The sequence below is a fragment of the Polypterus senegalus genome, chromosome 8 (assembly GCF_016835505.1).
Source record: "Polypterus senegalus isolate Bchr_013 chromosome 8, ASM1683550v1, whole genome shotgun sequence".
Classification (NCBI taxonomy): domain Eukaryota; kingdom Metazoa; phylum Chordata; class Cladistia; order Polypteriformes; family Polypteridae; genus Polypterus; species Polypterus senegalus.
In genome coordinates, this window is record NC_053161.1 from 151,273,085 (window position 1) to 151,410,363 (window position 137,279).

General features: G+C 40.2%; 3 protein-coding genes across 3 annotated transcripts in view; 1 reads left to right on the plus strand and 2 right to left on the minus strand.

Annotated features, from left to right (window-relative positions):
• The window catches only part of LOC120534613 (zinc finger protein 585A-like), a 73,591-nt gene extending 51,342 nt beyond the window's left edge, over positions 1–22,249 (minus strand). Inside the window, 5 exon segments of the mRNA XM_039762203.1 lie at positions 4,634–5,297; positions 16,593–17,237; positions 17,239–17,993; positions 19,689–20,249; positions 21,996–22,249. Coding sequence (XP_039618137.1) covers positions 4,634–5,297; positions 16,593–17,237; positions 17,239–17,993; positions 19,689–20,205 — 2,581 coding nt within the window. The 5' untranslated portion in view covers positions 20,206–20,249; positions 21,996–22,249.
• A 29,274-nt stretch (positions 22,250–51,523) lies between these two features.
• Positions 51,524–120,639, plus strand: LOC120534614 (zinc finger protein 271-like). The gene is made up of 6 exons (XM_039762204.1): positions 51,524–51,668; positions 52,107–52,580; positions 57,681–58,550; positions 101,633–101,776; positions 113,169–113,627; positions 118,461–120,639. The coding sequence occupies exons 2-6, from the start codon at positions 52,217–52,219 to the stop codon at positions 119,693–119,695; spliced, it is 3,072 nt and encodes a 1,023-aa protein (XP_039618138.1). The 5' UTR covers positions 51,524–51,668; positions 52,107–52,216; the 3' UTR covers positions 119,696–120,639.
• Positions 82,965–99,988, minus strand: LOC120534394 (zinc finger protein 184-like). The gene is made up of 3 exons (XM_039761945.1): positions 99,816–99,988; positions 97,690–98,156; positions 82,965–86,465 (listed from the first exon to the last, which is right to left on the minus strand). Exons 1-3 carry the CDS (start codon positions 99,818–99,820, stop codon positions 85,591–85,593), a joined length of 1,347 nt encoding a protein of 448 aa, XP_039617879.1. The 5' UTR covers positions 99,821–99,988; the 3' UTR covers positions 82,965–85,590.
• Positions 120,640–137,279: the final 16,640 nt, after the last annotated feature.

Genomic DNA, 137,279 nt, shown 5'->3' on the forward strand with positions numbered 1-137,279 from the left:
CAAAAGTTTAATTTTTCCATTCAATGTGGTTTGGACTTTTCCCACCAATGACAATTTTTGTAAGCCTGACCCTGGGAGCTGTACAGTTTAAGGTAGTGGACTAACAGTAGGCAAGTAATTTCTCTGGCATCTGCTCACTTGAAAGTCCATGTTGAAATTTTGGCAAAAGTTGAGGAAGGAGCTTAGCTTTTTATTTTTTTATTTATTTATTTATTTATTTACCTTTATTTAACCAGGCAAGACAGAATAAGAACATGTTTCTTATTTACAACTGTGGCCTGGAAAGGGCAAAGCCTTAAGAGGGAAATGGTTCGTAAGAAAAAAATTAAAAAAAATAAAACATATTAAGAAAGATACATATATACAATATAAACGAAATTACGAAAAGAAAAAGGAAAAAGAAAGGAAAAAAAATAATAATAAATAAAGAAAGAAATGAAGCAAGAAACAGTGAATAAGTTACATGTTTACAAAAAATGTCATAAAATATTATATAAACAGTATGAACATTGGAGCAGCAATGAATAGAGCAGCAGTGAATTGGAGCAGCTAGCCTAAATAACAGCGACACACGTCTTAATAATAAGCTGAAATCCGTAATTGGAAAGCTGATTTAGGAATGAAATTATTCAATTTTAACATTTTCTGCAGGTCATTCCAGTCTCTAGCAGCAGCGTTCTGAAAAGACGACAGGCCAAGCACAGAAGTAGCCTTAGGAACTGTCAGCAGAATCAGGTTAGCAGAACGAGTATTATACACAGAAGAAGAAAAGTGTAACAATTCCTGTAAGTAAGGAGGGGAAAAACCAAGGAGAGTTTTGTAAATAATCATAAGCCAATGGATTTTATGGCGGGTGTACCATGAAGACCAGTGGAGAGAAGAATACAGGGTACAATGATGGGTTTTGAAAATAGCATTTGTTATGAACCGGATGGCAGAGTGATAAAGAACGTCGAGCTTCTGAAGCAGGCCTTTGGATGCTGATCTGTAAATAACATCACCATAGTCAAACATGGGAAGGATTGTCATTTGAACCAGAGTTTTTCTAGCAGATGATGTAAATGCAGAACGCATTCTATAAAGGAACCCAAGTTTTAATTTGATCCTAGACTTCAGATTGTCAATGTGTTTTGAGAAAGATAGAGTATTATCCAGCCAAATTCCCAGATATTTATATTCAGTAATCTGATCCAGTGGTGTCCCGTCAAGGGAACAGATACATGGAGAGCTTGATGGAAAATGACCTTTTTTACCGAACCACATAACTTTAGTTTTGGAAGTATTTAACTGGAGGTGTAAATTAGAAAGAGTCAGTTGCAAACTATTAAAACTAAGTTGGAGTTGCTGCAAGACTGTAGCAGGGGAAGGACCTATAGAGTAAAGAATTGTGTCATCAGCGTAAAGATGGATAGATGAATCTGTAACCGAATTAGCGACAGTATTAATATAAATAGAAAAAAGTGTAGGTCCAAGTATTGATCCCTGTGGGACACCATTGGTGACTGGGAGAGGCTGGGAAAGAAGTAGTTCAGATTTCACGGACTGCACTCTATCAGTAAGATAATTGGAAAACCAAGACAAGGATTTTTCAGAGATGCCTGTGTCATGAAGCCTATCAATAAGACGCTTATGATTGACAGAGTCAAAGGCCTTGGCCAAGTCAACGAAAATAGCAGCACAGTACAATTTAGAGTCCAAAGCAGAATAGATATCATTTAAGACTTTAAGAGTAGCTGTTATACACCCAAACCCAGTTCTAAATCCTGATTGAACAGGTGATAAGATGTTGTGTGCTTCCAAATAATCAGTGAGTTGACCATTTACGAGTTTTTCCAAAACCTTGGAAATACACGGCAAGACAGAAATAGGCCTGTAACAATTGGGATCTGACCGGTCACCACCCTTAAAGAGAGGGAACACTAACGCTGACTTCCAAGCACGAGGAATTTGCCCTGTACATATAGATAAATTGAATATATCTGTGATGGGAGCAGGGATAATGGATTTAAAAAAGACAGGATCCACCTCATCAGACCCAGCAGATTTATTGGAGTCCAGCCTGAGCAATTCATCCAGAACCTCTTCCTCTGAGAAAGCCCGCAAGGTGAAACTGTGAGAGGAGGATGGAAGTATTGTAAGATGAGGGAGAGTTGGAGAAGATGCACTAGAGCAGTTAGTAGAATTTATAGGTGATGAAGCAGAATTAGAAAATTCAGGGGTTAGACCAGAAGTTATAAAGTGCTTATTGAGGAGCTCCAACATACACTTCTTGTCTGATACTACAATATTCTCTAAGTAGAGTGAAGGAGGTAGTTTACAAGATGGTTTATTTTCCATCTCCTTTACCGTATTCCAGAATTTGTTAGGATCAGAGCTACTAAGAGAAAACTGCTTCTTAAAATAGTCTGTTTTAGCCTTGCGAACGGCTTGTAAGGATTTATTTCTGAGTTGCTTAAAAACCAAAATATCTGCTGGGGATCTAGAGTGTCGTGCCTTGCGCCAGAGAGTTTTTTTTGTTGTAAAAGCATAGTGAGCTCCGGGGTAAACCAAGGACTATGTCGATCCTTTACTCTAAGTCTTTTCATCGGAGCATGTTTATCAACAATAGCCCTGAAAAGCTTATAAAATAAATCCCAAGCCTCGTCTACCGTTGGAACCAGCCTGATTCTTGACCAGTTAACATCAGCCATGTCATGTAGAAAAGCTTGATGATTAAAGTTTTTAAAAGCACGTTTGCAACAGAATTGAGTTGGTTTCTTGATGGAGCAACCATTTCGAACACATGCAGTAAAACAGTGATCACTGATATCAGAACAAAATACCCCAGAGTTATACTTGTGAGAAGAATTAGTTAAAATAATGTCAATCAGCGTAGCCTTGTCTATAGATTTGGAGTCATACCTAGTGGGGGAGTAGATAATTTGATGCAAGTTTAATGCATCAAATTGTTGAATGACTTTATCAGGTGGTTTGGTCATATCCCAGTTTAAATCACCAAGAAGCACGAATTCAGTTTTGATCAAGGGCGCCAACACACTGGACAATGTGGTTAAGGTACAGGCCGGGGCTGATGGAGGGCGATAACCCCCAGCCACTGACAGAGTGAAATTGTTAGTAAATTCAATGTTTAAAACAAGCAAATCGAATTGCTTGGGAACTGTCTTAGATAAGGCAATTGAGCACTTAAGATGTTCTTTGATATAAATTGCCACGCCACCACCTTTGGAGGACCTGTCCTGTCTAAATAAATTGTAGCCAGGTAAGTTTAAATCAGGATAAGAAATAGCCTTTTTTAACCAAGTTTCAGTAATTACTAGAAATTCAGGGTTTGAGCTCTCTAAACAAATCTTTAAGTTAGCCATCTTTGATAGGAGGCTTCTCGAGTTTATATGAAGAAACCCCAGGCTCTTTCTGGCACAGAAGTCGTTAAAGGACAGGTCATTTAAGGCTGGGTCAGCACCAGGATTAATGTGCACGTTGCCTGAAATTATGAGTAAAAAGACGATTAGAGCCCGGCCTAGAGCTTTTAAAAGACCACATTGTCGGTTCTTAACCCTTGATCTTTGCACGCGAGATGGTAACTCAGCAGACAGACACAAAATTCTCATAAAATGACAGGAGTACAACCACTGAGGAACAGAGTGCTGGGAAGAGAACATACCTTGTGCAGATACAAACAAATCAGTATTTCTCGTTACTGATGGACTGAAATGAACAGGAGTAGTGACGGAATAACACATAAATATCTCATTAGGTATATTATGATCATAAAAGTGAGAGATTAAATTTAGTGTGATGCTAGAGGAGCATAAAAACAATAAAAATTGTAAAAAATGCATTGTTCTTGCCATTTAGTAAAAATATATGGATTTAACTAATAACCACGGTTAACATCAGATTTGTAGCTAAGTTGCTGCTCCTACTAAAAACTAAAGTGGTGTAATGAGAAAAACCTGGTGGATGGGCCCAGAGGCTGATGGTGAATTACAGCGGCAAAAGGCTACTGCTGAACGGCGGGTGGCAAAGTCTAGCAGCCGATGAGCTGGTACTGGATAACTAGCAGCCGGAGAGCTGGAAAGCTTGCGACCGAAGACCCAGAGAGCTAGCAGCCGGAGAGCCAGAGAGCTAGCAGCCGGAGACCCAGAGAGCTAGCAGCCGGAAAGCTAGAAAGCTTGCAGCCGGAGAGCCAGAGAGCTAGCAGCCGGAGAGCCAGAAAGCTAGCAGCCGGAAAGCTGGAAAGCTTGCAGCCGTTGCAAACTCCGTTTGTTGAACACGAGGCTTTACCCCGGTACGAGGGGCCGCGGCAGCTCTTTTAATCCTTCCTGTATTTTGTGGTGTAACCAGGTTTCACTCGCGAAACAGTCTTGTTACACGAAATGTTGATTGTTGCAATCATAAACCTTTCCTTGAAGAAAAAAAGCCTTCAAAAAAGACACATGCACCAGCGATTGTAACAGTCAACCGTCAACCCTTTGCCAAATCCTCAGTACCAAAAGAAGCCTAGCTTGGCTAACTAAATGCAATGCCGAACTAAAAGACATCTTCCTGGAAAATTCCTCCTGACTTTTAGCTTCGGTCCAGGAAGAGTACAGACTTCCATAAGGGTAATTAGTAGCTGTCAGTTTCTGTTCTCATTGTTTCTCAATGTGAATTCTCTTGTGTTTTTGAAGAACACTAGTGTATAAAAACTGTTTTCCACAGTCCACAATCTCTCTAGTGTGAGTTCTCTTGTGACTCTGAAGTCTGCTCGACTGTGTAAATTGCTTACCACACTCTGTACAGAAGTACGGCTTCTCTCCTGTGTGAATTCTCTCATGTGCCTGAAGGGCGCCCGATTGTGTGAAGTGTTTGCCACACTCCATACAAGAATATGGCTTTTCTCCAGTGTGAATCCTTTTATGTTTCTGCAGAGAGCTCTTGCATGAGAATTGCTTATCACACCCGGGGCAGCAATACTGCTTCTCCCTGCTGTGGATTTTCCTGTGCTGTCGAAGATTACTGATGTGTGTAAATTGCTTGCTGCATTCTGTGCAGCAATATGGCTTCTCTCCAGTGTGAATCCTCTCATGTGCTCGAAGAGCTCCTGACTGTGTGAACTGCTTGCCACAATCTGTACAGCCATACAGCGTCTCCCCAGTGTGAATTCTGTTGTGTTTTCGAAGGCTGCTCGCATGTATGAATTTGTTCCCGCATTCTGTACAACAATACGGCTTTTCTCCATTATGAATTCTCTTGTGCTTTTCAAGAGAACTCTTGCATGAAAATTGCTTATTGCATGCAGTGCAACAATATGGCTTCTCCCCAGTATGTGTTTATGAAGATTACTTATGTGGGTGAATCGCTTGCCACACTGCGTACAGCAATATGGCTTCTCTCCAGTGTGAATTCTCTCGTGTGCCTGAAGAGAACCCGACTGTGTGAATCGCTTGCCACATGTTGAGCAACAATATGGCGTCTCTCCAGTGTGAGTTCTGCTGTGCTTCCGGAGACGCATACTCATGTGTGTGAATTGCTTTCCACATTCTGAACAGCAATGGGACTCCTCACCAGGATGCATTTGCACATTTGCCTGAAGATCTGTGTTGTCCAATGTGTGCAGGCCCAATTCAGTAAAGCAATTTGACCTTGTTCTAGAATTAGGCCTCTTCAGTTCATGAAGCTCTTCAGGCTGAACTTGGCCCTGAAATGAGGTTTTATTGCATGAAGACACAGAACAGCTGCCACCCTCTTGGGAATCTGCATTAAGTCAATGACAAAAAAAAAATGATTATATAAATAAATAAAACATTTTCCTTGAAATTTGAGGATTTTAAAAGTTTACAATTTCAGCAGGCCTGGGTATCTTTTACATCCTCTGTCTTACTTTTTCAACAAAACAAGAAGAAACCTCTCACATGCAAAAAGGTATTCACCGAGTAGAGCAACAACTCTACTAATAAAGACAGAGTCGGGGCTGCTAGAAAAGCTGGAGCAAGAACGTCTCCTACGGTGGGATGTGCGGCTGATACTTTAGGACAACGTTCATTTTATTCTTTCCTCCCACAAAAACACACAGTCGGCTCTTTGCCTCCACACATTATGCCTGTGCTGGACTGATGTAACTCCTACTTTGGACATTGTCATCTTCACCTCCATTCAAATTTCACTCTACTTCTCACTATAAAGAACATAAACTAAGCACCTGTACTTCATGAATTCTACTTTAAATGTAGATTTTCATACACATGTGCATGGTAGACACTTGAAGACAGGAATGTCAAACTCAAGTCCTGGAGGGCCACAGTGGCTGCAGGTTGTCATTCTAACTATCTTCTTAATTAGTGACCAGTGTTTGCTGCTAATTAACTTCATTTGCCTTAGTTTTAATAAACTTGACTCAGACCCACTTAGTTGTTTCTTTTTCCTAATTAGCAGCCAAATAATTGTGGAAAAGATCTCCGAGGAAGACTGGAGTCGTTGATCAAATAAGTCAGGCACAGGTGAGTACATGAATTCATGCGTTCCAAAGCAGAAGAGCAAAGTTCCCCTTTTCGGCCTGCTTTTTTATATTTTCTCCCCCACCCTCCCCTTACTTATTGGGCGAGCAAAAAATTTTTATCTGAGCTTTCTGTCTTTATTGCGTAAATCAGTCAATCAGTCTTTTTTGCATACATATCAGATAGACCCTTTAAAGTTGAAGTTAGCTTTGTCTTATTTTTGGTGTTTGTGACAAAGGCGCATCTCTTAAGCAGACGTCGTCCCAAGTCAACTCACTGCACCCTGTCTTATAACAGACAAGCAGAAGTTGCCCTAGGTCAGCTTACCTCACACCTGTATGAGTTACTTTCCAGTGCGGTAAACAGCTTTTAATCTTTAGTAGCCTGTAAGAAGTTCATTTTCTTTCACATAATAATGAGACACAAACCAAGCCACCAAATGAGCAGCTCACCTGTGCCCACCACACAATATCAGAACATAAAGAAAGGTGAAGGTCTCTGTAAGGCTGATTTCTTAGGTCACCAAAACATTTTGACGGAGTTCTTAGAAAAAACAGAAAATCTAAAGTTTTGGAAATGTCTGCTGTGGCAGAATGAGAGTAGCAACAAGCCATGGAATTAAATAACGGGCTCAATTAACAGCAAGAATCAGCTTCTCATTAAGAGATTGGAGTGAAATTGGTCGGAGTTTGGAGTCTGTTAGCTCATTTCATGTTTCATTTCTGTTTGTCTGTCATTTAATGAAGAAAAGAATCAATTCAGAGGACTGAATCCTTAAAAAGAGGGTTATTAAAATGAAGGGAAAAGGAGTTAATTAGCAGTGAAAACTGGACACAGATTTGGGAAAGGATAAGAATGAAAACCTGCAACCACTGTGGCCCACCAGGACCAGAGCTCATCACCCAATGTGTTTTTCCATCAGACCAGGGGTTGGCGCTGTACTCTGAATCTTTCTGCTTTTTTTCCTCTGCAGACCAATTGAAGACCCTGCCTCTTAGAGACATCACTTCTGCTTCCAGTCCTATCAGCCTGCCTCCTACAGATGTCACTTCCACTTTAAGTCCCTCTGAACCCACCTCTTCAAGTCACTTGACTATGTTTTTCAGTTGTACTTCAGTTCTGTTTTGGATTCAAGTGTGTAAAGACCTTTTGCATTTAGTTGCTCTCGTTTAACCTAATTGCCAAATATATGGGGTGTCTACCCCAAACCGTTCTGTTGTGTTTATCCTTCTTGTTTCACAAGATCTACTAAAAAAACATACTTAAAAAATATGACAAGCAAGAGGAGACAATTCACTCTATCGAGCTCTTTAGTTTATCTAACAGGAAAGTGGTCCCAATATCTCATGCAGATTTTTCTTAAAGGTTGTCAAGGTTTCTGCTTCTACTCCATGTCTTAGTAGTTTGTTCCAGATTCCCACAATCGTGGCTTCAGTCTTAAACACACTCCCCCTTTATTTTCACTGGTGTTCTCGAGTATGTGATTCAGCATTAAATTGAAAGAATCTAATGTAGATCTTGCATGTTGCAATGACAACCCCAGTGTTGTATAGTATTTACAGTGGGATGCAAAAGTTTTGCAACCTTGTTAATAGTCATTATTTTCCTGTATAAATCGTTGGTTGTTACGATAAAAAATGTCAGTGTGGACGAAGGTTCAAACAAATAGCAGGAAGACACCAATTCTAATAAGCAGAATCTTTTATTTCTGACTTCTTGGTGAGCAGAGCGGCTTTTCCTTACAGAGAGAAAATGCAAGGAAGGCCCCCAACAAGGGGGGTTCAGCTGCATTTATAACAAAATCTTCAAAGAGAATGGTTAGAAAAAAAAATAGAACAGTTCCATCCAAGGCCACAGAACATTCTTTACAAAATTTGTTGATTACAACGCAAAGCATAAATTCTAGTCTTATATTTGGAATGAAGCTTATCAGAAAACTTGTCATATGTTCGGCATCTTACTTGGACAATAACCAGACACTGCTTGAGACAAGCCGGGGAGTGGAGAGCCCTACTCTTGTAAGCACACTTCTGTTAATAATAATACCTAGCCACACAGAGAACATGCAGATTTTCATACAGAAGCTAGCAATAGATTTTAAATTCCATTCCACATCAGTTAAATATATCATATAGGAGACACACACAGTGATATTTGAGAAGTGAAATGAAGTTTATTGGATTTACAGAAAGTGTGCAATAATTGTTCAAACAAAATCAGGCAGGTGCATAAATTTGGGCACCACAAAAAAGAAATGAAATCAATATTTAGTAGATCCGCCTTTTGCAGAAATTACAGCCTCTAAACGCTTCCTGTAGGTTCCAATGAGAGTCTGGGTTGTGGTTGAAGGTATTTTGGACCATTCCTCTTTACAAAACATCTAGTTCATTCAGGTTTGATGGCTTCCGAGCATGGACAGCTCTCTTTAACTCACACCACAGATCTTCAATTATATTCAGGTCTGTGGACTGAGATGGCCATTTCAGAACGTTGTACTTGTTCCTCTGCATGAATGCCTTAGTGGATTTTGAGCAGTGTTTCGGGTCGTTGTCTTGTTGAAAGATCCAGCCCCGGTGCAGCTTCAGCTTTGTCACTGATTCCTGGACATTGGTCTCCAGAATCTGCTGATACTGAGTGGAATCCATGCGTCCCTCAACTTTGACAAGATTCCCAGTCCCTGCACTGGCCACACAGCCCCACAGCATGATGGAACCACCACCATATTTTACTGTAGGTAGCAGGTGTTTTTCTTGGAATGCTGTGTTCCTTTTCCTCCATGCATAACGCCCCTTGTTATGCCCAAATAACTCAATTTTAGTTTCATCAGCCCACAGCACCTTATTCCAAAATGAAGCTGGCTTGTCCAAATGTGCTTCAGCATACCTCAAGCGGCTCTGTTTGTGCTGTGGGCGGAGAAAAGGCTTCCTCTGCATCACTCTCGCATACAGCATCTCCTTGTGTAAAGTGCGCCGAATGGTTGAACGATGCACAGTGACTCCATCTGCTGCAAGATGATGTTGTAGGTCTTTGGTGCTGGTCTGTGGGTTGACTCTGACTGTTCTCACCATTCGCTTCTGTCTATCCAAATCTTTCTTGGTCTGCCACTTCGAGCCTTAACTTGAACTGAGCCTGTGGTCTTCCATTTCCTCAATATGTTCCTAACTGTGGAAACAGACAGCTTATATCTCTGGGACAGCTTTCTGTATCCTTCCCCTAAACCATGATGGTGAACAATCTTCAGGTCATTTGAGAGTTGTTTTGTGACCCCCATGTTGCTACTCTTCAGAGAAAATTAAAGGAGGAGGGAAACTTACAACTGACCCCCTTAAATACTCTTGCCCATTATAGGATTCACCTGTGTATGTAGGTCAGGGGTCACTGAGCTTACTAAGCCAATTTGAGTTCCAATAATTAGTCCTAAAAGTTTTGGAATCAATAAAATGACAACGGTGCCCAAATTTATGCACCTGCCTGATTTTGTTTGAACAATTATTGCACACTTTCTGTAAATCCAATAAACTTCATTTCACTTCTCAAATATCACTGTGTGTGTCTCCTATATGATATATTTAACTGACATTTTTTATCATAATAACCAACGATTTATACAGGAAAATAATGACTATTAACAAGGTTGCCTAAACTTTTGCATCCCACTGTAGCTTAACAAGGTGATTTGAACAGAAACCAGCCATGGTAATATTTTAGTGCACAGGTGCAGATCCTAACAGCAGGTCAGTTTAGAGTCAACGAGTCACCTAACCTGAATGTCTTTATACTTCAGTGTTTAGAAAAACATTTTTAAATATTTCTTCCTCCAAACCAGACAAGCCATCATATTCACCTTCTAAGGTTATTCACAGCCCATTTAAGACTTACCTTCTTTAGCATGTCTTGGAGAGGATGCATTCTCAGGCCTCTTTGTGACAAACCCCAGAGATTCTGACTTCACATGGACAGAATGCTCCAGCAGATAACGCTGTCCAGTCACCTCTTTGGACGGATACAAATATTCAGAGACAGACTCTGATTTGAGCTCTTCCTCTTTGAGACAGTTTAGACTTTTATCTTTCTGCATATCAGTGCTGTCAGACCTCCGATGAGTAACTTATTTAATGTCTGTAGCGCCCTGTTCACAACCCGCTTCTTCTGAGCCAATACTCTCCTCTTTATGGTAAAAAAGAATCCCATTCACGTTCCTCATCTTTAATGCACATTTTTCCCATAGTATACATGAAAAGAAGTCCTAGTCTGGTGTAAAAGTACCTGTGAACAATTCTTTACATTCCACCTCTAGATGCCCTCTAATAGACTAGTGCACCACCTCCATACTGTATTTTTCACCATTACAGGAAATTCACATTTTCTCAATTGACATATTTCTTTCTGCAATTGCACTAAAAGAAACAAAAAAAAAAATGGAGTTAACCTTTCAGTCTCTTCTCTGTATAAGCAGTCAATCTAAATAGTTTCTGTACACAATACTAAAGCATATGCTTTTGCAGATGACACAAAGGTAACTGTGATAGCCATCATTCTCATATTAAGCAACTTTCAAACACGGATGCGCTTAATTCCTTCACTCATTCTTTCATTTAAAATTTAAAGAATACACACAAAACAGTCTTAAATACTTAGATCAGTGGTCGCCAACTCCGGTCCTGGAGGGCCACAGTGGCTGCAAGTTTTCATTCTAACCCTTTTCTTAAATGGTGACCAATTTTTGAAGCTAATTAACTCCTTTTCTTTTCATTTTAATTGACTTGTTTTTTAAGTTTTGTTCCCTTGAATTTCTTCATCATTCCTTCATTTCTTCCATTAAATGGCACCCAAACAGAGATGAAATTTGAGGTGAGTGAGCCAACAGAAGACCAACTAAGTCAGGGCTTCAAACTCCAACCCATTTCACTCCAACCAGTTGATTAATTAGGTGCCAAGTCTTGTTTTTAATTAAACTCGTTCTTTAATTCCATGGCTTGTTGCTGCTCTCATTGTGCAATAGCAGACATTTCTGAAATTGTTGATTTTCTCTTTTCTAAGAGCACTGTTAAAATGTTTAGGGGACCTGAGCAGATCAGCATGCCTTTCTTTATTTTCAGATATTGTATGATGGACACAGTTTGTTGGTCTTGTTTTGGCTCATTTTGTATCTCATTATCATTTGTCTGCTCATTAAGGTAAAGGAAACAATTAAGGCATCTAAGTCTTCAAGAGCAAATCAAATAAAATGAATTAACAGCAAAAACAGTTCACTAATTAAGCAAAGGGTTAGAATGGAAACCTGCACCCGCTGCAGCCCTTCAGAACCGGAAGTTGGGAACCACAACTTAGATCACCAAGACACTTTATTATGACTGGTCAGAGGAAAACTAAAATGAGCCAAATACCTCTTATATTAAAATTGTGTACAAACCTACTGTAGATATACACAAATACACACAAAGAGGTTAGAGCCTGCCTTGTGTCCAGTGCTTAGGGGTGGTGTAAGAGTCAATCTTAGAAAGTAATGCTTTAAGTTAAATTCATATTAGTGTTTGCTTAGTCATAGCCATAGACAATGGTATAGCCTTTTACCCTCCTGTAAGTTAATAAGAGGTGGAACTTTCTTGCTATAATTAACAAACAGGGTGATAATTGAGCAATTTGATGTTTAGAACAGGACCCAGTACACAGGGACTTAAAAGATCCAATTTACGTCTTACACGTGGCAAGGCTGATCACAAACTGAGAATAATATTTAGTCAGAGAAGCTAGAAATAGAATATACCAATTCAATTCAATTTATGGGGATTATAGGAACCTCCCATAGATTATGCACTAGTATTTAGTAAAACTTTTATATAACTTAAGTATCTAGCAAATGGCTCTTACAGAAGCAAAGCTATTTTTGTCTGTGAAATCATTTCAACATGTCAGGTTCTTGCTTAATACCATTTTGTATGCTAGAGCTACTGAACTTTGGTAATTTGGGGAAAACGCAGCTACAGGTGGTATCACCAAATAGTACTTATGAAACCATTTTGCAGAAATAAAATTGTACGAATGAATGAAATGCTTGGCATTTGAAAAAGGTACTTTGTTGAAATGAATGTATATGACTTTTCTATGTATATTTGATTTAACGCAAAAATTGTCAATCGGTCACATGGCAAATTCGTTAAATGCGTATCAATAGACTATGATGAAGCAGATGGTGGTGATGGTGTGGAAAATGAAAACATCAACTTACAATATTCTGAAGAAAATCTACAACACATCTACAACTGGTCTTCCACCAGCCGAATTACTGTTGAAAGAAGGATGTATCGTAATGTTATTGCATAATTTATGTGTGAGTGATGGGCTATGCAATGGAGCAAGATTAGTTGTATTCAAAATTGGTCGAACAATTCTAACATGTAAAATTTTAACAGGCGACAAGAAAGATAATATAGTACATATTCCACAAATAACATTAGACACCAAAGGAGATCTTGATATGACATTCATATTAAAACATTTACAGTTTCCCGTTAGAATAGCTCTTGCTATGACAATTAACAAATCACAGGGACAAACATTCAAAAAAGTCAGTTTATTTATTAGAGACAAAGAAACGATATTCACTCATGGGCAGTTATACGTGGCGTTGTCACGATGTAATTCCAAACATGGAATCAAAATTCTGTGTGATCGTGAAGAAAAGATAATTCCAAATATTGTTTTAACTGACGTTTTAAAGTAAAAGTGAAAATAATGCATATGTAACAATTCTCATGAAAATAACAATCTTTTTAAATTGTATATCTGGCTAACCAAACCCGGGGGCTGGCGAGCAAACCAAGCAGGGGGTGGAGCCCCTTAGTCATTAAGAAGAAAGAACACACTGGTATTCACAAAGGGACTGGAAGGCCAAAAAAGACCACCAATGCTGAGGACAAACAAGACTTCACTATGGTAAAAAAAAAAAGCCCCAAATGCCTACCTGACAAATCAGAAACAGTCTTCAGGGGGTATATGTGTGTGTGTCAGAAACGACTATCTGCAGAAGACTTCGTGAAAAGAAACAGAGAGGCCACATTGCAAGATGGAAACCACTAGTTAGCCACAAAACAGGAAGGCCAGACTACAGTTTGTGAAAAAGTACTGAAATAAGCCTGCTGAATGCTGTAAAAAGGTCTTGTGAACCAACGAGGCAAAGATCTGAACCAGCATCAGAGTGATGACAAGAACAAAGTGTGGAGACAAGAAGGATCTGCCCAAGATCCAAAGCAGACCACCTCATCTGTTAAAAATGGTGCTGGGGGTGTTATTACTTGGCCATGGCTGTAACAGGTCCTGGCACACTTATCTTCACTGATGATGGAACTGCGGATGGCAGTCACACAGTGAATTCTGAGGTGTATGGACACATCTGATCTGCTCAATGTTCAGTAAAGGCCTCCAAACTCATTGTACCACACTTTCATCTACAACAATTAGATAATGATTCCTAACATACTGCTACGGCGACAAAGGAGTTTTTCAAAGGTAAAAAATGGAAAATTCTTGAATGGCCAAGCCAGTCACCCAATTTAAATCCAATTGAGCGGGCCTTCCACATGCTGAAGAGACAATTTAAGGGGACAACCCCCAAAACTAACAGGAGCTGAAGATGGCTGCATTAGGGGCTTGGCAGAGCATCAGCAGAGAAGATTTACAGCACCTGGTGATGTCTATGAATCGCAACTTTAAGTAGCCATAGCATGCAAGGGACATGTGACAACGTCTTAAATATGATGGCTTTTGTGTCCCAAACATTATGGTGCCCTGAAACAGGGGTCCATCTATAAAAACTGTTGTCATTTCTACATGTTATGACTGAAATGTATGCAAATCCCCTTAAATTAAAGAATGTAAAGTGCACTTTAATCACATCTGAATTGTATGAGTTGTAATTTTAAACTGTGGAGCAGAAGAGTAAATCAAGGAAAAATGTGTGTTTATCACAAATATTATGGAAAGTACTATATACCTTGGTCATCAGAGCTGTGATGGACCAGCATGGGGCAGAACGGTGCAAGCAGCGGACATGAGTCACCAGAGCTGTGAGGGAGCAGCATAGGATGACATAGCACAGGCAGTGACCAGGCCAAGATTGGAACCCAGGTTTCTGAAAGTGTGACATTGTTGTGCCACTCCCACAAACGTTTTAGTAGCAGCAGTAAAAACATGATGGGTTGCTGTGTGGTGTGTAGTGATCTGGGAGTCAAAACATAAATCAAACGTTTGTACTTCTAGCCAATGTCTTATGCTTGTGACGTTAAGCAATTTAGTCAGCTTTCATTTTAAATCTACGTAAATGAGTGAAATAAATTCTACTCTGTAAAGTCGCCTTAAGTAAGTGTATCTGCTAAATTTACAATGAGTAATCTATACTAATAAAAGGCAAAGCCCTCACTGACTGACTGACTGACTGACTGACTGACTGACTCACTCACTCACTCACTCACTCACTGACTCATCACTAATTCTCCAAGTTCCCATGTAGGTAGAAGGCTGAAATTTGGCAGGCTCATTCCTTACAGATTACTTACAAAAGTTGGGCAGGTTTCATTTCGAAATTCTACGCGTAATGGTCATAACTGGAAGCTATTTTTCTCCATTGACTGTAATGGAGTTGAGCTCGAAAGCCATGGGGGGGCGGAATTTCGTGTGACATCATCACCTCTCCCACGTAATCACGTGAACTGACTGTCAACGCAGTGCGTAGAAAACCAGGAAGAGCTCCAAAAAGCGCTGAAGAAAACATGCATTATATAATTGAAAAGGCAGCGAAACAATAAGAAGCGAGCGTGTGACATATACAACCATATTCATGAGTGCTGCTACTTCAGAAACAAAGCACGGTTAAAACCTAAAGTTTAAATTAAGTTCATAGACAGGCTGCTGCTGGCGTTTGTCATGCCCACGGGTAATGCGGGATACAAGTTTAATGAGAGGACGAGGATATAAGCGAGTTTTGATCACTTTGTAACTAAATTAAAATTGTAGGTGAAGGGCTGTGCTTATGCAAATTCCGAGAGACTGTGTTTGTGGGGGATTGACAGTTAAGGCGGGTGGGGGAGTCACGTCATCATCTCCCCTCCCATTCACTTCATTTCACTCTGAGCTGCACTCCGCAGCTAACGAAGTGTTACGACTTTGTGACGCTGCCACCAAATACTCACAGAAAAATCCACAAGTTAATACACACGCTGTCTCTACAGTTTCTCCACACTGTATCCTCCAGTCACTACTTACAAAAGGTTACACTGACAATCGTGTTACGTTATTTTTAAAATGTTTCCTTTTCTTATCACAAGCACAGCTGAGAAGCTTCGATGCATGTGCTCCATAACGCGTTAAAAAATCACGCATTTAATCACACTTTGCAATACAAGCAAAGGGGAACTTCTGTCAATGCATGATTTCCTGGTACACCGATTACATTGATCAGCGCTTCCCGATTCATTTTACCCTTGCACCACCTTAGTTTGAGAAGAAGTATGAAAAAATATGAGGTTAACACAGAAAAACAGATCACCAATTCAAGCTTTATGAATAATCGATTCGCCATCAATAACTGTTTTGGTAAAGCCATACTCAGTGTAATCCTCCTTCCATTTTATAATTTTTCCGCCACTAGCCATGATTAAATGAACGGTAAAAAAGTAAGAGCAAAGCGAGGGTGACTTATTCAGGCAGTCAGGCGACGGCTCAATAGCTCGAGTTTGGATATAAGTAGGTTCTATTTAGTCGCCAGAAATATCTTTGTTAGGAATGGAAGTTGAATTTAGTCTTTAAATTTCTATGGTAAAGAAAAAGTTATGCAATTATGACTAAATTTAACTATATAAAGTCAAAAGTTTTATATATAAAGTCAGCGTCGGTATATATAAAGTCAAACCTTGATTAAATAAAGTCACTGTCGGAATAAATAAAGTCAAAACTTGAATATATAAAGTCAGCGTTGGTATATATAAAGTCAAAACTTGAATATATAAAGTCATTCATCAAATATATAAAGTCAGCGCTGTATATATATATATATATATACAGTATATCTATATATACTGTATTTTTGGTGGCTTTTTTGTTTTGCTCTTGAGCTGCTCATCTCTTATTTCCCATGTGAATTTTTGAGTGTGTCTGAAGGTGGCTTGTTTGCAAGAATCGCTTCCCACATTCACTACAGGAGTGAGGTTTCACTCCAGTATGAATTTTTCTATGTTTCTCAAGACTGCTACTGCTTGAGAATCGTTTTCCACATTCTGAACAAGAAAATGGCTTTTCCCCATTGTGAATTTTTAAGTGTGTCTTAAGGTGGCTTATTTGTAAGAATCGCTTGCCACAGTCAATACAGCAGTGAGGCTTCTCCCCAGTGTGAATTTTGGCATGCTTCCCAAGACTGCTACTGTTTGAGAAACGTTTTCCACATTCTGAGCAAGAATATGGCTTTTCCCCTGTGTGGATTCTTATGTGGCTTTGGAGGTAGCATATTTGTGAAAAACGTTTGCCACATTCCATGCAACAATGTGGTTTCTCTCCTGTGTGAATTCTAACATGTTTTCTGAGATTGCTGCTGTAGGAGAATCGCTTACCACACTCACAACAGCAGTACGGCTTCTCTCCACTATGAATTCTTAGATGTTTCCCAAGACTGCCACTGTCAGAGAATCGTTTGCCACATTCAGAACAACAATATGTTTTTTCTCCAGTGTGAATTCTTGTGTGTATCTGAAGACTACTGCTACAGGAGAACCGTTTTGTCACATTCATGACACCAAAATGGCTTCTCTCCATTATGTACTCTTTTGTGTTTTCCAAGACTGCTATTGTCCAAGAAGCGTTTGCCACATTCAGAACAAGCATATGGTTTCTCCCCAGTGTGAATTCGTGTGTGTGCCTGAAGATTACTTACTTGTGAAAATCGCTTGCCACATTCAGAACAGGAATATGGTTTCTCTCCAGTATGAATTCTTTTGTGGTTCTGAAAATTTCGTATTTGTGAGAATCGTTTCCCACATTCTGGACAGCAATATGGCTTCTCTCCCGTGTGTATTCTTGTGTGTTTTTGAAGGCTGCTAATTTGTGAAAATCGTTTACCACATTCAGAACAAGAGTGAGGTTTTTCTCCGGTGTGAACTCTTGTGTGGCTCTGAAGATATCTTATTTTAGAGAATTGCTTGCCACACTCAGCACAGGAATGTGGTTTCTCTCTTGTATGAATCCACAGATGATCTTTATAATTAGATTTACGTTTAAAGCTTTTACCACATTCTTGGCAGACAAACAGATCTGTTGGGTGAGTATTTTGTAACAGTCCATGAATGTTTATGCCATCTGTATTTGTTTTACTCACAAGCAGAGAACAATATTGTAAAGAGACCGGTACTAAATTCTCTAATCCAGATGTCAATTTCTTCATATTTTCATCCACTTGTTTCAGTTGTGATCGGCATTTGTCAGATGTTGGAGCAAATGAAGATTGAGAGAAGCTGCCAGTCTCTTGAAAGCCTATAAAAAGATAAAGCACACCATTACATTTGAATGTATTTTAAATAAATAAAACAGTACCAGAAACAGAGATATGGAAACAAATGCCAATCAGTGTAAAACAGATTATGGCTGTTCACTCAATGTCCCAATTTAGGTACTGAATTTAACTTTGGTGACAGGTTTAGTTCATTTTCCTCTGCTTTATACTGTATGTTTGCCTGATTGTGATTCTTAATCCCAAAAAAAAAAAAATAATTCATGGCATTAAAAGTTCTGAAGACTGTGGGTTTAGTCAAATGTCTTTTTTTTTTTTTTGCTAAACAATGAACCTTCAGTTTCATTTTACTTTGACTCCATCCAACAATTAAAATCTTCTGATTAAGAAATAAAGCAACATCAGGCATAGCACAGTAATGTTATCAATACTGAATTGTAAAATATAAGAAAACAAAATACCTTTTCAAGCCATAGGCACTCTTTACAATTTGGAAATGTTTGGTTTTCTTTTTTTGTTAATATGATTCCATTTTCAAGATTTCAGAAAAGTGTTACACAGTTGCATACTGGCTCTTATTTAACATTCTAAAATTCAATTTCAGCATATGACTGTGAGCTTTAGTAATTTACACAACAATAAACTCTGAAGAGCCTGAAGGTCATGTCATTTATTTTGGTGATTTAAAAGGATATAGAAAAATAACATTTAAAAAAAAAAATAGTGGAACATTTATCATAAAATACTGCTTGTTAAATGTACAGAGAAAAATCACCAGTTGCAATGTCGCTGTACCTTAATAGAACAGAATAGGACTTCTTCAGAGGCAGAACATAATGAGCCAAAACAATATAAGATTTGTAAATTTAGACCACTTAGCAGAGATCTGTCTTTGTTTTGACATTAAAGTGTATTTTCCTGCCGATCGGTGTCAAAAAAGTCATGAAACGTACTGTGATTCAGTATAACAGTAAATGCTTATGCAGTCAATTACTTTGTGTTTTATATTTGCAACTAATTTAAATTACCTTATCTATAGAATTCAGTGAGGGTCAATAAATAAATAAAGCACCAGGCACTGAACTGGTGTAAGCACTTTAGACAGGTTCCTGACTTGAACCACAAGCAGATGAGACCAGGCCTTCCACACTGCAACCATGAACTGGAAAAATCATGGATAGAAGGATTATGTTTACAAAAACATGAGGAATATGTAATGCTTTAATCATAATATAGATTTTTGGTATTATTACACCAATCTAAATCACCCCAGTGACACATCTTCAAATTATCAAGAAATATTGGATTCAAACTGACCACCCTGATCAAGTGCAGCTGACATTTTGCCTATTCAGGATATCAACTCCAGCTGCTTACTTCTAACAGACTCCCAGAGAAGAAGCTAAAAATGTGAACAGGCTTATATGCAGACTCCCGAACAACTGGGATATATATGGGGGAGAAAGATTCTCAAAACCTGAAGCCTTGTTGCCCACACTTTAACCCATGTACACAATTTAACAAGTGCTGTTACAAGGTTAAAAACACATCAGGTTCAGAGATATCTGTGATTAGACACGGACTTCAAGTACACATTATACATCAAATCAAGTCTGACTTTTCATGGTCAGTGTGCAGAGCAAGAACTCGCACATCCCACCACCAGCTTCAGGTAAATGAAATCTGCTCAATGCCTAAAATGTATATTTAACACTGACCTTCTTCAGAACAACATGGAGATGATGACTTCTCGATTCTCTGTGCATAGAGGTCCAAAGTCTTGCACTTTGCAGAGACGGGATGTTCCTGAAGACCAGATTCTAGTCCTAAAGCCTTTCCATTTGGATACACATAGGAAGGTTTTGGAAGTGGACCAATGGATAAAAAGTGAGAGAGAAACTCTGACTTAAAGTCTTCTTCCTTAACAATGTCAAGGGATGCCTGAGTCTGCAGCTCAGTGCCGACCGATTTCTGTTTATAACCTTCAAAGCCTACAGCCCTCTGTTCAAAATCCTCAACTTTAATGCACATTCCCTCCTGTTTACAGTTGATGGGCTCCCATTCATGGTTCTCTTCCTTAATGTGCACAGACCTGTTTTCCAAGGTAGTCATTAAGAGGTGGCTCCTGTCTTGTGAAGGGTTGTTCCCTTTATCTTCAGAATCAGAATCTCCCTCTTCACTTTTAAAGTCAACTTTCAGAGGCTCTTGAAAGGTCTGGCACATCCCCTCCATCATGACAATGTAAGCATTAATGGAAATGGTAGCTGCTTCTTTTTTTTCTATAATTGAAAAAAAAAAAGATTAACTCATTATGGAATGAATCAAATTAAAGTATGTCACTGAGATCTGTAAAGTTAATTTCATTATATTGGATTTTATTCATATGAACAGAGACCAGATACATTTTGGTAAGACAGCTGACATAAAAACACACAAGGCAAGCTGACTGACAGAGGGGGCAGATTTGCTAGGGTTAGTGATGTGGCAAGAAGATAAGCAACAAACAAGTGTTTGCTGCCAAGGTAGGATATTCAGGGAAAGAAGGAGTGTGCAGTGACCCAAAAGTTTAGTTTCTGGTTTAAAGTGGACGTTCTGTTTTCTGTGAGTGATGAACCAGCAAACAAGAATGTATTCATGTCTGGAGGTTGCACCATCATGTTTCAGACTCTTGAACTGTAGGAAATGTATAAATGCTTAAACATTGCCCAGAACAGAAGAGTTTACCTGTGGATGGATAGAAGACATCCCTCCTGCCTGTGCATAGGACAACATGCATTCCCAAACTCTGTCTCAAAGTTGGACAAGCGCTGATTGCAGGAAACTCCAACTGTATTGAGCTTTGGCCAAGTACGGCTCTTCTTCAAGTATTGTATTCTTATATATAATTATATATTAAACAGATATCACATCATATATTATTTGTATTAAACAGCAGCTAGTATAATTTTCCTTTAGTGTTAACTTATTCTTCATTCTGTTTATAATCACCTCTGTACTGGTAAGAAAAGATACTGTATACCATTGTATAGATATTGTTCTGTTAGTAATGGCTGCCATCTCTAACGGACCTCTTCCCAGGATGCATTCACCTGCTCCCCCCAAAGGTTGGATACAACAAAAACAGTTGCTCATGTTTTACCTTTAGACCCTCTTCAGTAAATGACAGAACTGAATTAAATAGTTTAGAGCAGGGGTCCCCAACACCAGTCCTTGAGGGCCGCAGGTTTTCTTTATTAGTGACCTGTTTTTGCTGCTGATTAGCTTCTTTTGAAGTAATTTATTATTATTTGTCCAACGCCTTTATCCACGGTGTCTTGTAATTTGGCATACAACTGGTTCCATTTATTTTGTTTTTGCAATTGGAACAAAGGCAGGTGAAGTGACTTGCTCTTGGTCACAAAGCGTCAGTAAAAACATTAGATAGGCTATAGTTAGACATTAATAACATCATTAGTAACAGACATAACATGATCACTTTAGGGTGGAAAACTTCTTTAATTGGGTGGGCTGAAACCTTTTCAACCATCCTTTGTATGTATATTTAACCTTTAAAAGAGCTTTCTTAATCCAAACCTCTTTAAAATCATAGACGGTCAAGTTTAAAAAAAGACATTCCAAGCTCGCTCAGAGCTATCGTGGCAACATTGTGTGCAAGGCAGAAATCAACTATAGACTGGGCACCAGTCCACCTCCGCACCCACTTAGGGTCAGTTTACAACTATCAATTAACGTAACACGCATATCTTTGGGATGGGAGAGAAAAATACAGTACATATTACCAGAGAAATCCCCACAGAGACAACAGCAAAGACGTGGAGGTTCCGTTCGCAGAGCCTCCACCACCGTACCGGCGAGTGGACACCCAACGCACAGCCCAGCAATCAGTAGACCTAAAGAGCTTCTGGCGAGATTGCATCTTGGTCTGCGATTCAAGACGATAGAATAACGGCGCGTTATGTCGTGTTTATTTAAGCACCGGGAGTCGACCATGGCAGATCAAGGTACCGGAAACGAAACACACTTACTGGGGCAAGGAAACACTGGTGGCGGCTCAAGCAACACCCATAAGCATCCAATCAATTTTCCTCAGTTGCGGTCAATGTTAAAGCCAGAGTTCGAGGTTTGTGGTTTAAGTCGGACAAAATGCTGCGGAAAACGAATCACTGAACCAACAAAAAAAAAAAGAAAAGTAGAGTGTATCTTTGGCTTGGAGATCGTCTCTTCTAAGCTGCACGTAAAGACAAGAAGCTTAGTCGGTTGCAGCGTGAGGAGCGAAATAGAAAATAACTACTTCCGGTACGAACAGTAAATTCTTGAGCATCTGCCTGTAGACCCTTCTCGGGAATTAGAATGTGTCAGACTAAAAGTCCCCTAGCTGCTATCCATGCCAATTTTGGTGGAAGTCCAGGATTCCTATAGAATAAGTGTTTTTCATCATTTTGGACAAGTGGACCAGGTTTTAGTTTGAGAATTTTTTTGCGGATCGTTCCGAGGGTATTGCCTACTCGCGATCCTTCGTGGAGTTTTGAGCCGCTCGACTGGCAACATTACAGCTCTGCGCGAAAATTCTAAGCCTGCTAGATTGCACACAAATGTAAACAAACCACACACACACACACACACACACATAGCCTGATTTTTGCTAAGCTGCGGTTTTGAAATATTGTTATATAACAGCGTTGGGCAAACCTTTTGGGTGGCGGGCTATGAGGGACAGTTGTACGTTACTGTGCTGATTGTACACTTGCTGGCCTAATTCCTCGGTTAGAAAGAACTACACCAGAGAGTATAGATAACACCCTTTTCAAGCTTGCTTCAAGCACTTTAATAGATTTGCATACGTAAGTGTATGTGTGGTACTTTGTCAGTAACGCACAACACACAGTTACAAAAGGGAACAGCAAACTGTAACTTGGAAAAACACAAACAAGCAGGTAGAGACTGTGAGCACGTTAAAATTCAGGACCAAAACGCTGTGCATGCGCAATAGTCTTGTGGGGCGTGTCTTGCCTAGGTTCCAGCATAAAGCAGGGAATTTTGTACACGGGATGAATACCCAAAAATGATTCCTACAGTTAGCCATTTAAAGTCAAGGTGGGCTTATTGTAGTTTCTAGAGGGCACATAATTGAGGGGAGAATACACCACCACTAGTTTGCAGGAGGTCACCTTCCTCTAATATCAATCACATAAACTCTCCCCACAAAGGTCTATCTCAATTAAATGAGTTTAATGGAGATTCTCTGATTAATTTGTACAAGACACAGTATAACAAAGTCGTAAAAAGCAAAACAATAATCATACTATTTAAGAAAAGAAACAGTTTAGCCAACAAATTCTGGATTTGACAAATAATTACACTCTTAATTGGTTCTTTAATTGTACTTTATGGGTCTTTACTGGGTTTTGTGGTTCCTTAGTTCCATTGCTTGACCAAACACCATTTCATTCTGGGAAAGGTTTTTTGCCTATGAAGTTAATGCTTCATATGAAAAAAATAAATACAATTCTAATATGTTGAAAAAACAGTAATGTCTTTCATTTAAAGTATACTACCTAGAAGGACACTAACAGATTAAGAAAACCAGAATTTAGCCAGTGTTACTATATGAAGCAAGAGTCCTTTTAAAATCACAAACCAGCTGGCATAGCACAAATCTGTTACATGTTCATGGTGATTTGCTGTATGGAGCCTGGTACTTATCCAAATAAATGAATGACCTTTCCGGAACCTTCATGTGGATGGGTCTTTTGGGAACCCAAAATGATTCCTCTATGATATCAGTCTGAAGGTCCATTCTGGCGCCTTAATTTTTAAGAGTGTATAAAGTTTGACTCTCAACTGCTCAACCAGGGCTGTCAGAGCACTTTAATCACACCACAGGACAAGTGCATGCTGGGTGAGGAATTCAGAGTAAAAAAACAAGAGAAATATTAAAAAACCAAAAAAAAACAAACAAGTAATAAACACACACATACTCACATACACATACAAAATGTGCAAAACTACACAAACCACATCATATACCACACCAAATACACTCAAAACCGATGTTACCCACAAAAATAGGATGCCTAGTGGGTGGGTGCAGAAGCTAATTGAAACATGAAATTTGAGTTCTGTCATGTTGAATATTTACCACTTTGCCATTTTGTGTGTGGGCGAGTGCCACCAGTCCTGGCGTCTCCAGTTAAGGGCTCTGCACTCTGTTGTTGGGGAGTGCAGTTCCCAGAAGACACACAATTTGACAATCACTAACACAATGCTTTAAAAGCTAATGATGGGTATCGTTACTTCTTGCTTTCAAGAGACTTTCACAAAAAAGGTTGTTTCTCATTTAGTGTTACAATTGTTTGACATGGGCTTAACTATGAATTTAGTTAGTTCTTTGATTTTAAATGAAAAATCATTGAGTTCCTGGTGTCAGACATGTGGACGTGGGAAATGTTTTACAAGTTTGTGTCAGGAGAATACAGAGAAAGAGATGAATGTGACACAGTCACTCATTTCTTGCATTGTCTGTCACCTTAGGATGGAGGAGTGATGAGATCATGACAGTCATCCATTAAACCATACCCCTTCCTAGTCACTACCTTAGACTGTATAAATGGAAGCCTCACTGGAAGTCTCTTTTCTTTTGTGGAACATTTTCTAAGAGACGGGTCCAGCTTCAGACCTCCGCAGTTCCTGTGATTCAAGAGCTCTGCTGATCAGTCAGTTAGATGGCATGTTTATCTTACTTGGTCGTCATCATTTGATTCAGATAACCCTTCCACAAAATTAATCTTAACCATAGTATAACCACGTGTTTCGCATGGCGTCATTGACATGTAAGACAAAGTAAAAACCTTCTCAATGGAGTAGAGCTTTGAATCAACATAAAACAGAACATCCTCCAGGACTCGACCTTCATTCCTTTATTTTTGTCTCATTTTTACCAAAGCCCTGTTAGTTTAGTAACATTGTTCATCTTCTGGTCCTGATATGCACCCTTGTGGCCTCTTTCTAATGCCTCTCATTTGAAATTACAGTATTCACTTTTGACTTACAGAGCCTGAGGCCTAGCCAGCCAGCTTTTCCGTGTAAAGCTCTGAGCAATTTGTCAGTGGTGAAGAAGATATTGATAATGTTAGATTTTGATAGTGAATGATATTGATAAAGTAATAATAATGGGAATGAATTACCTTCTTGGCTAAGTCTCTACAAGCTTTGCACACCTGGGTATGGGCAGTTTATCACATTCTTCCTGGAAAATCCTCTCAAGCTCCATTAGATTGGATGGGAAGGGTCTGTAAACTGTCATCTTCAGGTTGCTCCACAAATATTCTATGATGTTTAACTCTGGGCTTTGGTTGGACTTTTTGACCCAGTGCCACTCCATCATTGTCTTGGTTGTATGCTTGGGGTCACTGTCATGCTGCAAGGTGAACCACTGCCCGAGTCTGAGGATGCATACACTCTGGAGCAGGCTTTCTTCAAAGACCTCTCGTATTTGACTGTATTCATCCTCCTCTTAATTCTGACCTATCAAGGCAGCAACACTATCACTGCCGACCCTGATTTGCACAATGGTGCCTAATTTACTTATTTTACCGATATGTTTCTATGCTACCGTTTAATAAATGTTTTTAATCATTTGCAATAGTCTTGGTTTAGGCATCTTTATGTTGAAAGGTGGTGCACTCGTTTAAATTATGCACTGTTATTCGACAACGTGAAAATCAGGACAACAGTAGCATCTATAAATCTTCCGTCCACCAGATGGCAGCATCAAGGCATCATAAATGATCTCACAATGCCATCAATCAGTCGTATGGCCACCACTTGATGGTGTCGGGTAGGTCAGTCCGTACTTGGATTTTGTGCCTCGTGGTCTGCACTGTAAAAAGAAAAGGCTAGCGAGAGATCGGTAAGTGCTAAAATAATTCAGCACAGAGAAGGAGAAAGATCACGGCAGCTACACGAGTGATGTATAACAGAATTTTACCACATAAATATACAGCTGAGGGGCTCAAAGTAGTGCAAAAATAAACACAACAGCCAAACAAGCGCGCGCACGCACTCACGCACATACACAGAATAACGGGCAGTATACTGTCGGCGAGGACTTGAGGTTACTGATCGGGGCTGTCTAGGGGTTATTGAAGCCACATCTCATAAGTTGAGCGTGTTCAGGTCCCAAAAGAGTGTCCACTCTACTCGCCTCACTTTTACGACGACCCCTGTTACAGCTTCAATGCGCCCGAACTCTAAGTCCTACACACAAATACGCTGGAATATTTGGAATCGCTGCACACTTTGTCTATTTTTGTTTGTCCGTAAAGTCCGTTATGCTTCTTGTGGGACACCCTTTTTGAGTTGTGTCCACTCCCTTCTTACGGTCCTGTCCGGATCTGTGATGCGTTGTTCTTAAAATGACTCGCATGCTGTTTTCATATGCTATAGGAATGTTTTTTTATTATTATTATTCAATATGAAATGCCTAAAAGATACAAATAAGGAAATGAAATACAAAATATACAAACTTTGTACAGTTCATTTTCGGAGCTCTGATTTGTGACGTTTCACCTTCCCACTTCGGCGCGTTCACGTCAGTTTCTGGTTAGATTTTTGGGAGGAAAGTGAGGTCGCTATTTATTTGTTATATGATCTGAAAATAATAATAATCAAGGTAAAATAAATTTTTGGAGGAAAATAAAACAAATTGAACATACTTTATCAAGGTGGATCGCACTGCTACAAATGCGATCAGACATGTTTATATTTTATATTGTATACAATCGACTAAGGTGAAAGGTTAAGAGTTACCTACGTCACAACTTAGATAATTGGAGTTTACTCGGAGCTCTGACTTCTTGGGGTGTTTAAGTGAAAATTTCGGCTCGGAAACCCGTCTGCCTGATAGCAAGTGAACGCAGCGACACTTTACCCTTCGTATCACAGTGTTCAATCTGCTCGTGAAGCCCTAGTTGTATTTCTCTTGTCTTGACTGAGCGCCCCGAAAGGCCATAGCGGACAATATTATCCGTGGCTCCTGAAAATAAGTGTTGTCCACCTGGGGTATCGAGACGCGAGTTCTTCTGTGTAATAATTATTAATGGTCTGGCGTCCTTGTCCGGTTGTTGTTTCAAGCTGCCTTGCGTCCGATCCTAGCTCAGTGGCATCGAGAGGGCGTATCTTTGGCGCCCAGCACTTGATATTCGAGTACGCGCCTCATCCAAGTACGACCCCCATACAACCCCCAACCCATATGCTTTGATCTGACAGACATGTACGATTTGCGCGATGATCAGAAAAGGGGCCCATGACATCTGCTGTAACTATGCTTGCTGTGATAAGCTCCACCGTGACTCTACGATGGTGAGTTAAGAAGATGGATTATTTTAATTATTATTAATATTGTGCCTGAAGTAAAATATTTGAACAGATTAATAGATGTTCGATATTAAGGACAATAATTATGTTAATGAAGTTATTATTAATGTTATACTACCACTACTATATAATAACCCATCTCCCTAACCCACTTATCCAGTGCAGGGATGCAGGACAGCTGGAGCAAATCCTAGCAAGTATCAGGTACAAGGCAAGAATAACACCTGCGTCCATACAATGGATAAGCAGGTTAGGGAGATTTATTATTATTATTATTATTATTATTATTATTATTATTATTATGCATATAGTGGAAAAATATATTAATAGATGGAAGATACTGAGAGCAGCAATTATGAAGATGATGATAATGATGATGATTATTATTATAACATTGTTATTATGTCTTAAAACATTATCCCGGTTTTGTTCCTGCCTTCGGCCCTATGCAGCCAAGTACAAATATTTCAGAGAAAATGAAATAAAGACAAACATAAATAAATTAAATATGATTCACGAATCAGGCAGGCAGAGTGGCTTTGGTTCAAATCCTGCTGCTAACACTGTTTGACCACGAGCAAGTCACTTTACTCGCCGATGGTCCAACTGGAAAAACAAAAGAAACATAACCAATTGTATCTAAAATGTTGTAAGTCGCTTGGATAAAGATGGCAACCAAATAAGTAAAATAAATAAAACACATTACTCACTTATAGCCCACCCTCTCAAATTTGATTGGTAAAAATGAGAGTTTCCATTTCATTGTGTATTTCATGTTGTGTCCATGCCACTTATGTAAATGAAGTCTATAACTGAATAAATACATAAATAAAAAAGTGACAAAAACATATTTGACACATTTAATTATTTCTACTTAAATAGCATTATTTTTAAATTATTGTCACATTTCACAATACACGTATTTATTTGTGTAGTTATTTATTTAATGTTCTTCAAAATATTCCACTATAGAGGGCTGTGAGGCAGCAGCAGTATTTAAGGTAGAATGGAATTTGTATATAGATCAGCTCTAAATTATGTGCATTTATGTGCCTTTTCTTGTCTATAACAGTCTGTTTGATGTGTGCAAGTATTTATTTTATGGCATTCAACAGCATAGTAAGTACTGTTTTGTGGCTGGGTAACTTATATTTTGCCCTAAGTGTGGTATAAAAGCTTCTGGATTCCTTCTTTCTTTGTAGTATAGACAGGTGCTTTACACAGTGTTGAAAGTCCGAGGAGGGGGGTGATAGTTTGACAAACTCAGAACCATTTGCTTTCATCAAGTGCTACATACTATGTTTACAAATGCTAAGGAATACCTGCTAGGAAGGTTATATATATATATATATATATATATATATATATATATATATATATATATATATATATATATATATATATACAGTATATATATATATATATAACAGCCTTATTCCAAAATGGATTAAATTCATTTTTTTCCTCGGAATTCTACACACAACACCCCATAATGACAACGTGAAAAAAGTTTACTTGAGGTTTTGCAAATTTATTAAAAATAAAAAACTGAGAAAGCACATGTACATAAGTATTCACAGCCTTTGCCATGAAGCTCCAAATTGAGCTCAGGTGCATCCTGTTTCCCCTGATCATCCTTGAGATGTTTCTGCATCTTAATTGGAGTCCACCTGTGGTAAATTCAGTTGATTGGACATGATTTGGAAAGGCACACACCTGTCTATATAAGGTCCCACAGTTGACAGTTCATGTCAGAGCACAAACCAAGCATGAAGTCAAAGGAATTGTCTGTAGACCTCCGAGACAGGATTGTCTCGAGGCACAAATCTGGGGAAGGTTACAGAAAAATTTCTGCTGCTTTGAAGGTCCCAATGAGCACAGTGGCCTCCATCATCCGTAAGTGGAAGAAGTTTGAAACCACCAGGACTCTTCCTAGAGCTGGCTGGCCATCTAAACTGAGCGATCAGGGGAGAAGGGCCTTAGTCAGGGTGGTGACCAAGAACCCGATGGTCACTCTGTCAGAGGTCCTCTGTGGAGAGAGGAGAACCTTCCAGAAGGACAACCATCTCTACAGCAATCCACCAATCAGGCCTGTATGGTAGAGTGGCCAGACGGAAGCCACTCCTTAGTAAAAGGCACATGGCAGCCCGCCTAGAGTTTGCCAAAAGGCACCTGAAGGACACTCAGACCATCAACAACAACAACATTTATTTATATAGCACATTTTCATACAAACAGTAGCTCAAAGTGCTTTACATATTAAAGAATAGAAAAATGAAAGACACAATTATAAAACAAAATAAATCAACATTAACATCGAATAAGAGTAAGGTTCAATGGCCAGGGGTGACAGAAAAAACAAAAAAACTCCAGACGGCTGGAGAAAAAATAAAATCTGTAGGGATTCCAGACCATGAGACCGCCCAGTCCCCTCTGGGCATTCTACCTAACATAAATGAAACAGTCCTCTTTGGATTTAGGATTCTCACGGAAGGGGTTGATGATGATGATGGTCACGTAGACTTCTTCCTTTTAATCCGTCCATCATTGTTGGAGCATCATGAAGCTTTGAGTAGGTGGTGGTGGCGCAGGCCACCACCACAAAGAAACCGGAAAAAGAAACAGAAAAGAGAGTAGGGGTCAGTACCGATTTTAGAGCCACCATGAATAGTTATTATGATGAACTGAACATACAGAGTATCAGGATTAAGTTAAATTAAGATTAAAATGAAGTTATAAAAAGGCCATGTTAAAGTAATGTGTTTTCAGCAGTGTTTTAAAGTGCTCTACTGTATCAGCCTGGCAAATTCCTATTGGCAGGCTATTCCAGATTTTAGGTGCATAGCAGCAGAAGGCCGCCTCACCACTTCTTTTAAGTTTTGTTCTTGGAATTCTAAGGAGACACTCATTTGAGGATCTGAGGTTACGATTTGGAATATAAGGTGTCAGACATTCCGATATATAAGATGGGGCGAGATTATTTAAGGCTTTATAAACCATAAGCAGAATTTTAAAGTCAATTCTGAATGACACAGGTAACCAGTGTAGTGACGCTAAGACTGGTGTGATGTGTTCTGATTTTCTTTTCCTAGTTAGGATTCTAGCAGCTGCATTCTGCACTCGTTGCAAACGATTTATATCTTTTTTGGGTAGTCCAGAGAGGAGTGCATTACAGTAATCTAGTCGACTGAAAACAAATGCGTGAACTAATTTCTCAGCATCTTTCAGTGATATAAGAGGTCTAACTTTAGCTATGTTTCTTAAGTGAAAAATGCTGTCCTAATGATCTGATTAATATGTGATTTAAAATTCAGATTACAGTCAACAATCACCCCTAAGCTTTTACCTCCGTCTTGACTTTTAATCCTAATGTATCCAGTTTATTTCTAATAGCCTCATTGTATCCATTATTGCTGATCACTAAAATTTCAGTTTTCTCTTTATTTAACTTGAGAAAATTACTATTCATCCATTCTGAGATACAAGTCAGACATTGTGTTAGTGAATCAAGAGAATCGGTGTCATCAGGTGCTATTGATAAGTACAGCTGTGTGTCATCAGCATAGCTGTGGTAGCTCACGTTGTGCCCTGAGATAATCTGACCTAACGGAAGCATGTAGATTGAGAATAACAGCGGACCCAGGATAGAGCCTTGTGGAACACCATATTGGATATCATGTGTCTTCGAGTTGTAATTCCCACAACTAACAAAATATTTTCTCCCTGTCAGGTAGGATTCAAACCAATTTAAGACACTGCCAGAGAGGCTCACCCATTGACTAAGGCGATTTCTAAGAATGTTGTGATCAATGGTGTCAAATGCAGCACTCAGATCTAAGAGGATGAGAACAGATAAATGGCCTCTGTCTGCATTTACCCGCAAGTCATTTACTACTTTAACGAGTGCAGTTTCTGTGCTGTGATTTGTTCTAAAACCCGACTGAAATTTATCAAGAATAGCATGTTTATTGAGGTGGTCATTTAACTGCATAATGACTGCCTTCTCCAGAACTTTACTTAAGAAAGGCAGGTTAGAGATGGGTCTAAAATTTTCAAGAGCTGAGGGGTCGAGATTATGTTTCTTAAGTAGGGGTTTAACTACAGCAGTCTTAAGACAGTCTGGGAAGACCCCAGTATCTAGTGACGAATTTACTATGTCCAGAGAAACAAAATTCTCTGGTCTGATGAGACAAAGATTGAACTCATTGGTGTGAATGCCAGGCGTCACATTTGTAGGAAACCAGGCACCGCTCATCACCAGGCCAATACCTATCCTAAAGTGAAGCTTGGTGGTGGCAGCATCATGCTTTGGGGATGTTTTTCAGCGGCAGGAACTGGGAGACTAGTCAGGATAAAGAGAAAGATGACTGCAGCAATGTACAGAGACATCCTGGATGAAAACCTGCTCCAGAGGCTCCTGACCTCAGACTGGGGCGACAGTTCATCTTTCAGCAGGACAACGACCCTAAGCACACAGCCAAGATATCAAAGGAGTGGCTTCAGGACAACTCTGTGAATGTCCTTGAGTGGCCCAGCCAGAGATCAGACTTGAATCCAATTGAACATCTCTGGAGAGATCTTAAAATGGCTGGGCACCGACGCTTCCCATCCAACCTGATGGAGCTTGAGAGGTGCTGCAAAGAGGAATGGGCGAAACGGGCCAAGGATAGGTGTGCCAAGCTTGTGGCATCTTATTCAAAAAGACTTGAGGCTGTAATTGCTGCCAAAGGTGCATCGACAAGGTATTGAGCAAAGGCTGTGAATACTTATGTACATGTGATTTCTCAGTTTTTTATTTTTAATAAATTTGCAAAAACCTCAAGTAAACTTTTTTCACGTTGTCATTGTGGGGTGTTGTGTGTAGAATTCTGAGGAAAAAAATGAATTTAATCCATTTTGGAATAAGGCTGTAATATAACAAAATGTGGAAAAAGTGATGCGCTGTGAATGTTTTCCGGATGCACTGTGTATATATATATATGAACGCACACTAAGGAGATGAGGATGGATCAGCTGCTGTGCTGCGCATCTGCTTGTTGCGCTGTGCATCAATTATTTAAAAGCCTGTACAGCAGCTGTCCTTTTGTATCACCTCCTTGTCTCGTGAGATGTTAAAGTGTCTTTGAGAAATTGTTCATAAGTAGGGTGTGACATCTCACAGGACTTCAAAGTGTCTCTCCGAGATGGTCATGTCTTGGCCCAAGTTTTTTTTATAGATAGAGTAGCAAAAATGATCATAAGACATTGCGAAGGTTTGGGGCAGCCACCCGTATAATTTTTCCTGGCTGCAAAACTGATTCAAAATCATAGACATGTTCACACAACTGAGTCCAAAACAGAACTGTCCTAGTGTCAATAAGATAGCGGCTTTAAAGGCCATTAGGCAAAGTGATGTCATAGATAGATAGATACTTTATTAATCCCAAAGGGAAATTCACATAATCCAGCAGCAGTATACTGATACAAAGAAACAATATTAAATTAAATAGTAATAAAAATGAAAAAATGAAAATAAAAATAAAATTAATGTTAGCATTTACTCCCCCGGGTGGAATTGAAAAGTCGCATAGTGTGGGGGAGGAATGATCTCCTCAGTCTGTCAGTGGAGCAAGACAGTGACAAAAGTCTGTCACTGAAGCTACCCCTCTGTCTGGAGATGACACTGTTCAGTGGATGCAGTGGATTATTCATGATTGACAGGAGTTTGCTTAATGCCCGTCACTCTGCCACAGATGTTAAACTGTCCAACTTTACTCCTACAATACAGCCTGCCTTCTTAACAAGTTTGTCCAGGCGTGAGGCGTCTTTCATCTTTATGCTGCCACCCCAGCACACCACCGCGTAGAAGAGGGCACTCGCCACAACCGTCTGGTAGAACATCTGCAGCATCTTACTGCAGATGTTGAAGGATGCCAACCTTCTCAGAAAGTATAGTCTGCTCTGACCTTTCTTACATAGAGCATCAGTATTGGCAGTCCAGTCCAATTTGTCATCCAGCTGCACTCTCAGATATTTAAAGGTCTGCACCCTCTGCACACAGTCACCTCTAATGATGACAGGGTCCATGAGGGGCCTAGGCCTTTCTAAAATCCACCACCAGCTCCTTGGTCTTGCTGGTGTTAAGGTGTAAGTGGTTTGAGTCGCACCATTTAACAAAGTCTTTGATTAGCTTCCTGTACTCCTCCTCCTGCCCACACCTGATGCAGCCCACAATAGCAGTGTCATCAGCGAACTTTTGCACGTGGCAGGACTCGAGTCATATTGGAAGTCTGATGTATATAGATTGAACAGTACCGGAGAAAGTACAGTCCCCTGCGGCGCCCTGTATTGCTGCACACAATGTCAGACCTGCAGTTCCCAAGACGCACATATTGAGGTCTGTCTGTAAGATAGTCCACAATCCATGCCACCAGGTGTGAGTCTACTCCCATCTCAGTCAGCTTGTCTCTAAGGAGCAGAGGTTGGATGGTGTTGAAGGCGCTAGAGAAGTCCAAAACATAATTCTTACAGCACCACTGCCTCTGTCCAGGTGGGAGAGGGATCGTGTAGCATATAGATGATGGCATCCTCCGCTCCCACCTTCTCCTGGTATGCGAACTGCAGAGGGTCGAGGGCGTGGCGGACCTGTGGCCTCAGGTGGTGAAGCAGCAGCCGCTCCATGGTCTTCATCAGATGTGACGTCAGAGCAACAGGCCGGAAGTCATTCAGCTCACTAGGACGTGATACCTTTGGGACAGGGGTGATAAAAGATGTTTTCCAAAGCCTTGGGACTCTCCCCTGTTCCAGGCTCAGGTTGAAGATGCTCTGTAGAGGACTCCCCAGTTCCAACGCACATGCCTTCAGCAGTCATGGCGATACACCATCTGGACCCGCTGCTTTGCTGGCACAAAGTCTTTTCAGCTCTCTGCTCACCTGGGCTGCTGTAATTGTGGGTGGGGATGTCTCACCTATGCTGGTATCAGCAGAAGGATGGTTGGAGGATGCAGTACTCGAGGTGAGAGTGGGTTACTGTGATCAAACCTATTAAAGAAGTTGTTCATTTGGTTTGCTCTCTCCACGTCTGTCTCGATGGCGGCACCCGCTTCAGCTGCAGCCAGTGATAATCTTCATCCCATCCCACACTTCCTTCATGCTGTTGTTCTGCAACTTCTGCTCCAGCTTTCTCCTGTACTGCTCTTTCGCCCTGAGCTGGACTCGAGTTCCTTCTGCACGCTTGAGCTCATGCTGATCACCACCTTTAAAAGCCCTTTTCTTCTGGTTCAAAAGGCCCTTGATGTCACTTGTAACCCATGGCTTGTTGTTAGCATAGCATACTGTTCTTACTGGAACTACAATGTCCATACAGAAGTTGATGTAATCAGTTGTGCATTCAACAGCCTCTTCAATGTTCTCACTATGTGACCCAAGCAATATATCCCAGTCTGTAGTTCCAAAGCAGTCTCTCAGAGCCTGCTCTGCCTCAGGGGACCACTTCCTGAATGAGCGTGTAGTTGTAGGTAGCGCCCTCACTCTTGGTTTGTATTGAGGCTGAAGCAGAACCAGGTTATGATCTGCTTTCCCAAGCGCAGGCAGCGGGGTGGCGCTGTATGCGTCTTTAACGTTTGCATACAGTAGGTCGATAGTCCTGTTTCCCCAAGTGTTACAATCCACATACTGGGAGAAGGCAGGTAATGTTTTGTCCAGCGTTACATGGTTAAAGTCTCCAGCGATTAGCACAAGTGCCTCAGGGTGCTGCGTTTGTAACTTAGCAACTGCGGAATGGATGATGTCACTCGCCATCTCCGCGTTTGCTTGAGGGGGGATGTAAACAATAACAACAATCACGTGTCCAAACTCTCTGGGCAAGTAATAGGGGCGCAGACTTACGGCCAACAGTTCAATGTCCCTGCAGCAATTGGAGATTATAACGTTTACATGTCCTGAGTTGCACCACTTTGTATTGACATAGAGAGCGAGTCCTCCTCCTTTCTTCTTCCCGCAGGTACTTGCGTCTCTGTCCGCTCTAACTGTGCTAAACCCGGGTAGCTCCACGTTAGCAACTGGGACGGTAGTTGTTAGCCACGTTTCACTAAAACACAGCAAGCTGCATTCTCTGTAGGTTCTGACATTTTTCACCAGCACAGCCAGTTCGTCGATCTTATTTGGTAGTATTCAGGACCAGAACTGGAAGTGACTTCGTTGGCTGCCCCAGAGCTGGGCGGGATTTCCCTAGAATACTCCGCAAGAGATTGAGAGAGAGAGAATTAATGCACTTCGCCACCCCCTGGTCCAGCGATGAATTACATGTACTCAAGCCCTTTAGTTGCCTCCTAAACACGCGTGTGTGACAATATATATATATACTAGCTGTGTAAGCCTGTGCTGTAAAAAGCCCAGGCTCCAAAAAACTATTGAATTCGTCAGAAAAAAAATTGAAATACAGAGTTGCCGGTTTTGTTTTGCAGACATGCTTGCTCACCTTCTCTATCAGCAGCAAAGCGAGTCTCTCTCTCTTTTGTCTTACTTTGGCAATAGAGTAGCTTTCTTTCAGCTTCATGCTGCAGCCTCACACTTATTTCTTCTTCTGACTCATTAACTATTAACTTGGGGCCACCTTACCGGCATTTTGAGCTACATGCTGTAGTAGCCAGGCCAGACAGACAGACAGACTACCATATATATATGCTAGTATATATATATATATATATATATATATATATATATATATATATATATATATATATATATATATATATATATATATATATATATACTAGCAAAATACCCGTGCTTTCAGGAGAAGTAGTGTGTTAAAGAAGTAATGAAAAGAAAAGGAAAAATTTTGAAAATAACGTAACATGATTGTCAATGTAATTGTTTTGTCACCGTTGTGAGTGATGAGTGTTGCTGTCATATATATATATATATATATATATATATATATATATATATATATATATATACTAGCAAATACCCGCACTTCGCATCGGCGAAGTACTGCATTAAAATTTTAATTAAGTAGAAAATTAAACCTTTTTAAACTGAGGGGAAATAAGCCAATAATTATTTGTTAAGGATCTCTTTGTATACCATGTTGTCAGTTCGGCCCACAAGTTGTAACATGACCAAGCTGTGCGCTGAGCTTACTCTTGAGCATGTAACTTACAGTTGGCCATATGAACAGTAATCTTGTCTCAAATCTCACAGCTTGGATTGCTGCTGTCATAATCAGTTTGAGTTTCATGGTTTGTTTCAATTATGACAGTATTTGTAGGACTTGTGTTGAAGTGACATTCGGCATCTGTCAAGCGTTGTAAGCATACAACCGGTTTCATCGATAACTTCACATTCAGCTTTTGAGAGTTTAAACATTCATAAACATCAAAGTGTCCACTACTGAAATCGTCACCTGTCACTCTAAGATGTTTAAGAGGCATTGGCGGTTTCGAAAGGTGTAAAATATTTGGCCATTTCGGTACACTTGAAAGCGACAACCGAACAATTCAGCAGCAGCCATCAACTCACATGCAGAACCATAGGTGAAGGGCTTAAGCATTTCACTCTTCTAGTGCTCCTGTGTAGTATAATTATCTCCTGTACCGTCATCAGTCCACACCTTGAACCTGTCCCAGTCATTCAATACATAAGACAGAATGTTCCTCCGGATATCAAGAGTGAGCCTGATATGGCCGTGCAATATGTAACAAAGAGAATGGAAAAGGTAGGTGCCATCTCCGGGCATGGAAACCACTCAGTAAGTGACAGTTCTTTGATCGATAGTGATCATCTCGATAGACATGGTAATGGAGGTTGGAATGATAAGGGAAATGGGTACCTGAGCAATGTAAAGTAAATCTAAAATACCTACACAATAACTATAATTGTAATAAACAAACAATAAAACAGCAGAGAAGCCATGGATTAAACATAAAGGCTGTAGTTATCAGTAAGGAGACGTGAATCCCGTGGCAAAGCAAGGAAGGGAATGTAGAGACCGGAGCGACGGACGGCCTTATATAGGCAGGCAGCCAACAGTGTGGGAGGCGTTGGGATGGGGGACCAACGCCACCTCACACGGTGACGAGGTGCAGGCTATGGGCGTATATATGTCGTAAGTAGGATTCAGTTAGTGTTGGGAACCCGTGTACCAAATTTCTTGAAGATGGGCCCATAAGTAACAAAGACTGTTGAAAAGTTCAATATGGCGGCCGACAGTGGCATCATACCACCGAAACAAGTATGTACATTGGTTTCGGTTAGTTCAGGGAAGCCGCCTTCCAAATTTCGAGAAGATGGGGCCATAAATAAGAAAGTTCAACATGGCGGACGTTGTTGACCGTTATGACCATTATGCGTATAATTTCGAAATGAAACCTGCTTAACTTTTGTAAGTAAGCTGTAAGGAATGGGCTTGCCAAATTTCAGCCTTCTACCTACACGGGAAGTTGGAGAATTAATGATGTTGGAAAGTTCAATATGGCAGCTGACAGTGGCGTCATACCACCGAAATAAGTACGTACATTGGTTTCGGTTAGCTCAGGGAAGCCACCTACCAACTTTCGTGAAGATGGGGCTGTAAATAAGAAAGTTCAACATGGCGGACGTTGTTGACCGTTATGACTGTTGCGCGTAGAATTTCGAAATGAAACCTGCTTAACTTTTGTAGGTAAGCTGTAAGGAATAAGCCTGCCAAATTTCAGCCTTCTACCTACACAGGAAGATGGAGAATTAGTGACGTTGGAAAGTTCAATATGGCGGCCGACAGTGGTGTCATACCAACGAAATAAGTATGGATGTCGGTTTCTGTTAAAAGTTCAATATGGCAGCCGACAGTGGCATCATACCACCAAAATAAGTAAAAAATTTCAGCCTTCTACCTACACGGGAAGTTGGAGAATTAGTGACGTTGGAAAGTTCAGTATGGCGGCTGACAGTGGAGCAACAAAATGAGTATGTACATTGGTTTCGGTTAGCGCAAGGAAGCCGCCTACCAAATTTCGTGAAGATGAGGCCATGAATAAGAAAGTTCAATATGGCGGACGTTGTTGACCGTTATGACCATTACGCATAGAATTTCGAAATGAAACCTGCTTAACTTTTGTAAGTAAGCTGTAAGGAATTGGCCTGCCAAATTTCAGCCTTCTACCTACACGGGAAGTTGGAGAATTAGTGACGTTTTGAAAATTCAATATGGCGGCCGACAGTGGCATCATACCACCGAAATAAGTATGTACATCGGTTTCGGTTAGCGCAGGGAAGCTGCCTACCAAATTTCGTGAAGATGGGGCCATAAATAAGAAAGTTCAACATGGCGGACGTTGTCGACCGTTATCGACCGTTATGACCGTTGCATGTAGAATTTCGAAATGAAACCAGCTTAACTTTTGTAAGTAAGCTGTAAGGAATAAGCCTGCCAAATTTCAGCCTTCTACCTACATGGGAAGTTGGAGAATTAGTGATGAGTCAGTGAGTAAGTCAGTCAGTCAGTCAGTGCTTTGCCTTTTATTATTATAGATATATATCTATATATATATCTATATATATATATATATCTATCTATCTATCTATCTATATCTATATATATATATCTATCTATCTATATATATCTATATATATATATATCTATCTATCTATATATATATATATATATATATATATATATATATCTATCTATCTATATATCTATTGTCACAAAGCTGAGACATACTCAAAGAAGTTTTGGGGCAGCCACCCGTATATTTTGGTATCCTGGCTGCAAAGTCGTTTTTTATCATAACAACAGCACTGATGTGCATACAAACGACTCCAAGACAAGACTGAGGGTAAGGGGAAAAAGGGCAGGCTTTTAAAGGGGAAGACAGGAAGTGAGGTCATGGGAATCGGGCACGTGTTGCGTCACTCATTGGATCAGGCCCGGACGTGACATCAGGGGCGGCGCCGGTTAGTTCTGTCTCCATTGGTTCTGTCCCGGAAGTGATGTCACGAGAGCCAGGTGCAGTCTCCCAGGGATGGTCTACAGGGAAGTGAGAAAAAGAGTCAGTGCACTCTGCCACAGCCCGGGCTGTCTCAGAACTGCCGTCACTCAAGCCCTTTAGCTGCCTTCCATGCGCACGTGTGTGACACTATATATATATATATATATATATATATATATATATATATATATATATATATATATATATATATATATATATATATATAGTCATGCTTGGGTCACAGATTTGCACAGAGACACAGAAGGTCGTAGAAAAAGAAGGATTTTTATTCAGACACCGCAAACACATGAGCTTAAACGTGCTCCATGACAAGTCAGAGATGACAGTTCCGCTAGGAGCAGAGAGATAAAAGCAAACAATCAATTCCAAAACTGACAGGCGCTAGAAGGCTTATAAGTTGGCCGAGTACCGCGCGAGGCTTGTATTACGCGTTATAGTGCAAGGATAAGGAGCAATGTGTAGTCAATGTTTCAGGGTTTGTGGTTTTCCCAGGGGCGTCTGTCTCTATTTGGGGTGCGATCAGCCCTCCAGCTCACACCCTCCCCCTCAGCTTTATTCACATTCCTGTGAATCAAGCGACTCTCTGTACTAGGTTCATTTAGTCGTGATAACACGTCTGCGTTGGCGTGTTCAGAACCTGGTCGGTGCTTTACTGTGAAACTGTAAGGTTGTAAACCCAGAAACCATCTCATTAGACGAGTTTGTATCTTTCTGTCGGTACAACCACTGAAGTGGAGCGTGATCAGTTACCAAAGTGAAGTTTCGTCCCCACAAGTAATAGCGAAGCGCTTCCACAGCCCACCTAACTGCCAAGCATTCTTTCTCAATTGTAGAATAATTATGTTCCCTAGGAAGTAATTTTCTGTAGTAACCAGCGAGTCCCAGACAGGCGCGTACTTGGTTCTGTGTCCCAGGTCTCGGATAAGCAAGCATTTCTTCTATTTTCCTTAATTGTGGCCTAAGTAAACCCTTGCCCATAGAATAGCCTAAGTAATGAGTCTCGGACATGCCTAGTTTACATTTCTTAGGGTTAGCAGTAAGGCCAGCCTGTCTCAAGCTTTCAAGAACGGCTTGAAGCCGCTCTAAGTGTGTTTTCCAATCATTGCTAAAAATCACGACATCGTCAAGGTATGCCCCAGCATATTCAGAGTGAGGATGTAGGATCTGATCCATCATACGCTGAAAAGTTAGAGGTGCCCCGTGAAGACCAAACGGGAGTCTTGTAAATTCATAGAGTCCGTCAGGAGTCGCAAATGCCGTTTTCTCACAACTGCTAGCCTCTAAAGGCACCTGCCAATAGCCTTTCGTGAGATCTAGCGTGGAGATATAGCTCGCCTGACCCAGTTTGTCAAACATGCGATAAGCATCGAATTTAGAGACCTTATTCAAGCGTCTGAAATCGATACAGAACCGAACCGAACCGTCTTGCTTTGGGACTAATACGACTGGGCTGCACCAGTCACTTTTACTTTCACGAATTACACCCAGTGTCAGCATCTTTTTTACCTCTTCGCACACAATATTTCCCGCGCTTCCGGTATCCGGAACGGCCGCATCTGTACGCGAACATCAGGTTCAGTGGTAATTTTATGTTTTGTAATGTTAGTCTTGCCTGGTAAATCTGAAAAGACATCAGTGTTCCGTTCTATCAAAGATAACAGTTCTGTCTTTTGCGTGTCAGTAAGATCGTTACCAATGGTAACATCGGTCTGAGAAACAGCAGCCAAGGAAGTGTTAACCTCTTGTCGGTCGTGCCATTCCTTCAAGAGGTTAATGTGTAAAATCTGGAATGGTTTGCCCGCCCGTATTCTAACCTTGTAATTTACCGGACTCATACGCTCCTCAATAATGGGGGCCCTGCCATTTAGCTAAGAATTTGTGTGGATCCGAGGGAACCAGTACCAAAACACGATCGCCAGGTTTGAACTCACGGAGCTTGCTGCCTATCGTAAAGATGCTTCTGAGTTTCCTGTTCTCGTTGTTGGTATTCCACAGCAATAGAGGAAAGCATAGAAATTCTGTCTTGCAACGAAATTAGTCGATCTGCAAAGCTTGGACCTTTAGCTGCTCTCTCGTTTCCCTATCCATTCCTCACGCCACATCCAGGATGCCTCGCGCCTGCCAATAACAACTCGAAGGGACTCAAGCCAGTGGACGCCTGTGGTGATTCTCGCACGCGCACAAAACAAAAGGTAGGACAGTGTTCCATGTTGTGGGATCATTATGAGCAACTCGCCTGATCATCTGTTTCAATGTTTTGTTAAATCGCTCGGTTAAACCATTCGTTTGAGGATGGTAAACAGTAGTACTCAATTTCTTAATAGCAAAGCTGTCACACAATTGTTTCATCACGAGAAGTGAAAGGTGTGCCCTGATCAGTTAAGATTTCTCTAGGGATACCAATACGAGTAAAAGTTTCACATAGTGCTTTGGCTACAGCGAAGAGTTGGCCTTTTCAGCGCAATCATTTCTGGATATCGTGTCGCATAATCAACCAACACCAGCAAATATTGGTACCCATCCTTAGTCTTAGGTAATGGTCCCACAATATCTAATCCCACACGCTGAAAGGGAACTTCCAATATGGGCATAGGACAAAGGGGAGCCCGAGGAGGCTTATAAGCAGAGACGATCTGGCAGTCTGGACATGAAGTACAAAATCGTTCAACATCTTTTCCCATATTAAGCCAATAAAATCGTTTTGATAACCGGTCTCTAGTTTTGTCGGCACCGAGGTGCCCCCCCAAGATGTGTGAATGTGCCAGATGCAAAACAGTTTCCCTATGTGCTTCAGGTACCACCAGTTGTTCAATAAATTCCCCCTCCAAATGATCTGAGATCACTCTGAAAAGGCAACCGTCCTTTTCTATAAAGTGTGGGGTTTTCACACCCCGGAATTACGCTCTTGGTAATAAGAGTCATTAGCAGGGCGAGCCTGTTTAAATGCATATTCTAATGAGCTATCAGTATGCTGCAAACGCACAAAATCTGATTGTTCGTTAACGCCGGTTTGTGTTCGAGGCGTTTGCAATCTGGGAAGATGTAGAAGGACAGCCCATTCTGGAAGATTGTCGGGGTGACCTCCTCCGTCTCGCTGGAGAGATCGGGTTCAATATCTAAGTTGGGCTCTAGATTTTCCCGCCGCTACCAGTTCTTCGTCTTGGTTTCTTCTTCTTCTCCCCCACTAAGTTCATTAGTGGACTGGACTACTGGTCCCTTACATTTATTAATCAGTTTGGAAAAAGGGCATTTCTCCGTCCTATGAGTAATGGCCAAGGGCACGTCGAAACGGCAGACCAAACCTTAAAGTGGCGCCCCCTATAAGTTAAAGGAAGAAGTAAAGTCTGATAATCTTTAACATCACCATGTACACAGCGTATTTTTACAGTCTCACAGTCTCTAAGGCATTGTTCATTAAGACAGTCTCGTCTCACAATACAAAGGTCACTTCCGAGTCTAACAATGCTGAGATTTCTCTGTCCCCAATTTCACGGGATCAACAAGCCATCTTTTCCATCCGGATATGTAATAGTTGAGCAACAAATCTCGCCAGTCCAATCTCCATTGAATGAGCTGGAGACAAGCGACATTCTCTTGCCAAATGGCCGAGCTGATCACATCGGAAACATCTACGATCGGCTCCGTTTCCGAAATATCCTCTGCGACGTCCACGTCGGCGTGCTCTGTAGTGTCCACGGTCTGTCGACCGCTGTTGCCGCTGTCTCCCCAGAAACAGGCGTCCCATCTACGACTGGATTTCCGGGTCCTACCCTGACCCCATTAGATTTTCAGGTCCTGCAGCTTGTCGATCGAAGCGATGAGAATGTCCTGGACGTTCGTTCACAGGTTGCGAAGCAGCACGAAATCCACCGCTCTTTCTCCAAGCGGACTGTGAACCCTCTAATCGTCTGGACATAATCGTTAATGATTTAATATCATGGCGTAGAAATTCATCTCGAAGAACTTCAGGTATGCCGCCAGTAATATATTCACGACAACTGTTTCCATCACGTCTCCTTCAAACCAACAGTGCACTTTATGTATCAAATCTTGAATTTGCGCAGGATTGGGTCATCCATGTTTAGTTTCCAGTCTTTAAGTGCATATGTTTTAGACTTCTGAAATAAGTCTTGGCGGCATCCATCTGTGCAACCACTTCTGGTACCACTTGTCACGCTTGGGTCACAGATTTGCACAGAGACACAGAAGGTTGTAGAAAAAAAGAAGGATTTTTATTCAGACACCGCAAACACATGAGCTTAAATGTGCTCCATGACAAGTCAGAGATGACAGTTCCGCTAGGAGCAGAGAGAGATAAAAGCAAACAATCAATTCCAAACTGACAGGCGCTGCAAGGCTTATAAGTTGGCGGAGTACCGCGCAAGGCTTGTATTACGCGTTATAGTGCAAGGATAAGGAGCAATGTGTAGTCAGCGTTTCAAGGTTTGTGGTTTTCCCAGGGGCGTCTGTCTCTATTTGGGGTGCGATCAGCCCTCCAGCTCACAATATATATATCTATCTATATATCTATATTTATATCTATATCTATATCTATATATATATATATATATATATATATATATACATATACAGTATATATCTATCTATCTATCTATCTATCTATCTATATATAAAAGGGGTCCTGTGCTTGCACTTGTCTGGACTGTAGCGCAGGGGGAGGATGAAAAAAATTAAAAGTGCTCACTTTGACTTAAGGCAGAAGCGCAGTCAGCGTCTCAAAGGCCGGCACAGCTATGCACGTGCGCTGGCTGCTCGACTTTTGCAGGGCAGGAGACCACAGTTTTTGCAGACACGTTCATGATATCAAAAGTCTCAGTGCTTTTTGGAGGTCATTCATATTGTAGCGACCCGTGGTTGAGTCTTAAAAGTTTTCAGAGCCGTGCACTTCCCCTAAGCTGGTCGGCCATCAGAATACCAGCGCCAGCTGTACCTAGCTCTTACGCCAGCGAGCACTCGTGTCCCATACACCGCACGACTCCGAGTGACTCAGCAATCATTGCTTAGATGAAATCTTAGCAATAACACAGCTCTGTCCTGTTGTATCTCTTTATTAAGCAGATAGTCAGAAAACAAAGCTCAATCACATTGCATAGCCATTGCCAGGGTCATTAACGAAACCACCTTTCTCATTGATGGTAACTTATTTACAATTTAGTAACCCCGGACGGCAATAACCCAAACCCATCCCACCAATTGAACACAAACACATACAACAATTACAACAGGAATAATAATTCTATTGCCTTGCTAATTTAACACAACAGTAACTTTTACATAAATTACCCACAATGCATCACGCCGCCAGCGCTGGCTGCCGGGTCGCTACAATATATTATATGATATATATATATATATATATATATATATATATCTCAAAATACCCGCTACATAGCGGAGAAGTAGTGTGTTAAAGAAGTAATGAAAAAGAAAAGAAACATTTTAATAATAACGTAACATGATTGACATTGTCATGAGTGTTGCTGTCATATATATGCCTGCCTAAATAAGTCACCCTCGCTTTGCTCTTACTTTATTTACCGTTCATTTAATCATGGCTAATGGCGGAAAAATTATAAAATGGAAGGAGGATGGTTTTACCAAAACAATTATTGATGGCGAATCGATTATTCATAAAGCTTGAATTGGTGATCTGTTTTTCTGTGTTAACCTCATATTTTTTCATACTACTTCTCAAACTAAGGTGGTGCGAGGGTAAAATGAATCGGGATGCTGATCAATGTAATCGGTGTACCAGGAAATCATGCATTGACAAAAGCTCCCCTTTGCTTGTAATGCAAAGTGTGATTAAATGCATTATTTTTTAACGCGTTATGGAGCACATGCATCGAAGCTTCTCAGCTGTGCTTGTGCTAAGAAAAGGAAAGATTTTAAAAATAACGGAACACGATTGTCAATGTAACCTTTTGTAAGTAGTGCCTGGAGGATTCAGTGTGGAGAAAGTCTAGAGACAGCGTGTGTATTAACTTGTGGATTTTTCTGTGAGTATTTGGTGGCAGTCTGACGAAGTTGCTTCGGAAGACGGCGTTAGCTGGGAGCTCAGCTCAGAGCGAAATGAGGTGAATGGGAGGGGAGATGATGACGTGCCTCCACCACCCGCCTTAACTGTCAATCCCCCACAAACATAGTCTCTCGGAATTTGCATAAGCACAGCCCTTCACCTACAATTTTAACTTAGTTACAAAGTGATCAAAACTCTCGTTTATATCCTGCGTCCTCTCATTAAACTTGTATCCCGCATTACCTGTGGGTATGTGAAACCAGCGTAGCCTGTCTATGAACTTAATTTAAAGTTTAGGTTTACACCTTGCTTTCTTTCTGAGGTAGCAGCACTCATGAATATGGTAGTATATGTCACTCGCTCGCTTCTTATTGTTTCGCTGCCTTCTCAATTATATAATGCATGTTTTCTTAAGCGCTTTTTGGAGGTCTTCCTGGTTTTCTATGCACTGCGTTGACAGTCAGTTCACGTGATTACGTGGGAGGCATGATGATGTCACACGAAACTCCGCCCCCACGTCATTCCAGCTCAACTCCATTACAGTTAATGGAGAAAAATAGCTTCCAGTTATGACCGTTATGCGTAGAATTTCGAAATGAAACCTGCCCAACTTTTGTAAGTAAGCTGTAAGGAATGAGCCTGCCAAATTTCAGCCTTCTACCTACACGGGAAGTTGGAGAATGAGTGAGTGAGTGAGTGAGTGAGTGAGTGAGTGAGTGAGTGAGTGAGTGAGTGAGTGAGTGAGTGAGTGAGTGAGTGAGTGAGTGAGTGAGTGAGTGAGTGAGTGAGTGAGTGAGTGAGTGAGTGAGTGAGTGAGTGAGTGAGTGAGTGAGTGAGGGCTTTGCCTTTTATTAGTATAGATATATATATTTATATATATATCTATATATATATATGGGGGTTTGTTTCCTGCCTTATGCCCAGTGTTGGTGGCTGGGATTGGCTCCAGCAGACCCCATGACACTGTAGCGGGTTGGATAATGGATGGAGATATATATATATATATATATATATATATATATATATATATAAAAACTGCTCAGAAAATTCCTCCTATATCTGGATCAGGGCATCACTGAGCAGTCTGAGGTGCAACCTGGTGGCGTCAAATGGAGTGAAACACAATGTGACACCCAGAAGTTTTCTGTTGGATTAATTTGAGGCGAGTGAGTGTGGGGGCCAGTCAATGGTATCAATTCCTTCATCCTCTCGCCACATGAGGCCTGACATTGTCATGAAACAGGAGGAACCCAGGACCCACTGCACCAGCATAGGGTCTGACAATGGATCCAAGGATTTCATCCCAATATTTAATGGCAGTTAAGGTGCTGTTGTCTAGCCTGTAGAGGTCTGTCCGTCCCTCCATGGATATGCCTCCTCAGATATACCATCACTGACCGACCACTAAACCGGTCATGCTGAACGATGTTACAGGCAGCGTAACGTTTCTACGGCTTCTCCAGACCCTTTTACATCTGTCACATGTGCTCAGGTTGAACCTGCTCTCATCTGTGAAAAGCACTCTAGTGGTGGACCTGCCAATTTCTGTATCAAATGCCAGTCGAGCTCCACGGTGCTGGGCAGTGAGCACAGGGCCCACTAGTGGACGTCAGGGCATCAGGCCACCATCATGAAGTTTGTTTCTGATTGTTTGGTCAGAGACATTCACACCAGTTGCCGGCCTGCTGGAGGTCACTTTGTAGGGCTCTAGCAGTGCTCATCCTGGTCTTCCTTGCCCAAAGGAGCAGGTACCGGTCAGTCCTACTGATGGGTTAAGGACCTTCTACGAGTGCCCTGCCCAGCTTTCCTAGAGTAACTGCCTGTCTCCTGGAATCTCCTCCATGCCCTTGTGACTGAGCTGGGAGACACAGCAAATGTTCTGGCAATGTCACATATTGATGTGCCTGCCATTCTGAAGAAGCTGGACTACCTGTGCCACCTCTGTAGGGTCCAAGTATGGCTTCATGCTAACAGTAGTGACACTGATAGTAGTCAAATGCAAAACGAGTGAAAAAACAGATGAGGAGGGAAAAATGTCAGTGGCCTCCACCTGTTAAAACCATTCATTCCTGTTTTGGGGGTCATCTCATTGTTGCCCCTCTAGTGCACCTGTTGTTAATTTCATTACAACACCAAAGCAGCTGAAACTGATGAACTACCCCCTCTGCTACTTAACTGACCAGATCAATAGCCCAGAAGTTTAATTGACTTGATGCTATACTCTCATTAAAAAGTGTTCCTTTAATTTTCATTCAATGTTTTTTTTCTAACACTCATTATTGTCAGGCAACATGGGTGTAGTCGGCATAGACAAGCTTAGAAAGAGAGGTGGAGAATTTATGGATTTTGTTTAATGTTCAGAAGAAGTTGTGGGAAACCAAATAAAAGTGCTTACTGATTTTTATTAATATTAAGTTGAATCGTAAAATTGGTGTATCGTCCAACCTTGATTAGTAAAAACTTGGCAACCAAATTCACAAAATGGCAGCACCCATATTACATTAGAACAATCTACATGACAACAGGCCATTCAGCCCAACAAAGCTCGCCACTTCTATCCACTTAATTCTTCTAAAAATGCATAATTGCTTCCATTAATTTTCCTGTGATGCATGTTAAGCTTACTGGCATATATGTGCTTGGATCTGCCCTGTCACCCTTTTTACATTATGCAATAATATTTGCCATTTTCCAGTCCTTCAGAATTTTCCCAGTGTGCAGTGATTTCCTAAAAATGTGTGTCAAGGGTTTATATCTGTACACACTTGCCTCCTTAAGATCTCGAGCGTAAATATTATCTGCTCCTGGTGATTTGTTTGATTTCAGCCTATTTAATTTGAGAAGCACTTCTCTCTCTACATTTTCTAAATCACTCAGCACCTCCTTAGTTGTCCCTTTTACCTCTGGGAGGTTATCCACTTGCTCACTTGTGAAGACCTCAGAAAACTGTGAGTTTAGAGCAACTGTCTGCAGTTTTTTAATTCCCCTTTACTATTTCTGATGCACTTCACCTTCTCCTTGACTGTTCTTATATTACTAAAATACTGAAAGAATCTCTTAGGGTCATCTTTCACCTTATTCTTAATATCCTTCTTAATGGTTTGCCCTCATGTTTTTAAACACCCTACGACTTTGTTTGGAGTTATTAGTCTTATATGCCTTATTTGTCTGTTTTGTCCTTTGCAGCTTCTTTTTTATCTCTTTATTAACCCACTGGGTATTTTTTTTTTAATTTCCTGCTAATTCCAAATTTAGGTATGTAACTGTCCTGCATTACATGTAAAATGGTTTTTAAACCTGTTCCACTGCTCCTTCAACTCTCTCCATACTTAAATGCTTATCCCACTCTATCCACCCTTAGACTTTGCCTCATTTGTTCAAAATTTGCCCAACCAAAGCTAAACTTAACTGTTTTAGTCATAGCATCCACACACTTCCAAAACACTGAGAACTGTATTATATTATGGTCACTTGACCCTAGTGGTTCAATCACCTCTACACCCTCAATTCTGTCCTGATTTTTACAATATACTAAATCCAGACAAAGTTCACCCCGTGTTGGTGCTTTAACATGCTGTGTTAAAAAACAGTCACTGATTACTTCTAAAAAATCCTGATCTTGTGTTTCGCTATTTGCAAGATTATCCCAGCTAATGTTTGGATAGTTAAAGTTCCCCATGATTGTAATATCCCCCCATAAACTTGCCCTTTTAATATTACTAAAAAGAAGTGCATTAAAATTATTGTCTGCATTGTGGGTCTATAACACACTCCTAAAATGAGGTCTTCTTCCTGAATGCTTTCCAAGGGAAGCCAGATGTCCTCACTAAGATGGGGTTCATTGTCCAACTGAAGAGGACTTGCATATATATTCTGTTTGACATGAACAACAACCCTGCCTCATTTTCTGTTCTGTCTGTCCTTCCTAAAAAATGTGTACCCATCTACTATACTCATGTCCATCTTTTTTATTCAGCCAGGTTTCTGTTATTGTTATTATATCATAATTATGTTCCTCTGCATATGACTCCCACTAACTTGTTTTATTTTTGACACTTCTAGCATTAAGCCAAACTATTTTTAATGTGTTACTTCCTTTACTTTTACATTTAAACATTGGGTTAGAGTTGACATTACTATGCATTTTTATTTCTACACCATTGTTTGTTCCACAATTTACAATTGTAAACCTGAAACCCCATTCCCTAGTTTAAACATTCCTCAACTAACCTACTCATATGCCTCCCAAATACATTGGTGCCCTCTGGTTCAGATGTAACCCGTCATGTTGGAACAGACCCCATCTGTTCCTAATTGATTCCCAATGCCCCATAAATCTATACCCTTACCCTATACGGGTATGTGGCGCTGACAGAATTTCAGAGAAGACTATTCTGTCAGTTCTGTGCCTCAGCCTGGCACCTAACTCTGTAAATTTGGATCACATACCTGACAGATTACCCTTATGTATGTCATGTGTTCCCACATATACAATGACAACTGGATCCACCCCTGCTCTGGCTAAGACCCTGTCCACCCTTTCAGGGAGGTCTCCCATCTGTGCAACTTGAAGGCAACACACCGTCCGAGACTCTCTGTCTCTGGAGCAAACCTGTGCTTCAGGCTCCCTAATGACAGAGTCCCCAAATATCACTACCTCAGTGGTTCTGGGAACTGGTTTTGAGGTTGTCCATTAAGGGCCACCACCCAAATGGCATCACTGCAAATACATTTAAAAACATGTCTAAATGAAAAATAAATTATGTTCATTTGCCTTCTAAACTTAAAAAATGATGACTCGCTTATTTTTAAAGGCCTAGAAATGACTGCAAAAAATTAAAATACAACTCAGGTCATGACATTCAGTACATTGATTTGTGATTGTCTTGTTTCAGTAGAAAATGAGATATTGTGTAATAATAATAATAAAGAATTGTATGCATATAGCACCTTTCCTGTGCTCAGTGCTCTTCACAGATATTAGAACAGGTACAAAAGAAATTATAACATAGAAATAAATATATTAGTAACACTGGATACAAACTAATTTCGAACACCAAATAACAGATTAATATATAAAACACAAAGATTTGAACATGTGTTAATTGAAGATATCCCAGGACCATCTGCACACAAGAGAGACCCTTTTAAGGTTTTCCCAGATTGTCAGAAGGGTCAGATCCAAGTTGAAAATTCAGCCATAAAAGAAGCCCGTGTAGAATGTTGGGAAAGGGGTTCAGACTCAAGCACATACATGATAAAGGCCCGCGTCTGCTAAAATCCCCTGACATGGGCTCAAGACACCGGGCCATTTGGGAGTCAATAGTTTATTTGGAGTTCTATGGTATGATTGCAGTAGTTTAAGTAGTAGTTTGAGATTCATGATTACTATGACTGACGATGTTACTTGACCCTTTGTAATCTCCTTGTACAATGGTTCTAAAAAGTTTTTTTCCTCTCACTACCCAATTTTGTCTTGTTTGTGTCTTCAAGACCCTTCAACTGTGAGCTGGAATGGGTTTAGTTTCTCATCAAAGAATCACTTTAGGGGTTGCACACTCAGAAAATCACTGCTGGCAGTCATCTTCCCCTTAAGGATTCGCAGACGCAGGTCGTAGCGGAGAGAGCCCTCGCCAGACATTGCACATAACCCATTCCTATTGAGTATTAGTGTGACTCTGCACAACCCAAACTCATACAGCTCGACCCTATGTCCTAGGAAATGTTGATCTGGTTCAGATGAATTGTTGCTGTTAGATTTACATTTCTTATTCTACCCTGTCTTTCCGTAGTCCTCTTCTTCAGTATTATGCCAGGACAACCCCCCTATGGAGACACCCTTCAGACTACTGTGATTTTATGCAAGGTGCATTCTGTGGGATGACACTTGTAGCTGTAGAATGACTATTCCATTCTGACTAGTATATAATATTAATTTGCTAAGCACAATGTATATTGTTCCTCCCTTGGTGTCATCAGGTCTGAACCTGGAGAGGTCACAGCGGGTGGAGGTTTTTGTTCTGGCCCACTTGTCTAATTAGAGGCCAGTCCATCCTTTCTGAGGAAATCACCCAAATGATTAGTGACCCACAGCAAATTAGCAATTCTCAGTCCTTCACCTTTTTCTCTTTTTTTTTATTTAAAAGACACTTCATGATGAACACTCAAGTTAAATGGATAGATGCTGCTTCCTTTGTTACTTACACCTCATTATTTGGAAAGCAAGAAGCGGTTAAAAACAGTGAATGGAGGTAATTATGAATAAAAGAAGAAATGAACGGTCGTTAATCTTAACAAGCAAGCTAACGGTAAGTGAAGCTCAGAAATGTCATTTGAGTAGAGATTTGCTTCTTATTAGGAACCTGGGTGGGGGAAAAACCTGCTGCCACTGTGGCCCTTCAGGAGTGAATGTGAGGACCCCTGAACTTTAAAATGTTAAACTAAATTAAGCTAGGGTGTTACTTTAAAATTAGTTCAACAAGAACACAGGCATGCAGTTGCAAGCTTGTTCAGGGAAGTTTATGCACAAATGTTAGGAAGTTCTCCTTTACACAAAGAACCACAGCCACATGGAATAAATGATCAAGCAGTGTGGTGGTGTTTAGGGCCCTTCAAATCTCAGCTTGATGATATTTTAGTTGAAATCGATTGGCGAGGTTGTTCTTGTCAGAATTTTTCTAATGTTCTAAACTATGTTCAGTTTTTCTTGGTGCAGCTCTAGTATAAATTATACAATGTTTCTACAGGAAAAAAATGCTGCTATATACATATATATAGGGGCCTCATAAGAGAAGCAGCCAGGAGAGCATCGTGGGAGATTTCACATCAGACAGGGAGCTTACTTTTAATTTTTTCCATGGAGAAAAGGATTTGGAACATCAAGGAAGAGGACTGTGAATGGGAGTCCAGCCAACCTATCCTTGAGAACCGTTCCATTAAAGTGGAAGATTGTAAGCAGAGAGTTCTAGGCATTAAAGGAGAAGAATCTGAGTGGGAGTCGTTCAGCATTAATGTGAAGAAAAATGAAATTCTAAATGGTGTCATGGAAGAAGATCCTAAATTGGAGCATGCTTCTCAATATGTGTGCTCCAAAGGGCAAGAGGAAGTCAAACTTAGAGCCTATATGGTTAGTTGTAATTCTGTTCATGGGAAGATAGATTCACTGGAGTCTGGCATAAAGAGGAACAAAAAACCATCATCTCTCAGTCCTTCAAGTAAAGGTAAGCCTTGGGTTGGTATGATTTATTCACAACAGGTTTGTTTTGTTCTGCCCTTGCATGCTTGTGCTGTGTTGGATGTGTAAGTTTCGATATGGAAAATGTGGCAACAAGGTAGAAATTCCAGAAGTGAAAAGGTTTGAACTGAACAATCCAATAAATTATCTTCTGATCAATAATCAGTTTAATTCCGTTTTCATTACTGACCTGGAGATTTAGTAAAGGAAAGCACAGCTATTAACATCTTTGATTTCTAATGTAGGACTTCAATATCTGCAAGACTGCAACAAGCTACAAAAGCTGTTCCAATTGCATCCTGCAGCCATAAGTCATACTGTATATTCACAAAATTATCAATGAACAATTCAGTTCAGTTGATTTTTGTGTAGCACTCATCACTAACTGGAAACTCAGAGTGTTGTAACAAGTTCACAGGTAAAATGCAATTAAAGACACAAATGTATTTGAACGCACAACAAAAGAAAGCAGTTCCAAAGCACGTGATACATGAATGCTTCCTAGTGATATCTGTCCATTAATATTATTGTTAGATAGCTCCAATGGCCAAGAAAAGAAAACAAAAACCCCAATTGACAGCATCCTTGGAGAAAGTAAACCTTTGGGGTGTCCAGTAGACCCAGTCAGACACAGTGACAGCCTCGGAGACCTCGGCCAACTGGAACACCTGGTCATTCTATAGCAAAGTCTGTGCTGGGCTGAATCTTTCCAACCATAGATTCCAAAGCTCCCAGTATCTCAGGTGCTTTTCCCATTGACAAGAAAAAAACCTTGGAAATGTTTCCTGTTTACAGTCCTAATAGGAAGCTTTAGAGTCCATTCTAAACAGAGCAGGAGGAAGAACCTTCCTTTATCACCGTTTTCACCCTGTGGATCATGGTGGGTGTGATTTGCAGTGCTCTTTCATCGTCTCTTAAGCCAGTGGAACCAGAAAGAGTTCTGAGGATGTCAAGGCACCCTGAACTCAGATCAGGTGTGGACCTTCGCACCGTGTGCATGGACAGAGGTGGTTTGTACTTTTTTCACTTCATGGTGCTATATTTAGCTGCTTCTTGCTGACTTGGAGACCTTGGCTTTTTGGTCGACACATGGCTGGTCTGTTCATATACAGGTAAGCTAGAGCGACACTTGACCATGAGTGACCAAATATACCATTTTAAACTATTGTCCTATGCAGCCTATTTGTAACTTGATGGCTGAGCACATCTTTCCAACAAGCTCTTTTTAACCATGTTGAATGGCTCAGGAATGTGTTATGCCAGCTCGACTTGCCCACCCCTGACTCTGTGCCACTAGCGCCAGTTTTGCTCAAAGGGGTGAGAGAATGTTGATCAACAGCATAGTGCAGCTTGTTAAAACTCCCAAAACTGATTACCAGTTAATACAGAAAAGAGGGAACCGTTGAAAGAGCAGATGCTCTATAAGCACAAAGCTCATTCTGAAAACGTGTTGTATCAGGGAGTGGCAGTAAGAATGTCCCTAAGCCTTCCCATCTGCTGAGATCACAGCTTCTCAAAGTTAAAGCTGATATTACAAAAAGAAAACTACATCTAGGGTACAATGTCTCCGCACATTCTTAATGGACTGGCGACAGTAGAGCATGAACTGGCCTAGTAAATTAAAAGGGCTTGTGTGTCTTTACAAAAGTTTTAAAAATAGTCATGGACATTTATATTGACACAAAAATGTGGAACAAGATTTCCCATTATATCAGAGTTAATATCTCCTTTATGCATTTTAATAGTACAGGGGGTCCTCGGGTTACGACGTTTTGAGTTTACAACGCTAACTCCCGTAAAAACTTAAAAAAATTGAGACGTGAATGTTTCGGCTTACAGTACTTACAGACTACGTGGGCGAACTAATTTGGTTGCGCACGGCGGAAGTACACGGCGTTTGAGTGAGGGAGTTGTCAAACTAATTTGGTTGCGCGTGGCACAAGTGTTTCATTTGTGTTGCTTTGTTTGGCGACTTTTTGGCCGTTACCATGGCTCCTAAACGAAAGTCAAGAGTCTTCAGATGGTAGCGCTTCGAAGAAGAGGAAAGCCATCATGATGTAAGTGAAATTAGACATTGTAAAGAGGTCAGAAGGAATAAAGGTAAGGAATTTTTTTTACAATAATTTTTTATCATTTTTTTCTATTACTAGAATACAGTGTACAGTACAGTATATTTATGTCCTTTTTCTGTGGATTAGTTGTGTTTTTATGTTCTAGATTATGATTTTGCAAATGTGTTAGGATAGGGTGTGTTTCGACTTACACCAAAATTCGGGTTACATCACTGTTGTAGGAATGGAACTGTGACGTAACCCGAGAACCCCCTGTATAGGCAAATTGTTTCTGCTTCAAGGACATAGCTTTGATCGTTAATTTGTTATCATTTAGATTTTGCATAATTTAGATCCCTCATATATTGTCTATGGTCTTTGTTTTGTATATTTCACTGACGTTTTTGGTGAACTGTTTCTGGTTATGTTGTTGTACTGTAATGCACAGCTGTTGATATACAGTGTTACTTGACTTGCTCAGTACTGTTATTTCATGTACGGCAGAAGAGGAAACGAATAGGAAATGTATTTAATGAAGTCAGACCAGTAACATATTAATGTTTTTGTAATGTTACTTTGAAATTTCCATGAATAGCAAATTTTAATTAAAACATAGAAGATGTAATAAAGATCCTTACAGTCGTGAAGGTCCTGCACACACACTTCTAAAAAGTAGGCAACATTAATGCAGCATAATATCATCCATTCATGTAATAATGTTTATTCATTTGTGAATGTACATTGCCATTCTGACTTACATGCAGAGGTGGGTAGAGTAGCGAAAAATTGTACTCAAGTAAGAGTAGCGTTCCGTCAAAATAATATTACTCAAGTCGAAGTAAAAAGTAGTCATCCAGAAAATTGCTCAAGTAATAGTAAAAAAAGTATTTGGTGAAAAGACTACTCAAGTACTGAGTAACCGTTTGATCATAATAAATTATTTTTTTGAAATGTAATAAGACAGACAAAAATATAAAATAATGTGCATATTCTGCTATTCCCAAATAACAAAATAAAAAATGAGTAAAAATAAATAACATCTTTACAAAATAAAGACGCACAAGTAACACAAAGTTCCAAATCTCAGTTTTTCACAACAAAGCTTTAGAAGCCGATACCTACAGTAGGTAACCTGTATGTTTGAACAGTGCAAACTACTTACAGTGACAAGATAACCTGTACCCTGACAGTATTATACCACATATGCACTTGCCCTCCAAATAGCTCAGCTGATAGAAAATAACATTAGAACAAGGCAGCCTGTGCATGAACAAGAAGTCTCACTTTACCTTGACTGTCTGTGTCTGTGCACGTTGTGTTGAAACGTGCTTGTTCTTCACTCAGTGAAGTGATGTTTAAGCTTCAGCAGGAGTTGACTGTCAAGGTTCCTGCAGCGAAGCTGTGACTGTTTAGCAGTGATCAGGAGCCCTGTCTGACCAAAAAGTCTCTCACAGGCTGCAGACACAGGAAGTTTTTGTGTGGTTTATGTGACTGCATGGCCACGTCTGATTAGTGAAACGGAGTTATGTGATTATTGTTGCTACGTCTGTTTGGTGAAACAATCATGCAGTAGATCCACTGGCAATTTCTCTTCGACTAAAATATAGTGTATATAACTGTGTAAATGGAAAAAAATAACGAGTTGAGTGTTGCCCAATGTAGCGGAGTAAGAGTAGCGTTTCTTCTTCTTCACAAATGTTCTCAAGTAAATGTAAAAAGTATGGTGCAGTAAAACTACTCGCAGAAGTACCATTTTTTTAAAAAGTTACTCAAGTAAATGTAACGGAGTAAATGTAATTCGTTACTACCCACCTCTGCTTTCATGGAAATGTTTTCCTCACAGATTTTGTTCACTCATGCAAAAGAGATGAGGTCAGAAGCCTGTATAGATTTAACATTTTGCAATAACCAGGCTGTGATTAAACCATTACAGTCTAGAGACCATAATATACAGTGGGGGGAATAAGTATTTAATCCCCTGCTGAATATGCGTATTTGCTCACTTACAAAAGAAATGAACAGTCTGTAATTTTAATGGTAGTTTCATTTTAATGGAGAGAAACAGAATATCAACCAAAAATCCAGAAAAGCCACATTATATAAAAGTTATAAATTGATTTGCATGTCACTGAGAGAAATACGTATTTGCTTCCCTACAACCCAGCCAGAATTCTGGCTCCCACATATTGACTGTGTGCCCACGTGGCACACAGATTACAATCAATCAATCAATCAATTATAATAATCATGTAGACCTCTGGCCTTCAATCCATCAATGTAGGGAATGCATGGTGCCTTGATCAGGTGGTGGTGGCGGCGCAGATACTATGTGTTTATGTGTGTGTCCTATAGCTAGTTTACTGAATAGTGTAAGTGCCATAGGTCTACAATATTTACTGTGTGTATTGAGATTGGGTTAGGGTAATAACTAATTTAGCTACAGTATTTCCTAATGGATTAAATGAGAAGGAATAATTGACTGTGTCAGTATTATGTAATAATATATTAATAAGAAACTATTAGATCAAAATGAAATAGGAATTTGAAATTTATAAAATGACCGTTAACTGTGTACCCGAGCTTACCACCTAGGTGGTATCCCCTACCCTCACCCTAACCCTAATTGCACATGGCTTTTATGTACTACTGCCTATTGGTTGTAATGTTGGAAATTAAAGCACACCTGTGAGTGGTAGAATGGCATGCATCAGTTCCAGGTCTGCCTCACCTTGTGAGGACTTGAAATGGAAAGAGTCAACTGACCAGTAAATAAAGTGGAGTGAAGTGTCACTTTGTCAGTGCAAATGAGGGAATGTCAGAGACTGAACTGTGCCTACTTTAGAGTTTGAGTTTGAGTGTAACTTGGCTCTATCACGGTTTCTGATAAAGTATGTTCCATTGGGATTGAACACCCACAACATATAAGGCTTCAGATTGTAACGGCTCCTTGGTAGTTTCCATTTATTTATTTTTTTTATTATGTTAGATTCTACAATTTTTTAACATAATTAAACTTTGTCTTTGACTCAAAACAGATTCTCACAAGGATGTCGGCTCTTCTGCATCCTCATTTAATCCTGTACCACACAAGTGGAAAATGCAATGTATTCGGCAAGATGAACCCCAGAAACACCCTAGTGGAGCAAAAGAGCATTGTTGTGCTGAATGTGGCAAGACGTTCCCATACCGAACGCATCTACTGGACCACTTACGAATCCATACTGGAGAGAAACCACACTGCTGTGCTCATTGCAATAAGCAATTCAGGCAAAGAAACAATCTCCGAAAACACTTGAGAATTCACACGGGGGAGAAACCCTATCTGTGTGTAGAATGTGGTAGGCGATTTACCCAATTGCATCACCTTCAAGATCACCAGAAACTTCACACAGGAGAGAAGCCATATTGCTGCAGTGAATGTGACAGGCAGTTCACGCGTGTCTCCGAGCTCCAGCGGCACTGGAGAATTCACACTGGGGAAAAGCCGTATGGCTGTGACGAATGTGGTAAACAGTTCAGACAAGGAGACCACCTGCAGAAACATAAGAAGATCCACACAGGAGAAAAACCCCATGTGTGTACTGAGTGTGGGAAGCAATTCAATCAAAGTAGTAACCTGCAGAAACATAAGAGAATTCACACAGGGGAGAAGCCTTATCAGTGTGCAGACTGTGGCAAGCACTTCAGCCAAAAAAATAACCTTTGTAGCCACAGGATCATTCATATTGGAGAGAAGCCATATTGCTGCACTGACTGTGACAAACGCTTCATGCGCCCACATGAACTTCGGCAGCACAGGAGGGTTCATACTGGAGAGAAGCCCTACTGCTGTGCTGAGTGTGGTCAGCGGTTCATGCGCCTGTATGAACTTCAGCGGCACAAGAAGATGCACACTGACGTGTCCTAAGATGGTATGGGCATCAGTGAAATTGTCTTTACTTACAATGTTGTTAAACCCATTTAATCTTGGCACACTGGAGCCTATCATAGCTCAAAAGAGTTGGGCAGAAACCAGTACTAGATCGGGTGCCTTTTCTATTGACCCTTCTACAGATCAAAACAGAATTCTTTAATAAAAATATAAAACATACTGGACAAAATCAACAAAAGGGAGACAAAAAGTGAGGAAATGTAAACAGAACTGAAACCGTAGCTGCCACACTGAGCCTACTGTAGCATTAGGGGGTTTGGATTCAGTATGGCTGCTCCATCAGCCCACCATGCATAAGTATATTCCACAATTATTCCTCCAACTTGCCTTCAGTTTAAATCTTTATGGTTTTACTTCCTCTCTTTCAGAGTGAGCTCTTTACCCTGATGCTGTACCGACCCTAAGCTCAGTGTTACACTGGCCAAGGGACAATTTAGATCTCCACTTGTACTTCTTCTATCATTAATGCTACACCTACTGCCAGGGTCAGAAATGCCTCAGAGCTGCTCACCCTGTCTGTGTCTCTGAGCCCTTTGTAAAGAAATAATGCCCAAAAAAATAGATAATGTACTGCCACGGCTATTAGAACTCTTGAGGCTTCCTAGCCATAGTATCATTTATAAAACCATTAGAATACAATGAATATCAGTAACAATTAGACAGAAGCAGAGATGTGTATCAAAACAAAGGTCAACAAAGCCATAATCATGCATCTACCCCTTCATTTTCTGAACCTGCTTATCCTAAACAGGGTCATGGGGAAGATGGGGTCTATCACAGCAAGCATGGGGCACAAGGAAGGAACAACACCAGAACAGGCTGAATACACACAAACACAAACTAGATGTGCTAATACAAATAAAAAGAAATCATGTATTTCCAAGAGAAATGTATAAAATACAAAACAAACAAAAAACAATAAGAAGAAAATGAGAATAGTACATACATATGACTTTTGCAGAGGCACACGTTTTATGGACTTATCATCTGCAGGTACACACCCAACCCTTTAGTGTGTTTCTATACACAATGTTGTTATCCTTTGCTACTTTAATTACAGTTAAAATTATAAGTTATTGTTTCACTCTTACAGTTGCAACATCACACGTTGTTGCCTTGGTTGTGAAATTTACCTCTTATTTCTCTATTATAAAAGAAAATCTTGAGACGAGGCAAGACAATTGTCAAGAGATTTTTTTCCAAGTCCCGCCCTCCTCTCAACCATTTACAGTTGACGGCCTACGCCTACAGTGGTCTCACCTCTCATTCGTGTGAATGCTTTTGTCAGACACAGTTCCTGCACTCTCAGCTTTTATGAATGTTTACGTTTTCCTCACTTTAAGTTCCCAATAAAAGAAGACTTATTATGTCCAAATCTTATTGAAGCATTTCATCCTGAAGAGTTATCAACAGAAGAAATGAGTACACAGGCAATCCTAGCACCGAAGTCAAACAAATTAACACAAAAATTGTCGATCGGTTACACTGCAAGTTGGTTAAATGCGTATTACTAGACTATGCTGAAACAGTGGGTGGTGATGGTGCGGAAGATGAAAACATCAACTTACAATATCCTGAAGAATATCTACAAGCATTAACACAGTCCAGTCTTCCACCGGCAAAATTGCTGTTAAAAGTAGGATGTATTGAAATGTTATTGTGTAATTTATGTGTGAGTGATGGACTATGAAATAGGACAAGATTAGTTGTATTCAAAATTGATCAAACAATTCTGACATGTAAAATTTTAAGAGTCGACAAGAAAGGTAATGTAGTACATCGTCTGCGGATAACAGTAGACAACAAAGGAGATCTTGATATGCCATTTGTATTAAAACGTTTACAGTTTCCCATTAGAATAGCTTTTGCTATGACAATTAACAAATCACAGGGACAAACATTCGAAAAAGTCGGTTTATTTATTAGAGAGAAAGAAATGATATTCACTCACAGGCAGATATATGTTGCGTTGTCACGATGAAATTCCAAACACAGACTCAAAATTCAGTGTGATATTGACGAAAAGTTAATTCCAAATATTGTTTTAACTGAAGTTTTGCAGTAAACGTCAGTCAGTCATTTCCCAACCCACTATATCCTAACACAGGGTCAAGGGGGTGTGCTAGAGCCAATCCCAGCCAGCACAGGGCACAAGGCAGGAACAGATCCCGGGCAGGGCGCCAGCCCACCGCAGTGCAGTAAACATGTAAATTTAAAAAAGTATCTGTGTGTTAATTTCAAAGCCACACCGAACGAAAACATATAACGCAGCAAATACCGCTAACACAACATATTTTCTTTCAATTTATTATGTTGTACTATTTTTTACTTTTAATTACTCTCTGTAAAGTAGAATAGTTATTTCTATTATGCATATGTGTTATTTTCATGGGAATTGTTAATCTGTTTAAATTGTACATCCGCATCCCCATACGCAAGTGGCAGAGCCGTGAAGTGGCGCTTGCCCCAACCGTCACAAGGATACAGAGGTGTTTTATATTTGCAACTAGGAGACAAACAAAACCAAATTTCTGTACCAGGAAGACCATCACACACACCAAAGAGCTGAGGTTTGTTTTGAAATCCACAATCTTAGATGAGTGCTCAAGAAACACATGGCACTAACCTTTACACACAATGTTGTGATGCTTTTACTATATACGGGGTAAATCAAAATTATGTTAACACTAATGATACTGCTATGTATATACTTGTATGCAATCTTTGTGGACAATTTCAGTGCCACATATGGTACATAGGGCGGCACGGTGGCGCAGTGGTAGCGCTGCTGCCTCGCAGTTAGGACACCCAGGTTCGCTTCCCGGGTCCTCCCTGCGTGGAATTTGCATGTTCTCCCTGTGTCTGTGTGGGTTTCCTCCGGGCGCTCCGGTTTCCTCCCACAGTCCAAAGACATGGTGGATTGGCGATTCTGAATTGGCCCTAGTGTGTGCTTGTTGTGTGGGTGTGTTTGTGTGTGTCCTGCGGTGGGTTGGCACCCTGCCCGGGATTGGTTCCCGCCTTGTGCCCTGTGTTGGCTGGGATTGGCTCCAGCAGACCCCCATGACCCTGTGTTCGGATTCAGCCGGTTGGAAAATGGATGGACATATGGTACATGTGTTGAACATGATGACGAACAGGTTGCGACGTTCCTGTAAATCATCTTGCACATATGTAGTATGTTTTCTGAATAAATTATTTCCGCCATTCAAATGTCAACATAATTTTGACTCTCCTTGTGGTTCTGTTTTTTATACTTGGCTTTCTGAGTATCTTCTCACCCGGTTAAAGTTTTTGATCTTAAAGATTTTGATTATCTGGTTGTTGTTTTTTTCATTTGACTTCTGTCCTTTTCATATTTACATTGTGCCATTTCTATGCAGTTTTTGTTTACTGACAGCCAATGCCATTTGTTTACATGTTTCCATAGTAACAACTCAGCTTTGTAGGCACTGTGATAGTAGTGGTTAAGGCTTTGGACTTCAAACCCTGAGATTGTGGGTTCAAGTCCTGTTACTGACACTGGGTGACCATGTGCAAGTCTTTTCAATTCCCTGCAATGCAATTGCGAAAACAAAATAAATGTAACCAATTGGAAAATCAATGGAAAATAACTTTCTCAAACTTAATTCCAATAAGACCAAAGTGTTACTGGTAGGCCCAAACTTCCTAACTTCTCTGTTTCTATTGATGGTACACTTGTCAAACCTGCTCCTTTTGTCGGAAACCTTGGTGTTTTGTTTGATTTATCCCTTAATTTTGAGCTAAATAGGTCTGTGTTCAAAATTTTATTCAATCATCTGTGTAACATTGCTTGACTCCATCCATTTTTGTCCTTTAATGATGCTCAATCTCTGGTTCATTGTTTCATAATGTCTCATATTAATTACTATAATTCCCTCTTCATTGGCCTCCCTGCAAAATCTGTACAGACATTACAGTACATTCAGAACTCCGCAAGTTCACCCAACTTCACTGGTTTCCAGTTCCATCAAGGATTAAATTCAAGATTCTGCTTCTCGCCTTCAAAGCTCTACATAACCTTGCCCCTCTCTACCCCACTCAGCTTTTTAGCTCCTTACACTCCTTGTCACTCTCTCGGCTCATTGCACAGTAATCTCCTTACTGTCCTGTAATCAGAATTTAAGTTTAATATGTCACTGTGCTCTGTGCAGATATTTTAAATCTGCTTTTCTTTTATACTCACAGAGCCAGATTTAGCACACAGGGGCTCATCATTTAGAACTGCTAGGCAAGCATTAGAAGACAAGAAAGGGACAACTGTGAAATGGGCATTGTACTATTTCTTTGTTAGAGTCAGCATGACATTGGATCCTCTTTTGCCTTGTTTGGAATGGCATGATTCACCTAATTGGGGGCCTGCACATGAAGAAAGAGTATAAAGCTTTGGAACATTGCCTGGCACACCTTTGAAGCTGACATTAAGGATGAGAGATAGCGTCATCCGATCCTGAAAATCCTTCCAAGGCAGCAACGAAAATGGCAGACTCTACAGATCAGGCTCCCACTACGTAAACCACATAAACCGTCATTAAAGAAAGCTAAGTTATTTCTCCTATGTGATTTCTTACCACCGTATCACTAAGGGAGGGGTATCGCCTTTTTATAGCTATATACAGTAGTTTCAGGTTATGTAACATGCTGCAATTACAAAAGAACTCATTCCAACCAGGGAACTAGCACCCCCTGCTGGATACATGTCCCACGCACCAGACTCTCCACCCTGCGAGGCAGGTCCTTCAGTGTTATGGCCTCTCAATCTGGAACTCTCTTCCTCATTCTCTCCAAGATTGCTCCTCTTTCTGCACCTTTAAATCTCAACTCAAAACTTTCCTCTTTTGTCCTCTCTGTGATTTTTTTTTTCCCCATCTATATTTAAAGTGACCTTGGGTTTGTGAAAGGTACTCTATAAATGCCACTTACTATTATTTATTATTAACTGTATCTCAAATATTTCAGTTAATGTCAGGGAATTCTCTAAACATACAAATCCATTTAGAACTCTCCAAATAATGAAAATAAGGCAGGGAAAGGGTAGAAGCAAAGTTAAACAGTAGAAGCTAAGCTCAGGCTCAGCCTGGGTTCATACAATTCTCCAAAATCTGTTTCAGCTTTTTCTCACCTCCTCTCCCCTTTTCTTCTTTCATCTGCCCTGGATTCCTTCCTTCCATCCCCGCCTGTATATGTTATCTTGTTTCATTTTCCAGTTGCATGTCTGATAAAGGTCATACAACTGAAAAGCTTTATTTTACCTTCTTTCCTTTGCAGCATGAAAATAACCTTTAACCATTTTTTTTTACTTTGTATCTTGGCATTTTGGTAGATAATGTGTTAATTATACAATATAATAAAACCTTACACTCAATAAAATAACTGAAGAAAAACAATCAGCCAACAGACTGTAGAAATATAAAGCCATAGTAGGAGAAAATGGGTGAGAACTGGAAAAAGGGTTATAGCCCTGCACATAAAAATCATATCTCATAAACCATGATGGAATAAAGTAATTACAGTAGAGTCTCGCTTATCCGACATAAACGGGCTGGCAGAACGTTGAATAAGCGAAAATGACGGATAATGGAAGGTATTAAGAAAAAGCCTATTAAACGTCAAACTATGTTATAATTTTACACATTATGAACCTAATACAGTGGCTTGGTTCACGATCCACGATCGTCTCTGAACACATACAAATCAGGTTATGACCAAAAAGTACGCCAAACTTTTCCCTCTGTTCAGGACCGCACACTCGGTATAGGAACAAGCCAGTTTCCCTTTCGGTTTGTGCGAGCCGATGGTTTCCGCACATGTTCAGTCTCTCCCTGTGCATTCCCAGTGCAGTGAGAGAGAGACCAAGAGACATAGACAGACACACGCACGAACATGCGCGCAAGACAGACACACGCGCACACACACGTGAGAGAAAGAGAGACATGTGCACGTGAGAGACACGCACACTCGCGCACGCACACTCGCGCACGCATGCACACATACACACCCACACAAAAGCGTGCGAGGGAGACACGCACGCACGCACACACACACACACAAGCGCGTGAGGGAGACACACGCGCCATATAGGGCTGGCCACATAATCCACTGTAATCATGTTTTACAACAAAACAACTGAAAAATTTAACTGAAAAAATTAACTTAGCAACAAAGAATAGACAAATCTCACGCTCGCAACTTGCAGTTCTTGTTGCCGATTGATGCGTTTTTTTTTTTGTTTGTTTTTTTTTGCGGTGGGACGTCGAATAATACAGAATGTTGAATAAGCGAAGGTTGGATAAGCGAGATTCTACTGTATTGACAATAGACATAGGTGCTGATTCAGTGACTGTATTTGACATAAACTGTCAGCTCATTTGGCACTGATTCCTGCCTTGTGCTCAATGCTGTCTGCATACGCTCCAGCCACCTGTGGCCCTGAAGTGGATTATGGACGTATCTGTCTGGGGAAGTTTAGAGCATGTTAATTCAGTCAGCTAGCAGCCTACTTCAGCATTAGCAAAGCCTACTGATTTTGAGATACTGTAACCTCGGGGGACTACAGAATGCCCAGATGTTGTATTCTGCAACTTTACTCTTATGTTAATGAAATGAAAATTAGTATGACTCTCTGTTAGTGCCTGGGGTGTCACTTGCCACAATGGTTAATGCTGCTGCCTCATGAAAGAACACGTAGGCTTTGCAGGGCTTGTGGGGTATGGCATAAATAATGACAGCTCCAACTGATTGATTACAGATCGACTCATGGTTCATGTACTTTGTCAACTCCCCTACTGGCTAACACCTCGTTCACAGATCAGGTGTTTTGGACTGGAATCCTTTACTGTTTTGTTGTCTGCATGGAGTTTGCATGTTTTCCTTGTGACTTCCTCAACACACTCTGATTTTCCTCTAACAAACAAAAGACCTACAGTGTCAGTTAGTCATTTGATTGTAAGTTGTCCCCATGTGAGTGATGGCAGGCGTCAGTTGGACTGTTTTTGGGTTGTTCCTGCCTTATGCCTGATGCTGCCAAAATAGTTCTTGTTACTGAATGCAACTCTGATTTAGATTAAACAAAATGGTGAGCGTGTTAGCATATACATTGATATACGCAGATAAAAGTCAGTTCTACATTCAACCTTGTTACTTCTCTATTATTTGTCTAGACTTTGGAAAATGTATAAAATATAAAGCAATTATGTTGGCAAAAGCTTTGAAAAATGTTACTAGTCCAATTAACTATTTATTTATCATTTTGTTTAATATTGATCAATCATGTACTTACTGTTTACTACTGTTTTTTCACCAAACTACTTGCTATCTAGGAATCCCTAGAAGTTGAATTCTTACGTGAAAGAAAAACGCGTGCCGGATGATTAATCCCGCATGCGTCAATAGCACCATCTGCTGCCTGAAAACGACTTTACAGCGTATATTAATGAACCCTTTTTAATTATTTTAATATATCTATTGATATAATATTAATCAGAACATGGGGCGGCACGGTGGCGCAGTGGTAGCGCTGCCTCGCTTCCCGGGTCCTCCCTGCGTGGAGTTTGCATGTTCTCCCCGTGTCTGTGTGGGTTTCCTCCGGGCGCTCCGGTTTCCTCCCACAATCCAAAGACATGCAGGTTAGGTGGATTGGTGATTCTAAATTGGCCCTAGTGTGTGCTTGGTGTGTGTGGGTGTGGGTGTGTGTGTCCTGCGGTGGGTTGGCACCCTGCCCAGGATTGGTTCCTGCCTTGTGCCCTGTGTTGGCTGGGATTGGCTCCAGCAGACCCCCGTGACCCTGTATTCGGATTCAGCGGGTTAGGAAATGGATGGATGGATAATCAGAACATGTGAACAAATTACAGTTAAGAAAATCAAATGCAAAATTTTGTCCATTAGTAAATATCGATATTTGTTAAATGTTATATACAAATTACATTAAAAGGTTAAAGTAAATTGAGATTGAATTCCATGAAATAGTGTTTAGTTTTTTTGTTTTTTTTCGCACCTTCCAATGTTATAATAAAATGAGCAAACTCAATTTTAAATTGTGTAACGTTTGGCATTTTTTTGGACAATTTATATCTATAGATGTAAAATTTACTATTAATAATAAGTTTAGGATACACCAGCTTTTATATTCCACACTTTTGTTTAAAGGAAAATCTTTACCCTTTAAGGAAATAATAACGCTAGCAGTCATCTTAAATAAAGATTTACGATCGCATTAAAAGAAATTTGTGTAGATAGATAAAGTGACACACCATCTGTGGTCTAGCGACCCACATCCTGCTTACAGAGGAATCAAAACATTAAGCACATCTGAATTTGTTCCTCGGAGAGTCACGGTCAGGGTGGCTGATGGAACGGTCCTTACAGATGACACTGCAGTTGTGACCCGCTGGGCTGGCTACTTTGAGCAGTTGTTCAAAGCTGATCCTTTGGCTAGGACGTTGGATATCTCTGGGTCCACGGTTCTTGAGGCTGATCCTCCAATTAGCTGTGAACCACCCAATATCACTGAGATTGCAGAGGTGGTGAACCAGCTGAGCGGGGAGGGGGTTGGTGGTTTTGCAGGGATCTGTGGTATCCGGGGTGAACTTCCCCAGGCTGGTGGTAAGGCTGTCCTCCTGGCATTGCAAGCAATCTTTGCTTCCATTTGGGAGACTGGCATCATTCCAACTGACTGGAAAACGTGACTTGTCATCCCTATCTGGAAAGGGAAGGGTGATCGCCTGGATTGTAGCAACTACCGGGGGATAACACTGCTCTCGGTGCTGGGTAAGGTCCTTGCTAGGGTCGTCCTCAATAGGATCAGTGATCACTTGCTCACCTACCAGTGACTGGAACAGTCTGGTTTTATGCCAAAGAAGTCTACCATCGACCACATCCTGGCACTGGGGGTTCTCATAGAGCGCAAACACAAATATCAGCAGAGTTTCTTTGCAGCCCTTGTCAATTTTCGCAAAGAGTTCGACTCAGTTGATCGAGCTGCCCTGTGGGACATCCTGAGGGTTTGCAGGATGCTCTTGAGGTTGCTGGATATCATGGTTGGCCTGTACACTGGTACTGTGAGTGCTGTGCAGAGTGGAGGCAGGACCTGTGCGTTTTTCCCAGTTGATTCTGGGGTTCGTCAGCGGTGTGTTCTGCTCCTACTCTGTTCAATGCTTGTATGGATTGGGTGTTGGGCAATGTCGTGGGGTCCAGTGGCTGTGGGACATCTGTTGGTGAAGAAAGATTCATGGATCTTGACTTTGCTGACGATGCTGTGATCTTCGTGGAGTCAATGGAGGCTCTGATCGGGGCACTCGAGTGACTGAGTGAGGAGTCTGAGTGTCTGGGCTTGCGAGCGTCCTGATAAAAACCAAAGAGACAGGCCTTTAATGACCTCTAGGGCACGGCCATCAACAGTGTGTCTGTCTGCGGAGAGAGTGTCGACCTTGTTGAGAGGTTTACTTACCTTGGCAGTGACATTCATGTCTCTAGTGACTCTTCCTGTGAAGTCAGTAGATGGACTGGGAGAGAATGGGGATCATGAGGTCGCTGGAAAGAAGTGTGTGGCACTCCCGATATCTATGCAAAAGGACAAAGGTCCAAGCCTTTAGAGTCCTAATGCTTCCTGCCTTGCTATATGGTTGTGAGACATGGACGCTATCCAGTGACCTGAGATGAAGATTGGACTCCATTGGTACTGTGTCCCACAGGAAAATCCTTGTGTACCATTGGTTTGACTTTGTGTCGAATGAGTAGTTGCTCATGGAGTCCCGAATGTGGCACATTACCTGCATTGTGAGGGAGTGTCAGTTACGGCACTACAGCCATCTGGCGTGTTTCCCCGAGGGTGATCCAACTCGTAAGATTCTCATTGCTGGGGACCCGAGTGGCTGGACCAGGCCAAGGGTTTACCCACGTAACACCTGGCTGCAACAGAAAGAGGGTAATTTCCGGAGGGTAGGACTGGACTGGACCGCGTGTCTGCCTGGGAGGTTGCCAGCCAGGATCCTGAGCTGTTTCGATGTGTAGTGGGTGCGGCAACATGCTTGACCAGTGCATGCTCCCCAACTTGACTTGACTTGATAGAGTTGTGGCACGGTGGTGCAGTGGTAGCGCTGCTGCCACGCAGTAAGGAGACCTGGGTTGGCTTCCCTGGTCCTCCCTGTGTGTCTGTGTTTGTTTCCTCCGGGTGATCCGGTTTCCTCCCACAGTCCAATGACGATCCTAAATTGTCCTTAGTGTGTGGTCGGTGTCTGTGTGCCCTGCGGTGGGCTGGTGCCCTGCCCGGGGTTTGTTTCTGCCTTGCTCCCTGTGCTGGCTGGAATTGGCTCCAGCAGACCCTGTGACCCTGTGTTAGGATATAGCGGATTGCAGAATGACTGACTAGATAGAAGAACCATATTTTTCTCCTTAAAGTTACAAATTATACAGGGTAAATCAAGATCCTTTAAATCAAGAACCTTCTTAACAGGGTAAAGACGAAAAATAATTTTGAAAGTATCTTCTCGAATTGTGTTAGTAATGCAGTAGTTTTCTTCCAATTAATATCTTCAAATTGAGGAAGCCAGAAACTTTGTGCTAAAGGGATTGCATATTTCTGATAAGTTGTGCAGCTACTTATTGTTACAATTGTTGTCTTTTATGAGAATCCCTTCCTAAATTCAATCAAAATCAACATATAGCTTTAAAGACGCAGCCCAGAAAGTATAACATCAAATGCAATTGTATATTCTTTGACTGATATTGGAAGTCTGAAGTATTTAAAAAATTCTGATCAGAATGCCGTTATTATAAAACAGATGCGTTACCAATTAAATATCATTTTTAAACCAGTTGCCAAAGAACAGTATATTCAATATCTTCACATACATGACAATCCCTGGAAATGCCCATTGAGAGGGTGTCTTCATCGAAAGGGCTTGAGAAGGGGGTCAAGCAGTAAAGTGAAAATCGATTCACGTCGCAGTCGAGTTCTCGGTTGAGCCTGACTGACTGACTGACTGACTGACTGGTCAGCTACTACATCGCTTGCGTGTCCCAGCCAAGCGGCTTACACGGTGTGAGCTCACCTTCTGGCATAACAGAGTAGAAAGTCCTTATGACGTCACGTACTCGGACACGCTAGGAGCTGGAGGAGGAAACGATACAGCAGAAAACTTAACTGCCATAAGAGACGAAGAGGAGTTGCGGCCATCGAAGTGGACATTCTCGAATCTCTTACTGTCCCCGTTGTCTCTAGAACACTTCATATCGCCGAGTCCCGTATTTGTCCCGGGCGTACTGTATACTCGTCGATGTTCTTCATTGACGTATTGCTCTCTCGTTTGGACGGGATCAATGCAGACCACCCCAACTCCGGTTGGCTGACGTCTTGCGTCAAAGTGTTTTAGCCGACACTGGAAGCAATGAACTCGACAATAAATGAATGAATAAATCAATGAAAATCAACCATGCACTGAAATTAAATGTGCCAGAGCGGTGGCTCATAGGGGTTCGGTGTTATTATTAACGTAAAAATATATTTAATTTTCAAAATAGTGTAATAGCCCCTACAGAGATCTGTTTTGTGGCTCATTTATTTTGTTTAATTTAAAACAGATTTCCGCAGGAAAGCTGCTGATCCACGACTTCATTAAATCAAGCTGCACTTCATAACAAAACTCTAAACATCATCACCATGAACCTCAGAGACCTCATACTGGAGTGAAGCTAAATTGCTTTACTGTACCCGTTAAGCATTTCCAAGACACATCTCCTCTTTAGACAAAGATCTATTCTGCTGCACAAAACATGAAGTGCTGTACACAATATGGAAAGAAATTCACACAAACAAACACACTCCAGGCACACAAACACTGGAGGGACGTCATTTTGCTGTCAAGAATGAGGCAAGGCATTCACACAATCAGGTACTCTTCATAAATATACAAAATTTAAGAACACATGAAATTTGAACAACGAGAGGTGACCATTGAGTCCTTTAGCTAACAGCTAAGCTGTCCTAATATCTCATCTAGACACTTCTTAAAGGTTGCCAAGGTTTCTTCTTCAATTCCATGACTCGGTAGTTTGTTTCAGATTCCTACAAGTCTTTGAGTATAGAAATGTTTCCTGGCTTCAGTCCTAAATGCACTTCCCCTTGACTTCCTCTGGTGTCCACAAATCCAAATCATATTATGTGATATCATCTACTGTTAAATCCTGCTCCATACTTGTAATATTTCTATTGTACTGTTATATTGAGGATTACTTGTGTTCTGTTCTGTGTATTGTATTGACCCCCTTCTTTTTGACGCCCAACCTACCTGAAAAGGGGTCTCTCTTTGAACTGCCTTTCACAAGGTTTCTTCCATTTTTTCTCTACTAGGGTTTTTTTTTTGGAGTTTTTTCCTTGTCTTCTTAGAGAGTCCAGGCTGGGGGGCAGTCAAGAGGCAGGGCCTGTTACAGCCTATTGCGGCACAGCTTGTGTGATTTTAGGCTATACAAAAGTAAATTGTATTGTATTTTAAATTGTATTGTATAGATGATTCACCATTAAATTGAAAGAATTCTTCTGGATCTAATTTATCAGTACCTTTGAGGATTTTGCAGACCTGGATTAGGCCTCCACACTGTTTTTTTCTATTTGAGACTAAACAGATTTAATTCTCTGAGTCTGTCACAGGAGAACATGTCCTTAAGTCCCATGATGCACTTGGCTGCTCTCCTCTGCACAGCTTCAAGTGCTGCTATGTCTTTCTTGTACCGTGGTGATTAGGAACTGCACACAATACTCCAGATGTAGTCTCACTCATGAATTGTTCAGTCAAAGCATAAAGTCCCATGATTTATGTTCAACAGTTTTAATGATATAACCTTTCATTTTATTCGCCTTTTAAAAGCTTCTGCATATTGCTTAGATGATGAAAATATTGTTTCATAATAAACCACCAAATTTTTTTCCAGAGATTCCTTCCTGTAGGACAGTGTGTCCCATCTTGTAGCTGATTCTCCTGTCACCCATGTGGAGCACTTTGCACTCTTCTACATTAAACCGCTTTTTCCAAGTGTCCACCAGTTTGTGTAGTTGTTGATGTGTAATCTAAAATCCTTTGGTGAAAAGGAGTAGAAAAAATAAGATATGTCCTTTGTGACGACTTTCCAGCCCAAGTTCACATTTCCAAAGTATTGCAAAGTCGCCTTTTCCTGACAGCCAATAATATGCTGCCTGACAGCGCCAATGCCCATATGAAGGCTTTCCAGGTACACCAAGTTCAACCTCAAACGTAGCCCTTTTTGTCTATTGCGGTACATAAAACACATAACATCAGATGGACCACACTGTCTTTTGTTAGCAAGGTTCAAATGCATGTCAAGCTACCAAGTAGAGAGGTAGACAGTAGGACTTTAGGGACTTTCAAAACTCGACTTGAAGTAGATAGGAGTGGCAAGCTTTGCTGGGCTGAATGGCCTGTTCTCATCTAGATTGTTCTAATGTTCTGATGTCGTGTTTATTCCTTGCCACAGCATTATATGCACTGCATGAAGGTAAATGAAGAGGTGAAGACAATTTGAAAATTACATATTAACCACAGATTTGAAGCTCTCCAAGTCTTCCTGAATTGTTTTTGCTGCCTCCTTAGTGCCTGCCATCTATCCAATTTAACAATCATCTCGGAATTTCATAAGTTTACTAACTATGCTGAAATCTACCTAGGTTGCTTTCCCCAGGAGACTGCAGTGTAGAACAACACACTGGCCACTATGGACTGGTAGAACATTCCCAGCAGTTTGCTGCACACATCAAAAGACTGGAGTCTCCTCATGAAGTCCAGCCTGCTCTGGCCCTTCTTGTATTGCACCACTGTGCTGTCAGTTTGTTGTTTATCTGAATCCCCAGGTACTTGTAGCTCTGCACCACTTCCATGTCCTCTCCCTGAATGGTGACTCGTTTCAGAAGCTTCTTGAAGTGTCTGAAGTTCACCAACAGCTCTTTTGTCTTTCTGATATTGAGTCACGGGTTAATGGGCCTGCAGCACAAGGTACAGTCTTCATAGTAAGCACATTTAAATTCACACTGGAGAGAAGCAACATTCTTCCAGAAAATATAGCAAGCAATGCAGCTTGTAGTAAAAATCAAACATGTTAATTAAGAAAGAAACATATCCTCTACCAGGACAAGTTTGAAAAAAACTTTTTTTGAATCAGTAATCAGGCAGGAGAAAGCTTGTCCATCTGCATCATTTTTTTACCCTTGCAGCACCATGCTGAAGAGGGAGCGCCCATCACAGCAGTCTGTTACAGAATGAAAAAAAAATACAGGTAGAGAGTTATATTTGTAAACAAACAAATGTGTATAACAGTGCTAAATTAATGCTTACATATCATACTCTTGTTAAAGATATGAGGTACTTTAGTACAGAGCACAACCAGCCCAAAATCAAAGTCTTTTCTCCATTATTTCCTTGTTCTTTAATATCTCTTAAATTCATCTCTTATTCTTTTATGAAAATTATATACATCCCAAGCAGAAAATCTTACTAGGTGCATGAAATACATTACATCAGTCAGTTTCTTGAACCATCTCACTGGAACATTCTGCTTGTTTAAGAGATAGATAGATAGATAGATAGATAGATAGATAGATAGATAGATAGATAGATAGATAGATACTTTATTAATCCCAAGGGGAAATTCACATACTCCAGCAGCAGCATACTGATAAAAACAATATTTAATTGAAGAGTGATAACAATGCAGGTATAACAGACCATAACTTTGTATAATGTTAACGTTTACCCCCCCGGGTGGAATTGAAGAGTCGCATAGTGTGGGGGAGGAACGATCTCCTCAGTCTGTCAGTGGAGCAGGACGGTGACAGCAGTCTGTCGCTGAAGCTGCTCCTCTGTCTGGAGATGATCCTGTTCAGTGGATGCAGTGGATTCTCCATGATTGACAGGAGCCTGCTCAGTGACCGTCACTCTGCCACGGATGTCAAACTGTCCAGCTCCGTGCCTACAATAAAGCCTGCCTTCCTCACCAGTTTGTCCAGGCGTGAGGCGTCCTTCTTCATTATGCTGCCTACCCAGCACACCACCGCGTAGAAGAGGGTGCTCACCACTACCGTCTGATAGAACATCTGCAGCATCTTATTGCAGATGTTGAAGGACGCCAGTCTTCTAAGGAAGTATAGTCTGCTCTGTCCTCTCTTGCACAGATCATCAGTATTGGAAGTCCAGTCCAATTTATCATCCAGCTGCACTCCCAGGTATTTATAGGTCTGCACTTTCTGCACAGTCACCTCTGATGATCACAGGGTCCATGAGGGGCATGGGCCTCCTAAAATCCACCACCATCTCCCTGGTTTTGCTGGTGTTCAGTTGTAGGTGGTTTGAGTCGCACCATTTAACAAAGTCCTTGATTACTGTAGGTTCCAATACTCCTTCCTCCTCCTGCCCACTTCTGATGCAGCCCACGATAGCAGTGTCATCAGCAAACTTTTTAGGATGAACAGGACCGGAGAAAGTACAGTCTCCTGCAGTGCTCCTGTGTTGTGACCACAATGTCAGACCTGTAGTTACCGAGGCGCACATATTGAGGTCTGTCTGTAAGATAGTCCATGATCCATGCCACCAGGTATGAATATACTCCTATTTCTGTCAGCTTGTCCCTAAGGAGCAGAGGTTGGATGGTGTTGAAGGTGCTAGAGAAGTCCAGAAACATAATTCTTACAGCACCACTGCCTCCATACAAGTGGGAGAGGGATCGGTGTAGCATATAGATCAAGAGTTCCAAAAGTGGTCGATATCGACCCCCTGGGGTCGATTTGAACTTTCTAGGGGTCGAGAGTTTCAATAACAAAATCTGGGGGTTGACAACAGCAAAAATAGACCCCCTTACTACTGCTATTTGTTTGTTACTTCAAAATATCTATGATTCCAGTAGGTACCTAATTAAGAAGTAACAAACTTGCAAACAAAAAGGTAAAATGTGTCATTAAAAGAGTCCCACGTAAGAATGCATGAAAATACATGTAGCATAAACATGTCTATGCATTGTCTTATCGAACGTATCAAAGCAAGTGTGGACATGAAAAACCGTTGCATGTCCGCACTTGTTCGCGGTGGGACGAGACGACGGATATCCGATATTAGCAGAAGCTATCAGCCTTGTATAGTCATGCTTTCATTAAACGCTATAAATTGGTTCGTTTGATGTGACATGTACTTATTTGTGATTTGAACTTTGAATATAATAATTTATTGAGGAGCAGTACTAGGAAAAAGAAAATCAGAGGAGTTTATTCAAGTTTGAACAAAAATCTTAAAGTACATACTTTATTGTTTTTTTTATTTTTTAATTACAGGGGCTGTCGAAATTGTTTGTTAATAAAAGTTTTTATTTCTTCAGATAATAATATGACTGAACCAAAAATGAAATGCAGACAGTACAGTTTGGACTATTTGTACTTATTTTTAATTTACATATTTATTTCATAAATGTCAAAAATGTAAAAAAAAACTCTGCTTGCTTTTTTTGCTTTAATTTTCGTTAGTGCAGGTTTCGATATTAAATGTTGCACAAGACAATGCCATATTCCGTAGTCCTTTTATCTTTTTCAATCATTAATTACAAGTGATTAAAATGAAAAGTTTGATATCTAGTGAAATATTTAATATCAAGTACTCGATTTAATATCGAGTAAGTAAAGTAAATGACTAGGGGGTCGACAGTTTGAAAAGTTTTTGGTAAAGGGGTCTGTGGCCAAAAAAACTTTGGGAACTCTTGATATAGATGATGGCATCCTCCGCTCCCACCTTCTCCTGGTATGCGAACTGCAGAGGGTCGAAGGTGTGCGGACCTGTGGGCTCAGGTGGTGAAGCAGCAGCCGCTCCATGGTCTTCATCACATGTGACGTCAGAGCGACAGGCCGGAAGTCATTCAGCTCACTAGGACGTGATACCTTTGGGACTGGGTGATATAAAATGTTTTCCAAAACTTCGGGACTCCAGCTTCAGGTTGAAGATGCGCTGTAAAGGACTCCCCAGCTCCAACGCACAGGCCTTCAGCAGTCGTGGTGATACGCCATCTGGTTTAATTAATCATTTCAGCAGTCTCTTCGTGACAGCATTAGAAAAACAAACGCTTCTATACTTCACTGTGCACTGCAAACCAAAACACTTAACTACTGTTACTTCTAAATTATTCTCGCAGAACCTACTCAAGTACAATTCATAAACAGCAGCAACCGGAGTCTGGCGAGAAAAACAACTAAAATTGTTCCCACTGTTCTATAGAATAAGTCATGGGAATGAGCGAGGAAAAAATGTCCAGGCCATTCTTGACATTCAGCTTTTGAAATCTCCGTCCAGTAGATGGCAGCAATGAATCATTTGTGAGTGAAACTAGGCTTTCGTAAGAAGAAAAAGGGGAGTTGGAAACTCGCGAAATTCGAACTGCATGTCAGATTTCTCCCATAATAGAGCTAGAACAAGAAATATGACACTTGGTTTTAGAATATTGCAGTTAGATTAATGAAAGGTCAGTTGAAATATAACTCTAGAGCTAAATTTTTGGAGAATGTCCGTGATCTTGTTTTAAAGTCCAGTCTCGCGGGACGTCAAAGTGTCTTTCCGAGAAGGTTCCTATGGAGGAATATTTCGGACAAAATGAAATAAATAAATAAATGCGTAAATAAATAAAAGTACTGTGAAATGTGAGCATAAATAAATAAATGTGTTACGCACATGGGGTTGTCAGTCGCTGTTCTCTTGGTTTTAATCATTTATTGCTTCTTGCCATTTTCCTCGGGATCGTCGTCTTATTGGAAGGTGCAAGTTAAGGTTTATTCTGTCCTAGCGGTCAGTTGGTATGAAATATTACTCGTACCAACATGAAATGCAATACAGATGGTGCATTTCGTTTTGGCACGGTTTTATTATGTAAAAAGCCAAATGAGCGATATGCTTTTCACTACGGCACACAGTTTTCTTGTCAGTTTAAAATGTAATACGCTTTCAGATTTATGCCTAAAGCAAACATTGTAGGCCTGCTCCGAGTGTATTGCATTTCGATTCAAGACCCCGCATTAATCACGCCAAAACCGAATGTAATCAAATGACCATTCAGCGTCCAAGGGGCATTGCGGTTAACAATGTGTTCCCCCCGGCGCTAAAGATGCTGATAAGGCAAGGGATCCGCTGTCTCATTGAAGAGGTGGAAGCCTGGCGATGTAAATGACCATTTCATTCTCTTCATCGTTGACTAGTTGCTGGAGAGGGAAGGGAAGCAAAAAGAGGACTTTCAACTGCAACAGTAACATCTTTAGAACACATTCAAGAACAAATTGCTATGTTTCAGCCAGAATTGGAAGTAGGACACCTCTTACCTCAGCTGTCGATGCCCCTTTGTCCCACCACTTGCCGCTGATTGGTCACTTGATTTCATTCACGTGTGGCAGGCCGCTAAACAAAATGCAATACGTTTGCTTTTCCTGCCGTTCCAACGTGCCATCAATGGACATGAAATTAAAATGCAATAAATACGGTTTTTTCTTGCATTTTAAAGTGATGTGTGCTGTATTAAACCAATCAATCATTTGGTTGATATGTTTTAGTTATGATAAAAAAAAAAAATCTTGTCAAAATTAAAGGCACCACGTGCATATGCATTGCATAGCAATTAACATGTTGGATTATATTAAGTTCGGCATGAATAGTTGTCCATAAACTTTGGGTATTTGAACCAAATTTGAAATTCTTCTCTCGAACTTTGTTATATGAATTTAGGGTTGGGGTGGGGAATTGCATGGGGTTTAAGTGTGCATATTGTTTTGTTAATCACGAAGGATTTGAATATTTTCTTGAATGTTTATATTTATTATTCATCAATTGCAGTTTTGCTATTACGTTTGATTCACGTATATTTTTTCACTCCTTTGTGAACCTAAATCTGGTCAGATTGTTGTTCTTGTTTATTTATTTAAATTCTCTCAAGCAAAGCAAAGAACTTGCAATATTGATTTGTCTCCTAATGGGAGTGGGGTAGTCGTTACATAACTGTTTTGGATGTGGGATTTACAAACTGATAATTACGTACAATAGCAGTTGACTGCTTAACTAAGAACATATGTTTTCAACAAGACCAGGGGCCTCATGTATAACGCCGTGCGTAGAACTCGCACTATAACATGGCGTAAGCACAAAAGCCGAAATGTGCTTACGCACAGAAAAATCCAGATGCAGGAATCTGTGCGTACTCCAACTTCCACGTTCTTTCGTTACAAAAATCCCAAACAGCGTGAAAACTAACGCTCGTGCACGCGCATTTTGTAACGCCCTAAATCCTCCCAGAATTACGCCTCTTTGAATATGCAAATCAATATAAATCGCCCTTAAGCGCAGCCTTCTGTGAAAAGACAATGGGAAAAGCACGGGGAAAATATGAGAATTTCAGCGAATACCAAGTGGAGGCAAAGGAAAAAGCATACTATTTGTTCAAATAAACCGTGGTATAATCAACAAAAGGAAGTTGATCGAGTGACATAGCGTGTTGGAGAAACTTGAAAGCTCACATCCACAAAATCGCACAGTGCGGAAATAAAAAAGAAGTCACATATCAAAGTCGCAATGAAAAGGCGAGTTGTAGCCCACTGTCTGAGTGTCATATGAAAGCTTATTAGGGTACAGAGAAAAAAGGCACACGGTGGGGAAAAAGCACGAAATGTCAACTTCAATCTCGACATTTCCACTTTAATCACGTAGTTTATTTTGTCATTTAGTAGAACATTATAAACTTCATCTTAAAATCGTTTAATTAACCAGTTTCTCAAAATTACATCGTAATTAAAGTAGCACGTTAAATGCTTTGTTTTGTATTTGATCTTCTACTCGTATGTGATCTATGTGTGTGAATCACTACTTGCTTCTTAAACTGGCTCTCTTCCTCCAACTGGTCCATTACATTAGTGATATTACAGCTCTCTGAATAACTAAAATACTGAGATGTATACGTGATGTCATTTTCATGATGATAGGAGCTAAAGCACGTTATTAAACATGTGTTTCATGAGCCTCGTGCTCATGACAAGCATTTATCTTTTGTCGAAATTTGTCGCTGCGTTTTTAGCTGTGTTGTTATTTTCTCTTTCTGTTTTATATTCAATATATATTGGCGTGGCCGCCCCAAGAGTCCTTGCTTTTCTTTCCCCAAGTAACCGATCGCCATACAATCAGCTCTGTAATAGACGTTAAGCCATCTGTAAGCTTAGCGCCGATTCTTCAAAACGTTTAAAGAACATTGAAATATCTTCGTAGTACATGTTTAATTATTCTATCCTTCACGACACTCCCAGTGAAGAATATAGATTATTTAAATGAAGTTAAAGTTTTATGTGTATAATTTAACAAACATATTTTGCTGCATTTCACCTTAAAAATGATATCGTCATCATATGTAAATACGCGCTTTATAAAGTGGCCCAGGTTGTGAGATATTATAACTGTAGTGCAAGTTTACAGTGTGGTGATTGTACTTATAAGTACAAACAGTTCTACAAGGAGCAATTGATTGGTGCATTTAAAGTTCTTGGGATTAAACTGTTTCTGAACCGCGAGGTCCGTACAGGAAAGGCTTTAAAACATTTTGCAGTGGCTGAGACAGCGTGTGCTTAATGCTGTATACCGATAATTCTCTTTCCGATCAGCTGCTGCTGTGATTCACACTCAGATACAGTGATATAAATACTCCGAGTCGTGCAGTAGAGTAATATGGAAAAAGATGATCCGCTGTGGCAACTCCTAACGGGAGGAGCTGAAAGAAGAAGAAGGTGCAGTTAGAGTAACAACGCTAAAGCAGTTATGGTATTTGGAATACTATGGCTGTTCCCTGGACCATTATATTGTTACGAGTTAATTACAATCAGATGCATTACACTAATAAACAATATGCGGTTAGTTTCTGTGTATTTATAAAGCCGCGTCATGAAAATAATGAGTAATCACACAGGAACAGTAGCACTGCTTTGACGCTGGGTGCCGCCAGTTTACAAAACCGAGCGGAGAACTTGCGTACGACAAGACATGAGGTACCGTGGAAAAGTGCGTGGCTTTACGCCAAGTGTAGGTTTTATACATCGCGATTTGAACGTGGAAAAGTTCTTACGCAACATTTCTGTGCGTACGCACCATTTATACATGAGGCCCCAGAATTGCAAATCCTGTCGTTTTGTTAAGTGACCTCACGTTAGGTGTGTCAGGATATTAGCAAGGAGTGTTAATAATGTCATAGTCACAGAATGTAATTCAGTTATTTATTTTCCGTTGAAGTCACAAAGTTGTTACTTGTTTTGTGGGGTACGACGTTTACTTATGTGAAAGTGAATGTACTTGGTGACGGTGTGGAGTCAGACTTAGGGACTCTGGTAATGCAGCACAGTAAATAACTTTTGATTAAAGAACTAAAAGTTTTATTTTTCTCCACGTTAGTAATATTGGGTTCATCGCTAGACTTCGGACCTATTTTTATTTAAAGTATGTGGCTGGAACGTAACTTGTTGCCATGCAACATATTTGCAGTTGTTGTTGATCCTCTAAGCAAGGACTCTAATTTGGAGACGAGAACTTCTATCTCGCGTTTTTGGATGAGTCACATGGCTGCTTAATCGGCCAATGAAGGTCTGCAGCATCGTGAACGCAAATGTATTAGGGTGATTAGCGTGTTCCATGTATGGTTGTTTCCGGGTGTTACTGGGTGGAGTTTGAGGCGCTTTAACAAATGCACATTTACAAGAAGACTGTGATTTATAAATGGCAAATTTGGAAATGTGCGTAAGCCATTATAAAAAAAAAATCTTGGGAGAGAAAGACTAGGGAGACGAGACGCGATCTTCACGTGAAGATCACAGAAGACACTTAAAAGAGACAAAAGAAATTGGCCGCGGAGCATCTTGTGGGGACCTTAAACATGAGACTTTGTGGCAAGAGATTGACCCAGGACCCTCTTGCGGAGATGTAAAACATGAGATTCTTGCAAGACACACCTACTTACAACCAATATCAAATAAGATAATGGACAGAAAAACACTCAGTCTTGTAAAGGCTTTGAGCACACACAGATCCAGGGCTCTCAGCGTATATAAAGGATATAAGGACAATACGTTATAAATGAAACATAGACGATCAAGCAAAGAAGAAAAGTGACTCAAAAGCGTTGGAGAGAATGAAAATCAAAATAGAAAAAGAATAATCTAGGTGCAAATTCAGAAAATAAGGAAAGTAATAATCAGCCTGGAATATTTGGAATTTAAAAAAATAAAAGCACCTCCTCTTTGCTCGATCAGCTGCTGCTGCTACAGTGCCTCGTGATCTGCATCTAGCATGGCACTTTGAACATTTAAAAGCCTGTACAGCAGCTGTCCTACTCTTTGTCTTTTATTTCCGACCCCGGGTGTGGTTAAATCGATTGGCACAAAGTCTTGTTTCGTGACATGTTTTAGTTTATAATTTAAAAACGGAATAAGAATCTGAAAATCTAACAACATCACATTGAAGTTCGATACATTCTGAAAAGAATGATACCAAACATATATATGTAGAGCCAGATTTAAAGTGTGCCAAAAAACATGACATAATAATGTTACAGTTGCACTTTTAGGCTAAGGATTTTAGATATTATGATGAAAGTATTAATTGACTGAATGAATTAATTTTTGTGCACCCCACGATTTTATTTAGTCACATACAACCACAAAAATTGTGGTTAAAGAATTTTTTTTTTCTTTTTAGTGCTTTTATAACTAAAGTAAATAAATTGTTTTACTTAAAAAAAAAAACATATATTTTATTTTTTACTTTTTGAATATTTTGCAAATTTTTTTTTTAATCATTTTTAATGAACGGAAAGCTTTTTTAAAAGTATTACATAATATGTATTCTTTGCAAAATTATTTGAATACTAAAAAAATGTACATTTTGGTCTCTATTTTTCTGTTCAGACTCTTATGGGATTAGAGCTCGGTCGCTATGAAAAAAAAAAATATCGACGACAGAATAGCAAGTTTACAACAATAAATCCTCACCGTGATCATCAAGGCTACTGCTTTGCAAGAGTAAACAAGTAAAGGCGGCACGCGTATTTACCAACTCCACTCACTGGAAGGGGCAAGTAGGGGCAAACTGACGCGTCTCTCACTTGTATGCTCCTGCATCGCACTATACTCTCTCTCCGTCCTTGTTGTATGTGCATTAATTGGAATTGCATAATTATTTACAGTGAAATTTGTTACATAATTGCATTAAGGTTTTGACAGATTACTGTATTGTCATCGATACTGAACACATATGCAAAATCTAAAGAAATTTGCTTCGCCAAAAGTGGGTTTAAAATCAGTTTTGACCCAGACAAACAAACAGACCGAGGAGTCAAGTTAAACAAAATCGTTTAATAAAAAAAAAAAAAAAAGATGGCTTTGAAACAGCAGCAATCATACATCTCAATAAATCTTAAATTTACAATTTATTTTATTTATACGAGTGTTCATTAAACCTTTTGTTTTAGAACGTGTTTTTATCGTACATGAACGGAATTCTATGCGTGTCTGTTTTTATGCATTTGTTATGAACAGGGCAGCCAATCTCATGTACTGCAACTCATTTTTTACCTGCCATCTTACTACGTCTCTGCCTCCTTCATTTCCATATTATGTCCCTTAGTCTCCACCTCTTTATTTCCCAGGTGTTCTCTGATTCCCCAGTCTCATTCACTGCTGTTGTAACTCCCATGCAAATTTTGCTATCTCATAAGATGCTGATAACACTGGAAGCCTGAAAGACCTTAATAATGGAGGCAGATTCTTCTCATGCTGGTTAACCTTATAGATAGACATATCCATAAAATCTTTGTCACTGTCTATTTTCAGATTCCTGAAAATAGTTAATTTCCAAGAACGCAATTTAAATCATTTTGCAGCCAATCTGTGATTCCAAAGCTGTCAGATGTTACACGGGTCATTACTTGGATGACAGCCTGAGGAAAGGGTGACTCTAAGCTGCTCCTATATAAGCAGGTGTGTGTGACAGTGCCACCCCATCCAGCGTTGGGTAATGCCTTGTGCCAGCTGCTGCCATAATAAGAATCAGAAGTCAGTCATTATCCAACCCGCTATATCCTAAAACAGGGTCACGGGGTCTGCTGGAGCTAATCCCAGCCAGCACAGGGCGCAAGGCAGGAACAAATCCCGGGCAGGGCACCAGCCCACCACAGGGCACACACACACACACCAAGCACACACACTAGGGACAATTTAGGACCACCAATGCACCCAACCTGCATGTCTTTGGACTGTGGGAGGAAACCCATGCAGACACGGGGAGAATATGCAAAGTCCACGCAGGGGGGACCTGGGAAGCAAACCCAGGTCTCCTTACTGCAAGGCAGCAGTGCTTACCACTGCGCCACCGTGCCGCCCAAGAATCAGAAGTGCCACTCCAAAGTGAATTAAGCTGGTGACGTGATGTCTAGGATTATTACAAACTTGACATGACACTACAGATGGTACGGCTTAACTCAGTGGCTGCAAGTTTCCATTACATTCAAATTCACTTGTAAACAATTACTGCAGCTAACAGAACAGCCTTCTTAGGCTTGAATTTTCATTGACTTGTTTTTGAAGAATCAGAATCCTTCATCGTTTCTTTTTTTCCTTACCTAGCAGCTAAACAATATTGAGATGAAAAGCGAGCAACAGGTAACGCAGGGGTCTCAGATTGAGGCCTCCAATTTAGTGCCAAGCCATTTCTGATAATGAAGACCATTATTTAATTTCCTTGGCTTGTTAGTGTTCTCATTGTGTGTCAAAACTGTCACTTTTCTTTTCTTCTCTGCGAGCACCATAAACATGGTTTTGGTACAGAACAGACCGATATGTCTCACATTTTTTCTTTTCGAATATTTTATTGAAACACATACTGTATGACAGATACAGTGCATGGGGCAAACAGGATCAAGTGATCTGGTCATCTTTTGACTCAACTTTGCACCATTTGGCAGCTGGAAATAATAAGGAGCTTTGAAGTCCCTGAACACAAACATAAATTCAATTAGCTGTGTGCTGAGTGAGTAAACTGAACAATGATGGCTTTGTATGTGGGATCCCACAGCCAAGACTGGAACTACTGGCTTCTAGAATTACGCATGACAGTAAATTTGACAGCTCGTGAAGTTACAAGGGAGTCTCCTGCTGTTACGGTCAATCCTATCTATGACTCCAAAAACATCAAGTGTTACAAAGGCAGGTCCAGAAAAGGGAGTCTGTGCAAGTCAGACGAGCTGGGTATTATAATAAATGCTGGCAAATATTTAAATATAGAGAAGGGGATCTGGTTACGATCACACCCTCTTTCCTAGGTTATAAAGAGAGCTGCTGCTAAAACTGTACCAAAACAGTTTGGATCAACAACTGTAAAAATGCATTTAGGGACATTCAATAATTGTGTTAAGCGCAGAGCAGGAACAGAATCTAAAATGGATACAGTTAAGGTGGCCACCTTGAAAGTTTGGAAACAAGGATGGGCTGGAGATTCTTTAACAGTGCCATTTCCAGAAATGGGGTGCAACTGTACATTCAATCTCTTAATTAACGCCATTTAATGCCAGTGCCTTTTCTTATAAGATAAGAAGAGGGGTGTCCTTATGAGACTGGGGAACTTAACAGAGTTGGCCAAACACCACAGGCGACAAAGAGACCCAGGGCGTCTTTAGAAATGAATGGTGGAATACACTCAAGCAGGGGTGGGCAGCATTGGTCTTGGAGGGTCGCAGGTTTTTTTGTTCCAACCCAGTTTCTTAATTAGTCGCCAAGTCATTTGTTGATGATGATGAAGAACTTATTGCTCCAGTTTTTCTGCATCATTTTAGTGGTTTCGCTTGTTAGGGTTCCTCACCCTTAATTATTTCTTTCAGTCTTAACTTGCTGCATTCATGGCTCTTTATTACCAATAGGATGCAAATGACAAAAGAGCCAGCAGTTCTCCCTCAAAGTTTGTTTCCATTTACAGCTGTAAGGGCACATCATGCACAATTTAAGAAAATGTGATGGACTGAAGAAATCCCTCCTTCGTTTTAGGCTTCAAAGCATTTGGATAATACCTTTGGGAAGGGAAAAATCTATGATATAAGAACCTGACATTGCAAAGTTAAAAACACTAACAAGCCATAAAATTAAATAAGGTTTGAGACTGGCAAGGATCGATTTCTAATTAAGCAACTGGGTTGGAATGAAAACCTGCAGCCACTGCAGTCCTCTGGGACTGACGTTGCCCACCCCTGGACTAGAGTTTCAGTATTTTTTTCTTTTTAATGGTTACACTTTTGTGCCAGTCAAGCAGTCTGATCCAAGGCCTCATCTAAAGCGTTTATGACTTTTGGAACGGTCATTGAATCTGGCCATCTTGAAGAAGGGAAGACTTGTCTCTGAAGCACTTCAGTTCAAAGGTTTCACGCCAAGTTTGCTTGAAGACAATGTGGAGTAAGACTGGATGTATTCATTTACAAGAAAGTGGTTTTGCCTCTAGCCCAAAGAAGAAACACCAATATTAATCTAATCAAGTGCTTGTATGCTGCCTTCAACAATCTGACATGGACACCTGCTGCTTAAGGGTATATTCTGTAACTTGTCTTTTCACCGAGGTAGTTTTTCTTTAAACTCACTAATTTCACTGACCTGCACTGCTGGTATTTCCCCCTTTTGTTCTGTGGTTCTATTACATTTCTTACTACTTCTTCGTGTACAGAATGACTTCCTGTTTGTTTTCTGGTTGCATACACAAAATGATCATCTCTTTTTATTTGAGGTTTCTTTCTCCTACACATATTTGCCTAGCTCTGAAAAATGAGATAATTGTTTGCCACAGCTGTTACACCTCTATGGTTTTGGTCGGGTTTCAGTGTCTTCGTAATTATTTTTTGTGTGTACAGTGCACACAGGGGAGTGTGCCTCACTCAGTGTATTTTGTTACTGAACTCCTAATGTTTTCAGTCTCTTAATTTGCTGTCATAGCTTCAGCATGGATTTTTGTGTGTTTCTGAAGACTGTCATTGCCAGAGAATTGTTTTCCACATTCAGAACAGGCAAACGGCTTCTCCCCAGTGTGAATCATTGTGTGCTTCTTAAGATTGCCAATTTGTGAAAACCTTCTGCCACATTCATAACAACAATAAGGCTTCTCCCCAGTGTGAATTCTTACGTGGTTGTTGAGACTGCTGACAAACGAGAATCTTTTGTCACACTGAGAACAGCAATGGGGCTTTTCACCACTATGAATTCTTGAGTGTCTCTTTAGGTTGATCATTTGTGAGAAATGTTTGCCACACTCGGGACAGCGGTGTGGTTTCTCTCCAGTGTGAATCCTCATGTGAATTTGAAGTTCGCGAATGCTGAAGAATCGTTTGCCACACTCGGAACAGCTATAGGGTATTTCTCCCGTGTGAATTCTTGTGTGCCTCTGAAGATAACTTTTTTGGGAAAATTGTTTGCCACATTCAGAACAGCAATGAGGTTTCTTTCCTATGTGAATTAGTTTGTGATTACGGAGACTTCTTGGGTTGGAGAACTCTTTGTTACACTCAGAACAGCCATAAGGATTCAGTCTCATGTGGCTCTGCTGATTATCTTTACAATTCAATTTACTGTCCATGCTTTTGCCAGATGCTTGGTAGATATGCAAAGCAACTTGATTTTGCACCTGTGGGGTGGTGTTGAAGGCATTGCTCTTGACTAAATCCACAACGTGCACAGAAATATAGTTAAAAGGGGCTGGTATCACACTCTCCGAATCAAATGTCAGTTTCTTCATATTTTCATCATGTTTCTGTGGAGCCGTCTGAGACAATGAAGAAATGGCACTGCCTTGTAAATCTAGAGAACGAAAAAGACACATTTTATTAAAACAAATTACATATCTTGCAAACGAATCCCTTTCACTATAAGAATGGCTATTCCTGTTTACCTACACTACCAGTAAAAAGTTTTAGAACATCTCAGTTTGTCTTCAAAATTAATCAGGTGAAATGCAATGAATGACCTAAAATGGTGAAAAGGTAAGCAGTAAAATGGCAGAGGTTTAAATCTAAAGTTTAGGTTAGCAAAAACTGAACAAAAAAATAAAGAAGGAAATTTGAGAATATTATAAACGGGCCTTCTTCAGGGAATAACTAATAGGTTACAACCTACAGATGTTCTGCAGCAATTCAAGTAAATTAAGACTTGTAAGTTGAAGCAAACAATTTGCACAGGTGTCCCAACTTCTGTTGATTACTTAGAACCCCTCTGTCAGCCTTAAAGCAGAGTTGAAGCAGATTGTGTTACTACACCCTCTGAAGTGCTACTTGGACAATATTCCAGTGACATTGACAAGAAAATGACAGTTAACAAATGAAATGAGACAGAACATTATTACCCTTAGAAGTGTAGGCCTTTCATTGAAATTGCAAAAAAAAAAAAAATCAAACGGTCATACAGTGATGTCCTACACAACCCAAAGGCAAATGGAAATTGGAGGAAACTCTAATATTAAGAAATTTGGCAGACCCAAAGTCATAACTCAATCAGATGACAAGTTTCTGAGGGTCACCAGCTTGGTGATTGGCGCCTCACAGCACAATAGCTTTAAGCACAGCCTAACAGTGCAGTTTCAGAAAAGCAAATCTCAGTTTGTACTGTGAAGAGGAGACTCTGTGCTGCAGGTCTGACAAAGAAAGCCATTCCTTAAAGGACAAAACAGGGCCTTGAAGTACCGGCTGTGGACTACTGCAGACTGGACAAAGTGTCCTCTTCACAGTCGAAAAACAGAGACTTGCCTTTTTAGACCTGCACTGTTAGGCTGTGCTTGAAGATGTTGTACTGCTACGTGCCTGTCACACCAGCTGGTGGCCCACAGAAACTGGTCATCTGATGGGGTTGGGACTAAGTTTCTGATAAACTAAAACTGCAGTCTTGCATATTTTTCTCGGTTATGGTTTTTATTTCACTATTCTAAAATGGAAATATCGCACCATAATGGACTGTTATATTTTATAGAGCTTGCCTTAGTATGACCCAATGATCTGCCTCATATATATAGCGAGTGATTTGGTTAATTTGTCTGAGACTAACACTAAAAGTGTTACATTCTTCAGTGACTGAAGATAAAGACATGAAATCAAAGTTAGCCCCATTTCCAACACAGTCACTCTTTAGTTTTAAATGTTTTTGGCTTTACAAACCTAACAAATGACACAAACGTAGCATTTGCTGACTCAACCCCATTGCCCAAACCAAACCTCAGGGTGGGCATATGCACTGCTGTGGGTCAGCACTTGTCAATATGAATTCTTAATACAAAATTGATTACATTTGAAGGGAAACTTCCAAATGGATTGTGACTGGCTTAACTGAGATAGTTAGCATTCACGGCAGCTTGTCAATAAGGACGCTTAAGAGTATAATTCACTCTGAGAATTTAAGAACAGTTCAATCCATAGGACTTCACAATCCTAATCTTCTGTAGTTAAACAGGAGACTACAGAATCTCTTATACATGTGTAGGGTCTATAATAAAAGACTACTAAAAATGATCAATAATACTCAAATAATCTAAATATGTCATGAAGTGAGGTCCATTTCACATACCGATTATACAGTGAGGTCAAGCTCAGGATGCGGGTGGGTGGTAGCGTGGTGGTATGGCTGTAGGGTGCTGATGAAGTGATTGGCAGTTCATGCATTCACATGCAGACATACACAGTCTGGCCGACTGCCTCATTAGCACTCCAGGGCACATAATTGCACCGACAGAATATATGGGAAGATGGAGGGCCAACTTGGTGTGTCTCAAACCAAAGCAGGCGGGTGAAATGAGAATCAGGTGATGGCGACCACAACTTTCAGGTTCGCGGCCAGCAGGGAAGACCTGCTTGGGTAAGCTGGAGAGATGGAGGGAGAGAAAGCCACAATGGATTTGTTTAGGAGCACAATCTCAAGTCTTGGACTGTTTGGCTTTGCGATTTAAAATTATTTACTGTTCATTATGTACCTCCACAAGAGTACTGATTTTAACTGGATTATTTACCAGCTTTACATATTACATCAGCAATGCACTTTATTATGTGGATGTAATAAACTTTGCACTTTGGCTATTTAAACCTGGTTGTTGCCTCGCACTCACTACTGGGCCCATCTAGGTCGCAAACTACTAGGGGGTCCTGTGCCCCAGACATTGACCCCTGAGAAAATATACAAGTCAATCAGTAGCAAAACTTGAATTGGTCACCAAATACCACCACATCTACAAAACTGCACCAAGTCACAAGCAGTCTACGAAATCAGATGGCCTATGAGTAGTTCAGGACCGACCGTGACTGAGGCTGTATAACTGAGGGAAATGTACTAAAAAGGTAGATGTTTTTATTCCGCAAAATGTTTTTTTTTTTTTTTAAACTCTCAGTTTATGGTGCAAACATATACAAGAAAATAAAAGCATATGATCCACTAAACAACATTAAAATAAATGAAGTTCAGATCCTCTTGTGGGAAATGGGGGCGGGGGGTATGAACACACTAAAAGAAGTGAAGCTGGAGTAAGAAAGACAAAACACAGGCTCTTACCCTGATATTTGTTCGGTCAGCTTCAGTCCAGTAAAAGGGTATTAGTAACATTAAGAGAAAACGACTACAACTGCACTCTGTGCTACCCCAAGCCCTAAATGCAACTCCTCAAAAAAAACAAAAACTCTTTGGTTCCCACTGGAGCTTCAAGCTGCTTCCTAACCCTATTCAAATGCTCAGCCACCAGCCCCCTCCACGGCTGGTGTACACCGCACACACGAGTGATGGATATGTCGTTCGCAAATGAGCCGGTTCTAAGAGCCGATTCTTTTTAGCAAACGAGAAGAGCCGAATCTTCAGCCGCTCCTACTCAGCTCTGCTGAGAATCCATGCAGGCAGGGATGGGGATTTTAATTTGATGGCTACACCAATGCGGCCAATCGCAGACAGACTACGATGGTACCATTATGTGGAAAAAAAGAAGGGGGAAGACAATCCAAAGACAGCGGGAGTAGTGGTACAGGCCAGATACACAGAGCAACAGGGAGACGGGATTTAAATGCAAGCGCGTCGGGGAAAAGTGAAGAAATTAGAGAAAACCGAAAAGAGCAGCAGCATCTGGCTACATTTCAATGATATTAGTGACTGCAAAGCTCAGTGCAGAATCTGTAAAATGAAAATATCCGTCAGAGCAGGGTCAACAGCAAACCTGCATAGACATCTAAGAACCGCCCACCCGTCCCTGCAGCTGGAGGAAAGCTTGCCCTCTCTCCTCCAGCTGCCACCCACTGACCCTGGAAAAATGTCCTGTTTTGAGCCAAGTACTTCTGCTGCAGCATCCAGTGTCTTGCCGAAAACTGAAGTTATATCACAGCCTTCTGCAACTCCAACCAAAATAAGCACATTTATTCCAAAACAAAGTTCCCCAGCCAAACAGATAATTGTTGATGAGGAGCTGCCTGAGGCATCTGATATTTCTGAGTGCCACCATGCCTTAAAGACTTTTATCTAAAGTGTCAATGTTAAGACGTTAGCCTTTATTTATTGGATTTGTCTGCGGTGGATCTGTGTTCAGTTGTTCATTTAAAGGTTTGATGAAAATGTTAAACAACAGTAACTGTGTATTTTTTTAAACAGAAAAAATGCATAAAACTAAGGCATTTATGAAAACACTGAATAAAATATTGCTTACCAACACACACACCGTTCATATTTGCTAAATTAGGCTAAAATAGAAGGCTCCCAGTAATATTAAATGAAGAGCCATTTGGGAGCCGTAAGAGCTCTAAGGGAGCCCAGTCAAAAGAACAGAGTCTTTGAAAAGTGCCGGACCTCCCATCACTAGCACACACCGACTTTGTCTCACAAGTCCTCACAACTGTTCAAACCTCCCCCTCTTGTGGCCACAACTGTACTGTACTTATAAAAGACCAAGTCTCGATTCCCCCGTACAGCACGCTTACACATAGGGAGATACCATTACGATCCTGCAGGAGGAAATGACGCACAACAAACAAAACCCAAAACACCCACAAACAAAATAAACATATTTTATATAACTACCATACCGAAATACAATTCTACCAAACCTCAAGGTTACCAAAAAGATGCAGTGTACCTTCACATCTAAATAAAATGGGCTCCCCAGTGGCTGTCTTTCTGGTCTCTGGACATCCGCGCCTGCGTTCAGCCCCAGCGCCAATTTTAAAATACCGGCTGGTAAATATAGAATACTTCACTCGAGGCACACGGCTGTAACGAATGGTGGAGCATCCGAAAAATACCACAACAACCTGCACGTAAGTCCAAAGCTTCTTAAATATATTTTTTTTCTCGCTGTAAACCCGCTGACAGTTATTTAGTGCTGCTCGCATTAAGGCTTACTGAGTACTACTCTCTGTCATTTTACATTGTGATGCCTTGTCGCGGAGGCCTAACACATCAATCATCATCAAATAGAAACATATCTCAAACACTACATTCTCTTAACTCAGTGAAAGGCAACCTTTTTCGAGTTGCGGCGCACTAAGTCCAAAAATTTTCTTTCGCGCAGCACCTGAGGGACTGCCCATAAATAAATTCGTGACGACAAAATCTACGGACAATCGCCAATAAAAAAGTTAATTTTACAAGTTTGAAAGACATTTTATTAATAGAGGAATCAAAGGATAAATGTTAATTTTAATTAATGTGAACGTTGAGATTGTTTTTCAGCACATATGAGATTGATGCGGCGATCAATTTTTGAAAGACAGACGCGCATTTCCTTGTCGATCATTTGAAGTCTCTCGCGTTTCTTAGACTTCATTTCCGTAAGTGTTCCGTTATCTGTTTTTCCAACATAAAATATATTTTTTAAACATTATCTTTTTAATCAACCAAAAGTTCAAAAACACTAGCAATTTTAAATATTTTACAAAAGTTTTCGCGGCGCCCCGGTCTTAACTGAACTTACCTTATGAATTAGTAAAGTCAAAGATGTCAGGAATGTGTTAACATTACCTCTGTTTTTCTTGTTTGACTTTGGTGGATATCCCGCTCAAAAAAACTAAAGTAACCTTAAGCTTAAATAATTCAAATAACAAATTAAAACATATAAAAGGAACTTGAATTTCTTTATTGATACACAGTGATCACAAAAAACAACATTGCAATTTTAATATTCTTTACAAGCAAACTATTATGCTAAGCAAATGAGTCATGAAGACAATTTTCTTCTTCTCTACTGCACCTACAATTCCTTGCACCGCGGCAGGCAACCTCCTACATTATCCGGCGTGACTCTTCCTTTCAGACAAAATAATTAAACAGCAGCAATGCTGACAACTTAATCAGTTAAGCACTGGACCGAAGAGCTGGTGCATAACAAGAACTTAGTTTCTCTCTGGGCAGACCACCTACACTAACGAACATCAACAGAATAGACCCTCTGCTCAGAAGCCACACTGGAGCTAATGGGAGAACAGCCCAAAAATTCAACCACGCAATGCTTAAAACACCACAGCAGATCATGTAGTATAATAAAAAAATATAATTATCAAATATTATATGAATTTAATGCTATACACTGCAATATTCACATGCTTAACACCATGATTTAGCATCACTAGGGCAAACATATACAGTAGGTACAGTACAAGCAATACAAACACCATGACTGGTGCAGGATGCACACACAAACACACAACAAAGCAGAGAGAACACACCTGGCACTTGTGAGTTTTCCTGACTCTGCTTGGCACCCCCTTTGTGGCTAATACTGGCACAACTCCTGTTCCTACCACTTGTTAGCTGCATTCTGTCACCATCGATGTGCGGATCTTCTACTATATCAACAGATTGGGAAGCAAAGTTTCTTTCCAATCTTGACTTAATAAAAGTCGCAGGACCTTCTAGCATCTATACTATAACTTTTGAAAAATGGTGTTCTTTGCTGTGTAGTTATCAGTGATCTCCACTAATGACTTTGCACATACTCCTATTTAACTTAATGCAGAGTTTGATAAATAGAACTTGTACATACATACATAAAAAATTATAAATACAGAAGACTATTCCTTCTCATAAACAAATCACTAAAGGACGAGACTAGAAGTTCGAAATGGCAAGCACATCCCCCTGAAGCCCATACACAATAAGTCTGTCCTGACTACCTTTGAGCAATGAAGCAAGCTATATAGCAATCTTACATGTTCTATTATTTGATTTGCCTCATGCATCTAATATGAATATGCCCAATATGGAAGTTTGGAAATGATAACTAAATACATTTTTTTGTAGAATTAACTTTTGGACTAGCCACATGGTTTGAAGCTTGCCTCAATCTTTTAATTAGAAAATGGAGGACAACTATAACCCAGTAAAGCACGGGTGTTGAACTCCGGTCCTGGGGGGCCGTAGTGGCTGCAGGTTTTCATTCTAACCATATTCTTCATTAGTAACGTTTCTGCTGCTAATTAACTTATTTTGCCTTAGTTAAAAATTAACTTGACACAGGACCCTTAGTTGTAGCAGCCAAACAATAATGACACACAAAACAAGCCGCCACATGACCAGCTCATCTGTGCCCACCACATAATATCTGAAAATAAAGAAGGGCGAAGGTCTCACTAAGGTTGATCTGTCAGGTCACCAAAACATTTTGTTGGTGTCCTTAGAAAAAACAGAAAATCAACAGTTTTGGAAATGTCTGCCGTGTCAGAACGAGAGCAGCAACAAGCCATGGAATTAAATAACAGGTTTGATTAACAGCAAGAACTGGCTTCTCATTAACAGAGTGGTTGGAGTTTGAAAACCCAGTTTAACTGGTCGTCCGTTGGCTTGTTTCACGTTTCATTTCTATTTGGCTGCCATTTTAATGAAGAAAAGAATCAATTCAGAGGGCTGAATCCTTAAAAGCTAGGCTAGTAAAATGAAGGGAAAAAAAAGTTAATTAGCAGTGAAAACTGGTCACTAATTAGGAAAAGGGTCAGAATGAAAACCTGCAGCCACTGCGGCCTTCCAGGCCCGGAGTTCGACACCCCTGCTGTAAAGCAGATACAGTGGATGAATGTGGATTTAATGTTATTTCTAACTCCACCAGTCAAATGTATGACTCTACAAGTTAAAATAAAGTTGTTCTTCTAGATACCCGATTTTTGGTTTCAGTAATGTGAGGTAACTTAAAATGAGAAAGATATTCTCTAAATAACAGATTTAATTAGATGATAAATATAACTATACTATTGAATTATGAAACATAGTTACAAGTCTGACATTATTTTTGGTTAAGCTGCAGGGTATCCAGCGAAGTCCGTGGCCTCACTTCATTTCATGCATTAGGTTTATTTCAGCTGGTTTCAGTTCCACCAAAGAGTATTAATGTCAGTCACACTTGGCAATTTAGGCAGCTAAACAACAAGACCATTTCTTTTAACTTATACACTTGATTATTTTTATACACAGAATGTTGCTCAAAGTGCTTTGCAAAATGGCAAATAAATAGACACAAGAAAAGAAAAACAAATTCAAATTAGATAAGAATAATGTATAAGTAACAGAAAAAAAATCTATCAATATGGACTTTAATACACTACAGGTAGACTGGTAGAATCCTTATATATGTCACCCTTTGGACTCCTGTACACCAGGCTAAAGATTAAGTTTAGCAGGGTGCTGTGAACTGGGAGTTCATGAAATTCACAATCAGTAAGAAATAAAACCTCGGAGAAAGGTCCAGGTTTTTTTTGTTTGCTTATCTAATGTTGCTACATTTGTAGTTAAATTACCATTTAAATTAATCTTATAATGTTCGTCACAAAATGGTAAAAACCCAAAAGCTTTACTAATCACGTCATTCGTCTCCACTGGTCTTTTTTGGCAGCAACAATCAAACGAAATATATATATAATAATAAAAATAGGTTGTAAAGGGGTGTTCCATTGAGGTAAAAATCACTAATTATAAAAAAAAAAAAAGTATAAACTCTAAATTAGTAAATCAAAAATACTAAGTAGCACAGAGATGTTCATGGTAATATAATGTGCAAGATCATTTATGATCAACTGTAGCGTGCTCCTGTCCTCCAAAACCTTACTGATGTGGGAGTTCATGTACAACACAGAGCTTTTAAAAGAGCAGCGCAAATAATGATTATAAAGAAAGGCCATTGTCATCTTAACATATGCTATGATAATAATTGTATGCATATTGCATAATAATAAAGAGTTTCATATAATAAATAGGTTAAAATACACATATAACCACTTTTTTTCTTTCTAGAATTGTCTTTATTGATCTCTTTTCAGTAGTGAGATAAAAAGACAAAATGTTTTGTAATCGAGGACTGTGGTGTTATGGGTCCACAGCTCGTTTAGTAAAGGCCGTTTATTTTTAAATAAATAATCACTGCTCTTGTGGCAGTTTAGTGAGGGTTCATGGTGGCCGTAGCGAGCTGCAGGGCGATCTGCGGCGTGGGCGTTTCTCACCGAGTGCACAGGTGAGGGACTGCCCACATCCGTGATTGTTCCCGTGGCTAATATGCTTCAGCTGCTATGGTCCCTCGCTGCTTAAAAAGAAGCGCGAGTTGGTTGGCGTAAAAAAAGAAAAAGAGAAAGAAGAAAAGGAAAGAGAGGACGGAGGTTACATGGGAGCGAGAGAGGAAGCAGGTCGGTGCAAGAGAGAGAGACACGCGGTGCGTGTGTGTGGAGAGCGAGCGAACGAGCGCTCGTGGGCAGCTGCGAGGGTCTGGGTGTTAGGCCTACACACTGGAGTTAGAATTGGAAGTTGCTCCCGCTGAGCGAGCAAGTAGCGGAGTGACCATGGAAAGGCAGGAAAGGCAGCGGAAGTCGGGAGGGCTTGGTCGGGGAATATCTAGCGTGAGCGTCCTGGTCGTTGGATTAAACCAAGTCTCGGGACTGGGATGAGTGCCAGACCGAAGCCAGGGATCGGGAGGTCTCCGGTCTCGTGGGTGAGTGTTGGAAAAAGGGCAGCTGCAGAGAGCGTCTTGCCTGCTGCAAAGCCCAACTGGGAGAAGCAGGTGAGACGCTAACGTAGAAGAGCACTGGGCTTGTTGATTTTTAAAGATTGCTTCCTGTGGAACATTTTAACCTCGATTTTAAAAGGATTGTTTTCTATTGGTTTTAACCTCCACGTTTTTATGGATTATTTATTGAACTTTATGAAAGCACTGCACTTTATTTTGAACACCTGTTTTGTTTGGATTTCATTTTAATAAAAGCACTATGCATTTTTTTTTAACCATCCCCTTGCTCAAATTTTGTCTCACTGTTTAGCTCACTCGGTGACATTATAGACGGTGTGTAGGGTTCAAGGGCTTCCAATTATCAGATGGGAGCGTGGAGCCAGAACCCACATCATCACAAGGACCTGCCAGTAAAATAGAAACACTCATCACAAAAACCGGCAAGTATGGTCTGGTACTCTTACTGATGATTTGTATGCATGTCTGTGGTTACATTCAATACATAAAACATCTGCTTGCTTTCAGCAAATCTACAGGATTATCCGTGGTGGGCCCATTCCTTGATAACCTGATGGGATGAGAAAGCTTGTTGTACTTTGGGGTTTCACACCACCAATACAAAAAACCACCGTTAAAGACACCACCGACCCCTTGCACAATCCAACTTTATAAGCAAATAGCCACGGTACTGGTCGAAGACAGGTAATAGAATAAAAAAAATATATATATTTGCTATATCTTGTTGTATGTGTACCTTCAGTGCCATTCCTGTGTATTCAAGCGGGTGTGAACATCTCCTCACTAGCCTCTCAAACGCATTCCTGCAAAGGCTGCTTCTCAGACTCTCATTACTTTCAAAGCGATGCTGTCAGCGAGCGTTTTACACTTATTATTAACGTCTCTTCGCCGGTGTTTTCTCTCTCACAAGCGTTCCTGCAAAGTCTTTCATTATTTTCGAGGTGCCTTTTTCACATCTCGTCTGGTTTTAAACTTGCCATCTCTCTCAGTGCGCATTTCCACTTTCAGTCGTGTCACAGCCAAACTGCCCAATCACATCAAAGCCAAACTGACCCATCAGTTTGCACAGAGAAACTAGATACACTGACCAGAGAGTTTTATTAAACAGACAGATTTAAACCACACATTTCCAAGTCAGAACACGGCAGCAGATGTCTGACTACTGAGTAAACATTCAGTGTGGGCAATGCAGAGAATTTTGAGAAGGTATTGGCGTGTCGGGAGGTTTGCAGAGGACTATTTGTCCTAAAGTTTTTATTTTGTTGTTACCAATTAACTAAAACTATTTACAATGTTTTATCAATGATACTAGTTAATATTCTTTTCCTCTAACTAAATGTCAACAGTGCAGAAACTGCACCAACGTTAGAATGTTTATGTTCTCTTGTTTTACCACAATTAAATAAAACTCATAAGTCATCCCATAATACACTGTGACTCCTATCAGCTCCAAACTTGAAGTCACAGGAACTCAATGTGCACATATTACACTCTCCTCTGTGCTTTCTAAACTACGATAGACGTTCTCAATGGTGGGTTGTCAAGTCTGTTTAAATATCACCACGAGCACACGTATAATCATGGATTGCCTAAACCTGTCTTGAGTTAATGAGAAACACTTTCTGGTCATAGAACTGACTGGGCCTCATTTGTAAAATGATCATTCAAGTGGGACTTACCTCAGCTAAGTCTCGTTTTTTTTAAACGTGTGCCTTGTGGAATGGTCCCTGCTTTGGTGTTGTTTTGTTTTCATCTCCCCACTCTGTATATGCACCAGAATGCAACCCACAAAAATAAATGAGCCAATATTCCATTGCATATCACTCAGTTGACTCTCTGGGTGTTCGCTTTAGGTTACAGGTTTGCATTTAGATGAATTGAAGGAACTGAATGCTGTTGGGATAAGTAATTGGTCCATTAAAAAGTTTATGTTAGCAAATTAATCACTTAAAATGTTTCTTCACTCCCAGTACCAAAGTAAAATATCAAGAGAGATCCATTTAGGTGAATCAAATCAGCCCAGAGGCTTCCACTTAACATATGTATTTATATAAATATAAATACTTTAGTACCAACCTTTTCCACAATGATTTGAACATGATGCATTCTCGCTTAAATCAGACTCTGAAGACTCAGACTTCACATACATAGAATGAGACTGTAGGGAGCAGGGTCTATTTGTGGTGGAAGCTATTGCAGATACCTGCATATCAGGACACAACTCTGGCTCTAACTTAATGTCCTCTTCTTTGATCCTGTCTAGGACTACATATTTCTGCATGGCAGTGCTGTCAGGCATTTGCTCAGAGTCTTCTTTAAAGTTGACAAATTCCCATTCAAAGTCCTCTTCCTTAATGTCTAGGTTTCTTTTCTCCATGGTATTCACAGAATGAAGGTCAGCTTTTATTGTGGTATTTTCCCCTTCTTTTGCTACCCCCTCTTCATATTTATGTTCTTTCTCTAGAAGTACATGGGCAGCCTGATACATCTCCTTCATTTCATACTTCACTACATTAAAAGAAGTGTCATCTTCTTCTTTTACTCTGTAGGAAGAATAGGGTAGAAAGTATTAATGACAGCATTAGGCAAAAATGAACACCCTGGAGTTTCATCTGTTGCTCACTCCTCTGTTAAGAAAGGTGAAGGGTGTAATGGTTTAAGGAAATCATGTTACAGCATGAATCAGCAATTAAACAAACTGAATTCAGTGACTAGGCATGGAAAAACCTTAGGTGGACTTAACAAACTCAGAGAAATAAACCTCTTTAGTCTCAAACAGAAGAGACTGTATGGGGTCCAAATGCAGGTCTTCAGAATCCTCAAAGACATTGATAAAATAGATACTGCAGAATTCCTTAAAAGTAACGATGAGGACACTTGAGGACATCAGTGGAAATTACAGGGAAGTGCATTTAAAACTGAAGCCAGTGCGCGTCTCTTTATGCAAGGAGTTGTTGGTCTCTGGTACAAACTACCGAGACGTGTAGTTATAGTAGAAACTTTGACAACCTTTAAGAAGAATCTGGAGGAGATATTGGGACAGCTTAAGTATTAGCTAAACAAACAAGCTTGATGGCCCGAATGGTCTCCTCTCATTTGTCAAATGTATGTTCTAGGTGCAGGGCTGTTGAGGACTTTTTGTTCCCTAAAAGACATACACTATCAGGCCCTATCCCTTTTCTCCAAGTGCACTGAGAGCTACAAACATTTTTTTTTAGCTTGCTTATGGCAGGAAAGGATGTTGCTTTGGGGTACAGCCCTATTAACAAGTGGATGTACCATCAATTGTCATCAGAGATATGGTGCTGTTATACGGTATTTCTCTCTTCTTGATTGTCTCTATTATGGCAAATTTCTCACACTGAAATATTTTGGGTGAAGAACTCCAAACAAATATATATACACATAAATACTGCTTATATATAATGCAAAGCTGACTGGCCGATTAATTCACTCACCTACCAACAAAAACCGTCCTACGTTGCCTCTACTTAATCCAGACCAGGCTCGTATACCTGCAGCCATCATATGCTGCAAAGGGGACACAACCCTCATCAAGCACACTTTCGCCAGTTTTCACAACCTGCATGCCTTTAGACTGTAGGAGGAAATCCGAGCACCCGGAGAGACCTCACGCAGAAACGTGGAGAAAATGCAAACTCTTTACTTCGAGGAAGCAGCCCTAGCACTGCGCCACCCTGCATAAACACATTAGAAATCTGACAGAAGACTGCGCACTCCACAGCGGCGGTTCAAACAGAGTAGACGTGAAACTTGTGAGCTGCTCGGTTGATATCATTAGCGCCTCTGACAACAGTGAACACGGCTGCTTTTACTTTTGTTCTCGGACAGGCCAACATTAAAAAGGTGACATCGGTAGTACTTAGGGTTGCCACCCGTCCTTTAAAATACGGAATCGTCCCGTATTTGAGAATGAAATTGCGCTTGGCCCCCAAGGGATGTAGCCCCCGCTGCAGTATGCGTCCCTTATTTTTTTGTATTAAAAGTGGTAACCCTAGTAGTACTTGAAAAAGAATCTCAGCTACATAATTAAATAGTTCGAAGATTACTTCATGGACATCAACCACAGAAAAAGAATTGGCAGCGGGGAGCACTTTTCGGGAGATTACGAATCACATGCGGGAGTCAGGAAGGACACGTGGATTTTCAGGACACGATTCTAAAATTGTTTGAATACATACCTCATTTTTATTGAAGATTTTGGTTTTTAAACCACAACCTACGCCGCCTCAGACAAGCAAATCAATCTATCAGCCAAACAACATGCGTTCCTTGAGCCAAGTACTGTAGTACAGTGTATCGCGTCACACGAAGTAAGGCTTTCAATCCGCTTCCGTCGCTCTTGATGACGTCACCGACGTACAGCCAGAATTCGATACATCACATTATGAATGTATAGAGCTACGAACACGACGTGGGTACATACATACATACATAAATAAATAAATAAATAAATAAATAGTGATAAGTTTTACTTTATTTTTTGTTGATGCGACCGCCTGCGCTCTGCAAATCCCTGCTGCGCTTTTATATTGTATACGGGCAAGCTAATGGAAACAGACATTTGTAGGTGGGGGTGAGTTATAATAGAATTGTAGCCATTCTTAATATACGGGGCAGCACTGTGAGCACCCGGCAGCTACAATTACTAATGGACTACCATATGCTGGGGGAGTATTTTGGATTAGGGGTGAGTTCCCCAAAACATTATTCCTCATCGATCTTCTTAACCATTAAAAGAGAGTAATCAAAGTGATGTTACGGTAATCCTTGTGCCGCGTGGCTTTTGACAATTCTTTAGTCCTTATGTTAAGGGACGACAGGAAAAGATTCCATATGAGCCAGTGTTGAATTACGTTTCTCACAGGTCAGTTGACAGTTCTTTTTTTTGCATTTGCCACATTTTTTTATCCAACAACAAGCGCTGCAGGGCTATGCAGAAGGTAGGCGCACGCGTTAACTGAGATGTGGGAACGTTTTAATTAAACATGCGCACGGATTACATTCATCGAGTTGAAGAATACCACTTCAAAATCATACATACATTTTATCCAACTAATCAATTAATTCATACCTATATTATTAATATATCATGAAAGTGCAATTTCTGTACAAAAGGTGAATAACCTTTCTCTCATGTTACGCCTTTCTTTATTTCTGCACATATATTTTGGATATAATGGTATTTAAAATATTCTGGAATGGTATTTGTATTACTTAGTAGACAAACTCCCCCACTCTGTTTTCAATGTAGTTTTATTTTTCTGTTTATAATCTGAAGATAAACTGATGGAACAATTGTAAACGTACTTTCCTTATATACTTTGTAAATATCACAGGAGTCTAAATTTCAGAAAGTTAGACCTTATTGCATTTTTCTGTATAGCCATTAAAATGTTAGAAATAGCATTAAGAAAAACAAATAAAAACAAAGGCAATAAAAATTAGGAAGATTCTCAGTTCTTTTCTCAGCAGTTTGTAATGTTAGTCTCTGAATCCATCTTTTATTTAATGGTTTAGCTGTTATGACACTTGTATGTAAATTATTCTTTATTTTTTATTGTTTATTTACTATGTTAATTGATAATTGTATTAATGTTGTTTAATAATGATACAATAAAAAGGTATGACATAAAACCTTGAAGGCTCCCTCATAGATAGATAATTTGGGACAATAAAGATATCAAACAGCAAGCTAACTTTATATTGGTTAAAGGCTTATAGGGTTCTTATTGTGTCTTATCTGCTTGTGCTGCATAGCATGCAACACATCATCACCCCCTGGTGCCATGATTGCTGATTAGAGCTTTGTTACATAGTGAAGAATTGAGGGTATGTGACGTTTGTAAAGTTAACAGCATGAATAGAATGTATGATAAGCAGGAAATTGTTAATGGTTAGTTGAATTTTTTTTTTTTTATCAAATATATTACCAGTATAAGGTAAAAAAAAAATATTTTGGCTATTGTTTGATGTTGCTTTCATTTTTGTCTTGTAGGCCCTTTAGTAAAAGCGGTCTATCTGAATGATTACAGCAGCCTGGTGGTGCTCAGTCTAGTAGTAATGAAGTGCTTTGAGAGGCTGGACATGGAGCAGATTATTCCAGATAGTTATGATGACTTCCACTTTACATATCATGATAGTCAGTTGACAGAGGATGCCATATTCCTTGGAGTTCATACTACCCTGGCACAACTCCAGACTGATATAAGAGTCTTGTTTATAGACTGTCGCTCAGCATTTAACATTATTGTACCATCAAAGCATGGATCACCAAACTCTTCATTTTGTTGGTCTCAGTGTCATCCTTTATAAATGGACGATGGACTTTCTAATGAACAGACCTCAGAATGCATGGATTGGCAGCACAACGTCTTCCATGCTGACTCTCAACACAGCACAGCACTCCACAGTATAGTATACTGATCTACCTTCTGTGCTTCTAGTTTATTTCTGACTGTGTGGCTCCAACTCCATTATTTAATTTGCTGATGACAAGGACTGCCTTGGGAACCACTTCGTAATCCAGTATTGATGCACAGAAAAAGAGCAAGTATTACAGATTGTATTAACATATACAGAACAGCTCAAACGCTGAGGTTATGCTGAGTTGCTTAATACCAGGCCTTGGGTGTCAACTACCTGTACACCTGCATATACTTTGGTTGGCACTGTCATGATGGGTTGTTTTCTGAGAGCTAAGCCTGCATGCGTAGAATGCTGGGAGCACAAGAGTTGAAAAGCTGGCAGTTCCTAATGGGTGAAAATTCTGGATTTCTTCAAATGCTCCCCTAGTGCTTAATTTACGATTCCTCCTCATGTTTGATTTAAGTACTTCTGAAAAAATATAAAAATATATATTTATTGTGTACCAGTTGAACTGGTTATGATTCAGTATTAGATGACTGCTCACACAGGTGCTACTGTCTCCATGTTTTTAAGTTTCAAGCAGCTAGCTAATGTTTTTCTCATTTGAATTGTTGCTATTCTTTCTACACTACAGCGGGTTGAGGATGACCACTCAGATTGTCATACTCACTCTTTGTTGAAACAGGTTTCCAGACAAACTCCCCACTCCAAAGCATAAGGATAGAAATCAACTGTTTAAATTCTGACTGAACAGTTTTATACATTCATCCATTCATTTTCCTAACCTGCTTATCCAGAGCAAGATCATGGGGAAGCTGGAGCCAATCCCAGCAATCATCTGGCACAAGCCAGGAATAAGCCAATAGAACAGGCTTTTCACAAAGTGTAAAGAAATACATTTGACAAGCTACAGGAGACCTTTCATTCCATAAAGCTGTTTCTGCTAAATTATCTCAGTATCTCACCTGTTTTGAAAAGCAAGTAAGCTCCCTGCTTCAGCTACATGACTCAGTAGATTGTTCTCACAACTGTTTGTGTAAAGAACACTGATCTTTGGCTTCTTTCTATCTTGAATGTACGGTCCCTTTTTTTCTACCATTGTGATTTTTAGTAGATAATTTACTATTGTGGACTATGGCCGGCAGCTTATCCCGGCCAATACCCCCAAGCCATCAGGTGGAGCCCTCCCTGCAATGTGGAGATGTCCCGAATTCCAGCAGGGCATCATAGACCTTGGAATTTCCCTTCACAGCCCTGCTGGATACTGTGGGGGCCACCAGAGGACACTGCAGGGAGGTTCAAGGACTCGTATGTTCAGTATAGACCGGAAGTACTTCACAATCACGAGGACAGAAAAAAATAAAGTACTTACAGGCTGAAGAAAAAGAGGGTCAAGGACTGTGGAAAATCCCAGATGGTTGAGCGGAGTTGGGAAGAAGGGTAACAATGTGTCTGGGAGTGGAGGATTGATTATTGTATTGTGATTTATTATTGATTTATGAGTATTGTGGAGTGGAGGGTGCTTTTTGCACTTGATTATTATAGTAAAAAGTCAAGAATTTGCACTTTTATCTGGTGTCTGGTGTCTGGTTTGAGGGTTCAAGGGGACGACAGCGCCCCCTATCTGTCACACTATTTATATCAAAGGAATCTATCTATCTATCTATCTATCATCTTATACTTCATTGTTTTCTATCTTACATGTAAAAAGAATACCATTTACAGTAATCCCTCCTCAATCATGGGGGTTGCATTCCAGAACCCCCCGCGATAGATGAAAATCCGCGAAGTAAAAATCATATGTTTTTATGGTTATTTTTATATATTTTAAGCCCTTATAAACTCTCCCACACTGTTAACATTATTAAAGCCCTCTAGACACGAAATAACACCCTTTAGTCAAAAGTTTAAATTGTGCTCCATGACAAGACAGAGATGACAGTTCTTTCTTACAATTAAAAGAATGTAGTACTAGGGTGTTGTACCGTGTTAGCCATTATGAATGTAGAGAAGAGCCAAGCAAAATGACACCTTTTATTGGCTAACTAAAAAGATTACAATATGCAAGCTTTCGAGGCAACTCAGGCCCCTTCTTCAGGCAAATCCTGAAGATTTGTATAATTAAAAGAATGCAAATATATCTTCTCTTCAAAGGAATGCGTGTCAGGAGCAGAGAATGTCAGAGAGAGAGAGAGAGAGCGTGAGAGAAAAGCAAACAATCAAAAAATCAATACGTGCTTTTGGGCTTTTAAGTATGCTGAAGCACCGCGATAAAGCAGCATTTTTTAGAGGAGCGTCCGTATCTTCTAGGCAAACAGCCTCTGTGCAAACAGCCCCTCTGCTCACACCCCCTCCGTCAGGCGCAGAGAATGTCAGAGAGAGTGAGAGAGACAGAGAAAAGCAAACAATCACGCACCGCACGGGAAGCACATTGTATATCATTGAGGAATTTTAGTTAATACGTAATACATGCTCTGATTGGATAGCTTCTAAGCCATCCGCCAATAGCGTCCCATGTATGAAAGGGATCACTGTACATTATAAATGCATTAAACATATATATCTATGATATAGTGCCTTTCAGATCTATTTATTTATCTAGTATGTAGAGCCTTCTATCTATCTATCTATCTATCTATCTATCTATCTATCTATCTATCTATCTATCTATCTATCTATCTATCTATCTATCTATCTATCTATCTATCTATCTATCATCTTATACTTCATTGTTCTCTATCTTACATGTAAAAGGAATACCATTTACATTATAAATGCGTTAAACATATCTATGATCTAGTGCCTTTCACATCTATTTATTTATCTAGTATATAGTGCCTTCTATCTATCATCTTATACTTCTTTGTTCCCTATCTTATATTTGAAAGGAATACCATTTATTTGGTTTTCTTTTTTTCATTTTTCAGGTATTTGTCCAATTTCAAAGATAGTTTCCGCCATTTTGAGGGTTTCCAGTTCACCTCCCCTCTTATTGCTCCTGCTTTGTGTGTTTTCCTCAGTGTGTTTCTCAAGTTGACTCACTATATCAGAGTCTATGTCATTAATATAAATTAGTAAGAGTCTCAGTTCAGGGATCGATTGCCTGAAGGACTCTACTGATGGCCAATCTCATTTTAGCTGTCTACTTTATCCCTAGACTAGATTGAAATTCAGCTTCATAAATTACATCTGATGCCAATGGCTCCTAGCTTCACAATTAATTTTTGATTTCAGAAAAAAGAAAAAGAGGAGACACCAGTTTAATCTGCATATATTTTCCAAGCCATGTAAATAGAATAAGTAAAGCTTTACAAAAATAAAACTACACCCAGACTGATCATTTTTTTAAAACCAAATTGACATACTGAAACCAATTCATATTTAATTAAAAGTTGTAGGAGGCCCAGTCTTCTCCAAACAACTGGATTTAGTCCTGGATAGGATGCCAGTTCTGTCCTGCGGTGGGCTGGCGCCCTGCCCAGGGTTTGTTTCCTGCCTTGCGCCCTGTGTTGGCTGGGATTGGCTCCGGCAGACACCCGTGACCCTGTGGTTAGGATATAGCGAGTTGGATGATGGATGGATGGATGGATGGATAGGATGCCAGTTCACGGTAAGGTACACTCTAAAACAACACTCATTAATATGATGCCAGCTTAATATTGTGAGCCAACATAACACATCTTTGGCACGTAGGACACAAAAAGAGTAATCTTAGGAAAAATGAATTGAGGCAAAGGATCTGGGGCTCTGAGGCAGCAGTGCTAATGACTGTGTCAGTATACCACTCTGGCCAAATGTGTGGATGGGAAGTGTGTAAAATGCAAACTAATGGACAGTGAATAAAGCATACTTTGTTACAGATGGAGGCAAAGGCCATTTGAAGGACATAACACAGTGAGTTTGACAAATGAGAGAAGGCCTTTCAGTCTGCTGCAAGAAGATCACCAATCCTATTCACTTGATTTCTCCACAATATTATCAAACCTGAGAATGGCAGCTAAGTTCTACTCTCTATCAGACTCATTGGTAATGTATTCCATGTGCCTATGGATACTGTTTGTGAAGAAAATCCTTCGAGCACTTGTGGGAGATGAACCCTTAATTATTTCTCTTCTGTGTCCCCCTGTTCCTGGTAAAGAATTAATTTTAAAGAAACAGCAGGGACCAAACATACTAAACCCCTTTATAATTGTAAACAGTTAATGGCCTGTTTCCTTAAACTAAAAGGGTCCAGCTCATTTAATTCCTCCTGATAGTTCATACTGTTCAATCTTGAATCAGCTCTGGGTTTTCTCTAGCTCTGCTACACCTTTATTTGTTAATATGAAAGCCAAATCTACACCCAATACTCCGTGTGAGGCTTAACTACACTCTAACAAATAAAGGTGCCAAAGTGGTTCTTCAGAGCAGTGCCATAGAGGAGCCATTTTTAGTTCTCAAAAGACCCACCAACATAAAGGTCCCTTAAAGAACCTTTTATTTCAATGTGTAACTGTCTCTATGATACATGATAACAGATTTGTGAAAAATCAATGTGCTCTTGATTTTCAAAGGACTCTTGTTGCAAACAGTAACACATGCTAAGTTCATATATTCTTGGTCTGTCTGTATCATAGTTAGCCTATTACACATTAAATATTTGTGTTTTGTCCACATATTAGGAATCTTTTCAAAGTCCAAAGAACAATTTCAAATGCAAAGAACTCTTGCCAGACAGAAACGATTCCTTGACAGGCAAAGGTTCAACTAGGAACCACACAACATAACAAAGTGCCATTAAAGAACCAGTACAGTTAAGAGTGTAGATGGTTATACAGCTTGTGTATAACCTCCCTTAATTTGTACTCCACACCTCAGGTGATATGACATAACACCACATTAGCCTTGGGAATCACTTCTGAAAGCTAATAGAATGTTAAGGTTAGGTTATATATTTCATCAAGCTCATCTTATCATCAATTGTCTACATATCTCATGCAGATATATTTTAGAAAGTCATCCGGCTGTCCTCTTTAATTACATTACCCAGTGGTTTGTTTCAAATTTCCACAACTCTTTGAAGAAGCAATTTCTTACTTCAGTTATCAGTGCACTTTTCAATTTCTACCTGTATCTGGAGTGAATTGGATGAAGTGATGAACAGTGTACCCAAGGGACAGAAAGTGGTGATTGGAGCGGATTTCAGTGGACATGCTGATAAAAGGGAACAGAGGAGACAAGGAGGTGAGGGGTAGGTATGGTGTCAAGGTCAGATGATAGTGGATTCTGCCAAAAGGATGGACATGGCTGTGGTGAACATGTATTTTAAGAAGAGGGAGGAACATAGGGTGACATACAAGAGTGGAGGAAGATGCACACAGGTAGATTACATCCTTTGCAGAAGAGTCAATCTGAAGGAGATGGAAGACTGCAAAGTGGGGGCAGGGGAAAGTGTAGTTAAGCACCATAAGATGGTGGTCTGTAGGATAACGTTAGAGATTAAGAAGAGGAAGAGAGTGAAGGCAGAGCCAAGGATCAAATGGTGGAAGTTGAAAAAGGAAGACTGCAAGGTTGAAGGTGAGACAGGCGGTGGTAGTGGTAGTGGTAGCTGGGAAAGATGTGCAGCAGGTTAGGGTGATAAAGGATAAAGATGGAAACACACTCACAAGCGAGGAGAGTGTGTTGAGCAGATGGAAAGAGTTCTTTGAGAAGCTGATGAATGAAGAGAATGAGAGAGAGAAGGTTGGATGATGTGGAGATAGTGAATCAAGAAGTGTAACGGATTAGCAAGGAGGAAGTAAGGACAGCTGTGAAGAGGATGAAAAATGGAAAGGCAGTTGGTCCAGATGACATACCTGTGGAAGCATGGAGGTGTTTAGGAGAAATGGCAGTGGAGTTTTTAACCAGATTGTTTAATGGAATCTTGGAAAGGGAGAGGATGCCTGAGGAGTGGAGAAGAAGTGTACCGGTGCCGATATTTAAGAATAAGGGGGATGTGCAGAACTGTAGTAACTACAGAGGGATAAAATTGATGAGCCATAGCTTGAAGTTATGGGAAAGAGTAGTGGAAGCTCGGTTAAGAAGTGAGGTGATGATTAGTGAACAGCAGTATGGTTTCATGCCAATAAAGAGCACCACAGAGGTGATGTTTGCTTTGAGGGTGTTGATGGAGAAGTATAGAGAAGGCCAGAAGGAGATGCATTGTGTCTTTCTGGACCAGGAGAAAGCATATGACAGGGTGCTTTGAGAAGAGTTGTGGTGTTGTATGAGGAACTCAGGAGTAGCAGAGAAGTATGTAAGAGTTGCACAGGATATGTACGAGGGAAGTGTGACAGTGTTGAAGTCTGCGGTAGGAGTGACGAATGCATTCAAGGTGGAGGTGGGATTACATCAGGGATCAGCTCTGAGCCCTTTCTTATTTGCAATTGTGATGGACAGGTTGGCAGATGAGATTAGAGAGGAGTCCCTGTGGACTATGATGTTTGCTGATGACATTATGATCTATAGTGAGAGTAGGAAGCAGGTTGAGGAGACCCTGGAAAGGTGGAGATATGCTCTAGAGAGGAGAGGAATGAATGTCAGTAAGAACAAGACAGAATACATGTGTGTAAATGAGAGGAAAGTCAGTGGAAGGGTGAGGATGCAGGGAGTATAGATGGTGAAGGTGGATGAGTTTAAATACTTGGAATCAACAGTACAGAGTAATGGGGATTGTGGAAGAGAGGTGAAAAAGAGAGTGCAGGCAGGGTAGAGTGGGTGGAGAAGAGTGTCAGGGGTAATTTGTGATAGATGGGTATCAGCAAGAGTTAAAGGGAAGGTCTACAGGATGGTAGTAAGACCAGCTGTGTTATATGGGTTGGAGATGGTGGCACTGACCAGAAAGCAGGAGACAGCACTGGAGGTGGCTGAGGCAAAGATGCTAAGATTTGCATTGGGTGTGACGAGGATGAATAGGATTAGAAATGAGGACATTAGAGGGTCAGCTCAAGTTGGATGGTTGGGAGACAAAGTCAGTGAGGCACGATTGAATTGGTTTGGACATTTGCAGAAGAGAGATGCTGGGTATATTGGGAGAATGATGCTAAGGATAGATCTGCCAGGCAAGAGAAAAAGATGAAGGCCTAAGAGAAGGTTTATGGACGTGGTGACAGAGGACATGCAAGTGTTGGGTGTAACAGAACAAGTCGCAGAATACAGAAAGATATGGAAGAAGATGATCCGCTGTGGCAACCCCTAACGGGAGCAGCCAAGAAAAGATAAAGAAGATCTTCAAGCATGCAATTGCTTATTTAATCGAATAAAATGACAATGATAATGACTCGAATATCAGTTGTACTTTTGGGGAGGCAGAAAACTCAAACACCTTTGCAGTATTAACAGTCATTAAATTAAGGTACAGTACTGAATTCTATTTTGGACATCACGAGCATGTCACCCTCCACACAGCAGATGGCAGTACAACGCCTTCAAGCATGAAATGCATCAGAAAAAAAAAAACACTGACGTGTTTTCTTGGGTATAACTACAGACCTTGCAAATCAAACGGTTCCTTTGGGTTAGTTTGTGGGTCTCAACTTAAGAAACGGATTATTCGAAAGACAGAAAGGTGCGTACTTACACAATTTATAAGAAATTGGGAGAATGAGAAATGCAACGAAGGCAGCGATAGCAGAGTATAACGTCATGAAACTAGAGAATCTTACTCAACGATGGACCGCTCCAGATCCTCAGTGTTCTGTCGAATGGGCTCTGTTCGACCCAAAAAGATGTTCACGGGGGGGCTCACCTGTCTGCCCCTATGCTAGATTCTGTGACAACTTCCTTTACACGATTATATCGATTGTCAGTGCTACTATAAAGCAACCAGACACAAATCGGCCGCTGCTTAAGTGTTTTACACTCTGTCACAGATCAGTACACACTGAACAACAGGACGCGGCAGTAATTCCAAACCGTGCGTTGTTGTCTGTGTTTCTCTTTCGCTTGGGTCGTGGTTGCTTTATGGAGGACAGCTCAGGAGCTCTGACTGGCGTTAATCCGCCCGGTATTGGATTCACTATGTTTAGAGGTTCGCCAAACACGAGAGACATCCAGCAGCTGCCATTGACGCTGCGTCTCTAACGTACGGACACTGTGTAAGTGCTTTTCTGTCTGCACAGTTGCCTACAGGCCTCATAGTCTTACTACGAGTCCAGATGCTATTTTAAATCACGCAGCTGCCGCCGTCACTCGAAAGCGTCCCCAAGATGTACTTTTTCATCTTGCCGAGTTTAACATCGACGCACACTCTGACCTCGCTGATGGCGTATCATTTTAGTAAACCGCTGAGCTGATTTATTGTCTTCTCTCTTTAGGACACACGGCGATTTGTGCCGGACGATTTTAAAGAACATAATTTGATTTACGTTCAGTCCAAACCGCGCAGATGACAGGGCGTTGCAACTGAGGATAAATGCTGCTTTCTCTGTACACTCAAATATGCTTTATGGTGATTGAACTTATTTAATAAGCGTACCATATTTAATAGAGACACATATTCAGGGTGCCTTTGTTCCGTACAGGATACTGCCAGGTCATTTTAAAAGAATTTCAACTCCTGTAGTAACGCATCATGTAATACAGTAGATGTGTTGATGCAAGAGGTGTCCTCAGTTTTATAAGGTGCATTGTGTACATGATCTTGATCGATCATGCACATTGTAACATTTTCTTCAATAAATGTACTTTGAATTATAGTGTTAATCTAATTAGATACGAGAGTCATCAATACTTATGGTGTTGGTGAGGCCTTTGGGTGCCCAGTGCTCTGTATGTAGACACCAGTGCACTGTGCATTATACGAGGTGTGATTAAAAATTATGGTGAATGTTTAAATAGTAATAAAAATATATATTACAGTAAAAAAACACATTGCCATTACACTGAAGTATAACCTCCATTCAAGTTAAAATAATTAAGGTAATGATTCACACTTAATATTTTCAACATGAACCAATATAATTCTTTTTATCTTACTGAACCCACAATTTTTAAGTTGTGGTAAATCATTTACAGTGATTGGGTGTAATTCACTTGTTTTATACTGAAGTTAATCTATTTTTTTAAGTTGTTACAATTTAAAATGGTTTATTGGTCGTAAACTGTTTTTATGCTAGAAATATTATGAACATAACACATTCCAATGCTGTACTTTGTACATTTATTTTAAAATCTAGTGCAACGCATTTTGCAGTGTAAATCTTAAATATACAACAAAAAATGATTAAACGTTTCTACAGCTTTCTTGAAAGTATGTTATATTACAAGTACTTAAAATTAACAGTTGAGAAACAGGGTTACTTACCAGAAATCCTCCGTTATAAAAGTCTGCTGCTGAAAATGACCAGACCAGTATAGCTACGTCCACTCCACTCGGGAAAGTGTTCTTCTTTTTTGGCAGTTGGAAAGCCAGCACGCTGGAAAGTTCAACCGGAAGAAAATACAAATGACCCCTCCGACACAGCACACGAACAACCTAAAATATTAGGTTAACCGAAATAGGATTTTTATGTTTATTCTCTCCACCATAACTTACTTTGGTACAATTTTTTTTTACTTTGATTGAGATCTGAAACCAAATATTCCAATCTACAACACTAAATGACTAATCTTAAGTTGCTTTAAAGAGAAAATTTACATTCATCATTACTTTCTTAGAGCACGCTTATCCCATTCTTCTTGCGACTTTCTAAAGCAGTTCTGGAAATCCGTTTCCGTGAGTGTCTTAGTTGCGCTGTCATGGCTCCCTCGATGTCCTGACTCGATTAGAAACGTTTACCTTTCATGGTCATTTTGACTTTGGGGAAGAGTCAGAAGTCGTATGGTGCGAGATCCGGTGAATAAGGTGGATGAGAACACAGCATAATGTTTTTATTTTACAGAAACTTTGTGTGACACGGAGCGTTGTCATGATGGATAATGAAACCGCTTGCTCGTTTCTCCTGTCGTTTTCTAAGCACATCGTTTCTTAAACACTCTAATAAGCCCGTATAATATTCAGGGATCGCTGTAGTGTTCCTGGGTACAAACTCATCTCTCACAATTCCTTCAGGGTCAAAAAACACAATCGTCATCACTTGATGTTGGATCTTGATTGACGCCGAGGCAGCCACGACAGCACAACTAAAGACATTTGCGAAAGTGGCAAGAATGATGGGATAAATGTGTGTGAAGCGAGGCGGATTAATGGCAATGGGTCTTTTACTGTGATATATATATATTTTGCACCGTATTTTTGATCACCTATGTGCATTCAGCCCACTATGACTGGGTTAAGAGGCTTTGAAATGCCATTGTCTGACTTAGTCCCCTCACTTCATGCTGTTTGCGGTAATTTTCTTACAGCTGAAAGCTGGTGCTTTAGTGTATTGAGGCAGCAGTTGCTGTGCCTGGGAAGTTCAAAGTGAACACATTCCACTGCACAACCATTAAATAGATGATACCAAAAATAATCAACAAGTAAAAGGATAGTGAAAAGCAGAGGAAGTGGTTGAAATTAAACCTAAATACATGGTTGCTTCTCTTTGGGCAAACCCACCTATCCTTATAAAACATTAGTAGTTTGGCAAATGACTGGAGACCATCCATCCATCATCCAAACTCATATCCTGAGCCAGGGTCTCAGGGAAGCAGGGACCTTTCCCAGCAAGCATAGTGGCACAAGGCAGGAACAGTCCCTGACCACCAGTGGGCACCAGTCCATTGCAGGGTGAAAACACAAACACGCACAGAGAGGCCAATTTAGCAGACCTGTCAAGCTTAATCAAGCTCTTTTGGGTAGCTGGTATCTAAATTGATTTGGTATCTCATCCACATATTTTCTAAAGGTTGTCACAGTTTCAGCATCAGCTACACAACTTGGTGGGCTCTTGCAGATTCGTACAAAAATATTTCATATTTAAAAAAAATCTTAAAATTCTATGCAACAAGTGCATACGTTTGTACACGCCTGGTAGTGTTATTGACTGCATCGTGTCAGAGAGGTTGTTCTAGGCATGCTCCACTGTGGGCCTTTTCCTTACTCAGAAAGGGATTAAAGGTGAAACTCATATGAGTTCATTTATTTTTAAGTGTAATTCTAAATTCATTCTACCCTGTTCTCTCTCCACAGAGAAAAAGAGGAAGCTGTCATTTCTACTATGCTTAAATGTACAAAATGGAGGATGTGTACCTGGCTGTGCGGGACTCCCTAGGCAAGGAGTGTAAAGGTGAAGAAGGGCTCTCAATAGAGAGGAGAAATGATGACGAATGGGACAAGGGCAACCGACTCATCTATCCCAAGGGAAAAAGAAGTATGGACATAAAAGAAGAAGACGACAGTGAATGGGAATCTGTCTGTTATCAGTTAGAGAGTCAGAGCGTTAAGGTGGAGGATTGTGAGTGGGAGGATGTAGGCATTCAAAATGACAGCACGAATATACAGCAGTGTGAAACTTTAAAGAGCATCAAGAAAGAAGACCTCGGATTAGAGTTTGTAACTGGGGTAGGCCTCCCTCCGAAGCGGCACTGCTCCCTAAAGGATCATTCTGTTCACGTGAAGCCCGAACCATTAGAGTCTGATGCAAGCCAGCCTGAGAAGGCATCTTGTCTAAGTCAGGGAGGAGAAGGTAGGTGTTCAAATAGCAAATCAAAGTAAAGTTTCTGGCCGACATAATTCACCTAAAAAGCACTTTAGGGGTTTGCGAGCTGCTATGCAGTCTTAGGGAACATTGTGTAAGTACTGAATTCGATAAAAGAATGACGCCTTTTTAATTGTCAAGCCCTGTAATCCTGCTTAATTCTTTCATATTTCATAAAACAATGCCATTGAGTACTGTGTCAACAATTCAAGTCTTTTAGGTTAGCATGAGCGCTGTCTAGAGCAGTTTGGTGAACATGCAATACAAGTACATAAAATGCAAAAGTAACTTTATGTCTTCTAAGTAGTAATTCTTTCCATTTATATAGTGCTTTTCTCCCTACTCAAATTTGCTTTAGTGAGTTGTGCCACTTCAACCACCTTGTGCAGCGTTCACCTGGATGAGGTGACGGCAGCCATTTTGGCACCAGTATGTTCATCATACAATAGCTGTTAGGTGGTGAAATGGTAAAGACAGATAGCCAGTTAGGGACATGGGATGATTAGGGTGCCAGATGGACCCTGGACATCGTGATACCTCCTGCTCTTTATGAAGGATGCTCAGGGGTCTTTTATGACCACACAGAGTCAGGACCTCAGTTGTACATCTCATCCAAAGAAAGGTGCCATATTTACAGCACAGTGTTGCTGCACTAGGGCAATGGGTTACACATTGAGACCACAGGGTAAGTGCCCCCTGCTGGCCTTGCCAACACCTCTTCCAACAGCTACCCAAGCTTTTCCTAAGTGGTCTCCCATCCAAGTGCTGACCAGGCCCAAACATTCTTAGCTTCAGGTGGATGACCTCTTCTGAAGTGCATGTGTTATGGCTGCTGTAGGACATTTTTAAGACCAAGAGTAGTAAGGTGGTAAGTAGTGTGTGACATACTAGTGGCATGATTACTGCCGTTGCTGGCATTTGGCATGCTAAATTTCACCTTGGGACTAATAGATAGATAGATGTGAAAGGTACTATATCATGTCATCTATCTATCTATTATATAGTGCCTATCTATCTATCTATCTATCTATCTATCTATCTATCTATCTATCTATCTATCTATCTATCTATCTATCTATCTATCAGTAAAATATATTTACAGTTAAATGCAGTGTCTATAAGAAATACCCACCCAGTTGGAAGTTATCACATTTTATTTTGCTATACAATATTAAATTACCTGTGGTGGGTTGGCACCCTGCCCAGGATTGGTTCCTGCCTTGTGCCCTGTGTTGGCTGGGATTGGCTCCAGCAGACCCCCGTGACCCTGTAGTTAGGATTCAGAGGGTTGGAAAATGGATGGATATTAAATTACACTGATCAACATAAAAAGAGTCTTTAAAGTCAAAAGTGAAAGCAGATCTCTGTAAAATGGTCTAAATTAATTACTAATTAAAATTCAAAATAATTGGTGACATCAGTATTCACCCTGTTAAAGTCAGCATTTAGCAGCTGTCCCTTTGTTAGCCATGACAGCCTTGAGTCTGTGTGCACAGGGCTCAGTTAGCTTTGCACATTTGGACTGTGCACTTTTCCCCTTTCTTCTTTGCCAAACTGATCAGTCTCTGTCTGGTTGCATGGACATCATGAGTGAAAACCCTTTTTTTCAACCAAACTGAGTGCATGGCCACAGCATGATGTTACCACCACCATGATTCATGAATGGTGTGTTTTTCAGAATTTTGTCTGATGGCCAGAAAGCTCAATTTGAGTCTCATCAGACCACAGACCCTTCTTCCAATTGTCTTAAGTGTCTCCCATTTGCCCCATTGAAGATATATCAAGTGTACTTTGTCTCTGTTCCACTCTCCCATAAAGCTTGTGACTGGTGAAGTAGCTGATCAATAGCTGCAATTTGCACAGTCTCTCCAATCTGACCCGCTGTAACTTGGAACCCCTTCAGAGCTCGCAAAGGTCTCTTGGTGGTCTCCCTCACTTGTCATCTTGCACAATCACTAAGTTCTTGAGGATGGCCTGCTCTAGCAGATTTACAGCTGTGCCCTACTCTTTCCATTTCTTGCCACCATCCATTGCCTTTTTCTTTTCAATCACCTTTTCCTGGAGTTGCTTGACGTGTTCTTTTATATAGATAGATTGATGACTTTATTTGCTTCCAGGGGGAAATTGGATTTTTCAGAAGCTTAATAAATATATATATATACACACACCAGAATGACTAAAATGAATGAAAAACTTCAGACTTGGCAGTTACATTCACAGTGAGGCATAACGTGGGCATATTTTGTCTTCATTGTGTAGGTTAGGGTGCTATACTGACTCACCACAGGTTGGATCTTTCAGATTCAGCAGCATTTAAACTGCAATCAGTTTTAATCCCCAATAGGTGATCTTCATTGCACTACTTATGGGGCTTCTCAAACCAATAGGCAGTACCATTGATTATTTAGGAATGTTGTGTTAAAGGGGGCAGATACTTAAACAGTTATTTTCTGTTTCTGACACTTGGCATAGAACTGTTTTCACTTTAACATTAAATTGTCATTTTCTGTTGATCGGCATCAAGAAAGCCAAATTAAATCTACTGTGATTCAATGTTGTATATCAATAAAATGTGAAATCTTCCAAGGGGTGAATACATTTTGTAGGCACTGTTTTTATTTACCATTCAATGTAATACAATGACTTTCACATCCTATCTGTACAGTGCATTTGCTGCTCTAGCAATTGAGGGAATCCTGTGTTTGTTTTTCTTTGTGTGTAAGTTTTAAATTTAATTTGTATCATTTGCCCCTAAAACTTTTTGATCGTATATGTTTCCCCATTTTAGTTGCACAGAAGCACTGAGAGCAGTTAAAGAGGCCTATCTTTGCTTGACAGCATGTATATGATGAGGTAGAACAGGCAGTAGTTTGGTAATCAACCGGAATAAAATATTTACAGTGAAAAGTATGTCGAATAAAATATACCTCTTTATTATAAAAGGAAATCCTGAGACGAGACTTTCGCAGAGATCATTTCAACTCCTGCGAGAGATCATTTCAGGTCCTGCGAGACGAGACTTTTTGCTAAGAGATTTTGACAAGTCCCACCCTCCTGTCAAACGTGTACAACCATGCCCACGGTCCAATCACTTCTCTTTCATGTGAATGCCATTGTCAGACCCAGCTCCTGCGTTCTCAGCTCCAAGCGAGGTCGGAAATAAAAGACAAAGAGTAGAAAACAAAGTAGAACATCGTAAAGAGGTTAAAAAATGATGGCGCAATACACATGCAGAGCAGGTTAGACATCATGAAACTACTAAAATTCGAAAGTCTCAAAAAACTGATAGTAAAGATCGCATTGGTGCTAACAAACGGAAATTATTGCTTGGTGAAATACCGGAAAAGTGAAAAGAAATTGAATATATGGACATAGGTCATATGACTGAAGTATGTACATATTGTTTGGCTTTAAACTTTAAGTCAGAGACTTGCATATCATCAAATTTGTGTTGCCATCAGGGAAAAGTAGTGTTTCTTCCCAATGAAAAGGCGTATCCGGGAGAATTAAAAGATTTGTTGTTTGGTGAAAGTGACATCCACGTACGCAAGCAGCAGAGACACGAAGTGGCTGGTACGTAGCTCAGACGGGGGGTGGGGGCAGGGGGGTTGGCGAGCGAAACCCCCTAGTATGTCAAAAACAAAACCACAAAATATAAACAAACTCAATGTGAAAAATGATGGGCACTTACCCAAGTTTCCTTAGTCCACTGCTCAGCCACCTAGCGCTTTCTCATTTAATTACTGGTGTTCCTCACTCACTGTCTCTCGCTCTTCTACAAACAATCAACCCCCAATTGCCGTATGCAACACCATCCTTATAAGGAGAGTTTCACTCCCTCGACCAGCAAGCACTCTCTTAGGGAGGTACTATTCCCTCAATGCGGGAGCAATGAACACTTATACCCAACACCAAACATGAATCAAACACAAACAACCTAACTCAACTAAACAAAACCACATGTAAAATAACCCCTGGATCATTAAAGAAAAAGAAAACATAAACTTCTTTTGGCAAATCAAACTAAATGAAAAATCCATATTCCATCTATGGCTGTTTTTCTTCACTCCTGACTAACTGCAGCTGCACTAAGCTTCAGTGCCGAGTTTAAAGCACTGGCCGCTATTTTAACATGACATACGCAAGAACCTTGTCCTACTCTCCACTGTCAGTTTCAGACATTTCCCAAAAAACTGACGGCAAGTCTCAGCTTTTTTTTGGCCAACGTTCACAGTACTCATTTTATGCCAACTCAGCATCTGTTAATTCTGTTTTTACTGCTATGTGCACTAGCACTCAAAGAAGCATCTCGCTTCCTCTACCGCACTGAATCCTAAACTGCAAAAGAGTTACCACAATTATGGAGTTTAATCACACACAAAGAACATATTCTGTACTCATGAGAGTAGATAAGATGTTAAGGCAGATGATGAGTGGGACAGTTGCATTTCTGCCAGGTTTCAACAATTCTTAAAAGACATAATTACTTGCTTTCTTACCCAATCCCAGGATTGTCAGCTTGTTTTTATAAAATTTTGAGTGTCTTATACAATCTTTTGAAGTTGTGTGTGTTTTTTTTTCCCCTGTGGGGCTTCACTTAGTACTCAAAACAACTTTTTTGTCTTGTTTTGTTTTTAAATGAAGAAGAAAATTAATGTGACAATGATTAAAATGAAGTAGCACCAGGGTTGGAACTCCATAATAAGAATGAGGTGCATTTTAACAAGATTAAGCTATTTTATACTAAAACGTTTGCCTCTTGCCAGATGTCTTTCTAATTTTTTTATACGTTTTTTTTTGTACATTTGCATATTTCTGCAGATTTACAAGAGAACAATAGCATCTCCTCATCTTCATTTGATCTGACCTCTCTTAGGAGTGGACCACTACAAATGCTGCTTGATAAAAATATGAAGAAATTGACATCAGGAGCAGAGATTTTGTTACCATCCCCTCTACAGTATACTCCTTTCATTGTAAATGATTCCAGCAGCACTTACCAACAGGTGCAAAATAAGAATTCAGAGGCTTTATATCAGAGTCAAGGATGGAAGAGAAGTTTTAAACACAAAGATAATCAGTGTAGGCATGCAAAACAGAAGCAGTTTTGCTGTACTGAATGTGGCAAGCGATTCTCTACAAGTTGCAATCTTCGGACTCACACAAGAATTCACACTGGAGAGAAGCCCTACAGCTGTTCCATTTGTGGCAAACGTTTTTCACAAATAAGTAATGTTCAGAGACATAAGAGAATTCACACTGGAGAGAAGCCATATGCTTGTGCTGACTGTGGCAAGCGGTTCTCCCACAGTAGCAATCTCCAAGACCACACAAGAATTCACACGGGAGAGAAACCATATTGTTGTTCTGAATGCGGCAAACAATTCTTACGAATAAGTCATTTTCAAAGACATACGAGAATTCACACAGGAGAGAAGCCATACAGCTGTTCTGACTGTGGCAAACAATTCCCTGCAAGTAATAGCCTTGAGAAACACATAAGAATTCACACTGGAGAGAAGCCTCATTGCTGTTCTGACTGTGGCAAGCGATTCTCCACTGGTAGCAGTCTTCAGAGACATATAAGAATACACACTGGGGAGAAAATTGACCCTCAAGAGAAACCATTTTCCTGTTCTGACTGTGGCAAACGGTTCTCCACCAATAGCATTCTTAAGACTCACACAAGAATTCATACAGGAGAAAGGCCATATTTCTGTTCAGAATGTGGCAAACGATTCTATGACAGTAGCAGTCTTCAAATCCACACAAGAACTCACACTGGTGTGAAGCCATATTGCTGTTTTGAATGTGGGAAACGATTCTCCACCAATAGTCATCTACACATCCACATAAGAATTCACACTGGAGAGAAGCCGTATTGCTGCGCTGAGTGTGGCAAACGATTCATGCTAATGAGCAGTCTTCAAAAACACACACGAATTCATACTGGGGAGAAGCCATATGGTTGTTCTGAATGTGGCAAACGATTCTCAGACAGTAGCAGTTTTCATAGACACAGAAGAATTCATACTGGAGAGAAAAAGAAAAAGTGAAGACTATGCAGAAAAGTAGCATTAGTTAAAGCCTACAGGGTAGTACTTACATTCTCCAACCTCTTACAAATTTGAAGGTTTAGTTTCCTCTGTGACCAGAAAAAAATCACTTGTCAGTCCTGAGATTCAAATTATAAAGTGTGAGTGTATATAATCGATAGTCAATATGTGTTGATCTTATAAGTCACATTAGTTACAGGTGTCTCCCGTCACATGGAAGTGAAATATTGAAAAATAATTGTGAAATGAACTGTGAGGTGATTAAGAAGTGCAATAGGAAGAATCCAAATGCTTAAGAAATATCCAAGCTGTCAGGAAAGAGCTGGGATTCAATAATCACAGAAGCACAAGTACAGCTCTTAAAAGGATGAACAGATGCAACAACGTCATTTATTTCTATGGAAAATCTTTACACAATGGATGCAGCTCAAAGTGCTTTACAAGATGTCATAGAAAGATGTAATGTAACAGCCTCACATAAAAGGGAGCAGACTCCACCAATGGAGGATGAGAAGCTGCAGAAAAGCAAGCGGCCACAGGAAGACAAATATTCAGGCAAGAGAAGGCTTGAAACTTAGCATTTCACTGGCCCATTCTCTACAATGAGCAGAGACCTAATATTTTTAAAGTAAAGGGTGTAAATTCGGTGAGTCAGCTTTATTATTGCACATTAAAAATATCCCTATAGTACAGTATGGATGTAGAAAAATACAAGTTTACCTGATTGGTACAGAAAAAAAAAAATATTTAAAAATTATTTTCTTAAGAAGTTAAATGCATTAGATAAAAAGACTATTATTTCGTTCAAAGCCTGTTTGATTCTCTTTATTCTAATTGAGAGGCATTCCTGTTCTTCAATATTCTTTTTGTATATCTCTTTTAATCTGCTTTTGTTTAATAAAGTGCAACATAGCTACGTCATAGCATATTTTAAAGTTGAAACACAATTTCATTTTTTTTTTTTTGATTCTTTGTTTTATAATTCAATGCTTTCATCTCTGTTATATCTTGTTTTGTGTAATAAAGTACTGTGTATCTGTGCATATTTTTAAGTTATGTTTCAGTTTGTTTCTGGTCCCTTTAAAATCTAGTTTAGTTTGTTAGATTGTGAATGTGTGTGTGTACTGCTGTTGTGCATATTAATGATTTGCTATCAGGTTAACTTTTAATTTGATATTGTCATTGCATTATGTTCTTATGGCACCTAAAAATATTGGTACCCTTTTATTCAAATAATGCTCGATTTAATATATACTGTACATATACGAGAGAGTACCCAAAAATAACTGGAATTGAAAAAAAAAATTGTTTTAATAATTTTCACTTACTGAAACTTTAGTTTCCTTCAAACTCTTCTCCATGTGAATGAGTGCACTTGTCCTAATGGTTTTTCCACTGGTGGAAACATTTTTGAAATTGCTGAAGAGGAATGTTGTTCAATGTCGGCAGCAATTTTTCTTTGACTTCCTCCATGGTACAAAAACGCTTTCCCTTGAGTTCTTTTATCATTTGCGGGAACAAGAAAAAGTCGCACAGAGCAAAGATCATGTGAGTAAAGACTGTGGCAAGAACATCAAGACACACAGGTCAATTCAGAAATTTCTTCAATAGCCTGACGACGATCTTCGTAAATTACATTGCAAACTTTTTCAAGATTTTTGTCATTCCAAATTGTGGAAGGTCGGCCAGATCTTGGTTGGTCTTCAAGTGCCATTTCCCCTCGTTTGAAACATGAAAACCACCCGTAGACCTGTGTTTTACTTAAAGCTTCCTCTTTAAAAGCACTTTCAAGCATCACTAAAGTTTCAGCAGCTGTTTCCCCTAAGAGAAAACAAAATTTAACACAGACTCACTGTTCTTTATGATCACCCATCACAAAAATTGCAGAACACGCTTAATAAGCACCAAGAAAACCCCGGAATGGCATACGAACAACACAGAGGAACGGCATTTGGCAGACTACCACAGTATACTGTTAGTATGCTACACCTAGCAGCGAAATTCACAACTAAATCTAGACTGATTTAAGTACAGATTCTGGTTATTTTTGGGTACCCCCTAATATAATATTTAAATTAAAAGAAGTTTTGTCATCTGTACATTCACTTATTTGGTTTGCAGTGGATAAAAACAAAAAATCCATGGAGAAAAAAAAATGCTTATTCTACAAAGACTTTACAAAATGGTCAGGACAAAATTATTGGAACCCTTCAGAAGTTCTAAGAAATACATGTCTCATACTGCTTCTTCACTGAGACTAACGTCATTTGCATGATTATCACAGGTGTCACTCATTCAGCGAGTTTAAATGGAGAACAGAACTCCCTCAACTGTTTTGTGTCATGGAACATGGGAAAGAGAAGGAAAAGCAAAGAACTCTTTGAGGAGGCATGACAGACAATAATACCCAAGCTTGGTCAACATAAAGGAGACAAGACCATGATGGTCCTGTGTTTCTAACATTCCTAGAAGTGGCCACCACGGTAAAAATTGATTCAATATTAAAGAAAATTGTGGGAAACGAACCAAGGAAAACTTGGAGTTCAGAACGCACCACTCACCACTGTCTGGATGAAAACAGGCTCTATGGTAGAAGACCTACAGAGACCCCACTACTCTGAGAAAGCAACACAAATAAACTCTGGGGTTTTACACAATGCATGTTGACTGAGAGATTATCCTTTGGACAGACACTGCCTGTTTGAATCTATGCAAGGCATAATAAAATTAGAAGGCAATCCGTTCACTTCAGGGTGAAATGTACAGCCCAGTATCCAAAAATGGTGCCTCAGTCACAGGGTAATGACTCAAATGACATGCATCTAAAACGCCCAAGAATAGAGAAGATGAAAACATTGGATTGTTTCAAAGTGGTCGGTCGAATTGAATCCCAATAACCATTGGTGGAAAAAGCTGAGAGTCAAAGTTGGGAGAAGAAACCCATGAAACATGAGGCAACTGAGGAGCAGTTGGCCAAACGAGAGGTGTAGAAATCTCCCTCAGAGCTGTGGAAAACACTTGATGGCACTTATTATACAGTAAGAGCTATGGAAAACGCTTGATGGCACTTATTATACAGTAAGAGCTATGGAAAACGCTTGATGGCACTTATTATACAGTACTAGGCTGATCCGCCTTTTAAGGCGACCGACATTTAAGTTGACCACTTCTTAAGGCAATTCAATATGTAGATCAATTTGATATTTTATACAAACTCATTAATTTGGTTATATTGCATTTCAGCGGTATTACTTTAATACTCGTAGTTTCTGTTATTTTTGTGATGAAATTTAAACTTTTATTCTATATTGAGGTCGCCCTTTTGAACCACCCTGATATTTACTATGAGGTGAGGCATTTGTACTCCATCAACATTAATTATTTCCAGAGACATAAATTTGTCTATTTTTCCAGCGCATCGCACACAAAAGCAAGGGAACGATGGGAGCACCAGAACTCTGCTCACATCATGTCGCTTCGTACCGCAAGCTGCAAGTAGTAAGTCTGTGATAAGCGGAATACCGCTACGCTTTCCACTCACAGGACGGAAGGACAATCCTGAACGCTTTTATATAGTAAGAAAGAAGAAGAAGAAGATATCACACAGTCTGGAGTAGAAAATCATCTTTTACCTGGAAAAACGAAACTACAAATCTCATCGTGCATTGCAACATGGACGGGGCGTGTGTGAAACTCCGTGCCCGTGTAGCACTCACGGGACGGAAGGACAATCCCAAGCGCTTTTATATAGAAGGATAATACTGTGAAATATTGGGTTAAGGGGACCAATATTTTTTTCCATGACATTTTCATTTATTTAATTGTTTAAAATAGCATGTTCAGTCATAAATCAAAAGCAAAGTGTATTTTATGTTTAATATGGTAAAGAATCGGTGGATAGTTTCAGCTTTATTTTGAGACAGTTGTGACTTTTTTTCACTTACCTGAAAGGGTACCAATATTTCCAGCCAAGTCTGTTGTCACACGTGTGTAGATAGATAGATAGATAGATAGATAGATAGATAGATAGATAGATACTTTATTAATCCTTAAGGGGAAATTTACATTTTCCAATTCACAATTAGAGATGGCTCAAAGGCTTTGGGGACGGTAATTTCCCACTGGAATACAGATTGCTGCTGTTTACTAACACTTTATCTCGTCCTCCCTCTGCAGACTGGAAGATTGATGGCTTTATCACCCTTGACGTCACTTCCGGTGTCCATCCACCTGGAATTGCCTCTTCCTGTTGGACGTCCTTATCACCGGGAGGTCCACCATCTTGGAGCAGTCGCTTTTGAGACTCCCGTCTGGGAAAATGTTTTCACTTGGAACACGTTTATAACCCACGTTTTGCTTTCAGTTATACAGGGTATGCCTATGGGTGCCCCAACTCATCTATGGTTTCTCTTACAGTTGGCATAGTAAGAAGGCTGGAACTTATTAGTTTAGCGTTATTTATTTATTTAGGCTATTTTTTTTTCCATTTTCATTTAGCAGTAGTTCAATTATTAAAAGTATCTTTTTTGTAAGTTTCAAATTTCTTTTGAGTTTCCCAAATTAAAGTCTGCAGGTTTTAATACAAAAAACAAACACAAAAAAGATTTGGGGCACATCCATATAATGAAAATAAAAAAAAATGAAATGAACTTTCTTACAAAGATTGCAATAACATCTTTTCAGACACGAGTCCAATGCAGAACTAACTCAAACATGGCCGACCTTCTGGTCATAAAGGACTCAGGCAGGAAGGGGCGGGTCCAGGAGGACAGACAATAGAAGTGATGTCAGCAGAGGAATGGCTGTTTCTGCAGAGGGAGGAAGGGAGAAGGCGTTCGTACACAGCGCCAACTCTTGGTTTGGCAGGTAATTACCTTCACCAGAGCTAAGCTGTCTCTGTGTTGCTTACCCAATGAATGTAATAAAATTGCCATTATAATAAATGTTTTTTAAGTTAGATGGTTTTTTTTTTTGGTGGTGGGGGTATTTCTGCTCTCAGCCTTTAATTTCTCCAACAGATCACATCATCACCTTTGGTCTGCTTCCTGGTTTTGGACTAAAGTTGTAGTTTTTGGTAGGTCATTTCTAGTTAACTGTTTTCTTGGATGGTATCACGGCCACTGCCACTCCACAGAATAAAAATCGTAATAAAGACAAAATGGCAGAAACATTGTTGGGTCTTTTTTTTATGCACCAGTGAAGTTGAATGTTATCATGATGTTTGTTTCCCAGGGCAGCATGTAAAGTGAAACCTGCAAAGGTCCTAAAACCGAGCCCTTCTGGATATCATGTCTGATTTTTGCATAATAGGATGCACTGAAGCACTGTTGTTGCATTCTGTACATACTGTACTTAATTCATTTGATAAGAATATTGCCTAAATGTCCAACAGAATTTCAAATCTGCAGTGGTGTTATTGGCATGAAATCTATGAGGTCATACCAGAAGTTTCCCATAGGTGTGCTAAGTTTTCTAAGGTTCACATTAACTTATGTAAGCTAACCATAGTTTGTGAGTGACAAGCATTGAGCCATAGTGGTTAAAGCTTTAGACTTCAAACCCTGAGATTGTCAATTCAGATGTCACTGCTGACACAGTGTGACTTGCCTGTGCTCCAATTGAAAATGTTACTAATTGCATCTCAATAGTGTAAGTGACTTTGGATAAAGTTGTCAGCCAAACAAGTAATGGTAAATGCATCAAACAATGGCATGTTGCTTTTTGGTCTGTCTCGACTAGCCTCAGATCATCGTGATACCCTCTGACATTGTCATCACCTGATAAAATGCAGCTGTATAGATTTTTAACGGTAAGTAAAATGATTGAGCTGCCCTGTGGGACATCCTGAGACTTTGCAGGATCCCCTCAAGGTTTGCTGGATATCATGGCCGGCCTGTATTCTGTAGTTATTCCTGTATGTTCCTACTCTGTTCAATGCTTGTATGGGCTGGGTGATCTTGACTTTGCTGACGATGATGTGATCTTCGAGGAGTCAATGGAGGCTCTGATCGGGGCGCTCGAGAGACTGAGTGAGGAGTCTGAGTGTTTGGGCTTACGAGTGTCCTGGATAAAAACCAAGTTCTAGACCTTTAATGACTTCTTGGGCTCAGCCATTAGCATTGTGTCTGGCTGTGGAGAGAGTGTCGACCTTGTTGAGAGGTTTACTTACCTTGGCAGTGATATTCATGTCTCTGGTGACTCTTCCTATGAAGTCAGTAGACGGATTGGGAGAGCATGGGGTTCATGAGGTCACTGGAAAGGGGTGTGTGGCGCTCCTGATATCTATGCAAAAGGACGAAGGTCCAAGTCTTTAGTCCTGGTGCTTCCTATCTTGCTATATGGTTGAGAGACATGGACGCTATCCAGTGACCAGAGATGAAGACTGGACTCCTTTGGTACTGTGTCCCTCAGGAAAATCCTTGGGTACCGTTGGTTTGACTTTGTGCTGAATGAGCGGTTGCTCATGGAGTCCCGAATGAGGCATATTACCTGCATTGTGAGGGAGCATCAGTTACTGCAGTAAGGCCATGTGGCATCCCTGAGGTTGATCCGGCTCGTAAGATCCTCATTGTTGGGGACCCGAGTGGCTGGACCAGGCCAAGGGGTCGCCCATGTAACACCTGGCTGCAGCAGATAGAGGGTCATTTCTGGAGGGTAGGACTGGGGGGTTGCCAGCCAGGATCCCAAGTTGTTTCGTCGTGTGGTGGGTGACTTGACTTGTAAAGCGAGAGCCTTGTCACTACTACATTCTGCTGATTATTGAACTACCTAAATAGAAGGAGCAACACCTTCAATTTAGAAGTGAATAGCTTTGAGGTGAAAAATTAAAAAACACAGGGACAGTAAGAGAACATGCAGTGGCACGGGAAGCATCAGAAGTTGGTGATCCCAGGCCACACAAAACCTGCCTGAGTGTGCCCTGGTGGACACAGCAATTACTTTGAATTTATCCGCACCTTGCACTTCTGTAAAATGTCCGTCGCTTGGGAACACGAGTTCCTTAAAGTAAATGTGCTCCCTCAAACAAGGTCTTATGCAGCACAGATTTAGAAAATGGAATTGCAGAATCAGTTAATGTTTAGCTGAGCTGTGGAGCTCGGGCTTAACGCAGCCTTACTTTAATTCGAGTTCTCATTATTATGTACAACTACATGCAACCCAAAGACGTGCCTCTTGAGTTAATCGGTAACACTTTATCTATTACTCATGTTACTCATGTACTTTTATGTAACAAAACATGAATAAAGGCTTTTTTGTTGGTGTTAATTGAACCTATGAACAGTTGTTAGCGTGTTTATTCATCTGTGCAATGTGACCGGCGATAATATCATCTCAAATAAAAGAACACTGCAATTGTGGGGCTGAAGGATCCTGTCGTGAATTAGGCCGGTCCAGCACTGATTCGGCTGTAGAATGACCAGTAGGGGGAAGGTGGGCTGTTGGCTGAGGTCTCCAGGACTCTGACTGTGTCTGGGTGGTCCGACTCCTTTTCTACAATCTGGTCACATAATGCTGTTTTTCATGTATGTTAATTAATTTCTACTTTGTTTTGTATTGAACAAATTTATCTCCTCAAATGTGATAGTGAGTGGTATAATCTATTCTTACATTTTGCCTTGAGAGTTGTTGCACAGTGTGCCTACACTTGGTGCATGAACAAAGTAGTTTGTACTGTTATGTTGTATTTCTGAGGTGGCCATGATAGATTAGCTAGATAGCTAGATGGCCATCTATCTCAGTGAACAGGGTTGCTTGTTGTATTTTGTATATTGCATTTACTCTATTTTTTTTTTGACACCCATTGCACGCACAAACTACCTGGAAGGGGGTCTCTGAGTTGCTTTTTTGCAATATTTATTCCACCTTTTTTCTACAAGTTTTTTTTTTTTTGCTTTGTCTTTTTCGAGAGTCAAGACTGAGGGGCTGTCAAAAAACAGGGCCTGATAAAGCCCAGTGCAGGGACATGCAGTCAGGGGAGGCAGGTGAGGCTCTCATCATGAAAAATAAAAAAAATAAAAAATTATAACATAAAATTAATATGTCCACTGGTCTGTGCTATAAATTTGTTTTCTGTATGACTCCAATAATTTTGATCATTTTTATAGTCAAAATCGCTGAATTGGCGTAAGGTGCAGCAGCGATGAGCCTCACCTCACCTCGGACTGCGCTCTCCCTCACACACGGGGTTGATGCATGCGATTGGCGCGTGCCTGTTGCTGTCTCTCTGTATGTTGCCAATATAATGTTTTCAGACACGTTTATTATACACCCTGACTTTTCACAGTCTGGCTAATATCTTTAATAGAGGTGTGTAACATATTTAGTTTTGTTAAATAAAACCGCAAAAGCACAAGGTGAGGCAGACAGTACCGTGCCGCACTTAAGGGGGTGCATGTGAGCCCAATGGGTGCTCGTTGCTGCTGTTCTTATACGCAGAGGCTCTCGGCGCCAATAAGTTAGCGATATCAGAAAGTCAAGTGCACCGCAGCGGTCCGTTTATTTTTATTTCTTTTTTTCGACTGGCTGCCAAAATGGAAGATTAACATTTTTAAAAATAAAGGAAAATAAGGAGGACTTTTACAAGAAAGTGACGGAGATTTTCATGGAGAAGGATAAGCGCATGAACTTCATTTACAAATAAAGGTAAGACCTTAAGCGGGTTTCAATTTTATAAAAAATGGGATCAGACTAAGAAAAAAACAATCCAATATTTAAAAACAAAATTTTGACCTTAAATAAAATATTATTTTGTTTTTCTTGTTATCCTTTTTTGGAATAGTCTGTATTAAAATTGATGAAAGCATCAGTGTTAAAGCTTTTAAAAACAACAAAATATTTCAATTAAGGTCAAAATTACGTTTTTTTTTTTTTTGTACACCTCTCTATACTTTTATTTGTATTGAATGAGTATGAAATGTGGAATTGCAAATTTAGAACACATGGAGGGTGCAGAGCAAATGTGCTCTCTCTGCTCCCTTTCTCTAGCCACTATAAATGTAACGTTCTTTCTTAGCCAAATATGTGCCTTACCTGTGTGCGTGTAAAGAATGCTGATGAGATATGAAACATAACCAGTAGTCAGTGTGCATGCTCGCTGCTAGTTAAATAGTGAATAAGCTACTCTTTGGTGTTCATATATTTGTAAATCTCACACTGAAGGAGTCATGAACCTCACGTCACTGGTCCAGTGAGACATTCCTTGTGTGACTTTGAGCTGTACATTAAATAAATTGGTGTTGTAAAATAAGACCAGTTTGGAATGACCAGAGGTGTCTTAAGTGAGACATATGGATACTTCAATATATGGCCTGTGAATCCTTTATAGTCACAAGTAATTTTCCCAGTGTACCAAAAGCTCTTAATATATCCTGCTGCACAGAGATGAATAACCACTTTACCGATGCTTTATGAGCATAATTAACACCAAAAGAAGCCTTTGTTAAGATTTTGTTACATAAGAGTAAATGAATAATAAAAGCACTTTTGCAGTACCTAAAGTGTTTGCAGTTAGTGTTTTTTTTTTTTAATTTCTGTATTGACATATCATACAACCTATTAACTATCTTAATTATAAGAATAAAGAACTTGGCATAACTCACATAAAATGGAAGAATAAGCAAAAGTGAATAGCAATAACAAATAAGTGAAAATCATAAAATAAATTATACGAGGGTAAAAGAAATTTTACATCTCATTAAGCCATATTCGGCACAGTGGGGCAGTGGGTAGCGCTGCCAACTCACAGTTAGGAGACCCGGGTTCACTTCCTGGGTCCTCCCTGCATGGAGTTTGCATGTTATCCCCATGTCTGCGTGGGTTTCCCCCGGGTACTCTGGTTTCCTCCCACAGTCCAAAGACATGCAGGTTAGGTGGACTGGCGATTCTAAATTGTCCCTAGTGTGTGCTTGGTGTGTGGGTGTGCCCTACGGTGGGCTGGCACCCTGCCCAGGGTTTGTTACCTGCCTTGCGCACTAGGAATTGGCTCCAGCAGACTCCCGTGACCCTGTAGTTAGGATATAGCGGGTTGGATAATGGATGGATGGAAGCTATATTGCTTAATTAAATGTAGCAGTCTTTCAGCAGTTCTTTTCTTCACATACTTTAAGGCTGAAAAATAATTATTCAATTATTTTGGAAAAATTGAAAAAGAAAAATTCATTTTAAGATGCATACATTTATGAATAAAACGTTTGCCTGTTCTGTGACCAAACATTATATACTCTCTAGAGAAACGGTCAAGGTGAGAATCTTCTTGGTATAACCGTTTATGCAAATCATCCCAGAACTTGTTGGAATAAGTAAAAAGGAAAAATAAATAATCAATTGTTCAAATAACATTACAAAATTCACAATTATTGCCATCAAAATTAAATTCAGGTCAGGGCTTTGTTTTGCCTATTCCAGGACATGGAGCCTCTTCTTCCTAAGCTATTAATTACTGTATTTGAATATTGAGAATTTTTATCTTCTTGAAACATTCACTTTGAACCCGGTTAGCATTTTCAAACTAATGGGCTAACCTCCTTCTCAATAATTCCTTGATATTTCTCAGCTTGTATGACTCCCTGAAGCACATCTGACTCTTCCATTTTTAAAAAAAAATTATCACAGAGTTTGTTTTTACTTCTGTATCAGGCTTTCTACTGGTTTCTTCCTTTATAAATACTTGATTAAAATATTTGTTCAGCTCATTTGCCATTTCCTTCTCATTTTTCAATGATTTCTCCATTTGTATCCCTAAACTTTGTTAAATTCTCTTTTATCATCGTTTTACTAGAGTGGTACTGAAAAAAATCACTTGCTGATCGTTTTGGCTTCTCTCGCCGTTTTTATTTTCGTTTCTCTTTTGACATTCCTAATGCCTTTTTTATCTTTTGCTGAAGTGTCCAGGATTCCTCTACATCAGAATTATCTGTCTTTTTAAAAATGTTCTTGTACAGTGACCTTTTCAGTTTTACTTTTTTATAATACTTATATATCAATTTTGGTTGATTTTTGTAGTCTTTTTGCTTTATTGCTTTTCCGAATGATCTGTAAGGTGACACCAAATATCATTTGCAGTTGCTGAATTTTTGTTTTCCCATTTCATGTTTTATAGATACTTCCTCATCCTCTGCTTTCCACAGGTTATACATTTTTGTTTTGGTGTACATTTGTGTGTTTTCAAAGATTATGTCAAATTCTACCATGTTGTGATCGCTGTGCTGTTCTTGTTATTCTGTCTTTATTGTTTGAAAAGATCCACATTTGGGGAGAACATGGCTTTGGCCCGGAGGTTGAATGTACAGGAGTTATCATGCTCTATTTGTTGCAAGCCTCTACACAAGAACTGCAGGGGAGTCAATACAGCAAACTTCATTCTAAATTATAGAACCATTAATAAGTACCAGTATAAACTTTTGAAAAGGGTTGCATTTGAAGTAGGGATGAGATCTTTGTTTTTTCTAGGATTTAAAATGTTTTTTTGTGGGCAGTTAAATGTTTAACTCATCAAGACTGGGGTCTTCAATTATTTTCCCCCTTAATCTTTCTTCTCACCATATGGAAGGCAGGCTCAATAGGGTTTTGTGGTATAGCGCGTCCACAGCTAACGTCAAGAGGCCAGTTTTAAAATAAATAATCACCGCACCCGCGGCTTAGCGAGGGGCCGTGGTGGTGTTTTGTAATGGCCGACCCCTTTCCCAGCCGGCAGCTACACCTCCAAGACCTGTGGCCTGGATAAATTACTGATTCTGAATCTTATATATCAAGCCGTACCTCTAACAAATAAACTTTTCCCCAGAATCGACGGTGTAAACATAAGCACAAAAGAAAAGCAGATATGTAAAAATAAGTGAATATATTAAAACAGAACACAACAAAACACTATTGCACATACCCCATGTAGAATATATATGTATATCCCTCCACCAGAGCAATACCGTGACAACACTATATATATAAATATACAGTACTCAACGACAAACCCTCCCTTGCCCCAGTAACATATAACGAACACAGACAGTAATAAATGAACACGGAAAATGGTAATGATATTGAACTTGAGTCCGAGTGTACAACTGTCCTGAATGCGGATGACTGGTCAACTGATAAGAGATGCGTTCGTATTTCCCAGGATAAAAGGAGCAACCTCACCGTGAATCCTCGGCTTGTGGTGGATGATGTTATCTGACCCCGGAGTCTCTGGTGATGAGAGAATTGAAGTCAGTCTGGCGGAATGAAAACAAACTGGTTGCAATGGCGCAATGTGGTAAACAGCAGGTAGGTTGATGCGTCGTGGTGAAATGTGATCCTCTCCTCTCTTCTCTCTTCTCTCTCTCCCCTGTTGTCACCCGATTGTTTATATAGTACTGCCAGATGTAACTGATTGATAGTTAACAGGTGTTTTCCAATTTGGGGCTGCGGTCTCATTCCATCATCCGTCCCCCCCTTGTAATTACGGGGACGACATTTACTGACGCACACAGACAGCAAACGGGACGATGGAAACAAAACACATTCAGTACAAACATTAAACACTATTACTATGTGTCGTCGCGAAAAATTCATCATCAGAAGGCTTTTTACCTAAAAATAAAGGCTATTAGAACTCAAGATAGACAGACAGAATTTTAAGGATTTATTGCAATAAATCAACACAAAAAAATAACAAGGACTCAACCTAATATGGCCAAATTAGATTGAGCAAAGAACATTACAGCCATCGGGGTTTTTATAACAATTTCTTATCATTTTAGCTCATTTATTTAATTAATTCTACACCTGGTCTTACTGTCTATTGTTCCTCTCGGTGTCTGGTTGGCTTATTCTGATTGGTCTTAGACTGGGTGGATGGCTTCCTCTTTCCATCTTTGGACTTTCCTATCTTTTCTGACCTTGCTCTAATGAGCTGGTTTGCTTACCTTCGCTGACTCCCTCTTACTCCCATCTGACCAAATCTCGAGTTTCTATGGGAACCTCTTATGGAATGTGTTATCTTTCTATTCTGTTCCCATTTTCTCTAACTGGCCAAGGCTTCAAATCCATATATGGGTTTTCCTCTCTTAGGCTTTCCAAACTTTTTACTGTAGCGACCTGAAGCATAAGCTTTAATTAAAAAGAAGTATAGTATGTGCTTTCATTTAATCATTGCTTGCCATGCTTAATTTGTCTTAATTTCTACACTAAAGTTAATTGCTAATATATTCTTATAATATTTTTACTAATGCCTGCATTTGCTAAGATGCATTATAGTGTGACCTTGTTTGTAGTAAAAAGGCCTTTTGTTGATTCATCAATCCAGCTGCTCTTAGAGGCCTCTTTTCCATGTTATCTCTTCCTAGCCTTGACTCACAGGTGTCTTCCACTCTTATCCTGTCCAAAACTGATTTCGCTGCATTTTTTAGCTATTCTTTTCATTACTTTGGAAAATTTGCTGTAAGCCTATAAAATAATGCAATATAACTGATTTTTTAGTTAACCATTTGCTAGACCTATTGTAATTTGCTTTTATATTCTAATTTATGCTTAATCTAATGTTTTAGAAGCTTTTAATTACTTTCTATGGCTCTATATGCTAATTTGCTATTCTCTTATTCTAATAAAAAATTTTCCTTCTACATATGTAGCCCTGCTACATTGTGTCCGATGCGGTTCCTGAGGAGTTCGTGATGTGGGCGTTTCTCACCTAAGTGCACAGGTGAAAAATGGTCCGCATCCGTAATTGTTCCCAAGAGCTGCTGATTGCCACAGCTGCCATGCCTTCTTGATAAATAGAAGCGCCTAGCGGCTAAAGGGGAGAAAAAGAACAGAACAGGAAAGAACGGGAGGTTGCAGGAGAAGGCAGGAAGCAGGAGGAGAAAGCCGGTGTAGGAGAACGAACGAGCGAGCGCAGGCTCACGTGCAGCAGAGCAGGGAGCCTGGGTGTTTGGCCGACACCTGGGGAGCAGTTGTAGTGGTCGCTCCCGCTGAATTTATTGTGAAGAGTGCAAGTGACCGGAAGGCGGATGACTCGCCGTGTAGGCTACGAAAGGCAGCGGGAGTCGGGATTTGGCAGGTGTATTCCCCAGCGTGTGCCCCCTCTGGTTGCTGGGGAGCCCAAGTTGCTCTTTGGAGGAGCCTACCGGAGCCAGGGGTCGGTGAGGCGAACCGATCAGCCGAAGCAGGCAGAGCAGGTCAGGTGCTGCAGCTAGGGTGACTCCCCTGTTGTGGGGCCCATTTGGGAGAAGCAGGGGAGCCGTCAGTAGTAGAAGAAGGATGCACCGGATTTTTAAACAGGACACCTTCCAGCCGTTATTTTAACCTCGTGGTTTTAAAGATTTTTTTCTAATGGATTTTAACCTCCACTTTTCACCTCTATTTTTAATGGATTATTTATTTATTGAAGATTTGAGACACTGCACTATTTATCTGGACACTCGCCAGTCAAGTCATTAATGGGGTCAGTAGAAACGGATAATTATCTGCTAAAATTGTTGTAACCGCTAGAGGGCACTCTGCACTCCATGCAGCAACACTGCTCCAATTGTACTAAATACAAGAGACGCAATTAGAATTTATTTCCACGGTTAGTCTGACTGGAGGTTTCCTAAATATTTTTAAACTAAGGACAACCAAAATGCTGTAAGAGCCACCATTAATTTAAACCAAACCCCACAAACTGTATCACGATATTGGATTTTGGTTATTGCAGGCAGTAGTCACACAGCATGATTTCAACAATAAGCCAAACAAATTACTTCTTCTTGTTTTTATTACTGGTGCATGTATTATATTCTTAACTGCAGATGTCAATGATTCCACACACAGACAAAATGATTTACATGAAATTTCAAAAATAAGTTTATACAGGGGATTCAGAAAGTAGTGTTTTAGATTTCATTTTAAATGGATGACGTACTTTATAGAAACACTCTTGGCAACAGTTCCAGCTTTGAGTCTTCTTATTGTAAGTCTCTTCAAGTTTTGCACACCTGGATTTGGGCAGTTCATCCCATTATTCCTGGGAAATCCTTTCAACCTCCATCAGACTGGATAGGAAACCGCTGTAAAATTCCATCTTTAGTTCTGTAACACACGTTAAATGGGATTAGGTCTGGGCTTTGCCTGGGCCATTTAAGGACAGTCACAGACTTGTCCCAAAACCATTTCAGTGTTGTTTTGGCTGTAGGCTTTGGCTCATTGTTCTTGGCACAGGTGAAGCATTGTGCCAGTCTGAGGTTGCATGCACTCTGGAGCAAGTTTGGTTTAAGGATCTCTCTGCATTTGGCTGCATTCATCCTTCCTACCTTTCTAACCAGACTTCCTGTCCCTGCCACTAAAAGCCACTATGCTTCATTGTAGGGATGGTATTAGGTAGGTAATGAGAAGTGTCTGGTCTCTGCCAGACAAAGTAGTTGGAATTCAGATCAAAGAGTTCAATTTTTGACTTATCATACCAGTGAATATTTTTCATCACACTCTCAGGGTCTTTTAAACTTTTATTTGCCTTTTACTCAAGAGTTACTTCCATCTAGCCAATTTATCATACATGTCTGACTGATGTAGTGCTGCTGAGATGGTCCTGCTGCCAACAGGTTCTCTCATCCCTGAAGCTCTGTTATAGATTGGCCATTGGGTTTTCAGTCACTTCCCTGACCAAGGCTCTACTTGTCCAGTTTCTCAGTTTGGATGGACAGCCAACTCTAGAAGAGTCCTGATGGTTTCACAATTACCAAAGCCACTCTACTCCTGGGAAACACTCAAAGCCTCTGAAATAGTTGGTCACGTATACAATAGAAGAGTCTGTTACCCTCGTTAACTAACATTCTAATGGAACATTCTTAATCCGCAACTTCTGATGTAACAAGAGAATGATCTCAGATGGATAGAACACGAGCAGTGAGGTAGATTATAATGCAAAGGCAAGAGACAGTTTTCGGACCCTCTACAGAGAGAGGTATTAATGTATGTTCAGTCGTATGTCGTGCAAATATAATACCGCAAAGAAGATATGAGCCTTAAACAGAAACCTCATAAGCAAGTACTTATTTGTGTGTGTACTCTTCATTTTTGTGTGAACTGCGCTTGCCTTAAATTTCACTTAAACGTTTTAAACGAAGACAATTGGAAATGAAATTTTTTTTAATCCTAAACTAGATGCCTGAACCTTTGCATTAGCAGCAGAACTTTGGGTAAATGTGGATAACGCAGCAACATTTGTAGCTTGAGATGACTCGCCTTGAAACAAGGTACTTTGTTGTGCTTATTTACCGAATGTTTGGAAATGAAAGTAAACGACGTGAATCCGAAAGTGAAGAATTTGTTATTTCAAGATAAAGACGCCACGAATGCTCATTTGTGCCATTGGCAGAAGGAAGTCTGATTTGCGCTGTTATGGTTGGGTGATCCTTACACTTGTGACTAATCTGTTGCTAAGAAGCCGTATCCTAGAAACACCAGCGGCACGTTGAGCAATGGTATATCATAGACATAGAATTACTAGACGCCGCATGACCAGCAGCATCGTACGTCAACATCGCCGCCATATTGCGAGTGGCACTGCAGTGTAGTGAAGTAATGGATAAAGATGCCTCACATATGTGCTGCTTGTGATTGTACAAACTGCTGTACGGTCCAAACAAGATCCCGGGGGATTACATTTCATAGGTAAGGCTGAACAATTGTTTTGGTTATATTTGGCCATTAGAAAATCCCTTTTTATAATCTTAACTTTAGTTATGCCAGGCTAAGCTAGCAAAGCTATGCATTTATATGTTCAAGTGAGCCTCCAAACAACGTTTTGGCTAAATGTAGTCACTAACTATGTACAGGGTGGGCCATTTATATGGATACACCTTAATAAAATGGGAATGGTTGGTGATATTAACTTCCTGTTTGTGGTTAGTATATGTGAGGGGGGAAACTTTTCAAGATGTGTGGTGACCATGGTGGCCATTTGGAAGTCGGCCATTTTGGATCCAACTTTTGTTTTTTCAATAGGAAGAGGGTCATGTGACACATCAAACTTATTGGGAATTTCACAAGAAAAACAATGGTGTGCTTGGTTTTAATGTAACTTTATTCTTTCATGAGTTATTTACAAGTTTCTCTTTGTTTACAGCCATTGACATGTCGCAGAGGTTAACACGTGAGGAGCGGATAGAAATTGTGTTGATGTCTGGTGAACGCAGTAACCGGGTCATTGCAGCAGATTTCAATGCAAGACACCCTACGAGACCACCCATCTCCCGTGCTACAGTTAGCAAACAGCTTGCTAAGTTTTGTGAAACTGGTTCAGTGTTGGATTTGCCAAAATGTGGACGCATGAAAACTGTCACTAATGAAGAAACATCAGTGGCTGTCCTAGCTTCATTCAGCAAGAGCCCACAGCGTAGCACTCGCCGCATGTCACTGGAGAGTGGCATTAGTCGAACATCCCTTCGGCGGATATTAGCTACTCACAAATGGCACCCTTACAAACTCCAGCTACTGCAGCATCTCAACGGATGACCCAGATCGGCACACTGAATTTGCAGAATGGGCAAAACAAAAATTGGAACAGGACCCTCAGTTTACGAGAAGATTTTGTTCAGTGATGAGGCAAACTTTTATGTGAATGGTGAAG

What these genes read in the sequence shown, in the direction of transcription:
- LOC120534614 (XM_039762204.1), top strand. Translation starts at nt 52,217, where the DNA reads ATGGAGAAAAGGATTTGGAACATCAAGGAAGAGGACTGTGAATGGGAG. An exon ending in GATGCACACTGACGTGTCCT is followed by an intron (nt 58,551 to 101,632) that starts AAGATGGTATGG and finishes TTTGTCTTGTAG; the next exon opens with GCCCTTTAGTAAAAGCGGTC. An exon ending in TCTAAGTCAGGGAGGAGAAG is followed by an intron (nt 113,628 to 118,460) that starts GTAGGTGTTCAA and finishes ATATTTCTGCAG; the next exon opens with ATTTACAAGAGAACAATAGC.
- LOC120534394 (XM_039761945.1), bottom strand. An exon ending in TTCAAATCATTGTGGAAAAG is followed by an intron (nt 86,466 to 97,689) that starts GTTGGTACTAAA and finishes TTCGTTCTCTAG; the next exon opens with ATTTACAAGGCAGTGCCATT.